The following is a 144,179-nucleotide window of genomic DNA, read 5'->3' as shown; positions in this document are numbered from 1 at the left end:
GAATTGAAGTAATCAGAAAGAATATCCTTGTCTTGTTGCTGATTTTAAGGGAAACATATTTAATATTTCGCCATTAAGTGAGCTGTAGGTTTTTCATAGATGCCCTTTATTAGATTGAAGAAGTTCCTTTTTATTTCTTGTTTGCATTTGCTGAATTTTTTTTTTATCCTGAATGACTTTAATTTTGTTAGTTTTTCTCCATCCAATGAAATGATCATATGATTTTCCTCCCTTATTTGGTTAAGATGTTGATTTATATTGATTATTTTCAAATGTTAAATCAACCTTTCATTCCTAGGAAATATCCCACTTGGTAGTGACATATCCTTTTATTTGCCAATATTTTGTTAAAGATTTTTGAAATTATGTTCATGAGGAATATTGATCTATATTTCCTTTTTTGGAATGTCTTTGTCAGGTTTTGTTTTTACAGTTGTGCCAGACTCATCAAACAAGCTGCAAGATATTCCCTTCTGGCCTATTTTCTATAAGAGTTTGCATAAGTTTCCATATTTCTTTCATTATCTTTCTAGAATTCACCATTTTGGCTCAGAGTCATCTTTGTGATACTGTGTGATAACCTTCAATATAAAAGTTCAATTTTTTATTAGATATATGGTTATTCAAAATTTCAATTTCTTTTTGTATCAATTTTGGTAAGCTCTTTCATTCAAAAGATTTGTCCATTTCATCTAAGTTGTTACAATAAGTCTGTTTTAATAACTTTGTCCATAATATTCCCTTATAAACTTAAGTAGAATTACAATGATATCCCCTCTTTTATTTTGGATATTGATAAGTTCACTTTTCTTTATTTTTTCTTGATCAACCTTGCAATAGATTTATCAGTTTTATTATTCTTTGCAATGAACCAACTTCTAGTATTTTTATTTTCCATTATTGTTTGCTTTATTCCATTTTACGTAATTCAGTTCTTTATTATATTTGGCTTGGTGGACTTCTCTTTTTCTAGTTTCTTAAGATGGAAACATAGAACCTGATTTTAAACTATTATTCTTTTCTAATATAGGCATTACATTCTGTAACTTTCCCTCTAAATAATGCTTTTGCTGCTTATTTTCCTAGAGTTCAAAATATTTTCTAATTTCCTAGTGTTTTCATCTTTTAACCCGCCCACTGCCGTCACTTGTGAGTTATTTAGAAATGCTCATTGTTTTCTTTCCAAGTATTTGAAATTTTTCTAGATATCATTTTATAGTTATTTTTCTTTTAATTCTATTTTGATCAAAGAACAGAATCTATAAAATTTCAATCTCTTAGAAGTTATGAAGGCTTATTTTATGACCCAGCATATGATTTATCTTGGTGAATGTTTCATGTGCACTTGAAGAGCAGTATTTACTCTCTGGTTGTTGGGTAGACTATTCTGTAAATGGAAATTATGCCAAGTTACATGACAGTGCTGTTCAAATGTTCCATATCCTCACTGGTTTTTTCATCTAGTTTTTCTAACAAATACTGAGAAAAAAAGTGTTACATCTCTATCTACAATTCTTGATTTGTCTATTTGACCTTTCCATTCTATTAGTTTTTTTTTTTTCAAATGTATCTTAAGCCTCTATTATTATAAAGATCCACACTAAGGATTATTACGTCTTCCTGAAAAACTGGCCCTTTTGTTGTTTGAAATGTCTCTCTTTGTCTTTCATAATAGTAATGGTCTTTAAGTTTACATCGTATAATACTAATATACCCACATCAAATTCCTTATACTAATGGTAAAGTATATATATTTTTTCTATCCTTTTACTGTCAATCTGTTTCTTTATATTTAAAGCGAGCCCCTTGTGGGCACCATATAGTTGAGTCTTACCATTCCGTTCGGCCTCACAATGTCTGTCTTTTAATGAAATATCTGGCCTATTTACAATGTAATTATTGATGTGGTTGGATTTGCACCTACCATTTTGCTTTTTTTTTTTGTTTGTTTGCTCCAACTTCATTTTTATTCTCCTTTTTCTGCTTTCCTGACTTTTGAGTTGATTATTTTTCTTATATAGGCTTTTCTTACTTTTTAAGTTTTAAGGTCTACAATATTCACCTTTAACCTATCACAATCAACTTCAAGAGTTCATTTTGGACCACTTCACATACAATGCATGAACCTTACAGCAATAGATTTAATTTCTCACTTTCCTACCCCTACATCATTTGTGCTGTGATTGTCATACATTTTACATTTACAGGCATTGTAAACTATGCAGTACAACGTTACAATTTTTACTTAGTTATATTTTAAAGAAATTTGTATAGGAAGAAAAAATAATCTTTTTAGTTACCCACATATTCCCCATTTCCTTCCTGTAGATCTTCATTACCATCTCACATCATTTCCCTCCATCTTTAATAACACTTTTAGTATTTCTTATAAATGCAAAATAATTTACTGGCTAGAAATTCTTGGCTTCAATAACACGAAAACGTTTCCATTTCACCTTTAGTTTGGGTGTATAAGCAATTCTGGAATGAGGTACTTGTTTTTGTTTTTGCTTCTCTTTTTCTTTCAGCATTTTAAAGATGTTTTACCATTGCCTTCTGGCCTATATTGTTTTCTATGAGATGTCAGTTGTCATACGTATCGTCATTTCCCTATACGTGTATCTTATTCCCCCTCTGGCTGCTTTCAAGATCTTCTCTTCATCTTTTATTTTCAGCAGCTGGACAGTGAATATGCCTAAACGTGAGTGTCTTTATAGCTATCTTCTGTTAGTTTCATTTGGCTTCTTGGAGTAGTAAGTAGATGTTTTTCACCAGATTTGAAAAGCATTCAGCCATTATTTCCTCAAGCAAAAGTTTCTGTTGGATTTCTGCTTCATCCTCTCTTCTTTTTCTAGAGCTACAAATACATATATTTCTGACTCCATGAAACAGTTCCAAAACTCACACAGGCTCTGTTCAATATTTTAAACCATTTTCTGTTTCCTTGAGATTGGATAATTTTCTTTGATCCATCTTCATGCTCATTGTTCATCATTCTGCCATCCCAAATTGCTGTGAGAACCATCCAGAGAGCTTTTCAGATATCGTATTTTTAATTTCTAGAATTTGGTTTGGTTATTTTTATAATTTCTTTTCTCTCCTGAGATTCCCCATCACTTTATGACAATCTTTTCTTTTAAGTTCTTGAACGTATTTTAATAGCTTCTTTAAAATCCTTGCCTTCTAATTCCAGAATTTGGATAATTTTGTTATCTGTTTCTACTGATTTTTTTTTTCTTGACTATTGGTCATTTTCCTCTTCACACATCTAATAATTTTCATTGTATCTGGTCATTGTGAATGATATATTCATAGTATCATTTTGAATTTTGTTGCTCTTAAAAATGTTGATTTTTGTCTTAGTGGGCAGATAAATTACTGACAAATTACCTTGAACTTGTGAAGGCTTGGTTTTACTTTGTAAAAAAGGATTGTTTGGGTTTGATTTTAATCTTAGAACAAATTTGTCATTGCTGGGACAAGGCCTTTGCTTCCGAGGATGTTTCTTCTGAGATTTCAGTAGAAAACTCATGCTATTTCTAAGCACCTCTAATTTGGCAGGACTCAAACTTCAAACTCTGTAACCTCTAGAGAGGGCAGTAGTTGAAGTATCTGGTCATCTGTTTTGGCCCTCTAGATGTTTTTGCTGGCTACTGTGCATTTCCCTAGCACATGCGCAGTTCACGAGTCAGATAAGAATTTGAGGCAAGTTTATATGAAGACTTGGGGGTTCCCCCACCATGGCTCCTTTCTTTTTGAGACTTATGCCAGCAGTTTACAGCCACTCTGGATGACCTAAATTTCATCTTATGAAGCTTTAAGTAGATAGGACTGTAGCTTTCTCTTTGAGTTCTAGTCACCCCACGCCACATCAGCTGGACAGTACACTCGGGAAAAAACATATAAACTTGGATCTTTTTCAGTGTGGTGTTCTTCTTTCAAGCATAGAATCACCTTTAGTTTCTGCTTTCTTTTGAGCACACTTATAATCATACAAATATACATGTTAAAGACTCATGGTATAGCTTTACAAAGATTTTGAGACGTTATTATTTTCACATAATATGATTAATAAGAATGAAATTCAAGATTCAGATAGACAGTGAAGGGGAAACAAGCAGGGTATCTCAGATACAGAAAATGTGTGTCTAGATGTATTGTGTTCAGGAAACAGTAACTATGCAAGTCTGAATGAGGCAGACAGTTTGGGGGAAGAAAAATTTGAAAAATAGATTAAAACTCTGTTGGACGCTGAGTACAAGGAAAAAATCCTGCATTCATGCTGTGCCTTCACACTGGGCTTTATATTTTCTTCATAGTGCAAATGGTTAACACACTCAGCTGATATCTGAAAGTTTAAAGTTTTGAGTTCACCTGAGGCACCTTGAGAGAAAGGCCTGGCAGTCTACTTATAAAATATCAGCCATTGAAAACCCTATGAAGTACAATTCTTACGCTGACATGCACCAGGTTGCTATGAGTTGAAATCAACTCAACATAAACTAGTTCAATGACTTTACTTCCCTAACATCACTTACCTTTCAAAAGTCAGTTTAGGCATAATTTCTTCCATGCTGCGTTCACTGATACCCTAAAGTTCATAGGTTACCAAACTCAACGCTCCTTTACCACTACTTGCATATCTTGGCATTTTACTTAAATCATTTTTATATCTGTCTTCCAAATCCTACTCAGTAAATTCTTATTGGGTTTAGATCATGTTTCCTGGTTTTTGTATCCCCGGTGTTTATTACATAGTAAGAAAGAAACAAATATTTGTTTCAGTGGAATTAAAAACAGAGGTTCCAGGAAAATCATTCCTCCTTGAGACAGGAAAAGGTATAATATAATTGATAACTGATAGAGAACTACTGGTTTTATTCCTGGTTCAGTCACTATTTGTGTGGTCCTGAGTAAGTCACATTTTTACCTTGGCCTCTATTTCTCATTTTTAAAGTGAAAGTAACTGGATTAGATGATTTCTAAGTTTTCTTTGAATCCTAGTATTCTATGACTAGAGTTTCATCCCGTAAGAGATATATGCATGATCTTTTAAAAAATATGCATGGTGGTTATAGTAAATATTTTTAAATACTGAAAATATTATTTTTCTTAAGCCAAGAAGATAAAAGCAGTCATGAGTGCCTTGTACCTACATCCTGAGATGGGTTCAAAGACCTGCTGAAATCAGTTGAGCTAATAGGTTTGTGAAAGATATTTTTTATGACTTTCCATTCTCAAGCAAAAAGACAAGAAAATTTTCTTATGTTTTAATGTATAACATTACTATAATTATTAATAAAGTGCTTCTGAAAGCAAATAATATTTTCCCCTAGATTAATGTTAGATTTTTCATACTTTAATCTTAATACCATCTATTGCAAACACCTTTTCTATTTCATTTGTGATAATTCTTTGCAAAAATCAAGGCAATAATTCCCCTTTATAAATCCACAAACATTGGGTAGTCTAACTCTAATGAAAACTTCTTAGCCAAAAGCAAACACTTTGTGACACCAAGTCCCTGGGCTTGAGGGCTTAGGACCATAGTCTTGGGGGCAATCTAGATCAATTGGCGTAATACAGATACAGTGAGTAGCAACTGAGGTTTTAAAAGCTTTCGAGCAGCCATCTAAGATACAACTATTGGTCTCTTCCTGTCTGGAGCAAAGAAGAGTGGAGAAAAATAAAGACCCAAGGAAACAATTAGTCCAAAGGACTAACGGACCATATGAACCATATCCTAAACTAGCCTGGGTCCAGAAGAACTAGATGGTGCATAGCTACCACTATCGACTGCTCTGGCTGGGATCCCGATAGAAGGTCCTGGACAGAGTAGAAGAAAAATGTAGAACAAAATTCAAATTCATAAAAAAAAAGACCAGACTTATACCCCCAAGTGTCTGTCAGTTTGTCATACTGTGGGGACTTGCACGTTGCTGTAACACTGAAAACTATGCCACCAATATTCAAATACAAGCATAGTCACCCATGGCAGACAGGTTTCAGCTGAGCTTCCAGACTAAGACAGGCTAGGAAGAAGGACCTGGCAGTTTACTTCGGAAAAGAATTAGCCAGTAAAAATCTTATGCATAGCAGCAGAGCATTGTCTGATATAGTGCTGGGAGACGAGCCCCTCAGGTTGGAAGGCACCCAAAACAGGACTGGAGAAGAGCTACCTCTCCTCAAAGTAGAGTTGACCTTAATGATGTAGATGGAGTCAAGCTTTTGGGACCTTCATTTGCTGATGGAGCACGACTCAAAATGAGAAGAAACAGCTGTAAACATGCATTAATAATTGGAATGTGGAATGTATGAAGTATGAATCTGGGAAAATTGGAAGTCACCAAAAATGAAATGGAATGCACAAACATTGATATCCCAGGCATTACTGAGCTGAAATGGACTGGTATTGGCCTTTGTGAATTGGACAATCATATGGTCTACTATGTCAGTAATGACAACTTGAAGAAGAATGGTGTTGCATTCATGGTCAAAAAGAACATTTCAAGATCCATCCTGAAGTACAACGCTGTCAGTGACAGGACAAAATCCATACGCCTACAAAGAACACCAGTAAATATGACTATTATTCAAATTTATGCATCAACCGCTAAGGCCAAGGATGAAGAAACTGAATATATTTACCAGCTTCTGCAGTCTGAAATTGATCAAACATGCAACTAGGGTGCATTGATAATTACTGGTGATTGGAATGCAAAAGCTGGAAACAAAGAAGAAGAATCGGTAGTTGGAAAATATGGCCTTGGTAATAGATGTGATGCCAGAGATCACATGATAGAATTTTCCAAGACCAAACGCTTCACTGCAGATAACTTTTTTCAACAACTTAAACAGCAACCATACATGTGGACCTCACCAGATTAAATAACACAGGAATCAAACTGACTACATCTGTGGAAAGAGACAAAAGCTCAATATCATCAGTCAGAACAAGGCCAGAGGACGACTGCGGGTCAGACCATCGATTGCTCATAAACAATTCAATCTGAAGAAAACTAGAACAAGTCCACGAGAGCCAAAGTATGACCTTGAGTATATCCCAACAGAATTTAGAGACCATTTCAAGAATAGATTTGATGCATTGAACACTAATGACCAAAGACCATACGAGTTGTGGGATGACATCAAAGGCATCATACAAAAAGAAAGCAAGAGGTCATTAAAAAAACAGGAAAGAAGGAAAAGACCAAAATGAATGTCAGAGGAGACTCTGAAACTTGCTTTTCAAAGTTGAGTGGCTAAAGCAAATGAAAGAAATAATGAAGTAAAAGAGCTGAACAGAAGATCTCAAAGAGCAGCTTGAGAAGTCAAAGTATTATAATGACATGTACAAAGACCTGGAGTTAGAAAACCAAAAGGAAAGAGCACACTCAGCATTTCTCAAGCTGAAAGAACCGAAGAAAAAATTCAGGCCTCAAGTTGCAATATTAAAGGATTCTACAGGGAAAACGTTAATCAACACAGGAAGCATCAAAAGAAGACAGAAGGAATACACAGAGTCTCTATACCAAAAAGAACTGGTCAACCTTTAACTATTTCAGGAGGTAGCATATTATCAGGAACCGATAATACTAAAGGAAGAGGTCCAAGCTGCACTGAAGGCATTGGCAAAAAACAAGGCTCCATGAATTGACAGGATACCAACTGAGATGTTTCAGCCAATGGATGCAGCACTGGAAGGGCCCAGTCGTCTATGCCAAGAAATTTGAAAGACAGTTACCTGGCAAACTGACTGGAAGAGATCCATATTTATGCCTATTCCAAAGAAAGTGATCGAACAGAATGCAGAAATTATTGAACAATATCATTAATATCACACACAAAAAAATTTTGCTGAAGATCATTCAAAAGCAGCTGCACCCATACATTGACAGGGAACTGCCAGAAATTCAAGCCAGACTCAGAAAAAGATGTGGAACCAGGGATATCATTGCTGATGTCAGATGGATCCTGGTGGAAAGCAGAGAATACCAGAAAGATGTTTACCTGTGTTTTACTGACTATGCAAATGCATTCGATTGTGTGGATTGTAACAAATTATGGATAACATTGCAAAGGATGGGAATTTCAGAACACTTAATTGTGCTTATAAGGAACCTGTACATAGATCAGAACAGAAAAAGAGGTCCTGCATGGTTTAAAGTCAGGAAAGGTGTGCATCAGGCTGTATCCCTTCACCATATGTATCCAATCTGTATGCTGAGCAAATAATCTGAGAACCTGGACTACATGAAGAAGAATGGGGCATCAGGATTGGAGGAAGGCTCATTAACAACCTGTGTTATACAGATGACCCTTGCTTGCTGAAAAGGAAGAAGACTTGAAGCACTTACTGATGAAGATCAAAGACTATAGCCTTCAGTATGGGTTACACCTCAACATAAAGAAAACAAAAATCCTCACAACTGGACCAATAAGCAACATCATGATAATGGAGAAAATATTGAAGTTGTCAAGGATTTCATTTTACTTGGATGCACAATCAACATCCATGGAAGCAGCAGTCAAGAAACCAAATGATACATTGCATCGGGCAAATCTGCTGCAAAAGATCTCTTAAAAGCGTTGAAAAGCAAAAATGTCCCCTTGACGACTAAGGTAAGCCTGACCCAAGCCATGATGTTTTCAATTGTCTCATATGCATGCAAAAGCTGGACAATGAATAAGGAAGACCAAAGAAGAATGACACCTTTGAATTAATGGTGTTGGTGAAGAACATTGAATATACCATGGACCGCCAGAAGAACAAACAAACCTGCCTTGGAAGAAGTACAGCCAGAATGCTCCTTAGAAGCAAGTATGGCAAGACTTCGTCTCACATACTTTGAACATGTTATCAGGAGGGATCAGTCCCTGGTGAAGGAAGGACATCATGCTTGGTAAAGTAGATGGTCAGCAAAAAAGAGAAAGCCCCTCAACGAGATGGACTGACACAGTGGCTGCAACAACAGGCTCAACAAACATAACAACGATGGTGAGGATGTTGCAGGACCGGGCAGTGTTTCGTTCTGTTGTACAGAGGGTCGCTATGAGTTGGAACCAACTCGACGACACCTACAACAACAACAACCAGACTTGCTGGTCTGATAAAGGCAGGTGGCCCTCAGACACTCTTCAAACTTGAACCAGAAACCACTCCTGGAGATCACCTTTCAGCCAAGCAATAGGCAGGCCTATGAAGTGAACAATAACACCCACGAGAAATGTGCTTCCCACAACAATCAACCATATGAGACCAAAGGGGAGTATCTGCCCCAAAGCAAAGTTCAGAAGGCAGGAAGCAGCAGGGAAACTGAGCGAGTGGTAACAGGTACCCCAGGGAGGAACTGGGGAGAGTGTTGACACATTGAGGGGATAGGAACCAATGTCACAAAACAAGCTATGTATAAATTGCTTAATGGGAAACTAATTTTCTTTGAAAACTATCACCTAAACCACAGCAAAATGTTCAAAACATTTTTTTTTAAATGAAAAACTTTTGTGCTTCAAAGGACATCATCATGAAAGTGAAAAGACAACCCACATGATTTGAGAAAATATTTGCAAATCATATATCTGGTAAGGTTCTTGTATCCAGAACACATAAAGAAATCTTACAACTCAATAACAAAAAGGCAACTCAATTTTAAAATGGACAAAGAATCTGCATAGACATGTCTCCAAAGAAGATATACAAATGGCCATGGACCCATGAAAAGATGTTTTACTTTGTTACTCGTCATCCAAAACCCATTGCCATCGAGTCAATAATGACTCATAGTGACCCTATATGGCAGAGTAGAACTACTCCAAGGAGCAGCTGGTGGTTTCGAATTGCTGACTTTTTGGTTATCAGCCAAGCTCTTAGCCCGTGTGCCACCAGGGTTCCTATTAGTCTTTTAAAAAAAAAAAAAAAAAATAGTCTTTAAAAAAAAATATAGTCTTTAGGGTAATATAAATCAAAATTACAACAAGATTACACTTCACACCTACTAGGATGGCTAGATCAGAAAGTCAGATAATAACTAGTGTTGGCAAGAAAGTGGAGAAATCAGAAGACTTATACACTGCTGACAGGAATGTGCAATGGTGCAGCCACTGTGGAAAACAGTCTGGCAGTTCCTCAAATGATTAAACATAGACTTAACACATGATCCAGTAATTCTACACTGAGGTATATACACGAGAGAGCTGAAAACCCATGTTCACAATAAACTTGTACATGAAATGTTTACAGCAGCTTTATTCACAATGGTCAACATGTGGAAACAACCCAAATGTCCATCATCAAATGAACGGATAAACAAAATGTGGCATATTCATATAATGGAATATTATTTGGTCATAAAAAGGAAGGATGTCCTGATTCATGCCACAGTACAGATAAATCTTGAAATCAATATGCTAAGTGAAAGAAGTCTGTTACAAAAGACCACATACCATACGATTCCATTTATAAGAAATTTCAGAATAAGGAAATCTATAGAGACAGAAAATAGATTAGTTGTTGCTTAGGGCTGGGGGAGAGGACAGAGCATGAGAAAAAGGGAGGTGACAGCTAAAAGATAGAGGATTTCTTCTTGAAGCGATAACAATATTCTAAAATTTACCATGGTGATGGTGGCACGTATCCGGGGATATACTAAAAGCATCAAGTTGTGCACTTTAAACGGGTGAATTACATGGTATGTGAATTATACTTGAATAAAATTGTTTAAAAATATAACAGGGAAGGAGTGAGGTCCATTAGAAACATTGTTGGTCACATGTCCCCAAATATGCCTAAATATATCAAGTTTGTGGATATATGTCATGAGTCCACCCTCATCAATATGTGTTATTGATGAAAAATTTAACCATCAGGCTGACTTCCATCATACAGCTAAATCAGCGTATAAACCATGAACTTTGTTACAATCTGTGAAGAGGGCAAGAAAATTGTGGTCATATGCTATCATTAATGGTAGCAATTTCCATCCCCTTGCCGATTACCATATGAGACAAGAAAATTTTTCATATAAATATTTTTAACATTCCCTCTATTAATAAAAAGTAAATAGTTTTTTTTTTTTAAACAAAGTTTTTTTTCTAATAAAAAATTCAGGGTTCCTAAGAAACTACTCAAAAAAGAGTGGAGTGCTAGGTACTGCTGTTGGCTAAACTATATTTATTTTCATTTTTAAAGCACAATGTTTTATTTATGGGAACTCTATATAAAACTTGGAAAATTAAACAAAAACAAACAGATATGGTTTGCCTCTTGAGACATGAGAGCTGAAAAATTACCAGCTCAATAATATACCCATGGGATCTTCATGAGCCCCACCTTTTAAACAACATCAGGGTAAACATGGTAAAGACAGTTAAGATATGCCACCAATCTCATACTATCAATATACTCTTTTAAGCCATAACATTTTTGTCTTGGCCATTACACAGTTGGAGAGAGTCCCAAGATGAGCAGGGGGCATCCCAAGGATGTGCAAAATTAGATTTCTGGCTCTTAGGTCCTGGATCTACCAACCCTGAAACTTGGTACATCTGGAAACATTGAGTTATGTGTTGCAAATTAGGGGTGGAGAAGTTGAGAGAGGCCTATGAGTAATCTTTACCAGCCAATTTGGCTCTAGGAAGAGGTCTCTCTCCATCCATCTTCTATTCATGATAATTGTTGGGCATGACCATAGAATTTTAGAACTGGAAGCCCAGGTTAGCAATAAGAGATTGATTTTCATATTTGCCTTTGTGGACTCTGAAACACCCAAGGACTATTCTGGCGTTTCTAATTATTTATGCAAATTTGGAAGTCTGGAAACCTGTGTATAAGGACTGAAGGTAATCACAGTTTTCCTAAAATGCATAGAGCTGTTTACACCATTTTTAGAGTCTTGTATTAGGTACATAGGGCCAAGCTTTAAAACTCTTGGGCAGCACAAGAACCCATGTTCAGCCAATAAATACCACGCAAGAGAATAAATTTTAACATAAGGAAAAGAGTAATCAAGTTCCCTAACAGCATACTCTCTTCCAAGCTGAGTAGTCATCATCTTTAAGATGGTTTTCTACTCCTTAACCTTGTTGCTCACTCTTCTCTGAACACTGTCTGTTTCTTTATGGCCTTTTAAGATCTAGGTCAGCATAGTACACAAACATGTACTGTGAAAAGTTCAAAGGATACAATCTAAACATGTCTTATCCTTTACACAAATTTCTGAAACAAGTTGGCTTTTTCACACCAGTACTACATTACTGATTAAAGACTGTAGCAACAGCATCAGTATAATAACATTAGTATAATAATATTAGACTTATCTTAGTATAAGTACTTTACCAAGAGGCAAAATATCTGCAAGTTAGGCTGTAGTGTGCTACCAGTGGGCTTGTGACCTTGAACAATTCATAGCCCTTGTCTTGGTCTCCATCCTTACAGAAACACAAGGAATTTGTGGTAGAACATAAATCTTCCCCCCCAAAAAATAATACACACACATGTGTGCGCACACACGTACAACCCACATTGTTGAGGTGGGAAGAATAAAGGCATTTGCTTAAATACAGTCTTAAGTGGAACCCGGACATATGAAACAAATAAAGGCTCTAGAATTGAATTGAAGATCTTTTCATCTCTTCCCTAATTATGGCTCCACCAATTTCAACATCCCTGTCATGAGGCTCCCCCCACTGCCACTTCCGCACCAAAACCTTCATATAGCTTTAGGTCTCTAGAAAAAAAGTTTTAAAATGAACAGACTGGAGATTTTTAAAGTTTTTTTTTATAGTGCTAAACGCTTGTCTTCTTAAAAATCTTTTGTTCATGTGCTGCCTCAAGGCATAGAAGGCATCCTGGGAGGAGCCCAGAGTATGATCTTGTGTTACAGAGGTCTGATTGCTCTTTCAATTCCAAACTACCAAGTGCAGTTTCATGGCTCAAAGATCTGTAAGTCTGTAAGATGCCATCACTGTCACTAGGATGCTCAACCTGCAGGAGCCATCTTGAGGGTTCTTCCAGTGAGGCACTGAAGACAGCGTGTTGAGAAACACTTGAAAATTCTGACTGAAACTCATGGGAATAGATTTATGAAGCTTCCTAACGCTATGAGCTAAAAAAAAAATGAAAAGTAACCCCGCAGGTTTATTAAATACCATTTTATAAATGTCCCACCAGTGGAAGGAGTAGTGATGACACTCAGACAGGATGGGGCACCTCAAGACTCCAATGCAAAGAGACCTCTGAGTCACACTTTCAAGAGTCTTGATGGAAATTATAGGGGTCCTGGTGGCATAAAACTCAAAACCCATTGCCGTCGAGTCGATTCCAACTCGTAGTGACCCTATAGGACAGAGTAGAACTGCCCCATAGAGTTTCCAAGGAGCACCTAGCAGATTTGAACTGCCAAACTCTTGGCAGGTGTCGTGGTTAATAATTTGGTTGCTAACCAAAAGGTCGGTATTTCAAATCCACCAGCCACTCCATGGAAACCCTATGGGGCAGCTCTCCTCTCTCCTATACGGTCACTATGAGACAGAACTGCATCGACAGCAACAGGTTTGGTTTGGTTCGTTTCAGGCTGTGTATGAGGTATGCGATGTTCGCATACCCAGTGAACAGCTTAGAAAAGATAAGTCAAATTCCTTCTTCAGGTAACATGTCAAGCGGTACTTCGTGATTCCAGCTAGAAGACAGTATCCTCCCATAGCTTATAATCCTCTTTAAAATACACTTGTAAAGCAATTCCCTCCAACCTGAGATTCTCACTGACTTCCCAGAGTAGCTACATGTTTTTCTTTTCTCTTTGCTTCATGGGATCTCAAAATCAAAGCATCAAATGCTAAACTCCTTTCCTTTTACATGCTGCATTTCAGGACCCAGAGCATTCTGGATCAACTACTATCCCATGAGAGCCTGTTCGATGTTTAATTTGGTATTTATATTGGCCAACTCTGAGACAGGCTACTTTTTCCCACACACTCTATTTGTTGCATTGCTCCTAACCTCCCTTTCTTACTACCTGGCTATTGCCCATAGGTGCAGAGCAAGAGAAAGCGGGTATCAATAAGAATGCTTTGTAAAGGGGCAATTTTTCTACTAATCTTATCACTTCAAATCCAAAATCAAATATATTTTAATGCCTAAAATTAATAGTACCTTAGTTTTTATTTTTTTAGATGCTTAATGTACATCAAAAAAAAAAAAAAAAAAAAAAAAACCCAAGTCGTTGCCATTAAGTCAATCCCAGTATTTTAATCTCTTTTATGACATAGTTATTGGCCTGAAAGAGAAGCACTGCTTTTGTGATTTGTGTTGGGAAAGAGAACAAAACTCCACAAATTATTCTACTGTATCAGACACTACATTAAACTTCTACACATGGAAACCCTGGGAGCATAGTGGTTAAGAGCCACAGCTGCTAACCAAGAGGTCAGCAGTTCGGATCCACCAGGTGCTCCTTGGAAACTCTATGGGGCAGTTCTACTCTGTCCTACAGGGTCGCTATGAGTCGGAATTGACTCAATGGCAGCAGGTTTGGTTTTTTGGTATATTGACTTGATCTCACCTTAACTGCTTCCTCCTAAAATTTAACTGAGTGTATTCCTCATGTCCTCCTAGAGCCTCATGCAAAGAAAGAGGAAATGCTGGCAGATTCTACCATTTCAAGCATGGCAATTTCCACACCAGCCTCTGCCCAGATTCACCCTTGAGAAGGGGGTGTGCATCATTCATTAGTTGGAACCTATGAACATGCAGATGAAATTCATAACTCACATTGCAGATAAAGCCTGTAAGCTAAGTATGGATCTCTACGGCCAAAGCACAAATCCGAATATTAAACTTCACCCAGGAAAAACACCAAGGGATAAACAGAAAGGGGAATGAGGAGGATATGAAAAAAAAAAAAAAAAACACCATTGTCATGGAGTTGATTCTGACTCACAGCGACCTTATAGGACAGAATAGAACTGCCTCCATAGGGTTTCCAAAGCTGTAAATCTTTATGGAAGCAGACTGCCACATCTTCCTCGCTCTGAGCAGCTGGTGGGGTCGAACTGATGACCTTTTAGTTAGCAGCCAAATGCTTAAACACTGCACCACCCGGGCTCTAAACTGTTGCCATCGAGTCAACTCTGACTCATACTGACCCTACAGGACTGCTGAGCTTTCAGTTAGCAGCTAAGCACTTAACCACTAAGCCACCAGGGCTCCAAAAACAAGGGCTCATCTGGGATTTGAACCCGAGACCTCTCGTAGTTCATTTTATTCAGTAAAGGCCAAGGATGTTTGATCACCCCGGGATATACATGCAGCACCACCCAGGCCCACTGAACGAACCAAGTTTGGGTAGAAAAACAGGATATTGAGATCATCTTCTGCTTTTTTGTCTTTATTTTACATGATTTCAAAGTGGAGAAGGGAAAGGGCCACCCAACTTCATGGAAAAGAATTGGGATTCCTATTACCCAAGGGTCTGCAAATTATTTTTCCTTTCTTTAAAAAAAAAAAAAAAGGTACTTAAAAAAAATTCTAATGATGTGGAATTCAAAAGGTAGAAAGCAGTGTGGGAGAGCGAAAGCGGGTCTCATTGCCTAGGGGGCCCTGAGCTTCTGTTAAGGGTGTTGGAAAAATCTGAAAATAGATGATGATGGTGGCACAACATGATAAACACAATTAATGTCAAATTGTGCCTGTGAAGAATGCTGAAATGGCACATGTTTTGTTACATATATACTTACCACATTAAACAAAAAGAAAGAAAATAATTTCTCACCGCACCTATTTGTGGCCAACCAGGCCCTTCTGCCCAGAAAAAGCAGGGGACCTGTTTCTTGTATCTTCTCCCGGAGCCATTCTCGAGTCCGCCAATTCTTAAATCCAATATGAGTATCCTTAGTCTTGTGGCCCTGCCCTAAACCATATGATTTGGGATTTCCTACCTAAATTTCACATTTTTCTAATTTAACTGTTTTCTTATTCTGAGATCTCTTTTCTTCATTACGCTGTCGAAAACTTCTAAACAAGATGGGGCTGGTGACCTTGCCTGCCTTTGATTAAAAGCTGAGTCACGTTGCTCAGTGCCCTTGGAAAACAACTTCTTCAGGATGTTTGAAGTGTCAAGTCCAATCTAAATTGAAATCCCAAATTTTAATCACCCTTCCATAATTAGCACGTGCTGTATTGATTGCATGTGTCCAAAAGCAGGATAAGTATGAAGCGCCTGAATCAGGCGAGGTCAAACCAAGTAATGTTGTGTCAGGGCAGGGGGGTAGGAGCTGGTCTCTTTCCACCCGCGCTGCCAACGCAGCGCTGGGCTGTTTATATCTTGGTGCTTTTTCTGTCACTTATTAAGCCACCATGGAGAAGATGAAAAATTCTAGTACCATGCATAAGTAATTTGGCCAGAAGCCAAGAGAGTGGCCAGTGGCCTGCCATGCAAAGCTTTGATCATGGAATTTTGCCTTTATTTGGATACCAGAAGAAGAAAGAAAATGACCAAAGAAGAACAGAAGCTAAGAAGAATATATCTTTTAAAGAAAAATTTAAATTTCTTTTTTGAGTTTGGGTTACTAAGGAGTTTATCCCTACACTTTGGTGCCATTGAAAGAAAACTCCTGTTAGTCCTATAGAGTCCTGATCCGTGTACTCTAACACATTCAACAGATGTCTTATATTATGGACAGAATGCTTGTATGGCTTAAGGCCTGTCTAATCAGTGTTCATTAAACATGGACATATAAGGGGTGCCAGATACTTGGCTAGCCTCATCCTTTCTATCAGGCCACATATACTTAATAATGATTTACACTTGGAACATGCAAAATGAATAAACTTGTCCTAATATTATAGTGCAACTGGTTAGTTTTTTCAAAGGGGTGGAGGGGAACCAGTATTTTATTATTTCTGCTCCGTAAAATAGGGGCCCTTTTTTGGCTGACACCAGATTCTACAGCCATCCGGTTGTTGTTCTATTCTGAAAACAATATAAAAATCAGGTTTCATAGTCTATATTTTCTCATATTATCACTACTACTGCTGCAACTTAGATTTCAAATTTATACTTTACTAAACTTAAAGGTTTATCTCTTGTAAAACAATGCTGATAAAGTGCAAGGCAACAGGAAACTTGAATTCTAGAGGATAAGCCAAAAAATGAAAAAAAAAGTTTTTTTCACAAAGATAGGAAAACTTTTTGCCAAAATGACAGAGACAAGTTCTCCTGAAACTGACAAAGTCTTAGGTACCAATTTGATGAAATTTCCCATCCTCTCTGACTCACTAAAGTACTTCACATGCAATTCTCCCATTAAAAAGAAAACATTTATGGAAACAATGCAGAGGTGTTGCTGAGAAACGGGGGTGGGAATCTGAAAAGGATTATGAGATAAATATGAAGATCCTGTAAGACAATTGCAAAAGCTAGAGCAGTGGGCTAAATAACAATTTGAAGCATTCATAACAGCTGCTTAATTGGTGAGCTTTCCTTCCAAATTTCTTAATTATACCATCCTTTCTGCAAGCCTTAGGTGCCCTCTAGCTAGGACAGGAAAGAGAGCCATAGATTTTTATAGTTACAAATGCCCCCCTGGGCAAACAGTGCCTAAGCTCCCATTGATTACAAGAACCTGCTGTACAGCACCCTGCCAAGCCGTTGACTAGATACCACTAGTAGCGCTGACAGCTAGTGTCTGATTTTTCATTCCATCACAATAAATGCTTTAATTAAACTAGAGCCTCAAACTTTCCTCTCTTGTGTGGGTTGACAGCTCTGACTATACAACAGAAAGCAATTTAGTTGAAAAGTGAAAAATACCACTTACTTTGGTGAATGGTGAGTCATCATGACCATGCCACTAAATCTGCATGGAATATGAATGGGTCCTAAGAGATCTTCTAATTTAACTTTCTTATTTTACAGAGGAAGACACAGAGGCCAAAGAGGTTAAGTAGCTCACCCAGGGTCATAAGCTAAATAGTGTCATAGCTGGGACCAAAATCTTGTCTTGAATGAGATGACCTAGACACAGCTCCTAGCACAGCATCTGAATATATACGCAGAAAACATTAATTTTCATTTCTTTTTTGCTTTAAGGGGCCCTGGTTGTATAGCGGTTAAGCTCGGCTGCTAACTGAAAGGTTAGCGGTTGGAACCCACCAGTGGCTCCTTGGGAGAAAGATGTGGCAGTTTGATTCTGTAAAGATTACAGCCTTGGAAACCCTATGGGGCAAGTCAACTCTGTCCTGTAGGGTGGCTGTAAGTAGGAATCAACTCCAGGGCAGTGGGTTATTTTGGCTTGGGCACAGCACCTGAAACACAGTACATGCTCAGAAGATATGAATTTCCATCTCTTTTTCCTTCACCTTCCAGATTCCTAATCTAGAGTTGATATTCTACCACATACTCTCTTGACTTGACTCAACTGGGCAAGTTAATTTTTCACTCTTCTAGGACTTAAACTAAATTTCCTTTCAGTAATTCTCACCTGATTGATCCATAACGGGTGGCTTAGGAACATCCAGGACTTCGCCTTAAGTTCCCTAAGATGTTCTTAGATCAAGGTGAGTGGTAAAGGAATTTAAATTACTCCTTGAGCGTCCCCACCACTCCCACCCTATAAATATCTGTCCAGCAATGAGTCCAAAATTCCATTTGAATGCTATTAAATAATATTAAAAGCATATGCCATGATTTAGATGGTATGCATTGATTCAGCATACATGCGGGAAACATTGGTCTCATATAGCAAATAAAAAATTCTGGTATATAGTGTCTTTTTAGCTTGCTGGTTATTTATGTGAGGAGCCCTGGTGGTGCAGTGGTTAAAGCGATGGGCTGCTAATGGAAAGATGGGTGGTTCAAACCCACCAGCTGCTCCTCAGGAGAGAGATGAGGCAGTTTGCTTCCATAAAGATTTACAGCTTTGGAAACCCTATGGAGCAGTTCTACTCTGTCCTATAGGGTCACTATGAATCCAAATTGACTCGACAGCAGTGGGTTTGGCTAATTATGTATTCTCAATAAAAGAGAACATTCTTCTTGGAATATTAACTGCTATTTTGATTAATTAGGCCCTCCTAAGTGATCTTTCTGCAATAGCCATTATCATTCTGTGTAAATAGCTTTTCATATTAGTACAAGCTTTCAATATCACCTGAGTAAATGCTTTTAATTTGAAAAGAATTAAAAGCCCATCAGACTGAAAATTTTTTCCAACAATTTGTCTAAAATTTCTACTCTTGGTCATTTCACTGAGTAAAGGCAATGATTCAATCAATCAACAAGCATTTATTGAGTTTCTACTGTTTCGAGCATCAGCTAAACACTGAGTAGGCTATGGAAAATAAAACAGATAAGCTCTTGCTCTCATGATGCTTACAATCTAGAAAGAAAAACTGACAGACTTTTCTGACTGTGTACTTCAGCAGACGATTTTCCACATGCAATGCCATCTACGGGTGCTGATCTTTTGATAACTATGCATGCTATTGAACTAATATATGCATTATAAAACACACACAAATCTGGAGATTATGAGTGATGACCTGGAAATATGAGTAGAAGCTCTGTTGTTTTGACCCGCACTCCAGTACAGGCATAAAAAAAAGTACAGGCATACCTCATTTTATTGTACTTCTCTTTATTACGCTTCTCTTTATTGCGCTTCGCAGATTTTGCATTTTTTACAAATTGAAGGTTCCTGCCAACTCTGCATAGAGCAAGTCTATCGGTGCCATTTTTCCAACAGCATGTGCTCATTTCGTGTCTCTGTGTCACACTTTGGTAATTCTCTCAATATATCAAACTTTTTCATTATTATTATATCTGTTATGGTGATCTGTGATCAGTGATCTTTGATATTACTATTGTAATTGTTTTGGGGTGCCATGGACCACGCCCACATAAGACGGCAAACTTAACTGGTAAATTTGTGTGTTCTGACTGCTCCACTAACAGGCTGTTCTCCGTCTTTCTCCCTCTCCTCAGGCCTCCCTATCCCTTGAGACATAACAATACTGAAATTAGGCCAATTAATAACCCTACAATGTTCTCTAAGTGTTCAGGTGAAAGGAATAGTCCCATGTCTCTCACTTTATATCAAAAGCTAGAAATGATTAAGCTCAGTGAGGAAGGCATGTCGAAAGCTGAGATAGGCTGAAAGGTAGGCCTCTTGGGCCAAATAGTTAGCCAAGCTGTGAATGCAAAGGAAAAGTTCTTACAGGAAGTTAAAAGTGCTACTCCAGTGCACGCACAAACGATAGAAAGTCAGACAGCCTTATTGCTGACAACGAGAAAGTTTTAGTGGTCTGGAGAGACGGGCAAACCAGCCACAACATTTCCTTAAGCCAAAGCCTAATCCAGAGCAAGCCCCTAACTCTCTTCAAATCTATGGAGGCTGAGAGAGGTGAGGAAGCCACAGAAGAAAATTTGAAGGCAGCAGAAGTTGATTCATGAGGTTTAAGGAAAGAAGCTGTCTCCGTAAGATAGAAGGGCAAGGTGGAGCTGCAAGAGCTGATGTAGAAGCCACACAGAGCTATCCAGGAGATCGGCTGAGACAACTGACGACGACGGTTACCCTGAACAAGAGATTCTCAGTGTAGATGAAACAGCCTGACATTGGAAGAAGATGCCATCTAGGATTTTGAGGCTAGAAAGAAGTCAATACCTGGCTTCAGAGCATCAAAGGACAGGCTGACTCACCTGTTAGGGGCTGATGCAGCTGGTGACTTTAGGCTGAAGCCAATGCTCATTTACCATTCTCTGAATCCTAAGTCCTCTAATAATTATGCTAAATCTACTGTGCCTGTGCTCTGTAAATGGAACAACAAAGCCTCAGTGACACCACATCTGTTGACAACCTGACTTACTGAATATTTTAAGCCCACTGTTGAGACCTACTGCCCATAAAAAAAAGATCCCTTTCAAAATATTACTGCTCATTGACAACGTACCTGGTCACCAAGAGCTCTGATGGGGCTGTACAAGGAGATTAATGTTGTTTTCATGCCTGCTAATACAATATCCATTCTGGAGCTCATGGATCAAGGAGTAATTTTGACTTTCAAATCTTATTATTTAAAAAATACATTCTGTAAGGCTAGAGCTGTCATAGATAGTGATTCCTCTGATGGATTGGGGCAAAGTAAATTGAAAACCTTCTGGAAAGAATTCACCATTCTACATGCCATTAAGAACATTTGTGACTTGTGAGAAGAGGTCAAAACATCAACAGTAACAGAAGTTTGGAAGAAATTGATTCCAATCCTTATGGATGGCTTTGAGAGGTTCTAGACTTCCGTGGAAGACGTAACTGCAGATGTGTAGAAAACAGCAAGAGAACTAGAATTAGAAGTGGAGCCTCAAGATGTGTCTGAATTGCTGCGATCTCATGATCAAACTTCAATGGATGAGGAGTTGCTCTTATAGATGAGCAAAGAAAGTGGCTTCTTCAGATGGAATCTATTCCTGGTGAAGATGCTGTGAACATTGTGGAAATGTTTTTCAATATTACATAAACTTAGTTGATAAAGCAGCGGCAGGGTTCAAGAAGATTGGCTCCAATTTTTAAAGAAGTTCTACTGTGGGTAAAACGCTATCAAACAGCATCGCATGCTACAGAGAAATCTTTCGTGAAGGGAAGAGTCAATTGATGCAGCAAACTTCACTGTTGCCTTATTTTAACAAATTGTCACAGCCACCCCAAACTTCAGGAACCACCACCCTGGCCAGTCAGTAGCAATCAACATCGAGGCAAGATCCTCCACTAGCTCAGATGATGGTTAGCATTTTTTTTTTTAGCAATGAAGTATATTTTAATTAACGTGTGTACATTTTTTTTAGACATAATGCTACTGCACACTTAAAGACTATAGTGTAAACATAACTTTTACATGCATTGGGAAACCAGAAAATTCATGTGACTTGCTTTGTTGCAATATTCACTTTATTGCAGTGGTCTGTTGGTCTGAAACAGGGCCCGCAATAGCTCAGAGGTATGCCTGTATATTGCCTTTCACACCCCACGAGGGTACACTTCCAACTTTGAAGACTACTAAAAAAACCTATTGCTGTTGAGTCAATTCCAACTTACAGCAACTGTGTAGGATAGAGTAGAACTGCCCCACAGGGTTTCCAAGGAGTGGCTGGTGGATTCGAACTGCTGACCTTTTGGTTAGCAGCCAATCTCTTAACCACTGTGCCATGAGGGCTCTGAACCAAACCTACTGCCGTGGAGTCAATTTCAGCTCATAATGACTCTATAGGACAGAATAGAACTGCCTCCTAGGGTTTCCAAGCAGCAGCTAGTGGATTCAAACTGCTGACCTTTTGGTTAGCAGACGAGCTCTTAATCACTACACTGCCAGGCTCCTACTGGCCTAGGCCAATAAAGCCTCTAATTTCTCAACAAATTGAGTAGCAACAATATGGTTCGTGCGTTCTCTGCTATACTTTGATTCCACTGTCATAAGCTACTTGTTTCAGAAACTTACAATAAAGTTCACTATTGACGACATTGAGTCATCACAGTTTTACTTAAAAAAAAAAAAAAAAAATCCTTTTTTCTCCTCTCCTCAATTCAAAGATATCCTTTTCTTAATGCCCAGGAAGGAAAAAATCAACTGAATGCCAACCAAATGCACACAGGAATAAACGAGGTAAAAACTGCAACCAAAGCAACCTGTGCAGCTTGACATAGGTAAGCCATCCGCACGCGGAGCGGGCTCAAGCAGTCACGTCGGGAGCAGCAGCAGGAGCTTCAGGCACACGCTGCCCGACGCCCAGAGGAACTCGAGCGTGTCAGCAGAGATAGGCCAGATGGGATGGAGAGGCGAGAACACACGACAGCCAGGACGGCGGGGAGGAAAACGAGAAGAGGCCCCGAGGAAGAGCTGCTCAGGACGGAGGCCACGGAGCAGTGGGTGGCCTTCTCGGGGCAGGCACCTTGGGGCCTCAGGCGGAGTCCTCAATGTGTTTTCAATTTGGGGAACAGAAACTCACCATAAAGGTTGTAAATATATAGGCCCTTTTCCCTCTCCATACAGCCAGACTAAGTCTCTTGACACCCTCCGGGATAAATGGGAGTTTGTTTCAGGAGAGTTCAATGGAAAAACAGGTTCAACACTGGCTTTACAGACCAGCGAAATAATAGCCCGAAGGTTTACCTGGTGTCGGGTTAGTCACCTAAACCTAGGTGAGACAGAAAAGTCAGCGGGGGGGAAAAGGAATCATTCGAGGCTCCTGTCCAAATGAACAAAAAATCTATTTGTCCTCCATGCCTCCTCATCTTGGGTCTGGAACAGTACTTTGTAATCTTTCTATTTTCTTTGGATTCACTTAAGTGGACAATTGTTGTGCATCTTGAACTGCACCGAATGCTACTTCTTTCAATAACTCTCCCAGGATTAACAAATGCTAAAAAAGCCAACTGGCTGACAAGCTCCTAAACGGAATATAGACCGAAACATATATTGCTCTCCCCCACAGTTGTTTTTTTTCCCCATCCGAATTAAATTCCAGATGTTTTACAAGCACAAAAGACCTGTGTTGTACTCTCATCAGAAAAAAATGGTATATAGTTGATTGTGTGAAATTCCAGATAGGAGCTATGAAATATCCCTAATCTAATTTAGCATAAACATGGAAATCCAATAAAAGTATCTTTGTATAAAAACGGCTCATTTTATTGTAAAATGTGGTTGTAGAGACAAGAATAAAACATTTACTATATTATCTCCACTCCCTGTGACATCTTCTCTGACAAATTCATCTCATATTTTTTTAGTCAGTATTTTAAAATGTTGAATTCCTTGTCAGACTCACAGGATTAATTTTTAGTTCTACTACTTACTCCTTAATCCAACCATGGGTGATTTATTAAAGGTTCTAAGTCCTAAGTCATCTTAAGGTCCATGGCTGCAAAGTGGGGATCACTGCAATACCTGCCTCGTGGACTTACAAGGGAGACTACATGATCCTATTTGTGATTGCAAACCCTCCCCCTATATCCCCTGTCCTCTTCTTGCCCTGCTTTATATTTCTCTACAGCACTTTTGTCATCTGAACCACTACATATTGTACTTATCTGTTTGTTTATTATCATTCTGTCCTCACTAGGCTGTAAGTTCCATGAGAACACAGTTTTTCTCTCTATTCATTTCCAGTACCTACAACAATGCTTGACATACAATGGGTATTCAATAAATGTTTGTTGAATGAATGAAGGAATGTTTCTGAGTACAGTTACTGTCATATAATAAACGCTTTGTCGTAGACTTCATTCAGACTCATAGCAACCCCACAGGACAAAGTAGAACTGCCCCCATAGAGTTTCCAAGGAGCAGCTGATGGATTAGAACTGCCGACATTTTGGTTAGCAGCCCAGCTCTTACCCACTGCACCACCAGGGCTGAATAGTACCTACCTATTAAATGTGAGTAACAGTAAAAAAAAAAAATTTTTTTTTTTCTAATAGTACTCCTACTAGCAATATGGTGATTATCATCATTGAAGTATGATCCCCGCACCTATCACAGTGCTAGGAAAAGAATCAGCATTCCATGAATTGACTCTTCCCTTCTCTAATTTCTCTCAAACCTACACTCGTTCACTTGCACTCATTAACTTAGCTTATAGAATTATTGTTTAGATAGGACGATTTACATTTTTTTTTTTTTTAATTCAAGTCATACCTGCCTCAGTCACAAAGCCGAAGTGGATTAACCCTTTAAAGGGTGAATTCTTTTTTTTATTTTTTTGGAATTTTTTGGTGATTCCATGTTTTTTCACTAATGGAATGGGTGCAGAATCATTGTTTGTTGGTGGTGTTTTTACTGTTTGAAAAAATAGGATGCCAATTGCAAACGGGCCATATCAGTCCCATGTTCCAGGAAGCACATCACACACATGGTACATATCAGTTCCACGGCCCAGGAAGTACATCACAAACTGTTTTCACTCCATAAATAACTCATTTACTTGAATATTTCTGAATGCCAGAAACTGTATGTTCCCAATAACAGAAAGGAAAGAATAAACATACTTACAAGCTTTATATTGCTGTACAAAAGCCAAAAGACACAAATTTTCACACAATCACTCCTCCGGGAAGCATCCCCTCAAATGAATGGCTCTCAACACTCAAATATGGCACAAACCAACTTCCTTGTTTTTTAGGCAGTTGCACCAGTATCTGCCATGACGCCAGAATGCACTAAGGCAGCTCAAATGCTGCAGATAAACCTCTGAGGGCTGAAAATACAGCTGGAACGGGCCATCGCCTGCTAGAGGGTTAATGAAAAGCAGGGGTCCCCTGTCTCACTGACTATTCCCAGCCCAACTGCCCAGAGGCTGCCACTGTTAGCAGTTTGTGCATGAGGTTGTTCACCCTTTTCATTACTACAATTTTTCTCCTTAATTTTTTTTTTTATGGCATGTGTTTTCAGTATTGGAATGCATGCTTACTAATTGAGGGTGTTTAAATTTTTGGTTGATGATATGGATTTTAATAAATATGATCTGGTAATACATGCCACCAATGAGGCAAGTGGCACTGTAGCGTCACTGATCTGTGGTATGACAACATACCAATGAGAGCTAGATAAGTAATTTATTGCAGCACCTTTCCATTAGATTACATGGGGAATGTCTGGTTTTCCAAATGTGACTCAGAAAAACCAAAGCAAACCCACCAGGGCTCCCCATCACACAGGAAAGTCATAATTACACTTGCAAGCCTTGTCTCACAGATAATGGGAAAAGAGATAAAAGTTTACAAAACTAGCACATCCAGGAAGCATCATCTAATAGAATGCTCAACCTACACAACAATGAGGCTCCAACTCCAGTCTGCTGAGCTTCATGCTTTTCAAAAGGGACCCACCTTGCTGTTAAATGCATTAGAACTGCAATAATGCCTCACCTCTGAGGTCCAGAGGCATAAAAAGTGGCTGGTATACATTTAACTCAATGGTGACGGGAAAGTTAGGTGGCTTCTTCCACATTTTCTATATACAGTATTTGCTTATACCACTATTTCTTGTTATATAAATTTTTTAATAGTTCATTGGTTTCCTAGTAAAGAAAGGAGGATTTACATGTTACCAGATATCTTCCCCAACTCCACCCACACTAAAATAATTGTGTTCCAGTGTCCAGCTTCTGGACTAATAATCTCTGGAACTTAAACATACATTAAACTCCACTTCTTGATTCATCAACAGTAGACAATAGTCTCTTTAGATTCCTTTCTTTGTACCTTAAGGGTAGGAATGTTCCAAGTCTTCTCCCTTGAAACTTATTTCCTTCCAATCCTGCATTTGTTATTTTTATCTTTACTTTTCTCTGTAAAAATTGACACCTGCTATTTTTCCTCCGTAAGCTGAAAGTTAATAAACAGCATACACATTGTTATGGCTACATAAGTATTGTTCACTACAGAGATAAGTAATGAGCTAGATAGTATCTGCAGTGAGTCCAACTTTCTGACTCTTCCAAATTCCCAGCGTAAAACGCAAAGAGAGGCTCTTGTTTTACACATGCTGCTTGCTTTTACTATATCCTCAATCTGAGCTTCACTCATACAATCTATTCTATTACATTTCCTTTTTCCCTGGTGTCTTAGTCATCTAGCGCTGCAATAACAGAAATACCACAAGAGGATGGCTTTAACAAACAAATTTATTCTCTCACAGTTTAAAACCAAAAACCAAACCTGTTGCTGTGGAGTTGATTCCGACTCACAGTGATTCTACAGGACGGAGTAGAACTGCCCCATTGGGTTTCCAAGAAGCAGCTGGTGGATTCGAATGCCAACCTTTTGGTGAACAGCCAAACACTTAACCACTATGCTACCAGGGCTCCTCTCACAGTTTAGGAGGCTAGAAGTCTGAATTCAGGGCACCGGCTCCAGGGGAAAGCTTTTTGTCTTTGTTGGCTCTGGGGGAAGGTCCTTTTCATCAATCTTCCCTTGGTCTAGGAGCTTCTCAGCACAGGGACCCTGGGTCCAAAGGATGTGTTCTGCTTCTGGATCTGCTTTCTTGGCGGTAGGAGTTTCCTCTCCTCTCTGCTGGCTTCTCTCCTTTATATCCCAAAAGAGATTGACTCAAGATACAACCTAATCCTGTAGATCATGTCCTGCCTCATTAACATCATATCCATTGCTCGCTACCATCGAGTCAATTCTGACTCATAGCAACCCTATAGGACAGAGTAGAACTGCCCCAGAGAGTTTCCAAGGAGCACGTGGTGGATTCAAACTGCCAACCTTTTAGTTAGCAACCATAGCTCTTGACCACTACACCACCAGGGTTTCCATTAACATCATAGAGGCTAGGATTTAAAACACATAGTATAATCACATCAGATCACAAAATGCTGAACAACACAATATGGGGAATCATGGCCTAGCTAAGTTGATACACATTTTTGGGAGACACAATTCAATTTATAACACCTGGAGACCTCCCATTTGGAAACCTAAGTCCTATTGCTTTTAAAACCCCAATCTAGAACGATGGCTCTTCATCACTGCTGCACAGTGGGCCTTTCATTTCACAGGTCTTCCGTTTTGAGTTCATGTGTTCCTGTTTTCTTGGTTTATTTCTTCATTTTGCTTCAGCATATCCTTAAGTAACTTCAGAGCAAAAGATGGGTGTAAGTTGAGCTTTCTGAGTCCTTACATAACTGGAAATTTCTTTTGCTTTGCATTTATCCTTGATTGGTAATTTGATTAGGGGTAGAATTTTAAGACACAAATGATTTTCCCTCTGTAATTTCAAGGATGCATCATTCTTGGAAGCCAGCGATGATGACAACATATCTGATACTATCAGATATCAGAGTTCGTTTGTCTGGGGATGACTTGTTGTTGTTAGAACTTTTTTCCCTTGAAATGCTTTCTGAATCTTTTTTCTATCCTTGGTGTTCTGAAATTCCATAACAACGTTCCAGATACAGGTCATTCCTTTCATTGTCCTGAACATGCAGTAGACTCCATCAGTCTGAAGACATGCCTTCTTCTGATCTAGGAAAGTTTCTCCTATAATTCCTTTGATAATTTCATTTCTCTTCCCCTCTTTCTTCTCTGCCTCTGCTCCCCCTCCCAATCTCCCTCTCAAACTCCTATGTGTGGATGTTAGTACTTCTGAATTAATCATATATATTTCTCATCTTTTCTCTCACTTTCTTTCTCTTTGTTTTTTATTTTATATCCTGGGAGATGTCATTACTCTTTCCTTCCTTTTTTCTTATTCTGGTCAATCACTGTGGTAGGCTTAATAATGCTCCCCCCGCCAAAGATGTCCGTGTCCACATCCCCAGAACCTATGAATATGTTACCTTACGTGCCAAAAGGAACTTGGCAGATGTGATTAAGTTAAGGATCTTGAGAGAGGAAGACTATCCTGAATCTTCCAAATGGGCCTAATGTAATCACAATGGTCCTTATAAAAGGGAGGCAGATGGGTCAGAATCAAAAAAAAGAGAGGACACAAGTAAAAGTCAGAGAAATGTGAGGCAAGAGCCAAGTAATATGACCACGTCTAGAAGCTAAAAAAGACAAAGAAATGGATTTTTTTTCCCAAAGCAGCCAGAAAAATGCAGCCTTGCTAACATTTCAGACTTCTGACTTCCAGAACTATAAGATAATAAATTTGTTTTATTAAGTCTAAGTTTGTGGTAATTTGTTACAGCAGCAACAGGAAACTGATACAATTGTATTTTTAATTCCCAAGCACTTTTGCTACTTCTCTACTATTTCCATTGCCATTTTCTTTATGAACTCCCCTTTTGTGTAGTGGACACACAGTCTTTATTTAGGGTTATCAGATGAAAGCAGTCAATTAAATGCCAAAATGAAGTTGACTTTATCCCAGGGGCTAACATCCACACTTGCTGCTCTAGTCCCCTCATACATGCATTTCATTTCTTTCTTAAGAGAAGAACCTTCAGATGTTTTTGCCCAGGAATAAGGGCTTTGCTGCAGGCCAGTCTGGATAAGGATAGGGGTGGATTTAGAGGAAAGTCTGTCCTGTGTTCAGACCTTCAGTCAGTCCCCTGTTCTGAGCCCGACTTTTCACGCCTGCTTCCCTTGGACCCCATGACAGCTGCCATGTACAAGCCTGAAGTCTCTCCAGGGTCCAGGTGGGCAACCAAGTGACCCAGATCTCTCTACGCTGCAGCCTTCAGAGCTGCAATCTCCACTCCTTCTCGCTTGACTCACTGAGTCTCAACCATATCATCCTCCATCCACCAACCAGATATTTGATGAAATATACCATTCTCTATGTTTTACAGCTTTGGCCTAAGTTTATTCCTCATCTATTATTTAATGAGAAATCAGCAAAAAGATTAACAGTTAAGTGCGAGGCTACAAACTGAAAGGCCAGCGGTTCAAAGCTACCCAGAGGGGCCTTGAAAGAAAGCCCGGGTGATCTCATTCCAAAAGGTCACAGCCATTGAAAACCCCACGGAGCAGTTTTACTCTGACACACCTGGGGTCGCCACGAGTCAACACTGACTGGACAGAAACTGGTCCTGGTTTTTATTCACCCGGTCATCTTAAACCAAAAGCCACGTAATTTATTTCTCTATGTAGCATTACTATTATGCATAAATAGTTCTCCAAGAGAGCTGGAGTCACACTTCAAGCTGCAAGCACACCCAGTAATCACAGCAGCTTCTCCTGTAGGAGCACCACTGACATCTGCCACTTGGCGTCTATCATGCTTGCCATTCAATGCCAGACGCTCTTCCACTGCTGCCCCAAAGAAAGGATGCCTTGCCATCACCCTTCTCATAAGATAGGGTCTCTGCACGTGGCCCATTCCTTAGGTTTATCATCCTCAAATCCATGTCTGATAACAATGCATCCGATCGGGAATTAGAACACATGCCTGCATTCTGCATCTAGTGACACTCATCTTTTGGCTTGTAATGTGGTAAACAGGCAAGGTCCAAAACCTGTTGCCGTCAAGTTGATTCCAACTCATAGTGACCGTATAGGACAGAGTAAAACTCCCCCATGTGGCTTCCAATGAGCAGCTGGTGGATTCAAACTGTTGACTTTTTGGTTAGCAGCCAAGTTCTTAACCACTGAGCCATCAGGGCTCCAATTACAAGATAGAGGAGGGTATTCAAAGGTGTGTAACAGCTATAAATGATAAAGGTTCACTACGGGAATTTCCCAGAATACTAAAATAAATGCATCCAAAGACACTTTCTTCATTTTCCAATGAACATGAACTATTTAGTAAGATTGAAAAACATTTAAAATGGTCATTGCAATCCCTGCTTTCTTAAAAAGGATACATTTATCAAATATATTTCATATGCATTTCATGGTCAGAAATGTATCTGTGAAAGTATAGCCATTGGACACACTGTTAAATGTTTGTTTAAGTAATCTAAGAAAAAAAAAATCTGCCCAATAAACCGTAGTAACTATATTTGTCACTAAATTACGGGGAAAAAATATCCCAGGCTATTCCCTCAATAGAATAGAAGGAAATGAAGTTGAACCCTTCCAAGTAATTATAACTCTATAAAAATGTAAAGAATTTTTTAATATATATCTTTAAAAGTGTATTCTCTTTTTTGGTTGTAATAACTTTAGGTATTAATAACTATAAGAGTTATATTAAATATATACAAAGCTATAGTAGAGAGGCTAAATAAATCAGTGTAGTATATAGTAGTTACGTGAATTCAAGAAGACAAATTACTTTGAAAGATGGGAGTTAAAAATTAAAATATTTAGTCTTTAACATAATCAAGAAACTCATTATTTAGATTGTTACTTAAATCACAGGCTTAAAATTTCCAATGTTTGAAGTGACATTGATACTGTCTACATGTACACAGCAGATCAGCTCTTAAGACTAACACTGGCTGCTTCCAATTCGCTTTAAGGGAAACATTCCATTCTTATCCTTATTGGGGGAGGAAATGGGTAATAGGTCTACTGAGAAAAAAATGCTGTCCATAACCATTGTCGATCTGAAATAAAGTTGGGAAGTGAAACCATGCCTCAATTCTGGACCATTGAACATTGTAGTGTTTCCAGGTGAATCGATTCACATGAACAAACCCACAGAATTACACAACATCAATAAGTTGTGAGAGTAATTAATGTACTTTTCATTATTTTCCAATGTTTATAGAACCATTTGAGGAGATGTTCTATAGCCTTTAGAAGAGGAAAATCTTGTACATCAAAGACAGGTGTTCTTCAATTAAGTGGTCAATCTCATTGTACATGGATTTCCGATCAGATTCTGAGCCACAGCCTGCCAAGAAAAAATACTGATCTCTGGATAAGCAAGAAATTTTCAGTAGAAATTTTGGGGCAAAGTAAATGAGTTTTATCCTGTTTCAAAAATGTATAAAAAGATTCAGAATTTTATGCCTGAAAATGAGAGTGAGAGAGGGAGAACAAGAGAAGGAAAGGTGTATGTCTATCTGTGTACACAAATCTATAGAAATAGACTATTAGGGTACTCTCCACACCACCTAGGAGGCAAGTAGAAGGAAGGCTCCTGATTTATTCTATATAAATACAAATTGCTTACTTCTTTTACAGTGACAACGTATTCTTCATGTTACTACTGTCATCAAACAAAATACAAAAATATTTACTGTATCATTATGTTCTTCTATGTATATTTTAGTGAAGGCGACACTGTTTAATTAATAACTTTATATCTTGTAAAAAAAAAAAAGATTCAGGAGAAAAAAAATTGCAACATTAAGCAGAAGAATAGCTGGCTATAAAACACCCAGATTGAAGTCCCACAGAAAGCAGAAAGACTGAAATTTAATGCTAATTAAGCTTCATCTCAAAGGAAAGATAAATTAACAGAGTTAACTTGCACAGCAACAAAGCAAGATTAAGGCTATCAGAGTACCCCCACAGTAAAAACAGGTAACATCATGGTTAATATACTTGTTGAATATATCTATCTTGATAATTCATTGCATGGGCTCTTAGCTGATAGCATATTACCCTCTCTCAGAAAGACTGACCCATATAGGATCAATGTAGTTTTAATAAATTACATTAAGGAATAAACTAACAGAATATATTAAGTACATGTAAGGCAACATTAATTTTATTGACCACGTACAGGCACTGAGATTTCTCAGATCTTTTAGCTTGAAAACTCATTGACTTAACCTAATATCAGTGATGATTTCTTTCCCAAATAAGCATTGGATACCTTGGGGTGAATTTCCTCCTGTTCAGTCTCGTTGACATCTTGGATGCTAAATCTTCGAAACTCCCATTTAACAGCCGTCTTCACGGCCAGCAAAGCCTTCTTCTGTGGTTGGTCAGGTTTCAATCCTTCTCTTCAATTGCTTTTCCTGTAAGCCGAAGAGACAGAATCCAGTTCCCCTTATTGATCTTTTACCCAGTTGGTCTTCCAAGAGCATTTCTTCCCAATAATATATCCAACCCTTATTCTTTTCATAAAATACACTTGTATTATCATCTCATTTACCCAGTCTTTTTTTTTTTTTTAAGTTAGCATAAGAAACCATGAAGAATAGTGAAAGGAGTACTAGTATATCAAAAGCCTTAAATCTTGGTCTTGATTCTGCTTCTTAAAAGTTGTGTGATCTTAAGAAAGTAACTTAACACCTCTGAAAAACCCCCAATAAAGTGAGAACATTAACGATCAGTAATTTTCAACTTTTTTAAAGCAGCAAAGCTCTTTTATTTTTCTTTACAAATGTAATATTAAGCAAAAGCCCAACTTAAATATAAAAACAGCTACTCTAGATTAAGTTCGGGTCAGAGACCTGTAGAGCCTCTGAGCGGTGCAAATAACTAAGCACAAGGCACAGTAGTTAAGCACTCATCTGCTAACCGAAATGTAGGTTGTTCTAATCCACTAGTAGCAATGTGGGGAAAAGGTGTGGCAGTTGGCTTCTGTAAAGATTTACAGCCTTGGAAACCCTGTGGGGCAGTTCCACTTTGTCCTATAGGGATGCTATGAGTCGCACTTGAGGGCAATGGGTTGGGTTTTTCTTACCTTCTAAACTCCAGCTAGGTTTACTAATGGGAAAACCAGCAGAATATCAGCCAGAGAGAGGAAAATGCATTTTGATTATTTTCTCCCTGTTCCTTTCCTATAAATTTACCACAAGATAACTTTTCCCCGTTGAAGATCATAACCTCTACAAAGGTTTCTCCTTTCAGGTCCTTGTAATTGTCCTCTCCCTCAACCTTTTGAGTCTGTGAGTGTGAGTAGCCCAAGTGTACTGCAATGTCCCTTGTGGTTTTCCCATAGCCTGCCCACGGTGTATAATCACATCATTAAATCTTCCCCTGATCATTCTAAAAGTAATGAGAAAGTGGGCAAATAGCAGTCTCTAACACAGTGCACTCTATTGGCCAACCAACATGTACAGACATCCTTCCTCAGCACACAGAACACATTCAGCGGCTCACAAAATTCTCACCTACACATCGCTTGTGGTTCAAAGTCCTGGATTTCTGGATAAGGTGAAGTCTAGGTGTGGCTCCTCCAGTCTATTGACCCATAAGCTTAAAAGATAAGTTAGGTGCACTCCCCAACATCTCTAACATGCATTAGTGGAGAAGGAGTAGGAACAACAATAATAAAATCCCCAATCGTAAAGAGGAGAATTGGCAACGTGCTGCAGACACTGGTCTGTGGCATATACCAGACTCTGTCTGACAGGAATAGTGAAGACCCCCTACATGAGAATGGGGGGGGGCCTTTAGTCTGAGGCAGCCAACCTATGACCACGAGGGAATGTCTAACATAACGACAGAGATACTGATCCAAACGCTGAGTCAAGGAACACCAGAAGTCCCTTACTTCCTGCCTCTGTGTATGTATGTGTGTGTGCGCGTTATATATTTTAAGCCACTTTTCAGCTGTCCATTACTCCTTACAAAAAGCATCACTAAATCATTTAATTTTCAACTTTTAATTCAACTATAGCCAAAAACATGATATACCTACTTGCGGTTTGAACAGAATATATGAATTATCAGCCTTGAAAATATGGTTAAAAGTCCAGATGACAGAAGTGGGGGAAAGAGAAAAGGAATAAAAGAGTTACTTATAAAGTAAAAAGACCATGATGCTGCCTGTAAAAACACAATGTTAGAGAGTTGTTTTCAGGTGGCCCCATGCGACAGAGTATGACAGAGTAGAACTGCCCAATAGGGTTTTCTAGGCTGTAATCTCTATAGGAATAGATTGCCAGGTCTTTTGTCCTGCAGAGCCTCTGGGGGGTTCGAGCCTCTGGGGGGTTCAAACCTCTGAACTTTGGTCAGCAGCCAAGTGCTTAACCATTGCACCACCAGGGCTCCTTAAGATTAAGTTAAGATTAAAGTGTATATATTATACATTTCCAATATAGCCAGCTGAGAAGCAAAAAGTAGAGAAATAGTTATATTTGAAGACGGTAGGATGGAGAAGTGGAGAAGAGTTGGTAAGGGATGGTAGTGAGCTAAGACTTTATCATATCCAGAAATCAATAGGCAGGGTTTAAAATAATCTACCTTATTTAAAATAGTCCACTTTTTTTGGTGGGTTTTTACATTAGTGCTTCTCAAACTTTAATGTGCCCGTGAATCACTTGAGGATCTTATTAAAATGCAGATTTTGATTCAGTTGGTGTGGAGTGGGGGAGCAGACAGAGTTTCTGCATTTTGAACAAGCCCCCAGATAATGCTGAGCTGATCCACTCACCAAACCCTGAGTAGCAAGGTCCTAAATGACATCACCAGCACCTGGTGGCAGAAACATAAATTGTAGGCGTAGAGTCTCAAGAAAGGAACAGCCTTCAAATTACGCGTTGAATGTGAAAAAACGTAGGGTTGTGTGTATGTCTGTGTGTGTGTTTGGTTTACTTCTGTTTGAGACTTGTTTATTTGATCTGACCAATAAATCAACATTTTTTTTTTGGAAAGAAGAGTGTAGACATAGAGAATGAACACCTATACAATGTTGAATGTGATGTCTCCTTGACCCAGAAAGATTTTGCAGAAAATAATAATGAAGAAGAAGGAGGAGGAGGAAAAAAAGAACAAAAAGGGGAAGGAGAAATAATAACAATAAAGATATGTCTTTATTGAGTAGCAAAAACGACTTGCAATACATGTTGTACATATTTTTCCAAAACTTCCCAGCCCTCGCCTCCCAAAGTCATAGCTCAAGTTTAACTAGACTGTTCTTGGCATTCATAAAGCTTAGAAATCCAGAATCCCACAGTAGTAAATACAACTTTTTTGTTTGTATAAGATCACAATGTTCTTATGTAGCCTATTATGACTTAAATGTTAATATCAAAATAGCTATTGTAAAAACATGAAGACATAACCAAAATAATTTTAAATCATCCACAAATTGTTTTTAAAATCCCTTTCTACATATTGACATACAGAAATTTATATTTACAGAAAAATGGAGATTTACTTTATGAAGTGTTTCTTTGCTTTAAGAATTCAGAATACATAAAGAACTTCTACAACTCAACAACAAAAAGACAAACAACCCAATCAAAAAATGGGCAAAGAATTTGAATAGACATTCAACCAAGGAAAATATATACATGGCCAGTAAGCACCAGGAAACCCTGGTGGTGTAGTGGTTAAGAGCTACAGCTCCTAACCAAAAGGTCAGCAGTTCAAATCTACCAGGCACGCCTTGGAAATCCTATGGGGCAGTTCTACTCTGTCCTATAGGGTCACTGTAAGTCGGAAGTGACTCAGCAGTTGCGGGTTATAAGTACATGAAAAGACGTTCAATGTCATTAGTCATTAAAATGAAATAAAACAAAACCAGATGCCAAAGAGTGGATTCCTTAATGAAATGCAAATAAAAACCACAATGATATACCACTTCACCCCTATTGTTGTTGCTGTTGTGTGCTGTCTCTTCTAACTCATGGCAAACCCGTAGGACAGAGTAGAGCTGCCCCATAGTTTTCTTAGGCTATAATCTTTACCGAAGAACCCTGGTGGTGCAGTATTTAAGAGTTCAGCTGCTAACCAAAAGGTCAGCACCTTGATTCCACCAGCCACTCCTTGGAAACCCTATGGGGCACTTCTACTTTGTCCTATAGGGTCACTATGAGCCAGAATCGACTCAATGGCAATGGGATTTTTCATATATATATACATATGGTTTGATCTTTACTGAAGCAGATTGCCAGGTCTTTTCTCCTGCAGAGCCACTGGTGGGTTGGAACCACCATCCTTTTGGTTAGCAGCCACCACAACTCCTTTCACTCCTCTAGAATGGCTATTAGCAGAAAATGAAAAATAACAATGTTGGCAAGGATGTAGAGAAATTAGAACCATCATCCATTGCTGGTGGGATTGTAAAATAGTGCACCCCATTACCCGTTGCCATGGAGTAGCCACTATGGAAAAGAGTCACCCAGCTCCTCAAAAAGTTAAACATAGAATTACGATATGAACCTGCAATGCCAGCCCTAGGTATATACGCCAAAGAACTGAAATCAGGCACTCAAACAGATATCTGTATACCAGTGGTTATTACAGCTTTATTCACAATGGCCAAAAGATGAAAACAACCAAACTGTTCATCAACATATGAATGGATAAATAAAATGTGGTATACACAACCAGTGGAATGTTATTCAGCCACAAAGAGAAACGAAGTGCTGACACACGCTAGGACACGGATCAACCTTGAAAACATTACGCTGAGTGAAAGAAGTGAAACACAAAAGGACAAATATTGTATGAAATATCCAGAACAGGTAAATGCATCAAATTCAAAGTATATTAGGGGTTACCAGGGGCAGTAAGGAGGGGAAGAGGGGAAGTTATGCTTAAGGGGCACTGAGTTTCTATTAAAAGGTGATGAAAAAATTCAGAAAGGGATAATGGTGATGGCCACACAACACAGGGAACGTAATTAATGTCATTGAATTCTACAGTAAAAAAATTGAAATGGCAAATATTTTGTCATATATTTTTTACCACAATAAAAAAAAAATAGAAATTAACCACAGATTCTTTAAATAACGAACATGCTTAGCACATTTAAGTTTCAATTCAACTTAAATATCATCCGTCTTCTTAAGGCTATACATAAGTAATTACAAGCATATCCTCAGGGTCAGCTTCGCCAAAATACTGTAAAAAACTGAGCCTGTCCTTCAGACGGAATCTCTACAGATGCCAAACATTTAGAAGCAGTTGGGTGATGGACTCCATTTTCCATTTTCATCTAAATATTCTTGCCTTTTGTAGGGTTAACATTGCCATAATATATATCAGTTTCTTAAAACTGAATACATTTTAAAGGGCAGAGGAAATTGTAATTACCAACCCGCTACATATGGGATTATTCTTTCACAAACCTGCTAATCATAAGAGTTCAAATAATGTCAAAAATGGAAAGAGCTGCTTTACTCCAAGTACTTACATGTTATATCAGAAAAAAAGCTGGGCCCAATGAAAGCTATAACTTTGGGGTTGATATAAATTTGTTTCCATTCTTTCCATCACTCTGATAGTTCAACCTGTTGACCATAAAAATGGAATTTTGTCACATTGTGGTAGGTCATCACAAATATTCATCAAGACTTCCATGAGAACAGAATTATAGAAAGTAAGAAAATTTTTCCACTATCTTAAGTAGCACTCCCAAATAATTTTAGCAGAAACAGTCCCTTGAAAACTACTTATTGCTAACACTTCAACTGCCACTGCCTTTAAAATTACAACAATCAATTCCAGGTGTGGCTGGTTCAACCCGACCTTTATTAGATCAATTGTATCCTCACTAACATCACAGCTATTGATGACATTTAGTTAGGGCCCAGGAATTAGACCAATAATTTCCATGTGAAATCTGATTTTTAAAAAAAAATGAAGGAGCAAAACAAGTCAGATACCAAAGATTATGAATAATGCAAGCTGTATTTACATTCTGCTATGTGTAACTACTATTTTATAAAAAAAAGTCATGTCATTTCAATTATTAAAATGTGTAAGACAGTTAAAACATATTTTGATCTTAGCAAAGTTACAGCAATGTTAAGATGCAGGTTTGAAAATAAAGTGCTCATGTTAAAGACGGGATCTAGTCTCCAACTCCAACATTCTCCCTCTGTACAGCAATGATCAGCCATTGCCACTCTGCCAAAACCCGTTTGTACAAGATATTTCTCCAACTTTCAATATAACACTGTCGGAATTGATGGCTATTGTTGCTAATCTGATCATTTTAATGAATATTTTTGTAAGTATACAGTAGTGATCACATATGAAATAAAAACAATGTAACACATTAGCAAGATTACAATGTTCAGCTTCACAATGAGGCTCAATAATAAAGGAATGTCAGCACAGCCAATGAAGGGACTAATGAACTAGGAGGACAGCATGAGGAGCGCGAAAACCAGGAGAACTTTAGACATCTTAGATTTTTCAAAAGCTTTTCACAGGATCCATAAGGACATGAAAATGTCTATATTATTATGGCCATTTGTTCATAAACAAGAAAAGATGGGTAGATAGGAAATGGATCTTTCCTGAATACCTAACTATAACTTGAGTGGTGCCTTGGCACACCCAGCTACAAAGACTTTAAATCCATATGCTGGTAGAAGCGGGAAGCTTAGTGGCTCAGTGTTAAGAGATCGGCTGCTAACCAGAAAGTCAGTGGTTCAAATCTACCAGTTGCTCCTTAGAAACTCTGTGGGGCAGTTTTACTCTGTTCTGTAGGATCGCTCTGAGTCAGAACTGACTCGATGGCACTTAACAACAATAATAGGGTCAATATGAGTTGGAATCGACTCAATGGCTACAGGTTTGGTTTTTGGTTTTGGTAGAAGCAATGTACAATTGAAAGTCTAGTCTGTCATGTCATAAAACACTTGAGTATTCAGGAAATACTGATTTATGCTATCTCTAAACCCTGAAGAAAAAATTGGGTGAATTTAAATTTGAACACATGTAAAGAGGAAAATAATCTGAAACATGTTTGATGCACTTTAAGTTATCAATTCTGGACTACTCAGGAGCAAAACCTAGAAGTCTGTAAAGACCGAATTCTGAAAAAGATTGGCCCCACATGCTTATGAAAATAGAGATGGAAACTAAATATGGTCCAATGTTGAGTTAAAACTATGGTGGAATGTGCAATAATCTGGACAAAGCTATAATCACTGCTCCACTGTGACAGGTTCTCAGACAGACAACACAAATAAACACTACTATGCAAGAGCAATCAAAAAAGCAGGATTCAGCAAAGACAAAGGCCAGGAGTGTTTTTGGTCAAGGTCTACAAAATCATGAATGGCATGAAAAAATAATAATGTCTCCTGTTTAGTTCATATAAAAAAAATCTTTCATAGCTATTATTTTGTTTAACCACTTAAATAAAGATCTTACATACTAAAAAGGAATTGATAGCAACCCCATTTTACAGATGAAAATATTAAGGACCACAGAGGTTAAGGGACTAGCCTTAGATCAAATGATTTAAGTGTCAGAGTCAGATTAAGAACTCAAATCTATTCTTCTGGCATCCTGATTCCCTCTGACTCAAAGGCTTCGCTCTGAATTTAACCACATAACGTAGTGGTTAAGTGCTACGACTGCTAACCAGAGGGTTGGCAGTTTAAATCCACCACGTGCTCCTTGGAAACTCTACGGGGGCAGTTCTACTCTGTCCTGTAGGGTCGCTACAAGTCTGAATTGACTCGACGGCAGCGGGCTAATGTTGCTTCCCAGCATATAAGAAGAAGAAGAAAATTCTCTGGGCAATGTTTAAGAATCTCTGAATTATATTTAGGATGAATTAAAGAAGTACTTTATTTAATGAAAGTAAACTTATAAAACTCATTAGCAGAAGACATGGAAGAGGCTACAGACAAAAATATCCAAAGATACCTGTGAGGAATCATTCCAGCATTTCTTGACAATAGAAGCAGTTTACAGTGCAAAATCAAGATGATTTTGGGTCCTCTCAAAGTTAGTATCAAAAAGAATTTTTGATCAGCAACTGGTCCCTTACAAAAAACCAAACCCACTGCCATCGAGCAGATTTGGACTCATAGCGACCCTGTAAGACAGAGTAGAGCTGCGCCATAGAGTTTCCAAGGTTGTAAATCTTCATGGAAGCAGACAGCCACATCTTTCTCCAGTGGAACAGCTAGTGGGTTCAAACCTCCAATCTTCTGTTTAGCGGCCCAGGGCTGAGTTGAAGGAAGCTGGAGGTCATTCTCAAGGGTCATGGTTTGTGTGCTCTAACAGTACAAAGCCCTGCATGTTGCAGACAGTGTGAGCTGTGCCCATGGCCAGTGCCTGCCTATCTGAGCATAGTGAAGGTAAATACATCTGGTCCTAAGCAAAACAGTTGCCCCAGCCATGTGCATCCATCCACACAAGTAGCAGCCAAAGGGTGGTCTGGCTATCTGACTTATGATCCTTAGCCTCCCAACAAAACAGAATAAGCATTCTCCTTTTATTTAAAGTTTCTACTTTGTATTCTATTTGTTTTTATAAGCTGCTTATTTCTTTTTAGAAGAAGGCTTTTTGGAAATAGGATGTAGGAAGTTTCATCTTAATCAAGCCAAGCAACCGAAACTTATTTTGCTCACTACAAAGTCTTCCTAAGCCTGGCTAGGACTGTGCTCAGTATTTGTTAGGCAAATGATAAATATTTGCTGGACAAATGAATGAGTGACCTTATGGAGGCAATAAACAACACCCAAATTCAAGTTTACATTCATTTTGTTCCCACTGTACTTTTTAATGGACTTACAGAATCATACATCACTGGGAAGACCAGTCTCAATAAGAAACAATTAAAAACAGACAGAATTTTCTTAGGAAGCCCAAGACTTTCTCTGCTCTCCATCCTCATCTCCACACGCTAGCTCTCGGTTTCCTGATTTTCTCACTTGTATTACTGCAACAGCTGGCTACTTCCATTCTTTAGGTTTCGGTTCTCTAAAGAGCCCTGGTAGTGCAACGGTTAAGCTCAAGGCTGCCAGTCGAAAGGTTGGTGGTTCAAACTCACCCACTGGCTTTGTGAAAGATGATTTGGTGACGTGCTTTTGTGAAGACTCCACCCTAGAAAACCCTACGGGACAGTTCCGCCCTGTCACATGGAGTCACTATGGGTCAGAATTAACGCCACAGCACCCAGCAACAACAAGCACTCTCTGTCCAGATTGAGAACTCCACAGGGTAAGGGGTTGTTAGGCCAAGCACGTGGTATCTTGATTGACACATACTGAAGACACTCAAACTCTCTGTTGAGTGACTGAATGTCTGAATGAATGAGTGAATGAATGAATTAAAAGCCTCCTCACTGATCTACTGGCCTCTAACGTCAAAACCTGATAGTCCATTCCCTCAAATCCACCACCAGAGTTATGTATACAAAACAGAAACCTGAACGTAAATCAATCTTCTGCTCAAAACTTTTCAGTTGCTTCCCACAGACTACAGGCTAAAGCTCAAAGAAATGAGATGGCATATAAAGCCCTCTGTGAACTGGAACCAGCCTCCTCTCTCCTTATTACCTCCTTTACACTACACTCCAGAGACAAACTCAATTTTTTTCAAATATGCCATGATCTCTTATACTTTGATACTCTTTACACATATCCTTCCCTTTTCCCTCCTCCTCTTCATCAAGAAACAAACATTATGGACCATGAACTCTGTGCGGCCCCGTCTCCCCAGTCCCTGACTCCACTCCCTACCCTTCTCCACTGCACTTTGTGTTCACTAACATATTATTATATTTCACATGCTTGTCACTCCCAGTTGCCTTGGAGTTTCTTGAGGACAGGAAATCTCACTTTTTTATCCAGAGGTCCTAAGAACTTAAAACAATGATAATTGAAGATGTGAGTGAATCAAAGTTTCTCAGCATCAGTCCTCTCTTCTTCCATGGAGGTACAGAACTGTTTGCTGAAGTCCATTTGAACTCTAAGTTCTCTTAGGACTAGGAATGTATCAGATGGGTGCTTAGTATCCCAAATCCTCTTTGTCTAATGAATTGCATTATAATAGTGGCAAAAATATCACAAGAAGTAGTATTGCTATATTCACATGCTCCCATGATTATAAGTGTCAGGTGAGCCATAACTAAATAAATACACTATTCAATGATACGCCTAGCATATCTGTGTGTGTGTGTGTGTGTTTGTGATCTTAATTCCAAGGAAGGCTGTGTGATGGCTCAGAAGGCAGCAGCGAGCCCTCATTTACTGGTCTGAGTGCTAGCCAGTCACATGGACATTTACTAATTCAGGATATTTCAGTCTACTTTAAAATTATAGATTCTCTACGCAGCTGTGAACAAGTCACAAAATTCTGCTGCCCCAGACATACCATAGGATTTGGATGGTGCTCCTTTTTTTTTCATGGGATATTATAAGCAATGATGAAATATAGATAAAAGGAAACTGCTAGGGAAGTACACACCATGAAAGACTTAATCATAGCTAACAATTATTGAGCTTTAAAAAAGAATTTTAGACATTGTACTCAAAGGTTAACATACATTATCTTATCTAACTCTCCCAAAACTCCTGGAGGTAAGTACTCCTGTCACTGTGATTTTAAAGATGAGGAAACTGGGCTCAAAGAGGTGGAGGAACTTGTGCAAGTTCACATAGCTGCTGAGCAGGAAATTAGAACTCGAACCCATATCTGTGGCTCCAAACCCCATTTTCTTTTCCAGTTAACTGTGCATTCCTGAAAGAAAGTGGAAATCAGTACATCTGCCTTTCGAACTGTATCTCCACCATCCCCCTTTTCATACAGCCCATGCTTTCTAGACAAACTCACTGACAGGTCTGAGATTTCCCAGGTTGGGAGATTACTTATGTATTTCCCTCTTTCCAGGATGCTCTAACTGTCGTCTTAAAATGAGCAATTCCTACCCATCATTCAAGTGCATTTCAAATGTCACTTTTCCTGCAAAGTCCTCCCAGGTAACTTCAATAGGGTATCAGCTTTTAGGATCAACAGTATGCTGGTTATATCTTCACTATATGATCATATGTTTTTTGAAGAGACAGTCCAGGTTCAAATTATCTTTGTAATTCTACAACACTAGTTTTCAAGAATAGGTGCTCAATAAATATTTTTTTGAGTAATGATTTGTGATCACCCATTAGTACAAATAAGTAACAATGTGCTATTCATTTTTTCAAACATATTTATATTGTGCATACTACGTTTGGGTTACTACGTTTGGGTTACTACGTTTTCAACACTGTGCTAAGCGCTGATGATATAATGGTGAACAAGCAGTTCCTGCCTTCAAGAATATTATAGTTTAATGGAAGAGACAAAACAGCAACCTAAGTGACTTAGTTATACGTTGTTATTGTTGTTAGGTGCCATTGAGTCCGTTCCAGCCCATAACAACCCTACATACCACAGAACAAAACACTATCTCGTCCTGTGCCATGCTTATAATTGTTGTTATTCTTGAGCGCATTGTTATAGCCACTGTGTCAACCCATGTCGTTGAGGGTCTTCCTCTTTTCCACTGACCCCGTACTTTACCAAGCATGATGTCCTTCTCAAGGGACTGATCCCTCCTGACAACATGTCCAAAGTATATAAAATGCAGTCTCGCCATCCTTGCTTCTAAGGAGCATTCTGGCTGTACTTCTTCTAAGACAGATTTGTTCATTCTTTTGGCAGTCCATGGTATATTCAACATTCTTTGCCAACACTACAATTCAAAAGTCATCAATTCTTCCTCAGTCTTCCTTATTCATTGCCCAGTTTTCGCATACATATAATACGATTGAAAATACCATAGCTTGGGTCAGGTACACCTTAGTCTTCAAGGGGACATCTTTGCTTTTCAACACTTTAAAAAGGTCCTTTGCAACACATTTGCCCAAAGCAATGTGTCTTTTGATCTTTTGACTGCTGCTTTCATGGGTGTTGACTGTGGATCCAAGTAAAATCAAATCCTTGGCAACCTCAATCTTTTCTCCCTTTATCACGATGTTGTTTATTGGTCCAGTTGTGACGATTTTTGTTTTCTTTATGTTGAGGTATAATCCATACTGAAGGCTGTGGTCTTTGATCTTCATCCCTAAGTACTTCAAGTCCTCTTCATTTTCAACAAGGAAGGTTGTGTCATCTGCATAACACAGGTTGTTAATGAGTCTTCCTCCAATCCTGATGCCTCATTCTTCTTCACAGAGTCCAGCTTCTCGTATTATTTGTTCAGCATACAGATTAAATAGGTATGGTGAAAGAATACAACCCTGACACACACCTTTCCTGACTTTAAACCACACAGTATCCCCTTGTTCTGTCTAAACAGCTTCCTCTTGATCTGTGTACAGGTTCCTCATAAGCACAATTACCTGTTATGGAATTCCCATTCTTCTCAATGTTATCCATAATTTGTTATGATCCACACAGTCGAATGCCTTTGCATAGGCAATAAAACACAGGTAAACATCCTTCTGGTATTCTCTGCTTTCAGCCAGGATCCATCTGACACCAGCAATGATATCCCTGGTTCCATGTCCTCTTCTGAAACCGGCCTGATTTTCTGGCAGTTCCCTGTCGATATACCGATGCAGCCATTTTTGAATGATCTTTAGCAAAATTTTGCTTGCATGTGATATTAATGATATTGTTCTATAATTTCCACATTTTGTTGGATTACCTTTCTTGGGAATAGGCATAAATATGGATTTCTTCCAGTCAGTTGGCCAGGTAGCTGTCTTCCAAATTTCTTGGCACAGACAATGAGCACTTCCAGTGCTGCATCCATCTGTTGAACCATCTCTATTGATATTCTGTCAATTCCTGGAGTTATCTAGCACTGCTATAACAGAAATACCACAAGTGGATGGCTTTAACAAAGAGAAATTTATTCTCTCACAGTTTAGGAGGCTAGAAGTCTGAAATCAGGGCACCAGCTCCCTGGGAAGGCTTTCTCTCTGTCAGTTCTGGGGAAAGGTCCTGGTCATCGATCTTCCCCTGGTCTAGGAGCTTCTCAGTGCAGGGACCCCAGGTCCGAAGGACATGCTCCACTCCCAGCACTTCTTTCTTGGTGGTATGAAGTCTCTCTCCTCTCTGCTCAAGCTTCTCTTTTATATCTCAAAAGAGATTGACTTGAAATACAGCCTAATCCCATAGATTCAGTCCTGCCTCATTAACATAACTGCCTCTAACCGTCCCTCATTAACGTCTTAGATGTTAGGATTTACAACACATAGAATAATCACATCAGATCACAAAATGGTGGACAACCACACAATACCAGGAATCATAGCCTAACCAAGTTGACACACATTTTTGCGGGACACAATTGAATCCATACACTAAAAAAAATGAATCCATACACAAAAAAAAAAAAAAAAAAAACAGTGCTGTAGAGTCGATTTCGACTCATAGCGACCGTATAGGACAGAGTAGAACTGCTCCACAGAGTTCCCAAGGAGCGCCTGGAGGATTTGAACTGCCAACCCTTTGATTAGCAGCCGTGGCACTTACCCACTACGCCACCAGGGTTTATCCATACACTAGGATATGCTAAAAGCTAAAAGGAATAAATGAAATTAATGCTATGGTAGAAATAAGCACAGGAAGTAATGGGAGCACCAACTCTGGGTTTATGAAAGACAGGGAGGATTTCCCAGAAGATACGGTATCTCATCTGAGAACAAAGGTGAGTAGGAGTTAGTCAATGAAATCAGGGAGTAGAAGGAAGGAAAGAAAGATGTGCCAGGAAAAAGAGTAGTAAAAGTCCTGTAGGCAAGAACTTGTTAATACATCAATATGACTAAATCATAAATTCTGAAACTGGGAGTTGCTCCAGAGATGTAAGGAAGTGTTGCTGAACTCCTTTCTATCCTGAGTTACAGGTACTCCTACTACTTTATGAGTGGAGATGGGGGGAGGGGAAAGAACACTACGGAAAATGATCAATAGTCTCTTTTGCATGAAAATTATCTGTTGGTATACAGTGCCCCCAAATCTTGGCCAAAACCAAATCCATTGCCATCAAGTCGATTCCAACTCATAGCAACCCTATAGGACAGAGTAGAACTGCCCCATAGGGTTTCCAAGGAGCAGCTGGTGGTTTCAAACTGCAGACCTTTTGGTCCAGCTCTTAACCACTGTACCAACAGGGCTCCAAACCTTGGCCAGGGTTCAGGAATTGAGTACTAATTTTTCTCGAATTGCTTAAAGAAAAAGAAAACGCCATAACAAGTATAAGTTTTCTGAAAGCACATTCCTCTTATTCATATTGACTTTGAACCCACCCATTGTGAAAGAATAGCCTGGAATTGTTTCACTAAAGAGTATTCACCAATAGACTGTTGAAGGAAGTGATGTTAGCCACCTCCAGGCATGGCTCATAACACTTCCCACTCAATCTTACACACTTTGTCTCTTCCCTCCCTCTCAAGCCAAACGCCAAGGATCCAGTGAAGAACTCATAGGTCCTTAGGAAGGGTAGAGCTTGAATGACTTCATGAAGCAGCCCCTCATCATGTTTTAGACTATAACTAGAGAAAAATCAATCTTTATATTATTAAGCCACTAAAATTTATAGATTATTTGTTAGAGTGATTAACTTGCTCTAAAAAAAAAAAAATACTACTTTGTTAGTGACTATCTTTGGTATACGGCACCTTTAGGGAATTTTGGAAATACCTGCATAGGCCCAGAACATAACGTGTAAAATTTTCTATCAGGGTATGGAATCTCCTGCAGAAAAATACCCAGAAAACAGATGGACTGTAGGCATAGTAGTGTTGTTCCTCAACATGCATGATTACATTTGGTTCAGATATTCCCATGGATGGATCTGACTGTTCATAGATTTGAGACAGGCTTTTCAGTACATAGGAGAACCTTCTTAATTTTTTTTAACATATTGATGACGGGTGTGCACATTCAAATTTATTCTCTCTGTTGCCATCAAAAAGGTGCTTGATTGATGAGTCGGTAAGAGTAAATAAATGTCCAAGTGCCTTGAGATTTCCCCTCTGGTTGGATTTTATAACTAAACCACTTTGAACAAATAAGACAAAGCCTATACTTCCCCTTAAGCTTTTGCCCTATGAATAATGCTCTTAGGCTTGGCCATAGGACAAAAAAAAATAATAATAACAGAGCCACAATAAATTAATCATGCTATAGAGTATGTGAAGACCTTATCCAAAGCCTTTGGATCACATCACTTCTGAACACATGCTGTGATGCGGTTTTGCATGAGAGCGTGTGTCAAGGAATGGGAAGAGAATGAGTGACCTACTAACATTAGAATAGTTTGCTTCCTCTATAAATGAGGGAAGAATTAAGCTGGACACTGTATTTCGGAAGAATTGATGCCTTGAATTATGGTGCTGGTAAAGAATATTGAATATACACCATGAACTGCCAGAAGAACTAACAAATCTGTGTTGGAAGAAGTATAGCCAGAATGCTCATTAGAAGCAAGGACGGTGAGACTTCCTTTCACATACTTTGGACATGTTATCAGGAGGGACCGGTTCCTGGCAAAAGACATTATGCTTGGTAAAGCACAGAGTTAGCAAAAAAGAGGAAGACCATCAATGAGACGGATTGACACAGTGGCTGCAGCAATGGGCTCAAACACAGCAATGATTGTGAGGACAGAGCATGACTGGGCAGTGTCTCATTTTGTTGTACATGGAGCCGCTATGAGTCAGAATCAACTGGATGGCACCTAACAGCAGGACTGACTGCTAGATATCATGTGTATGTTATTACTTATACGGCATTACATTTGTTACATTTATTCTAGAAAGACTGGTCTGTTAGAGAGCTTGTCTTCCTAAATATTTTAAACCTATTCTGGTACATGGCTAGCATACTAATAAGATATTGACAGTAAATATAACAGAATTGGTAAAAGTTTAATCTTGAATAGTATTTCTTTAGACCACCTAGTTATCCTTTATAAAAGACAATGATTTTTCTCTTTAATAAGTGTTTAGTTAGATTGTTAAATGATTTAACATAATAGTTGAACAAATACACCGATCCATTGAATAGTTAATATGTGTCTATTTTAGAAGACTTTGACAGTGATTATTCATCTCACATAAAACATATATACCTTATTGGGAAAAGAGAAAAATGGTTGCAGTTGAAATGTTGGAGCTTTATACTGTTGATAAATTGAAAAAGTAACTTGCTCATTTCATGACACAGATGTACAGTAAAAGTAGAAAAAACACGATTTAACCCCTCCTGCCTCGTCCCAGTTAATTTTTTTCCTGTGACGCTATACAGTTTTCTCAAGAAGGATGCAAAACTGAATCAAATCCAGCAAAATATTTTTTTTCCCCCAGTAGTCCTAGCATGTAGTTTGTTGCTTAATGTTCTCTCTTATCTTTTTTGGCTTTTAGACCCTTACAGTAGAAATTGCACACTTACTAAAGGAGGAAATTAAATTACTTAATTTGAACATATCACCTCTTCTTGCCTGAAAACAGATGGTGAAACTCACATTGACGGTCTCAAGTGAATTATCTTGAACTTTTTGTGGGAAACATTGTATTTTATTGTTTTCAAACTTTTTTCTGGCAACAATCATAGAATTACACAGTTTTAGACTTTGGAGGCTGTCTAGTCCAACCATTTCATTTTACACAAAAAGAAACTGAAGACTAAGTGATTTATCATACACAAATCCACATCTTCACGTATACTTGTACGTGCTTTCCTTTGTCTTAACCAGCAAAGCCAAACAATTAAGTTAATCAGGCCGTGTTAACAACTCACGCAATCCATACATTTATGGCATTTGGAAAACTCCAAGGAATTCACCCCGAAAATACCAAAAACTGAAAACTCTGGCACAGATTTATAAAACGGTGCACTCTTCCATTAATTGGGCAAGTTGAAAAAGTCCATAAATTTTCTTTTACATAAAATGAGAAGTACCTGGGGTCATTTCCACCCAGACCTTTGCAAAGATGAATGGATCGACACATGAATTGTCTGACTCTTAACTGCCAGGTCTCATGAATCCAAACACCAACCAAGGACCAATTCTGTCCTCATCATTTATGCATGAAAGTATCTAATGAGTTAGGCTGAAGTGCTGGCATATACAATTGAGCAGTGGAAAGGAGACCTGAGATTTATTCAGAAAGAATCCATTTGTCCCATTAAAAACTGCAAAAGAAAAAAAAAGGAGTAATACTAGTGACTGGCAACACTTTCTTGGTTGGTGGAACTTTGGGTGGGAGGGATATATCTTATTGGTATTTTTTTAAATAAATCTAGTTTTGGTTTAGTAAAACACTATTAGAAATCAAAGATTCTAAGCAAATTTAAAATAACATGGGATTGGTCTAATTTGTTTGCTTTTTTCACCAGAGCAAGATCTTTTCCCCAAATACAGTCTTATACCAAAATATTTAAAACATGCTTCTGTTATACTGGAAACTGAAGTTGTGCGCCCTACAGGGGCCAGGCTAAAAGATGGCAGCCGACTGAGACCTGGGAACGGTATTAGCAGGAGGCAAGCGTTTGCCACTAGGCGGCGCTCTTGCAAAAGGAGCTTCCATTTCTTTTTCTATACAGAAAGGAGAAAACGGGGAAAGGAAAAATATATTTCATCTGCCTAAGATCTATTTGTTGGGTAAGATCTATTTGATATGAATTTGTATTTTTCTTGCGTATATTTTAACAGAAGCTGTCACATTTTAGTCATATTGGTTGAAAAAAATGTTTACTGGGAAAGCAAAACGGGTTGCTTTCAAGAGAGCAGGATATAAACCCATACCAAAATAGAGGGGGGTTTAAATGATCACATTTTAATATCTTCCATCTCTACTCTACCGACCCCAACCCCAATCCACCAAATACATTCTCTTCAAAAGGAAACAGCATGAAGGGAAGGAGAGAGAGAGGAAATGAGAGGGAAGAGAAGAGAGAGAAAACAGGGAGAGCTATTGGAAAATTTAGCCATCTAAAAGTCTGTCCTGTGTCAATGAACTATTTAGTCCATGCACACATAAACACGGGCAACATCTTTAGCGTCTTTGCCTTTGTGCCACCACCCCTGTCAAAGGCGAGGGCTTTTAATTCTGGCCCATACTCTCCCTTTCTGGTACTGTACTGAGAACACCTCTCCCAATTAGATCCGCTTTCTTGGAGGGCATCCAGCTCTTGCCCAGAAAGTGCCAATAAAATGGGAAAGTGCTCAATTGATTGGTAATACATTTTACAAGAAAAAAAAATTAAAGGAGGTAAATTGTTCAATTCTCACAGCTGTGTCTGCCTACAGTCAAAGAGCCAAAACTTTATTACTTAGCCCTGGAAGCAAGTGCCCCAAGGAGGGATCTGTCAGAGATTTCTCTCCTGCAGACTGTTCAGAGGGGAGGGGAGAGAACGGTCAGTCTGCTGGAGAATTTAAAATAAGGATTAACATGCAAAAAGGCAGGGCAGGTTGGGACAGTATAGTCTCCAAAAGGGACCGATGTCTGGGGGTTCTACAAAGCAGTCGCGTGCGTTGTTTTCACGCAGCCACAGGTAACATACGTTCTCCTAAGAGGATGTAGGGCGGGGAGGAAGGGGGCGCCTGCACATACCTCTGTCAGGTAGCTGTTGCAGCCGCAAGCTTCCTGCACTTTTTACTGTGTTTTCCCTTGGCCTCTGTTCAAGCCCACTGACCCTCGTTGCTGCCCCCACCCCTCTTTGAAGAGCGGCCTTGGGGAGGGGGCACTCGCCCAGGGACGGGGCTTAGGACGGTGCAGACCGTCTCGGCGTCCTTAGAGTAGTTCCCCAGCGACACCATCTGATCCCTCCAAAATAGATAGACTTTAATTGACTTATTAAATGTCGAGGCAATCAAGCAGCCGCTCCTTTTTTTAATAGCCCCAAGATCTACATTTAGACAAAAACAGATCCAAGTTCCTGGTAAAGGCGTTTCTTCTCATCCTGTCACAAGTGACAGGAACGGAGGGAAATAGACTGAGAGAGAGAAAGGGGGGGCTGGGGAGAGGGAGAGATTGGGGCGGGGGGGGGTCTGACGAAGATCCACACAAAAGGGTATGAATATTTCAGCGGCTTCTTAACGCGCTTCTAATTAAAGACTCCGGCTCCTGCAGCCCCGGGGGACCCGCGCCCTACGTGTGCAGGCGCGGGAATAAGAGGCGGCGGAGCTGGCCCGCGGCGAGGAGCTGCCCGGGACACTCGGGCCGCAGCGCGCCCTCGGAAGGCGGCCGCGCGGGCGCCTGTGCTTCTCCAGCCTCCCCGAGTTGGCCGAGTCACCGGGCACCGCGGCTCCCGCGCATCCTATAAGCTATATAAGCCGAGGCGCCGGGGCCATGGAGTAGTGGGCGCGCGGCGGCTCCGGGCCGGCGGGGACAGTGCCCAGACGTCGGGACAGACGTCGGCGGCTCCGAGGGCGCGGAGGCAGGTAACTCCCAGGCCGGGGCTCGCGTCCCGCACCCCGCGCCCGCCGCCTGGCCCCGCACCGACAGACGAGTGGCCCTGGCCGTCCTTCGCAGAGCGTCGCGGCCGGCGTCCCCTCCGTCGCCTGCCCGGGGTTCGAGAACTGGCGGTCGCCGACAGGGCCGGGGCCAGGGCGCCTGGGGTGGGGGACGCGGTAGCCTCCCTGCCCGCTCCCGGGGTTCCCGGTACCTGGGTGCCCTGCACGGCGCCGGCTCCCCGCGGAGCGCTCGGGGCGCGCGGTGCCTCCTCCGCCTCGGGACCGAGTCGGGGCCGCCGGAGGGGCTCCGCCAGGGCGCGGTCGCCACTGCAGGTCCCCGGACGGCGACCCAACCGGGCCAAAAAAAAAGGCATTGATTTAGAAACTTATTTGCAGGAGCCCAAACTGGGCGCAGGATCACTAAACTGCATGTGCTTTCTTTTCTTTTTTCTTTTTTTTTTTTTTTTTTGAGGTAAGGGAAGCAGAAAAGGGGTCAAACAACTTTAAAGTGTTCACCCCACAGACAGACAAGCCGCCCAGAGGATCATTTTTTTTAATAATAATAATAGAAGGTTCCGTTGATATGCTGTGATACAGGATCGGACAGGATAATTCATACGAAAAGTTCAGAGGGCTCGCCCGGAGTCGATGGGACACTGGGAGAGTGGCAAACGGGGGAAGAGTCCTGGCAGCCAGGGCGTTAAAGGGGCGAGAGAGAGGCCGAAGTTTAAAATCGCAGCCGCAGGTAGCGCGTTTCCCGCAGTGGAGCGGGTTCTCCGGGCGGGGGTCGCGGTGGAGCAGTGCTGGCTCTGCGCTCCCGCCTCACCTGGGCCGCGCGCCTCAGCGCGGAGTCGCCCCGCAGCGCCCCGGTGCGGCCCCGGGGCCGGGAGGGGTGCCCTTCCTCGGGGCGCTGGAGGCTCCCAGGCTCGCCCGGAGCAGTGAGGCGGGGTTGGGGAGAGCCGCGCTCCGGGAGTGCCGAGCGCGGAGGGGCGCCTGGAGGACTGCGTAAACCGGTCGTTCCAGCGCCAGGTGGCCGGGTCTGATCGCAGTATAAGCGGGGATCTGGCCCCTTTTCTCTCCCGGGTTCTCCAGCCCAGAGCGTTTCACTGAGTGTATTCTCCCCTCCCCCAACAACCCTGACTTTCTTTCCCTGTCTCCCCCCACCCCTTTCTTTCAGTAAACAAAGATCCCGGAGAGGGTGTTGGATTTTTTTTTTCCTGCTTCATTCCTAACTTAACGCACCATCCTGACCCTATGCAAACTGACATGAGTGGACCGAGGCGTCCTGTCCTCCTGGCGCTGGTGTTCTTGCTGGTGACGGTGGGACCGTGCCGAGGGAGAACAGAATCTCGAGAAATCACAGACAGACAGACTCTCTTAAACCTCATCATGGAGATCATTCAAGAACTTAAAAAATACCACTTGGGGGAATACAAGAGATTGCAATTTTTCAGCAAACATGACTATACTTTGGGCCGTAGGGAGGTCACTGACTACGGAGTTTATCCTGAGGAGCAAAGAGTTGGTAAGTCGGCCCCTCCTTTACGTTATTTATGTCAAGTCTCCCCCACCCCTCCCAACACACACACACGCTCACAGACACATATAACCATGGACTACTTTTAACAGCTTCGATCTTGACTGTGTTTATCTAACTTTCATACCAAAGAAGGCACTAGAAGATTTGTATCTGGTTGAAAGTAGACGTGTCTTTGAGAAAACACATTTTAAAAAGAGAAATCAATTCCGATTGTTAAAAGAACAGAAACAAAACTCGGAAATATTTTTACAAAGAAACGGAAAATAGTAAGATTTACGTACAGCTGCCTCACAGACAATCCTAACTAACCCACTTCTAAGATGTATGAATTGTTACCAATGGCAGTAACTTCTGCATAGAACTGTCTGTCATCTGTTATTTTGGAAATGGAAATATTTTCAGCAAAGCAGTTGCAGCTGAAAGAGAAATGTTTCAGAGTTCTCCCCCTTCGGTAGAGCCTTTCCCAGAGTGACTGCCCCATGGGAAATTTCTGAAGAAAGCATGTAAGCTTTAATGCTTTTCATGACACAATTAGGTCAAATATGATAGGGTCAATTTTATAGAGAATGACTAAAGTTAGGAGTAAATGAAGACTGACATCAGAGAGGTATCTAGACCTTGCGAGTGAGCAGGATTCTAAGGGAAACGTTCCTTCAGATGAGATGTGGGAAGGAGCTAAGGATTTGTAGGAAGATAAATAAAGTGTGGCATCACATACCATCATCGCTAAGTTATCAGTGCAGAACAGATAAGTGAAGATGATTAAAGATGACTGTAATAAACAAAGCACAAAGGCTGAGACCAGAAGGAATGTCTGTGAAACCACTGTTTACAAGTGCCAAAAAAAAGATGCTTTAAAAGGAGAATTGCTTGGAAGAGTCTTTTCCTGGGAAATGTATGCTTATCTTATAAACAAGGTTAATGTATATTTCAATTTATTTACATCAGCCATCTTAACAGGTGGTTTTGAAGGCATTTAATCCTTTATCTAAATATATACCAGGAAAAAGTAAATCCTATAAAAATTTTTTTTGTTTGAAGGGTCAGATTCTCTTCCTAGAACTTTGAGGGAGGTTTTGAGATTTGATTCCCAAGCTCTGCAAGATAAAAGTTTCTAAAAGTGATTTATACTGGAAGCTCACTGTCAGAAATAACCTTCACCTTGTAACTTTATGATTGCTGCCCGTATCCAGATGGTAGAGACTGGACAGATAACATTGGAGTTTGCGAGTAGTTCATTCTATTTGAAGAACAGTATGTCCTCGAGTACAAGTTTTCACATTAGGTCATACATAACAATCAAGGGTGGCTCCAGTCTGTTTTATTTAGTGCAAAGAATATGGCTAATGCAGAATTCCCAATAACTTTCTTCAACATGAGCTAAAGATTACATGAGAACAAAAATGCTTCTTTCAGGCAATGTGACAATTCATTTTTAATTTCTTCCCCCGGAAACAGAAATTGTCCCCCGAGATCTAAGGATGAAGGACAAGTTTTTAAAACATCTTACAGGTAAGTTTTCTTTTCATTCCTTCACCTCTCCCTAAGTTCCTTTGCATCTTCCTGAATCCTTATAATCTGTTTTCTTCTTCATTGTTATAGGTCCTCTTTATTTTAGCCCAAAGTGCAGCAAACATTTCCATAGACTTTATCACAACACCAGAGACTGCACCATCCCTGCATGTAAGTGACAACATCTGTAAATTCCTTTATAAATATAGGCACAGGGCAGACGAGTGATTCTCTGAAATATACTTCATGTCCTTTCATTAGATAGGCCCCTTCCTTTGAAATTCGTGGTTGCTAATATGTGTTCCTTCTTAACTATGGAGCTAGGGACCAGGGTATCCAGACCACTGAAGAAGATAAGTAAATTCTACAGCAAAACTTGTGACAAAATGGAAAATTATTTACATTCATTGGAATTCATCAAGCCTTGGAATAGGCTTCTGTAATTCACATTCTTGTTTTGATTATGAATTCTGGATGATGCCTGTATTTGTATCTGCTGAAGTATGATAAACAAGGTTAAGAATGGATTGGTAAAATGGCCACTGCCGAGTCTATAGTCTGGAGAGTAAAAAAGCAGATGAACCGGAAGCATTCTGGTCGGACTTCCTTGACCTTCTCCAGTACCCTGAGCAGAGACTTCTTCCATCAGTAGTTACGTCATCATCATCTGGGAATTTTATTGCTATTTCAAAACCCTGCTTTTCTGGCTGCCAGTGGTTCTCTTCAACCTGCTCCTTCTGGCCATCTATTCACAGCAAAACGCCTTTTATTTCCCCCAAACGGGCTCACCACGCTCGTCACACTGCGCCCAACAGTAACGAGTGATTTATTAGCTGGAGTGGTATCTATAGGGCCCCAGACCAATTTTTCTCATAGGGACTAAAACTCGTATTTCATTTTAAGACTGGCCAGAGAAAAGGCTTACAAGTATACCAGATATCTTAGTAACTACTTTCAGAGAATATCCAGAGGGGGCCAGCAGATCAGACTAACCTGCCCTGCCTCCCAAAAAGCCAATTTCCATGAAGTAGTTGTTTTTTTTCTGTTTAAGTCAGGGAAATTAATCCAGATCATAACAGCTCTCATTTCTAGAGCATCACTATGTACCAGGGACTTTGCGAGTCGCAGTCACAAACACCCTATCAATTCATTGTCCCAATGGCCCAGTAAATTACTATCCTTTTACACATGGCACTGGCACACGTTAAGTGAAACCTACCACATGACAAGCAAGCGGGAACACGTGGCATTCAAATGAAGGCCTATCTGGTCACGCTGTTATCACTACACCATTCTAACTCCAAGGCAAGCTGCAAACATTTCCTAAGCAGCCTTGCTTCCATAATTTTCCAGCATGGCTTCAGACTCACCTTTTTATTCATACCGTATGTGCCTACTACACCGTGGCTTCCTTATTTCCTTCCTTCAAAGTGGAACCTCCTTCTGCTTGAGAATTATTAACCTGCTTCCTGGAGTCAGAAAACCTTTTTATTTTTATTACTAAATGTTTATATATTTTTATATGAAACACAGTCTTACAATAATAGAGTCATAAATTGTGACTTGAAAGCGATCTTAGGGGTCATTACATCTAATCCTTACATTTTTGGATGAGGAAATCGACTTAAAAAGGTTTAAACTGTCACACAGATCTTAGCTAAACTAGAACAACCTCACGTTTTGACTGTCGATCCTTTTCTAATACATCACCCTGCGTGCCACGTACGCTACCTCTTTTGAGTGGTCACTTGGCTTCATGATAGATACCAAGGCCATCCATAAAGGAAGACAGTTCACCCCGGGCCATGCAGAGGTGGACCCCTGGCAGATCTGTACACTCAGATGGGTGCCTGCTAACTGGGTTTCCACCTCTCCTTACGCCATCAGGAGCTGCAGAGCTGAGTCAGACCACTTCTGTACTGCTTTAGGCTATACAAAAGGAAAGGCATAGAATCCTGGGATGTTAGAGCTGAAAAGGAGCCACAGGGCCTTCTTACTTCAAGTGTGGATCCCAGGACCAACAGCACTGGTGCCTTGTTAAAAAGGCAGAATTTTAAGTCCCGCCCCAGACCTACTGAATCAAAATCTGAATTTTAGTAAGTTTCTCAGATGACCTGCATGCAAATCACTGCCTTAGAGAACATTCGTGTTTAGTGGGAGTATGTGATCAATCTCAGGATTTCCAGGCATGTTGCAGATGGAAAGTAGTTGCAATTCTTTGATTAGCTCAGCACTTGGGTTTACATAGTCCCCTATCTCCCTGCTAAATGATCTATTTAAGGTAATTTTATTCTAAAAACTGTGATGCAGTGGATAAAAAAGAGCCACGAAGCCAGAAGTCCAGATGACCTCGATCATTTTTCTCCCTTGAACCCAAGCTAACTTGTACTCTACATATTTAGAAGGCAGATTTTTAGAAGTAGAGTTAGCTACTTATCTGTTTGACGTATTGTGTACATTTTTTGATAGTTGTCAATTTACTCATTCATTAAGATTTTCAGTTCAAAGTATGAACTCTTCCATTTTTGTGCAGGATTTTGCTGCTCTTGAGAAATTTTAGAAATCTATCAACTGCTGCAGCCTTCCATAGAATTTCATGCTAAGAAAATTCCCTTATGGCCATGATTGCTAGACCTCACTTATTTTCAGTAACACCTATCAAAATAGTCAAACGGGAAATTATATACGAAGGAAAATCAGCCTGCTCTCAGAACTGGCCCATTCCTTCCTTTAGTCATCTAGTCTACGTCTCTCTGCTCTGTTACTTGCCCTTTGGCCCACTTTAGAATTTTAACGCCAAGGGCTTTATGTTATGGTCACGTCAGGTGAGGACTCAGTCTGCACGTGACCTACAAGTTAGGTACCACAAAGGTATGGAAAGACCCTACCTCCTTGTGTCCTAGGAAAAACTGATGTTACTTCAGTGAGCTCTGATAGCCACTGAGAGAAGAGAGGGGGCAGAGAGAGCTGCTGTGCGGTAGACTCAGCCTTTACCCCCCTTCCTTCCCTCCACCCCTAGTCAGGTTAGTTAACTTCAGCCTGTGATGCTGCAGCCCCAGGAGTTCCAAAAACTAGTCCATCAACTTAGAGCCCTTGACAGCAGATGAGTTTTCCAGAAAACTCAGAATATTTAAAGAAATAAATGGCTTCAATAACTGATATACTTGCGAAAAGAAAAAAAAGGAAAAGAAAAAACCTCGTTATTGATTTTATCAGGAAGTGTTGCTCAGGTAACTGACAGGTGTCTGTCTGTGATTTATTTCCGCGACAGACTATAAAAGATGTGCCAGGCTTCTGACCCGGTTGGCTGTCAGTCCAGTGTGCATGGGAGGATAAGGTAAGCTCTTTGACAGCACAGTTGTGTGGGCACACATACCAAGGATTGGAATCCCACTGGGGACATGGAAAATTCATGGGAGTTCAGAAAGACTTATTCTTTGGCACAAGTAGCACTTTGAGTAAGGTTGATGCAACACTCAACAAATCTCAAAACGTTGGTCATAAATAAAAGGTACCCGCTCCTGGCCGATAGACATACCTCAGGTAGCCATTAGGCTTTTTTCATCTAATGATATAATTGGCACTGAGTATATATGTTAATAAGCCCTGGTGGCGCAGTGGTGAAGCACTCGGCTGCCAACCCAAAGGTCAGTAGTTTGAACCTACCGGCTGCTCCGTGGGAGAAAGATGTGGGAGTCTGCTTCTGTAAAGATTTACAGCCTTGGAAACCCTATGGGGTAGATCTACTCTGTCCTATGGGGTCTCTATGAGTCGGAATCGACAGCAATGGGTTACGTGTTATTTGCAAACACAGCACAGTAGCTAACTACTTCCAGCACATGGCTTGGTGCATAAATTAGAGTACATACATGTTTAAAACCATCCTCATTCGCTTTTAGGATTTCACTCACTCACACTCATAATTGAGCACATTAACCTATCCATGCAAATTTTATAGATACAACTGCTAAATGTGTTGGAGTTTGATTATATCATTAGGCCAGTATGCTTATAGAGAATAGCTATCCTCTTTAAATGTTTCTTTCAGTTATATTGGCATAATCTCTAATAGTAAAAATACCAACACACATCAAGAGTTTAGGAATTAATTTTTACTTGGGCCAGTTGACGGCTGATCTGTAAACGTATAACACCAACTATAGGCTCTGCAGTCCATGCCAGATGGACTAAAAAGGTATAATTTTATATTCCTGACATAAATGCCCTGGGATTCAGTCACTTTAGACAGCAACAGTTCAGTTTCGCCAAGTTTATACTTATTGTATGTCTTGTGTTTGCCAGGCAGGCACTCCAGATGTTGAATATACCACAGTAAATAAGACATGGTTCCTGCCCTCTAATGGTTGGTTCCCAGAAAACTTATCGGCTAACCAGAAGTTATTAATAAAAAAAAAGGGGGGGGATATTATATTGCATTTCTCTAGCAGTTACTCTAGTTTGATTCATGTAAAATGGATAAAAGAGTAGTTCTCTCATACACACACACTCACTGTGGAAAAGAAAAGCAATGCTTATAAATATTTAGATAGCACTGGATGAATGTTGAGGCAAAGCCCCGGCCCCTGCCTTAGGCATGTAAGAATAAACGCTGACTTGAGGCATGGCAGGTATGATTAACCTCATCCTTCACACCATTTTCTTCGGCATCAGAAGAACGAGTAGTAAATGAGGGGAATGAAATTGGGAGAATGAACCAAGCTATAAAGTGTTAATGGATAACTATGACACATTTCATACAAGTTCTATGAAACTTTTATGAACTTTTTGAGGGACATGAAAACATGGCTTTTAATGCCAGTCAAAACTAAGAAATGGTATAATTTATCTCCTGCCTTCGTTTCTTAGTATTGTTCAGTTTCTAGTCCATTGCTCACGTGGCACATAGAAAAGTTTCCGTTTTTTTCTTTTTTAAAACCAATGAAAGGATGCAGATTCCTGTAAATCTCCCAAGGTGGGGTGCTAGGGAAAATGAGAATGTTAAGTGTTCCCTCATGATTAAGTCACCACAGCTTCCAGAGACAGACCAGGCACATCCTTGGAATAAAACTTTGTCTACTTACAAATGGGAGAAAATGTATACCCTATTTTTACATCCACAAAAAATGGGTGCTGTCTACATTCTTCCTATTTCTTTGCCAATTAATTGACCAACCCCTCAGTTGTCTTTCCTGGAGAGACAGATAACTCTAGTTAAAGTAGCAAGAGTAATCAGTGGAACTTCTGCTAATATGGAGTTACTGCCAAGATTGGGAAACCCTGGTGACATAGTGGTTGAGTGCTACAGCTGTTAGCCAAAAGGTCGGCAGTTCGAATCCAGCAAGCGCTCCTTGGAAACCCCATGGGGCAGTTCTCCTCCGTCCTGTAGAGTCGCTGTGAGTTGGAGTCGGCCCGACAGCAATGGGTTTAGTTTTGGGGGTGGCAGTACCCTATCAGGCATCCAGGGTAAATGCTGCACTGGGGAATGGCATTGTAACTAACACTACAAGCCTTTGCATCACCTCCCCATCTTGCATCACCAATGTAGACTCTAACTGGACAATAAAATATATTCATGAAAATACATTAATAATAAGTATACGGTGGTGTCAGAAGTTCCTATGCCCATAAGGCAACCATACTCGACAGCCACGGTTGTTACAACTGGCAGTCACTGTGTTCGTTTTGGCCAAGAAATTGGTAAAATGTAAAACACCAATAATTCTGCTGTCTTTGATAATCTTCTTTTTTTTTTTAAATCATTTTCTTCTAATTCCAAAGGCTTAAGATTGCAATAACAAAGTTTTAACTGGCTAGTCACTCCTCTATCTGAGAGCAACAATACAGCTACACTCAAGAGTTTACTCCTTTGCAGCTTGGTTTAAAAGCATCAGTGAAAGACACCTTGGAGGTCCAAGTATAAGACACACACACACGAATCACTTAATGACATGGTGGCAGAGAAAGACAATACAACACGTATTTTACTGGCTACCAATTAATTTTTTCATTATGTGGTGGTAAGCCAGGTGATACAACTCCACTGTACCCAAATACTTTTAATGTCTCTTTTCATTTGATATTAATACATATACTAATTTAATATGACAAAGTGGCAGAATAAGATTCCTCTTCTTACTCCAGAAAATAAGATCATCTGCTGAAAGGTGCAGGTATTTAAGGGTCCTCGCACAGTGAGGTCTACATGTTCATTTGATCTCAGCAAATCCCTTTACCCTATTCTTCCTGAAGCCCATCAGCTGACCTCCTTAGACCAAAGAGAGGTTTTATGTTCCCGACTGATCTTCCCAACAGTCACCAAAGTCACAGAGAAAGACTTTCTCACACACATTTTATTCCTCTGCATTTACAGGTGAGTTCAATTAAAAGCCTGAGCTCTCGAATATCAAAAAAAAAATGTAGTTTGAGTAACAAGTATCTTGAGCAGTCTATAAAATGTAGCCTAGTCTTTAACTTGAGGTTTATCATTATTTAAAAAATTAAGAATAATACGTGTCAGTGGTTTAGGCCTATACTGAATCCTGGAAAAACTGATGTTTAATCTTGATTAAATTATTTGCTTCAAAATTATCCTTAACGCAGACGGTGTGATAACAATCCAGCTATTTTCCAGGGTTGCCACTAACTACTGAATTACTAAGGATTTTACCTACAGCACAAATATCAAAACTAAGCACTATTTTTAAACTTAAATAAGCATTCACTTTTATGATTTTCACTCCTCCAGCAAATTATTTTAGCATCTACAATGCACACAGCAGGCACATAACCACAGAACCAAGTTACTTTCTAAAACAAAATACACTGCGCTTTCTTAGAACAGAAATAGAGATTTCTTATGTTTATAGAAATGCTGTATTATGTAATATTATTTATTGGTGTAGAGAGTTCATATAAAAAGTATGAAGTTATAGTAAATGGAGTAATAATACAATAAATGTATTTATTTTCAGCAGGGGATAGAGCAGGAAAGGAGCGCTGCACCAAGAACCATGAGAAGTGCCTTGGAAACCAACAGGGAAACAGAATTTAATACCTTTATAAACACACTCCCTTGTGAACAGGAGATTTATTTTTGCAGACAGACTCTTCCACAATTCCTTTAACTTGAGTTTTGTATGTTGTTGACACTGTTTGCAGATACATAGTTGGTATATTAGTATTCCCGACAGTGATATTTACCATTCTTTACCCTAGAAAACAAAAGATAACACTCCACCTTTGATGTGTTATTTCTGCAAAGTGACAGAATATTTCATTCTCCCGATTAGTTGAAATCGCAAAGACTATTTCTCTAGAAACACAGAATCCAAAACTCTATTTTCATATAGCCTATGGTATGATTTGATAACTTTTATTACTTTTACAATTATGTTCCCAGAGCATTATTTCAAATTGCATGAATGAAAAATAAAGAAAACTTCAGTCCTGTGTTGGGGACAGTAGAGTGTACATGTGTGAACAGCTCTCCCAGGCTGAGTGCATCTGTCCTTTGTTGTAGGATAAATGTAAGATAGCACTCCAGCTGTTGTGCAATATGTAAATACTGTAAATAAGCACAATAAATGAAGTGTTTGTTATAACAAACAGTCTTCACCGTGGTTCTTTCCTTCCTCTTGTGGCAAGTCCATTGTTGGGATGCGTGACTTGCTATCTGTGTGGACTGCTACCCTGGCAGACTGTCACAGAACACATAAATCAGCAAGTTCCATAATGAAACTCAGAGGCTAGGAATTCCTGTAAAGAACAAGTATTTAAGTTAGCTTTTCTTTTTAAAGTAGAGGCTTCTATATATTGGTGACATAATTTCTTCTTGAGACAGAGCCTGACTTGGCAGGGAGTATTTCTAACAAGGTTGCATCCATTCATCTCCATCGTTTTATACTCAGGAAAACACAAAGAGGGAACTTACGACAACTCGAGATTTAACAAGCAGATATATTTTAAACTAATCTGGGTGGATCCAATTTACAAAGGTAAGTTGAATTCAGCAAAGCAATGAGTTTCTAAGTTCATATGACCCCTTATAAACAGGTGATACTGTCTGGGTATAACCAAAAGGCAGAGTTGTCCTCAAAGTATTGATTAGTTTGAGAACCCACATTTAAGATACATGTGTAAAAATTAAAGGAAAAAAAAAGAAATACAGTATAGGATTTTGTCTGTGACACAAAGGAACAGAGAAGAGTAAGAAAGTTCTTTGAGATTATTAAACTATTACTGAAACTATCAGGGCTGGGTATAACCTGGGGAGGATTCTGGTTTAATCCTATTTTCTACTTGAAGTTACTCAATCTCTTCTTCTCAATTCTTTACACCTTTAGGGTACCAATATCAAATTCTAAATCTATTTTAACCTTTTCAAATTTTCTATCTCCTAGGAAGCTTTTCAGGGTACCGCTTGGTGGCATTTAGATCACTGCGGAGCTGGACAAACGTTTAGCACTCTTTTTTTCCCGTAATGACATCACTGGGGTCATTTCTCCCTTCTTGTACCTTCTTTGGAAACCCTTGTGGCACAGTGGTTAAAAGCTACGAATGCTAACCAAAAGATCGGCAGTTTGAATCCACTAGGCGCTCCGTGGAAACTCTGGGGCAGTTCTGCTTTGTCCTGTAGATGAGTTGGAATCGACTCAACGGCAACTGGTTTTTTTGGTACTTCTTTGGTGGAGTGTCAGGAAAGCTACCTCACACTCATCCAGCGAGAGGCCAGTGAACCCTTCAAGCGTAAGTGAGTTAAGAAACCTAGGGCCCACACGTGCCACCTGGGAGCTTGGTGATGCCGCAGTGTTAAATGCTCTGAGGACACCCACGGAGAGGAACGCCCTCACGGAGCAGCCGCGCGGGTCTTCCTCCTCTAAACACTTCGGGTTCTTTCAGGTGATACTGCCCCCCCCCACCTTTGTAGGAGGATTGATTTTTTACGATTAGAAGTTCTCTCAGGACCTCCGGTCCCTAACTGTGAAGGGGGAGGATTAAAATATGCACTGTAACAAATGAAAACACAAAGCTAAGAGGGGCCTTCAGACAGCCCCAGATTTTACAGGCAGATATATTTCAAACTAATCTAATAATTAACATTATCAATTACTTAACGCCGCTACACAAAAGGTGCCATGTCGAAGTCTGAAGGAAGGGACGCTGACTGGGATCAGTAAGGAAACCCGTCCTCTGGTGTGGACACTTGCATGGAAAACCGCACCAGGAGCTGCACTGACCTTGACTTTATTGCATAAAGGAGACATTACTGTATGTGGGAGCAGTGTGCTTATTTCCATCATTTTACCTCCTAATACTGAAGATTAATAGGCACATATAACATCACAGATCATCTGAAAGGGACAAAGGCATAGATTTCTAATACTTCACTTGTTTGTCAGTAAAAAAGCAGACAAACACCAGATTTAGCTCAGTTACATTTTTACATGCCCCAGTTTATTCTTAAAACAATCTTTTCTGATATGTATTCAAATGAATTTGAGATTACACTCATCTCAAAGTACACAGAAATTACCTATATTCTCCTATAAATTTATTAAACACTGATAAAATACTTACTAACTTATTAACATATAGTATCTAAGGACTTTAATAGAACTCTCTTCTTCCAACTTTTTAAATTATTTTTCTCACCTAAGTCAATATAGATTTGACATTTGGGTTATATGTGCATATATATATATATAAAAAAAAAAAAGACACATCCATCAAACTGACTATAAGATTAAACAGCATACAGTGTCCTTTTGATACAATTAAATTTTCAGAGGCAAAGTAGCTCGGTAGGAGCAAGTAAGCTGACTTCCTTATGAAATAAACTAGACAAAAATTAAGAAGTCTCAAAGATGCTGAAGATTCGTCTCAGAAATCTTTTCCAATTCTTTTAACATGAGTGTATACTATGAGCGCATGTGAATCAAAATATGTCTGATCCAGACTGCCTCCTATGGCCAGGGCTGGCGGTCAAGGAAAGTCCCTGGGTGAACAGAGGAGAGGTAGCACAGGTGAGCAGAGGACACCTGTCCTGCATTAACTCAGCCGTGTCAGCTTACAGAGAGGTAGAGTAGGCTACTTAGACATCTCAGTGGGCTCAGATGCTGACCTGGGCCTCAAAGTGATGTTTTATTTGGTTATTCATTAATGTCATAATTAAACATTATCAGAGGAATGGCAGTTCTTAGACTGGTACCTGCCGAACACAGGAAAATGAGAGTGCTACGAAATACCAAAATTTTCTCTTGATGGTCTACTATTTTGTTTGTATTGAGGGCAAAATGGGAAGCTCAACTAATTTAAGAACATTTAACATACCCCATAAACTGTTCCGAATCAAAGATGTTTATTTAGTCTTCTGTCAATCACAGCTGATTTCCATCTACAATTATTTTGAAGGTAAGAAACAATAAGTCAACTGAAGAAATAGTTGTGGCCTTGAGCTACAGAGCAGCGTTACACTTTAACACATTCAATAATCACAAAACGTAGGGCATCACCGGGAAGCTTCGTCTCGGCTGGTCATTAGCCACGAATGGATGCGGCTTTAGTGTGCCTTCTCCAAAAATGCTCTGCAGCACCTGACACACTGCTGGTACACAGTCTCGAAGTCGGAGTCGTTCCCCTAAAAGGGCAGGAAAAATAAAGAACAAGAGTATGTGTAACAAAAATGTCTCATTTAAGAGCATCTTAACCTGTCATTTAATATGGCAGAATGTACAAACACATTAGCTTTTACACTAGCCATAAACATAAAAGGTAACGTGAAATGTGAATTGCACTTACGTAATAGGGATCTTCAATAACAAGCTGTTTTTGTGGATCATAGCTTCCGAGCAGTTCGATTTTAGCTTTGCAGTTCTTAACTTGATTACCTTTTCTATTCAAATCTCTGTAAAATTGAAACATGAACTTCAGTATTCTGATCCACAGTTTCAAGTCAAACAGGGACATCTGCTAGGGTTTATGAAACATCCATATCAAAACCCAGCAAAAGTGACCTGGTTTAAAAGTGAAATCCAATACTCAGCAGATCTGTATGGCTGTTCATGCAGCTAGATGTCCCAGGCTGGCGTATCTCTAGACAAGGGAGCTTGTATTTTCTCTGATTTACACAAAGTGAACTCCTTCAAGTCAAAAAAATAATTATGTCTTCTCCTGCGAAACATATTTCAGGACAATCACTCAACAAGAACCTGTTTCAGAAATAAAGAAATGGTGACAGAAAGAACCCAACAGCAGTATGAAGCAAGTTCCTGCTCCTCCAGATCTACACGGCCGAGACGGGGGGCCGGCGGGTCTCAGCATCTAGGCACTATCTCACGCAGTAGGCCTCACCAAGTACTTTTCCTTCTTTTATTCCTCAAGGCTCTGCCCCAAACTGCGAACTCATCACCATCCTCCTCAGGGTCTTCTGCCTCTAGCTTTCATATTGCTATTAAAAGGCAAACTTAGCTAAGCTACACTTTAATTATTCATCCTTTTTAACAAATTTCTACTGAGTACCTACCACAAGTCAGGCACTGCGCTAGTGGGTGGGGGTAACACACGACAGCAGAACTACAATCTGATGACGTTCACAGTACAGTAGTTAAGGTCAAAGACAGGGAAATGACCAAAAATCTTTAGAGTACAGTGGAAAACCTAGCCCAGGCTCCAAAGCAGCAGAACACTCCCTAAAGAAATTACTTCACGCTAAAAATGAAGAGCAAGTAGGAGCTGACTGGACAAAGTAGCAAAGAAAGAACCTTCAGGTGAAGGCAACAGCATGCGCAAAACCTGAGTCAGAGAATATACTGCACCACACACAAAAAAGTACTGTATACTGAAGTCAGTCAAGTCTGGAAATGTTGTTACTAAAGAGTTTTCTAACAAGATATTCTTGACAATATCTACAATGCTGTTATTTTGTAAATGAGAAAATTGAGAACAAATTAACTACCAAAAAAACAAAAACAGAAAGTTTAAGCATTTTAATAAGTCTTAAATAAAAACACAGTAAGTAAATAAAATGTAAACTAACATGTTGTAAAAAGGTCAAGAATGCATTTTCTTATTTATTTGGTAATAAAAACACCAAATGAGAATAAATGAAGGCAAGAAAGTATTATAAACTGTTCCATTCATATCTTTCACGCTGATAAAAGTCATTTAAAACAGAGACGGTTTTTCCTCACCAAACACATGGCATCCTTGTAAATTAGTTATTGAGACTAAGTTAACAAATTCTCATGGTTACACCAAATTATGACAAGTTCTTTGATGGCCATGTGTTTGCTATTATTCGCAATAATATTGAGTACTGTAAATGCGTTGAATAGTCTCGGTTAAAAAAAAAACCAAAAACCAAACCCAGTGCTGTCGAGGTGATTCCGACTCACAGTGACCCTACAGGACAGAGCAGAACTGTCCCGTTGAGTTTCCAAGGAGCGCCTAGGTGGATCTGAACTGCTGACGACCCTTTGGTTAGCAGACGTAGCACTTAACCACTACACGACCAGCGTTTCCAGTCTCAGTTAGTTAGTGTATTATTAAATAGTAAAATCTGTAGTGCAATAGGAAGCTCATTTCCTCAGTTTTCGAATCAGAAAATCTTTGTACATTTCATTTCGTCATTTAAGCTAAGTGTGTTCCTAACTTTGTAAAACTATACTTGTACTTGCTTGTTTTTGGAACTTTATCAGAGTGTCTCATTTCACCGCTTCTCTAGTTAGATTTAATATTCCCTTGAGTGATACCTGTAGTCCACACTAGACTCTCAAATTCATGAGGACGCCAACAACCGCTGTCGAGTCAGTTCTGACTCAGGGTAAACCCATGTGTGTCAGAGTAGAACTCTGTGCCGCAGGGGTTTCGATGGCTGATCCTTCAGACGTAGGCTGCCAGGCCTTTCTTCTGATGCGCCTCTAGTTAGGTTGGAGCCTCCAATATTTCTGTTAGCAGCTGAGCTTAACCAAACGTCCCACCCAGGGACTCCTCTCTCGAGAGTAGGCAGCATGAGTATTTTCCCCATCACTGTATCACCAGGACCCAGCACGGCGCCTACACACACAGCTGAAAAAATGCCACCGAGCTCCATGAGGTAAAATGTAACGTCACCTGAGGTCAAATACACGTTAGTGGCTGTACGGCCCAGGGGTTAGACGTGTGGACTGTAGTGCCACATGCTCTGGGCTTAAATGCCGTCACGCCCATTCACTAGTTCTGTGAACCTGGGCAAGTGATTTAGCCTCTGTGCCTCAATTTCCTCATCAATAAAATGGGGATAGTAAAGACTAACCTGCCTCAATGTGTGCTGTGAGGACGCAAAAAGTTAATACGAATAAAGCTCTCTGGTCCAAGCAGAACACACAACGTTAGCATTATTTAAGGAGCAGCCCTTATTTACTACCTTGGCCTGCCATTCTTTAATCACTGAAGGCAACTGGCAGCTTAGAGTAAAAAGTTTTCCTTTTTTCATCAGTCTTGCCTTTTTACAGGGGAGGGGCAGAGGTAGGGAGAAATAAGAAAGGTAAGACACCACACTGCCCATGGCTCACTCATATCAATAGCAAAATGACATTCATACTGAAATAATGCATCTTTTTATATCTGTATCACAACCTAGATGTTCTTCAAATTAAATCAAGCTAGTTGGACTTCCCGTATCTTAATAAACACACCCATATGACAACTCTAAATTACTCAGTGAATTTCTTGTTATTCTAAATATTCTGTATATTGTGACCACCACTGTCTAATAAATGCTTAAATTTTTTTTTTTTTTTTAAAAGTCATTTTGGACAACAAACTGCTTGGCCTATTACTGAATTAAGAGTTCAACAGAAATACTCTTAAGAAAAATTATATGATTACCTCAGATTGCTTTCATCCATACATAGTATATAATCGAATGTGGCAAAGTCTTCTCGGGTAACCTAAAATTAAACAAGAAGTCAAAAACACAGGGTTTGTATTTATGCCAGGTAGGTCTAAAAGACCCAAAGCAGTTATTAAAAAAAAAAAATTACCATATTTGAATCTGTTACTCACTAATTAAGATAAACAATTTAGGGAACTTTAAGTTAGAATTAATCTACTTCCCAAAACTGTACTGCAAATAAATTTTAAATTATAAAGTTCCTTGGGAATGATCATAATATAGTATAATACATGGACACAAAGCTTACATAACTCAACTTCAATTTCTCAGAAAAGTAGAATTCAGTCAACATACAAAAATATCACATTTAATACTCTTAATTGGTTTACCATATTTTTTTATTCTATAAGTACTTGTTCAGTGCCTACCATGCAGGGGAATATTCTGGGCCCTTGTGGGTGACATACACTAAAGTAACAAAAGCTCCCGCCTCTATGGGCTTACTTTCTACTTATGGGAGACAGGCAATACAACCAGAAACCAAACTCACTGACGTCAGGTCAATTCAGACTCCCAGCAACCCTACAGGACAGAGTAGAACTGCCCCATAGGGTTTCTAAGGATACGCAGAAGGCAATAAATGCCTTGGAGAAAAAATAAAGCAGAGGAGAGACATAAAGTGTTTTATGGGGGAGGTAGGAAGATAAAATTTTAAACAAGGTGGTCAGAAGAGATTTATTAAGAGAATGTGAGTAATACATTCATTAAATCGGTTTCTTCTTTACTCTGAATAAGTACCCTTAATTTGAATATGACATAAAAGAGTGTGCTACTCAGTATTTCTGCCAATTCTAACCTGAGAGTTTATAAATGTTTTCTGACATGATCTGTTAAGTATAAGCCTTCTTAAAATACAAACAAGAAAATATTTTGTTAGTTTTGATATTAGAAATAGTGATAGAATAAGAAAATAAGGGAATATAAACGTGCTGCAAAATGAAGGTGGACACAATTTCTAAGAATGTAACTTGAATAACAGTTTTCCTCATTAGATAGCCCACCAAACCATAGATGGAAAATGGTATCATAAAGAAGATATTGAAAATCTGGTAAACAAAGTAGTGTTTTTCTAACAATAATTGTAGAAAAAATAATAAAAACACCTAATAGCCTGTAGAAAATGAGAAACGTTGGCTTTTAAGTAAGCATTAATTTTTAGTGTTCGTTGCCATTAGCTGCTGTCGAGCCAGCTCTGTCGCATAGCGACCTGCGTGTAACAGAAAGAAAAGCTGTCCGGTCCTGCATGGTCTTCATGATCATTGCTGTTTCAGTCCACTGCTGTGGCTACTGTCAGTGCATCTCACCGAGGGCTTCCCTCGTTTTCACCAACGCGCTCTCTGCTTTACCAAGCACAGTGGCCTTTGCTAGCAATTGGTCATTCCCAGTGGCATGTCCAAAGTAAGCAAGCTGAAGTCTCGCCATCCTCACTCTTAGGCAACATTTTGGTTGTACTTCTAAGGCTGATTTGTTAGTTCTTCTGGCGGCGCACGGTACACGCAACATTCTTCACCAACATCCTAACTCAAATGCATCAATTCTGCTGTCTTCCTTTTTCACTGTCCAGCTTCTGCATGTTAATAAAGTACTAAGGAATCTATTCTGTTAGCATTACCAAGACATTAGCTTCTGTCAAAATCTCCGGGAGTAAATATTATAGGCTAGGTTCGCAAATTAACTCTTTCTCTTAGGATTAAATATTAAACATTGTTTTTAATTTTGGACCAATCTTTTATGGATCTTAAAAAAAGAACGACTTAGTAACTGACAGCCATCTAGCAAGCCATCCATGAATTTTCGATGTTGTTTGGATGACAAAATAAGAAAGATTAAGAGCAGCAGAAAGGTAATTAACATCCTGTAAACAATGTAAAGGATTTCTGCTTGCAGAAAACTGAACCTGTGTAAGGCTGAAACCTAACAGAGAAGGAAAACGCAAATATTTTCCACTAATAGAGAGCAACAGAAAAGTGCTAAGACTACACCATGTCAAAGATGGAAAGCCTGGGAGACCTGGAGAAACGAGGCAGTCCCTCCCGTTGAGTTCCGGCTCTCACACGTTTCCTGTATAATGAAATAGCTCATGGCAAACCAACAGTACTGCCAAAAACTAGAAAATCCACATAAAAAAAACAAAAACATCTCTTAAAAATCATTGAAGAGCTTCTGTGACAAGTAGGCTTTCCAAGATCAAAATCCCAAAGAGGAGGACACCACAGAGTGGGGTCGGTTAACCTTTTCTATAAAGGTCAGAGAGTAAATATTTTAGGTTTTTTGGGCCATAGGGTCCCTGTCACAACTACTCAGATCTGCTGTTATAGTACAAAAGCAGCTATAGACAATATTAAAATCCATCTGGCTGCCTACCAGTAAAACGATTATTTACAGAAAAAAAAAAAAGGTGGCAGGCCTAAGGTTTGCCTACTTGTGCCATGGAGGGAGCCACAGTGGTGCAGTGGTTAAAGCACTTGGCTACTAACCAAAAGGTCAGTGGCTTGAACCCACCAGCCGCTCCGAGAAAGATGTGGCAGTTTGCTTCCGTGAAGACTTACAGCCTTGGAAACCCTAAGGGGCAGTTTTACTCTGTCCTACAGGGTCACTATGAGTTGGAATTGACAGGAAAGCAGTCGGTTTTTTTGGGTTTACCAAGGAGAGGTCAACTGACAGTCTACTCCATTCTTCCCTCAGGGCATTTGCTGATACTTGGCACTGACTACACCCTAGAAGCAGGAGAAAGAGGTGGCAGACTGCTCCCATAAAGACTGACAGCTTTGGACAGTTCTACTCCCCACAGGGTCACCAGGGTTGGAATCAACTCGACGGCAGTGGGAATAGAAACGCTAGAACAGAGATTCTAGAACTTTTTAATTGTAGAACCTTTTTAAACTCTTAAAAATTATTTAGGACCTGCTGCCAAAGAGCTTTTGTTTATGTGGGTTCTCACTCCCGATATTTATCACATTTACTATTAAAACTGGAAAAAATTTAAAACATCTATAATTCATTTAAAAATTCATTACCTAGCATAACACACACACATACATATTTAAATAAATAACAACTATACTTTTCAAACTTAAAAAGAAAACAAAATTGTTGAGGACAGTGTCATTGTTTTACGTTTTGCAAATCTCTTTAATACCCGCTTAATAGAAAACAGATGGATTCTCACACCTGCTTCTGCCTTTGCTCTGTTGCAATATGTGTCCAAGTGGCAGTATATGAACAAAGTATGCAGTTGAAAAGGTGTATCTTAACAGCTTTTTAAAATACCTGGATATTCTTCTTTGACACCACACTAAAACTAAGGGGTTCTTTCTTAAAAGTTAGTTACAAAGTGGAATCTGAAACCACATCAACAGACTTGCGCCCCACTTCCTCGAAACCCACTGCTCTGTCTTGTGCTTTGAGTGGGTTTTTTTACTCATGCATGATTTTAACCTCATGGATCCCCTGAAAAGATCTCTGGAAACCCCAGGAGTCTCCAGACCACATGCTGCAAATTGCTATTGTTGCGATTCTCAAGGGAGGGAGAAGGCTATTTTGCCCCCCTACCAGCCCCCCACCCCTCCCCAGGACAGTGAGCGATGTCTGGAGGCACTTCTGATTGTCAAGGCTAGGAGGCGGAGCAGGTGCTCCCAGGATCAGGTGGGAGGGGCCCAGGGAAGATGCTAAACATCAGACAGTGCACAAGAGCTACCTAGCCCAAAATGTCAACAGTGCAGATGCTGAGAAATCGTCCCCAGGAGACTAGGAATCCTGGCAGAGGGCCACTGTTAAAAAGCAAAAAACCAACAGACCTGCCAGTAACTTCACGGCACTGAAGAGAAAACCTGGGGATAAGGAACTAGCAAGACGGCTAGAACTCGAAGAGCAAAGATCCCAGACGGGAGGCACAGGTGAGTGAGCCTTCCACTCAGCTTCTCCTCAAAGCATTTGCCAGATTTTTAAGCTACTCAGGGCAAAAACCTAAGAAGCCAAGTAGAAAGTTGTAGCAGACTCACAGTAACAAGGAAAAAAATCCTACTCCGGAAGTGCCAAACAGGAGGAGGCCTGTCTAGGAAGTAAGTCCTATCAAGCTCTGAGTTGGGAAGTGCTGCAGAGCTCACCCAAGGTCGGGGGGAGGCCAAAGGTAGACCAAGCCCGGCAAAGGCTACAACCCAGACTCAAGTCAGCTCAACCCTTCACTGTATTAAAGTGCTCTGGCCTAAGGCACCTACCTACAAAAGTGAACTCATTCTGAAGCAAAATACTATCATCCCAAACGTCTACAACTGTTCATACACTTTATTCAACATTCACCCCAAAACTAGCACGCATACCAAGGAACGAAACAAAGAAAAGAAACCGAAAAGATGACAGACGGCCCGATACTGGAGTTATCAGACACAGGCTTTTTCTAAAGTAACTCTGATTAATATGTTCAAGAAAATATAGGGTAAGGTGTAGAATTTCAGTAGAATCTACAAAAATAATCAAGTAAAGATTACAGAATTTAAAAAAGTCAGATAATAAACATTAAGAACTCAGTAAGCTGAGGTTTAAAGGCTGTCTGGAAACAGAACGTTAGACTTTCTGTAAACATGTTGGCAAAAAAGCTCACACTGAAGCATGAGCAAAAACGATGGAAAACACAGAAAAAGGAGTAAGAAATACATGTTCAATACACATCTAAGTGGAGCCTCAGAAGGAGAAAATGAGAGGGAAATATAAAAAGATAACAGCCCAGAATTTTCCAAAATTTATGAAAAACATTAATTAAATCACAAGTTCAAGAAGCAAATTTTTGCATACCATAGTAGTACTGCTGAAAAGTGTTTTTCTTGTTAGTTGCAGTCAAGTCCATTCCACCTCACGGTGACCCCATGTATGTCTGAGTTGAACTACACTCCACAGGGTTTTCAAGGCTGTGACCTTTTGGAAACAAGTTCACAAGGCCTATCTTCTGAGGCACCTCTGGGTGGGTCTGAACCACCAACCTTTCAGTGAGTAGTCGAGTGCTTACCTGTTTCCACCACCCAGCAACTGAATAACATGAGGGGAAAAAAAAAATTAAAAAATGACCAGAGAAAAAGACAGTCTTTTCGAAGAAACAACAATGGCGCAATGAATTTCTGAACAGAAATGATGAATGCCTGAAGACAATGGACTGAAATCTCACACTGCTGAAATAAAAGTGACTTGGTTTGGTTGGGGGCCCTGGTGGCGCGATGATTAAGAGCTCGACTGCTAACCAAAAGGTCAGCAGTTTGAATTCACTAGGTGCTCCTTGGAAACCCTCTGGGGCAGTTCTACTCTGTCCTATAGGATCCCCATGAGGCGGAACTGACTCAGCGGCAACAGGTTTGGTTTTTTTTTTCTTTTTGGTTTTAGTCCACCATCTGTATCCAAAAGTAGAACTGCTGAGTTGTAGGATACAAGCACCTTTAACTTTCCTAGACACCATCAAAACTACTCTCCAAAGTACACCCGCTTATGCCCTCACCATTTCTCCATATTCTTAATACCTGGCACAGGCAGACCACGGACAGACCTTTTAATCTTTGCCTATCTGACCGGCATGGAATGGTATCTAGTTGCTTTAATTTGCACGTTCCAGGTTACAGCTGAGGCTGAGCATCTTTTCACATGTCCATCAATATGGCAACAGGTAAACTGGCTTCAATTAGCGACAATAGAGAATTTAAAGAAGCTAGATCTACACTGGCACAAAAATAAACCTCAAAACAGCGATCAATCTTAAAAAAGCAATTTGCAAAAGGATATATTTAACGTACCTACCTAAGACAGAAACCTTCAATGCCGTCACTCCCAACCCCCTACGCTGCTTTAGATTTTTTCACAGAACGTATTAGCTATCACGCCTAGTGGCATAGTGGTTAAGAGCTCGGCTGCTAAACCAAAGGTCGGCAGTTGGAATGCACCAGGTGCTCCCTGGAAGCCCTATGGGACAGTTCTACCCTGTCCTATAGGGTTGCTATGAGTCGGAATCGACTTGACAGCGACGGGTTTGGTTTTTTTTGGTTTCCTGGTGTGCTACAGGTCTACTCGGTTTGCACTCGTTTACTAACCAAAAGGTTGACAGTTTGAATGCATCCATTTACACCACAGAAGAAAGGCCTGACAATCCACTTCCATAAAATTACAGCCAAGAAAGCCCTATGGAGCAACTCTACTCTGCAACACGTGGGTCACCGTGAGCTGGAACTGACCGGACAACAACACGTTCAGTTTGGTTTACTGGTGTGCTGGTAAAGGTCTCCCACCCATTCTGTTCCTCAGCTCCTCCAAAAACAGGACTAATTTGCAGCACCTGCTGATTTCTGTAGTGTAAATACTCCCATCACTGTCACTTTCCTGCTTCCAACATGACATAAAGTCACTCAACGGAGAGTCAGAAGGAGACGCTAGGAGTGTGCTCTTGTGAACCATCCAAGCCAGTGTCAGCACAATGTTACCACCTGACACACTGAATGGCTGCTCCTCTGTTTACCGTCTAACGTTTCAGACAAAATAAGCCCCATAAGAGCGGGAACTATGCTTTGCTTACTGCTGTGCACCCAGGACCTAAAACAGAACCCGACGTAGTAAATGTTCGATTAACACTTTGGTACAAATGAACGTGTTACAAGAACCTAAGTATACGATAAAAGAATGAGAACAAGGGAAGAATACACACCAATTTCAGGAAAATGACTATTTTGTGTGAGAAAGAGAAAACTTTAATTGTATGTCTACATATTACTTTGTAAAAACAAATAAAAATCAGAAGGTGGCAAATTTTGTCAAACCCAGCTTATGGGATTATAGATGGCCTTCAAATTATTTCCATACTCTGTGCACATTTAAAACATTTCGCATACCATACAAAAGAAAAACACATGAGTACTGAAAATTCAATACAAATGTTATTTTAAGGATAAGATTTTGGTCAACTGGAGAATTTCTCGTAATTTTTTCCACACTAAATAAGGAACCCTTAGGAAAGCAACTGTATCCTCTCATCTATAATATAAATACAAGTCTATCTTCTCACGAAATTACAAGCTTGGTTGTTACTTTATGGGCTTCAAATCTATGTCTGACATGATGAGACTGTTAATTATAGGTCCATAATATCACCCTATATTTCTGAAGCACTTCAGTTGATAAAATGTTTTTATACACATTAACTTCATTCTAGCAACAAACTCGTGAAGTAGAAGAGTTACCATGTCCCCTTTTAATTTAGACTAGGCCTGAATGATTCACTAAAAATTACATGGGTAAAACAGCGACTACAACTCAGCTCTTAACCAGGGCTCTCTACATTTTAAGTTGTAGAACTCTTACACACAATCTAATAAGTAAATTCCAAGACCATACAAGGCTTGCAGAACCACGGAACGGGAAGGGAAATCAAATGGTCACAATGCAGCTATATTTAAGTTCATCGGAGCTAAACAAACATATGCATTTGAGCAAGCCTTTTGCAACTCATGCGAGTTACGAGAATCCACATTTTAGGAATTGAACAAGGTCTTTTCTACCTGTCTTGCTTTATGAGCTGTGTTAATGTCATGATGTCTTAGGCAGCTTACAGCCCTTGGATCGGGTGACCGGCCCACGTTCCAGTCAGAAACAGCACCACTGTCAATGGTCCACTGTAACACAAAACACACACGTCTGCTTTTCGAACCAAGTACGGTACCTGCCGGGCAATGTGGTTCATGGGAATCCCATGCTTCTTCATGCAATTTTGCCCCCGGTAATCAGGAGGGTTTCCTATTTCATATGTGGATGTTGCTGCACTGTCTATCCTCCACTGCAGGGGGGAAAAGAGACATATGTTCACAGTTTACAAAACACAGGCTGGCCTCTGTGAGACACTCAACAATACTTACCTTGTCTAAAAGGTTTTGATCAGCTACAAGTTTTCTGAAAACTGCTTCTGCAATGGGTGATCGACAAATGTTACCTTAAAAAAAAGGAGGGGGGAAAGAAAGTGGGCCACAGGTTTGATAGCACAGCAGATGCTGATTTCTATTATAAAGCCGTAAACTACCCACACACCTATCAGGAGATGACTGGATTTGCCCTAAGAAAGGGCAAATGACAAACACTATTCTTTGATGTAATCCAGCGAGTGGCAGAACTCTGTAGAGAGCAACTGATGAAACCCAAGTTCGATGATTTGACACCGACTGTCTAAGTACTCAAAATATGAACAAAGACATCAGAAAAACAGTTACAACCAACATCACTAAAATGTTCAGGCTGCTATTAACGGCCCAGAAGTGAGTCACGACACCAGCGAAGTGGGCTGAGACCTGCCTAATTTAAAATGAAAGACAATAAAATGGGATTTTAAAACGTGTATTTTTAAACACACTGCACACAATAAAGACAAGTATCATTTCATGAAAAAATACAGACACAAAATGTATTTTGGCACAAGTAACAACTAAGCACGAACTTTCACGGAGCAGGGATACACAAAGCCCTGAGCTGAGGCTGCTCTGCAGAAAGATCAAAGACACAAGGTCTCCCCTGAAAACATCCGTGCCAAGCAATGTACCTAGGGGAGACACAGTCAGCCGTAAATGCAACATAAGTGGAATGCAGGAAAGTAAAAGTTGTTAGTAGAAAAAAATATATATATATATTAGTTGATCTTTAAAGGATGAAAATGATAGTCGTGGGCAGAAGCTGAATGAAGTGACATTTAAATTCCAGGGAATTGCATGAATTACCAGTGAGGCTGCACCGGGCTTCAGGTACAGACAGTGAGTATGGGCTGACGTGGCACACGGAGTCCTAAAATGCTAGACTTTGCAGGAAGAAGCTGAAGGTTTTGGGGAGAAGAGGAATGTGATGCATTTGTCCAACAAACATACTTCTGTACCCCTACTACTTACGACCCGAGCCCTTGCTGGGGCCTGAAGATAAAGAGTTGTTTAAGACACAGACTCGTCCCACAATTCAGGAGAATAACTTGCAGGGCTGAAGGGAGCATGAGAAGAGTACAAGACGGAAGGCAAAGACTACTCAGGAGGCGAATATTAAACACCCACTAACAGACCACAACAAAAGCCAAACTTGTTGCTGTCGAGTCGATTCTGACCCATGGCAACCAGGGATGTGAACTGAGGGGGTGGTGATGGAAAATGGAGGGAGAGGTAATTAGACGACAGATGTTACTCTTTATTAGAATCTTATGGTTTATGAAAAGCACATAGAAGTAAAATCTTCCAAAATGTTGCGAAGCATAACTGATTCTCTATTCCATGAGACATTTCACTCGGGTACATGACAACAACCCAGTGCCTTTTCTGCAATATCCTTTAGTTTTTACATTATAAAACCTAAGTATATTTTGTGTTTTTCCCCCCCCATATAGACTGTGGAGTAAAACTTTTATCAACCAGGAAAAAGAAAAAGAAATTAATCTTGAATGCCCTCTATCTGCTGGTCTGTGCTGTGAAGTTCTTCCTTTCCACATTGCAAATTTGTGTTTAGTTTTTAAAACAGATATTATCATTCCCCACTATTTTAATTACTGAAAGGTCTCCTATGGGTATGTAATTATTTCACCGTCACCGTATGTCATGGATTGAATTGTGTCCCCCAAAAGTATGTGTCAACTTGGTTAGGCCATGATTCCCAGTATTGTGTGGTTGTCCTCTATTTTGTGACTGTAATATTATGTTAAAAGGATTAGAGTGGGATTGTAACACCCTTACCAGGTCACCTCCATGATCCAAGGCAAATGGAGCTTCCCTGGGGTGTGGCCTGTACCACCTTTTATCACTCAAGAGATAAAAGGAAAGGGAAGCAAGCAGAGAGTTTGGACCTCATACCACCAAGAAAGCAGCACCAGGAGCAGAGCACGTCCTTTGGACCCGGGGTCCCTGTGCCTGAGAAGCTCCTTGACCAGGGGAAGATTGAGGACAAGGACCTTCCCCCAGAGCTGACAGAGAGAGAAAGCCTTCCCCTGGAGTCGACGCTCTGAATTTGGACTTGTAACCTACTAGACTGTGAGAGAATAAATTTCTCTTTGTTGAAGCCATCCACTTGTGGTATTTCTGTTATGGCAGCACTAGATGACTAACACACCATATATCCCAGAATACTCTGAACAGCAATCGCCCTATCCCCAATTGAGACAAATGTTATTATGTGAAACTCCGGAAGTCATTATAGATAGACACCTACTATCTCAGCATTTGACAACAGAAAGCCTAGTCCCACCCTTTACAAATAATCATTAACTGTAAAATTTCAGTTTAGTTTTCTCACAATAATACAAACCCTTGGAATTTTTTGTCTTAAAAGTTAAGGTGTAGTCACCCACACTCTCCCCCCAGATGGCCACCTTTAAAGAAGCTAGAAGGTTTGTACACACAAGCAGGGGCGAAAAAACATCTACTACCGAAAGGTCAGAAGCAAAGTCATAGTAGCTACAAGATCACCGGACAAAACATCCGGCTGGGTATTATTCGCCCTCCCAACTGCAGAAGTTGCCATCACCAGTTTATTTAAAAATAGAACCCATCAGTAAACAATAAAACACACTAGTTCAGGCTGTCACCTATGAAATACACTCTAAAAACTTAAAACGCTCTCTTCAAATTTAAGGAAAAGCTTCAATCCGTAAAGCCTCCAGTTTGGGTGTTTTTTTTTGGTCTTTGTCTTTTCCAAATTGTTGTAGTTAGTTGCCTCAGGATCGACTCCGACTCTCGGCTTCCCCAGTGTGTGCGGTGTAGAATTGCTCCACAGGGTTTTCAGGGATGGGACCTTTTGAAAGAGGATTGCCAGGCCTTTCTTCCAAGGTGCCTCTAAGTGGGTCTGAACAGCCACCCTTTCAGCTAGCAGTTGAACGCTTAACCATTTGCATCACCCAAGCACTCGCTTCCAAATTAGGCGGCATAACTCAACACCTTCATTTCAAGGCTACGGACTAACCACAACAACATAGTTAAGCCCTATGAGGATAAGGGCTGTGTCTGGTTTACCAGCTGGAGTATCCCCAGCAGCTCTTGGGGTATGGCACATACAAAGCACTCAGTGGAGATCTATTTAACGATAGGAAAAAATACACTATCTCTACCAGCCGTGCAGACTATGGCCTGATTGACAGCTCTGTCCTCCAGTAGGTCTTTATCTCACAAAAACATAAAATACTTAATGATCTTGCCAAAGGAAGTGGTCGCATGCGATTAGCTTTAGCAACAAAAACCATGATGCAGCTGTAGACTTCAGCCCTTCAGTCTCAAACCCAAACCCACCGCCATCGAGTCCATTCCGACTCATAGCGACCCTACAGGACAGCGCACAACTGCCCCACGGGGTTTCCAAGTCTGTGCATCTTTACAGGAGCAGACTGCCCTTAGCAGCTGAGCACTTAGCCACTACGTTACCAGGGCTCCTGTCAGTCTCAAAGGGATCCAAATAACTGTTTTGAAGGAATAAAATTTTTACATTTGAAAACTATACAGTCTTTAATGCCCTATGCATAGGCTACCATGTTAATACATACACAATATCTCGTAGTGAGAGACCACGACCACACACCACCTCTACCATTAATACTCTGGCCCCATCCACAGGGTCATCTCTTGCCTAGATTACTGCAGCAGTTTCCTATCTGGTCTCCCTCCTGCCCTTGCTTCCCCTTCTGTGGAACCTCAACACACAAGCTGGAATACTTCTTTTAAAACTTAAAGGAGATCAAAACTCTCAAAATGCTGAAAATTCTCCAATGGCTTTTTATTCCAAGTAAAAGCCAAAATCCTTGCAAGGCCTACAAGGCCTGATAGATATGGACCTCCTTATGCCTTCAAGCAGGGGTCCAAATGTCATATAGCTCGTGGCCAAACTCAGCCTGCCATCTTTTTTTGTATGGTCTACAGAGCTAAGAGTAAGTTTTACATTTATAAATGGTTGAAAAACTCAAAAGAATATTTTGTAACATATGAAAATTACATGAAATTCAAATTACAGTGTTCCTGCTACACCTGAGGTATGGCCCACAAGCCTTTCTTTACAGAAAAAGTTGGCAGACTTCTCCTCTAAAGCATCCATTGTACATAATGAATTAACTTTCCCTCTATCATCTAAAATGGTACTAATTCTGTGTTATCCATAGGAGGACTGAGAAATTAGGCACTCAAATTATCTTCTGAATTCTCAGGTTCAAATCAGGAATCCTGACTGAGAAAGGCTACATGGTCACTCTGCCTCCCTCGCCTTTTCTTGAACATGGGCAGCTCACTCTCACTTCAAAAGTTTTTCCCTCCTTTCCCTTAAGCCAAGGATGATTTCCAAAAGTAAGTACTAGGCTTACTTCCTCATCTCTCTCAAATCTTTGTTCAAGTGTTACCCAGGGCTTCCCCTTAGACCAAGGATGGTTTCCACAAATATTTGCTAGGCTTACTTACTCATCTCTTTCAAGTCTTTGTGCAGGTGTTACCCAGGGAAGGCCTTCACTAAAACCACACTAGACTCCCATCCGACTCCTGCTTTATTTTCTCAATACCTAACACCATCTGGCTGAGTATACACATTACCTGTTTGATGTCTGCAGAATGGGAGATCTAGAAGTGCAGATATTTTCATCTGTTCTGTTTGCTATTATATCCCTAGCATGTAGAACAGTGCCTGTGTCTTAGTTACCTAGTGCTGCTATAACAGAAGTACCACCAGTGGGTGGCTTTAACAAACAAATTTCTTTTCTCACAGTTTGTTGTTGTTGTCAGGTATCATTAAATCGGTTCAGAGTCATAGTGACCCCATAGCACAACAGCACAAAACACTGTCCAGTCTGGTGCCATCGTCATAATCATTGCTATGTTTGAGCCCACAGTCTTACAGTTTAGGAGGCTAGAAGTCTGAATTCAGGGTGACGGCTCTAGGAAAGGCTTTCTCTCTTCCGGCTCTGGGGGCAGGTCCTTGTCTCTTCTGAGCTTCTCCTCCTGGGCAATCTTCCTGTGCCTTGGTATCTTCCCCCATCTCTGCTCTGTTCATTTGTTTAATGTCTTTTATATCTCAAAGGAAAACACTGGTGGCGTAGTGGTTAAGTGCTACGTCCACTAACCAAAAGGTCAGCAGTTCAAATCCACCAGGTGCTCCTTGGAAACTCTATGGGGTAGTTCTACTCTGTCCTACAGGGTCGCTATGAGTTAGAATAGACTTGAAGGCAACAGGTTTTTTTTTTTTAATATCTGAAAAAAGACTGACTCAAGAGACACTCTATACTAATTCCGTCTCATTAACATAACAAAGGCTACTCATTCCCAAGGGAGATTATAACCACAGGCATATAAGTTAGGATTTACGGCACCTATTTTGGGGGGACAAAACGCAATCCATAACACCTAGTACAGACTAGGTGATCAAAAGAAACCTGCTGAATGTACTGAAAATAAATATACATAAATATACACTCCACATTAGCAGCCACCATGGTGCATTACAGGAGCCCTGGTGGCACGGTGGTTAAAGCACTCGAATACGAACCAAAAATGTCAGCAGTTCAAATCCACCAGTGCTCCGCGGGAGAAAGATGTGGCAGTCTGTTTCCGTGAGGATTTACAGCCTTGGAAACCTTATGGAGCAGTTCTACTCTGCCCTATAGGATCGCTATGAGCCCAAGGGTGGTGGGTGTGGTTTTTGTGGCGGTGGGTTTTTTTTATTATACCAGCATGATCAACAATATGAAATTCTAAAAAGGAAAATATCCCTGAACTGGAAAGCACTGGAGAAATTATTAATATAAGTCACCTTCATTTGTCACGTGGAGAAACCGGGACACTGGCAGATGGGGTCAGGGACGAAGGTTACAAAGATATCTGAATTAAGGTCTCCGTGGCCTGGCTTTTACAACGGAGAAGCAGGAACCCTCCCACCGCGATCCACGTTAGCTCGGTTCCACCTCTAAGCACCGGCCAGGGGAAACTGGGCAGCTAAGCAGCGTTTCCCCGGGCGTCTGGGCATCACGACAGCACCACAGACGTTAAGGCGTATGAGGCCGGCAGTCTGCGCGGGAAGCGGGAAGCGGGGGCTCCAGGCCAGTGCAATAGGGGAAGTGCTGCTTTGGAGACGGGCTCTGCCAGGGCAAGGCGGGGAGGAAGGGCCCCGGTCGCCCGTACCCCACAGCCAAGTCTCCGTCTCCCGCTCCAGGCATCTCTCCGCCCACTTTTCCTGGTTCAGCAGCGCGGCCCACAGCGCAAGCGGCCCCATCCAACCCTCCAGTGAAAGTCGGCAGTGGGGTTCCATCAGCACCCTCTTACCCAGACATACAAACAGCACGGACTTGGGGACCTGCTCCGCCATCTTGTCAAGCCCTGCCAAGTAGCACCTGAGTCAGAGGCTCCGGCCGGAACCCGCCGAGCCGCGGCGCATGCGCATTCCCAGCGTCCGGCCCCCGCGCACAGGCGCACTCCGGATCTGGCCCCGCCCCGGGCCACGTGACCCCGCCCCGAGGCCACGTGACCGACTGCCAGCCGGGTGGGAGAGTCACCTGCAGGGGCAGAGGCGGGGGACATGGGTGGGACTCCACGCTCACGGCCCCCACGCCGGCTTCGACCGCCGGTCCGTGTTGCTATCCGAGATGTGAGCGCTGGAAGGGACCCTGATGACTCTGTGTTGGCCAGAACCGTCGAAACGCTGGCCGGTGCGCTGCAGCGTGGCAGGAGTTAACGCACCTGCGAGGCCGAGGGCTGGGCGAGGTGGGGAGACGACGTGCCTCCCTGGACCACGTGATGGGAGCGGGCGACCGGAGCCTGCCAGCTGGCGGTCTGGGGAGGGCCAGCGGAGCGCGAGGGGCTCAGCAATTCCGGGGGAGCAGGGTAAGACCCTGACGCCCTGGTGGCCGGTGGCGCAGAGCTCGGCTGCTAACCAAAAGGTCGCTCCTTGAAAACCCTATGGGACAGTTCTACTCAGTCCTGTAGGGTCGCTGTGAGTCAGAATCCTCTTCAGGGCAATGGGTTTGCCTTTGGATTGTTTAGGGTAAGACCCAGAAGACGTCTCACCATTGAGACCACGCGCCCTTCCTCAGCTTTCATGTGTCCAGGAGGACAAACCCCCCTGGGATTCCCGGCCCTGCGCAGCCTTAAACGTAACGCCCCGCGCAGACCCCGGTGCCGCCCCAGCGAGGTCCGCGCCGGTCGGGGGCGCCCTTCCCAGGACCCCGAGCTTCAGCCCCCCGCAGTGCCGTCGCCTCCACGGTGCACCCCGTGCGCGGTCACCAGTGTCGCAAACAGCCCGGAGGTGGCGCACCTTCCGGCTCTGTAATAGGGACCGTCTCTGTTGGTTTTCCCACGTTAGATCGGATTCCTTAAAAAGTCACTACGAGACTTTTGGAGCGGAGCGGAGCCCTGGCCCTAGTTGCCAGCCGGATAGTTTTGCTATTTTTGTCCTGGGAATATTTATAAAGTAGGTGTTTTGCAGTGGACAAAAGTGGGGTGTTTACTTCTCCTTTACCTGTTTCAGGTGTGCTGCTCACTAGGGACTTTCCCTTCTTTGGGGAGGCGGAGCCCGAGCCAAGTAAAGACTAGTTCTTCCTCCTCCTGGGTAGTTGTTTTGGAGCTGGAGGGGCGCCCGAAGTGGAAGAGGCTCTGGGTACAAGTGAGTACAGATATTTGGTTATGCTGGGCATGAATCACGGCTTGAATTGGGACAGAACTTATTTATTTAATATCGTGACACCCCTTTCCCCTTATCTTAAAAAAAAAAGAAATTGCCAGGGAGGGTAAATCGTTGGTGAAAGCCTGAGAAAAAAGATGATACCTCTGGGATTTACTGTTGCGCATCTAGTAACCCTTCAAAAGAAATCATTCCGCAAACTGTCAAAATTGAAGATTTCACAGTACTCTTTTGGCGGTCGTGGTTTACTTTATTCAAGGTTAACTACATTCGTTTCAGTTCATGGAGAAGCTCTTCCTAAATTCTGAATTTTACCGATTGTAATTCATTTTATAAGTTATTTGTAAATATGTAAAATTTGAAAAGCCATGTGACCCCCTCGCCTCCTTTTCTAATTGTTTTAATAAATGTCATTCTCAAAGCTTTGTTATGATGTTATGGGTTCGGTAGGAGATTGATACATCAGGGGCAGGAGTCCGAAAGATGATGCCCTTGCTCTAATGCCAGTAACGTACATGTTAGGGTTCCTGCCACCCCAAGTGAAAGGTGCCAGGCCATCCACACACTTGCCTGAACCTCCCTGGGACCATCTGAGCACGTTTGCAAAACAACTTGGGGTACACAGGTCACTGTGTGGCAAAGAGCAAAGCTGTGTGAGCCCGCATGCGTCAAACACAGGACACCACTTTGGTGCTGTGCTGCCTTCCTGTACCTCTGTGGACCTCATTGCTGTAATATCTTTTCTTGATCTGAATTGTCAGATAACAGCAACGAAAGGGTATTTACACTGCTGGCTGGAACTGTCCCATTTCCAGTTAGTTTCATCAAATATGTTATTGTCTATCATTACTCCATTCTGTGATCCCTGCCCACAGCCAGCTTGAGAGTCTGATTGTTCAAGAATGTCTAGGAGATAAGATTTTCAGTTTTTCTGCTCAGAGAACATGCATCCAGCTTCTAGCTTTCATAGGTGTTTTTATGGAGCTATATGGAAATGCATGAATTAATAATGAGCTAGTCTGAACATCAGTGAACGTGCAATTCAGAGAAATCACAGGTCTCTAGTTTAAAGTGCTATTTACTGTGCTGGGCTTTTATGGGAATACTTGTGGAGTGACTAACTGTTGAGATGTTTGCAAATTACTATGCTGGAGGTTAGAATAATGAAAGTAAGTTATAACTTCCATCCTGTTGATCTTGTTTAAATTGATTAAAGAGAATTGGTAATTTGGCTCACTAGTATATTTAAAAAAAATTTTTAATAAAATAAGTAAATTCTACCCTTCATCTTTTGTAAGGTTAAAAAAAAAAACTTTAAAGAATCCTTGTTCAAGAGTAATTTGGCACTTTTATTTCATTCAGGAAATCTTTATTCTCAGGAGATTGCTCACTATTTGGAAATAAGGATGTGGTATTCCAAAATAAAAGAAAGTTGATACAGGCCAAAGGGAAGTATTGTTTGTTCTGTTGACCCTACTAGCCGGGAAAGTCACAGAAGTCACTGTACACGTTACCTTATATGCAAATGGTACCGTGATAAGACTAAATCTCTGGCAGTTTAAGAACTAGGCACACTGAATTATTTGTTGTCTCTGGAAGACTCAGTTTTTTACACCACATCGTAAGACCACATTGGAATGTGTAGCTGCTTTGGGCCAAGCTCCCACTTCAGGTTCAATTCTAGTTCCTCCTCTTACTGAACTGCAGAACCAGAGCAAGTTCCCTCTGAGACTCAGTTTCTCATCTGTAATGAGATTGGGTTTAGTGGCACATTCTGGATGTTTTGAAGATCAAATGAGAATGTGTGTAAAACACCTCCAACAGTGCTGGTTGTAGGGTAGGCAGTCAACATTTTTTTTTTCTTTTTATGTGACTTTAGATGAATGAAAAAAAAGTTTTATTTTCATAAATTATATAGTCTACCCGAGCGTCTTGACCATCCATAATTTTTCGCTTGCTTGCTTTGTTTTGCTTCATCATCCCTCATTGTCTATAAAGAGTTTCTCTAAATCTACATTTTCCTGTAGTTTTAGGGCCACTTCTTGTTTAACTCCTAGTAAAGATGAAGAATAGCTGGTGGTCCTAGGTTATGGGACATTTTAGCACTGCCTCAAATACAAACCATTAATGTACTTATTACTGGGTGGAAACCCCAGGTTGCTCTGCATGACTCATGTTGGCCAATAAATGAGAGACTGAGGCGGCAGAACAGGAAAGGAACCTTTATTGCATTGTACAAGGAAAAGGAGTTGGTTGGAGCTGCTGCTGCCAAGACTGCTCCCCAAGGGCGGGCAGGCAAGTTACTTTTAAGGGGTTAACAAGTAGGAAGTTCATGCAAGTTATGTCAGCAATATTCTCAATTATACCGAGTAGGTGCAGTGGAGTTTACATACAACCTCCAAGCAAAAGCAGGATGCACATGCAAAGCTGGGGGGTAGGAAGCCCAGCACAGGAAACAGGACCCTTAATAGGACATTGTGAGGGAGGAAGCCAAGTAAAGAAAACAGGATTCCCAATACAGCACTGTGGAGGCTCTGCCTCACACTTTTAACTAATGGGCTATTCCTGAACCCTACCTGGCAATAGAAAACTTTAAGGGTGAAGTGAGAGATGCGTTGGGTATATTTCTCATAATTAATTATATTGACATTGTCATGTGATATTACCTTTGTTTTATTAAAATGTCCACTTTTATTATGCACACTGACTCATTACCGTCAAGTCGATTCCGACTCACAGCGACCCTATAATAGGACAGACTAGAGCTGCCCTGTAGGGTTTCCAAGGAGCACCTTGTGGATCCCAACTGCCAAATTTTTGGTTAGCAGCCAAACCCTTGACCACTACTCCACCAGCGTTTAGAAGGGTGTTAAAGGTTCCCTTGCCCAAGATAAATAATTGTGGTTTGCTTAGATAATTTTCATGGGTCTTAATTTCCAAGGTCTTTCTACATATCAAAATATGAAGATGTTATAATTCATCGTCAACATGTAAGGAATAAATCTGTAATTTCAACACAGGTCGTTCAGACTTAAAATTGGGCTAGCTCACTGAAGAACAAAATGATAGGATTTAACATTGCTTCTGTTTGCTCAGAAGGTAAACTATTCTTTCCTTTCCATATCCACCTGCTTAAAAAATACCCATGTTCATATATAAAGAAATACATTAGTAAGAGTATTATGCTGTAACTGTATTTTTTCATATATATCACCCTGGCTACACCTGTCCTCCTGATCGTCAGTCTCATAACCCAGGGTCTCTGTGTGGTGTTACCGAGCTTCATGCCCGTGTGTATTAGAATTTCAGACTATGACTTTTCCATACTCAAAACTGAAAGTGTACATACTACCCCTTCAACACATAAGTCATTGTGATTGCTTTTCAAGGCTTCATCAGTCAATCAGTAGCAGTTTCAGTGGACTGTGGAGGGCTTTGTAATTACTCTGGTGGCGTAGCGGTTAAAAGCATGCCTGCTACCAAAGGTCGGCGATGGAATCCGCCAGCCGCTCCCTGGAAACCCCATGGGGCAGTTCTCCTCTGTCCAATGGAATCCACCAGCCGCTCCCTGGAAACCCCGTGGGGCAGTTCTCCTCTGTCCTATAGGGTCGTTAGGAGTTGGAGTCGACTTGAGGGCAGCATGTTTTTTAAAGGATTATTGAATTTAATAGCACTTTGTTGTTGTTGTTGTTGTTGGGTGCTGTCAAATAATTTTTCCTACCCATAGTGACCCCATGTGACAGGGAAGAACTGCCCCATAGGGTTTTCCTGGCTGTAATCTTTATGGAAGCAGATCACCAGGTCTTCCCTGGAGCGGCTCGGTAGATTCAAACCATCAACTTTTCAGTTAGCAGCCCGTCACTAAATTGTTTCTGCCACCAGGGCTCCTTACATTTATGTAAATTGTATGTCTTGGTGTGGTTGAGAAAAAGTAAAGCTGGTATAAATGCATAGATCATATATCTTCTTACGCTGAATGTTAAGTTTCTCATCACTCCCTGCTGTTTGTTTCCCTGTCCTCAACCTGGAGCCGGGCGTGTAAGGAAAGAAGCACAGGCCACATTAATATGTGGGGTTCAAGTGGCAAGTCTTGCTGTAAAGTTTACAGTAGTTTAGGGAGATGGGCATATTCTCACCAGAGAGAAAGGCTTTCATTTCTACAACTGATTTGCCTCCCTACATCAAAGGAGGGAGTGAAACCACTGCCGTGGAAAGTTAGGAATTGGTCTAAGAAACAGTATTGGTCTAAACCATAGTTGTCTGGTGGTGGTGTTCAGGATCATAAAGGACTAGTGGGTGAGGTTCACTCAGCTGTAGACAATATTTCAAAGCCCATTTGAATAGATAGATAAAATTTCTTTGATTTGGGCTAAGATTTTATTGATTTATTCTTAATATATTTTTTTATATTTAATTTTGGGTGGAGTTTATTAGTTTAGTGAGTTAAACTATTTCATGTAATTTACAAGGTTTAATAATTTGATTAATGAAAATATGGAAAATCGTTTCTTACTTTTCATATAGGTACCTACTTGATTTTTTTTTTTTTACCTACTTGATCTGTTAAGGCAAATAATAGGAGTGCTTCTTGATGGAAGGAAAGTTTGGAAAATACTAAACACTAGTTGTGAAAGTGGCGGGTAGAGGGCCCTTTTGCCTCCTTGCTTTTTTCCACAGTTGGCAAAGGAAAAAAAAGCCCAAACCCACTGGCGTCAAGTCAATCCTGTAGGACTGTAGCAACCCTGTAGGACAGAGTAGAACTGCCACATAGGGTTTCCAGGGAGGGGCTGGTGGATTTGAATGCCGACCTTTTGGTTAACAGTGGAGTTCTTAACCACTGTATCATCAGGGGTCCTTATAGAAGCAGACTGCCCTGTCTTTTTCTCACAGAGTGGTGGTGGGCTCGAACTGCTGACCTTTTGTTAAGCAGCCAAGGGCTTTAGCCACGGCACCACCAGGGCTCCTAGATAGCTGGCAGAAGTCTGAATTGGAAACGGTATTCAACTTTCTCACCCCAGATGACAATTTACTCCTAGTAGGTTTTCTAATGTTACCCTTTGCCTCCAGTAACCCTACTCCTAAAGATATCACCCTGTGGTGAGTATGTGAATTATTTCCAAACCTTAAACTTATTTCAATCTCTTGAGTTTTCCAAAGTCAAATTTTTCTTCCCAATATTTTATAATTTATTTTTTTTAATTTTGTTAGTATAGAAAGTTTCAAATATTTTAAACTTTTTGAAAAATTGTGTTGTGCTTTAGGAGCCCTGGTGGCACAATGGATAAGAGTTTGGCTGCTAACCAAAAACTATGCTTTTTATACCTTTTGCCACAGCTGAGGCCAGTAGGGTTGAGCCATGATTTGATGCTCAGGGCAGGAGCCGAGGCTTGTATCTATTTTTTTCCTTATGGGGAAATTCACTATCTGTAACTATGACCAGGTGATATGTTTTTTTTCAGAATTTCGATATGCTCTGCAATGTTAAGAAAGAAAACTAGCCAGGCTTTTCTGCAGTTCAGCCTGCAAGCTGAAGATGTCCTCACTGCGGCTGATCTCCTCACCACATAGTCTTTAGTGTCAGAGGACCAAGGGCTGGTTAGAAAGAGCTTTGTCTTGGTGATCTGAGCTTTGTGGTCCTCAGGCATCTGAGGCTGAATCCGAATTCCCAAGTCAAGTAGCTTCCCTTCCCCTGTTTACAAAAGAGGCCGTGACCTTTCCTACAGCGGGATGTTTGCCATAGGAATTTCAGCTGTGGAATTTGCTTATTTGACTACTCTATTGCAATCTTGCTTGAAACAGTTCAAAGTAGGAAACATTTTTTTTTGTGAGGTTTATTATATATTACTTACTATGCATGAGTTGCACAAGTAAAAGATTCTATCTAAATTATCTTTCGCAGAAGAGGATTTTGCAGGTCCCTGGTGGTTCAGTGGTTAAGAGCTCGGCAGCTGACCAAAAGACCGACAGTTCAGATCCACCAGCCGCTCCTTGGAAACCCTATAGGGCAGTTCTGCTCTGGCCTGTAGGGTTGCTATGAGTCAGAATTGACTTGGCAGCAATGAGTTTGTGCCCAGAAGTCCAGAGCTACTTCTGACTTCAGGGATGTCTCAATAATGGACTCAAACAATGCTCGTAGGACCCAGTTTCTCTCTCTTTCCATGTCTTGTCAAACACTCCTCTACTTGGCTTGGTTCTCAGAAAGGCTCTGTCCTCATGATGAAAAAATCCTGTCACAAGTTCAAACTGGAGTGCTTTAGCAAGAGGTTGTTCTGGCGGCTCCCTGGTTTGATGCCGATATTGGGGCAACAGTGGTTGTACAGCTCTGCCGTGGCACCAAAATTAGCTGTGTTCTAATAACACAGACTTGGGTCTCTTGCCTCGCTCCAGACACTGGAGCCACAGCATCAGTGGACGCACATGGACTCTGCTGTTTCTAAAATAAACTAGATATTCAGCAAAAAAGAAGAACAAGTTTCTACTACAGTTTACAACTCAAACCAATAAAACATATTGAACACCTACCATACGTGGACAAGGAACTTTAAGGAGTGCGAAGATGAGTAAAAATTCCCGCTTTGGGCCTTTCAGGATTGTACAGTTCATGGAAAAAAGGTGAGAATGCAAAGGAAGCAGGGAGAAAGACTGATGTGCAAGTGTGAATCATGGATCACACACTTGAGTGCCAGAAATGTAAAACTTTTACCATGTGCCCTGATTTGCAGTCAATTTTGGATGACTTCTTTCTCGCTGCAGCAGTTGTGGTTCAGGATGGGGGTTGACAAAAGGGACACCTAGTCTGTGTCTCACCTGTCCATCCGTTCGGTCTTCCGTTACCGTTCATCCTCAAAGATCAGTGCAGAATTGGCCTTTGTTCCTGTCACAAGGCTCTGTCAGCCCAGCTCTCTAATAGAATAATACAGCAAAGTTTTCCTGCGAAATGAAATCACTGCCTCCTCCTGTGCCTTATAAACCCATTGCCATTGAGTTGATTGCAACTCATAGTGACCCTATGAGACAGAGTAGAACTACCCCGTAGGGTTTCCAAGGCTATAAGTCTTTATGGAAGCAGACTGCCTTATCTTTCTCCCCAGCTGGTGGGTTTGAACCACAGACCTTTCGGTTAGCAGCCGAGCACTTAACGACTGTGCCACCACGGTTCCTAGCCTATACCTTATAGGGGGAAGGAAACTTTGTAGGGTGAATTATAATCCTAACTACCTTCATGCCAGTCTCTTGAACCTTATTGACATTGGGGATCCATGCGTAGTTTAGAGCATTCTCCTTGGGGTCTTGTTCCCAGGTCTCATTGCCTTCACATCTCCCTAGTTTTGTTTGCTTGTATTTCCACCTTTTTTTTTTTTTTTTGGTTTTTTTCTTTCCTGCTCAGGTGGCATAGTGGTTGAGAGCTATGACAGCTACCCAGAAGGTCAGGAGTTTGAATCCACCAGCTGCTCTTTGGAATCCCTATGGGGCAGTTCTACTCTGTCCTGTAGGGTCGCTGTGAGTCAGAATCAACTAGACAGCAATGGGCTTGGTTTTTTTTTTTTTTCCCCCCCAGGTAGGACCTGGGGAAACATTATCTATTTTAAAGTACTATACTATCAGCTGGGAAGCCTGGTGGTGCAGTTGTTAACAGCTTGGCTAGTAACTAAAAGGTCAGCAGTTCAAGTCCACCAGCTGCTCTTTGGAAACCCTGTGGGGCAATTCTGCTATGTCCTATAGGATCACTATGAGTCAGAACCGACTTGATGGCAACAGGTTTGGCTTTTTTTGTGTAACCTTTACAGAAAGGAGCTGTGGTTATACAGTGGTTAAGCACTCAGCTGCTAACCAAAAGTTTGGCAATTTCAATCGACTCAACAGCAGTAGGCATACGATCAACTTGTACCTTGCTTGTCCCCTGCCCTCCTGTCTCTCAAGGTCTGGTAAATGTTACCCAATCTGAGAGGCAAAGAAACACTGCTGTTACAGCGTGTTTTCTTCTAAATCCATAGAATTTTCTATGTAAATGATTTCTTTACATTCCCCAAAATTCACCCTTTAATTTTCAAAAGCCCCACAAATACTTTATCCATTTAACAAATATTTATTGGGCGCTTACTATTTGTTAGGATGTATATGTGATTGATAGGAGCCCTGGTGACACAGTTGTTAAAGCAGTCGGCTGCTAACCAAAAGGTCACTGGTTCAAAACCTCCTGCGGCTTCTCAAGAGAAAGACATGGCAGCCTGCTTCCATAGAGATTATGGCCTTGGAAACCCTATGGGGCAGTTCTACTCTGTCCTGTATGGTTGCTAAGAATCGGAATTGGCTCAACAGCAGTGGGTAATGGTATAATCTGTCTATGTCACCGCCTTATATTAAGTAAGCATCTCAATCCTAACATACCCAGAACATAAAGCTTGATGCCCCATCTGCTGCATGACCTGCTCTGCAAGCTCTCCCCTCCTAGAGCTCACACCCAGAACTAAGTTAGCTGTGACTTCTCTCATGCTCCATAGCCAGCCTGTCAGCAAACACTACCTTCACGGTACGCACAGCCGAGCTCTTAACCATTGTGCCACCAGGGCTCCTCCGTAAAGACTACAGCTTTGGAAAACTCATGGGGCAGTTCTACTCTGTCCTACGGGGTTTTTATGAGTCAGAATCCACTTGGCAGCAACTTTTTTTTTTTTTTTTTTTTTACTAATAGGAGTTCATGGTAAAGATAATCTCTTTATTCATTTTCATATTTAATGATAAAGCAAAACCATTGCTTTGCTTTTTTTGGAAGGATGTGCTAATAGTGTATGGTGAATACTATGTGATCTTGGGGATAAAAAATATTACCAGATAGTGTGATCGTATTTGATGAGTTTTTTAACTGTTTTTCCTTCTCCCATGCGTATGAAGTGGTTAGAGTATATAAAATAAGTTAAATCTAGTCCCAGTTTAGAAAATGGAAATCACAGCTATCTCTCCTTCCTCCTCTTTAGCAAGCACCTTGGAGAGATCAGAAATGATGTTAGCTGCATGATGAACGAGCTCCCAAATTTCAGTTACTTAGTACAGTAAGAGTTACTTCTCACTCATTGGATTCCAGGTAGTGGGCAGTTTTCCTCCATTTGCCCAAAAAGTCTTCTTCATCCTGTAGGTTGATGGGAAAAGAGAGGATGGAGAAAGCAGTGCTTCTTAACTGTCTTAACATACATCCCTTTTGCACCCATTCTGTTGGCTAGAACTAGCCACACGGGCACACCTGGATAGAAAATTGTGGAAGGAGTGATAGGAAATGTCGTCTCTGACGGGGCAACTGCCTCCCAGGGGCAGTTCCACACAGTAACATAGCAAGCACATGTATTAGTTGGTGGACAACCTGCTGCCTGTGCCACACAAGTAATAAGACAAACCCACTGCATGTAACTCATTCAGTCATTCTACAAAAATGGAGTTTATATCATCATAAATCCCACTGCCTTCGAGTTGATTTCCTACTCATAGCGACCCTATAGGACAGAGTAGAACTGCCCCATAGGGTTTCTAAGGAGCAGCTGGTAGATTCAAACTGCCAGTCCTTTGGTTAGCAGCCGAACTCTTAACCACTAGGCCACCAAGGTTTCCTTATATCATCATAAAAATATAGATACTGAAGTTACATTTTCGAGATAACTAAAATTCGGGCAACAAATGTATTATCTAGTTATAATGCAAGTTACAGATGGTCAGTGTACCTGATAAATATACAAACTAATGTTAGTCATTTTTCCTGTATATTCTTGTTTGCCTTGCTGACTCACAGCTCAATACCACCTCTCCTTTTTAGCAATCAAAATGGAAATGAAGCTAAGTCCCATCTGAGTATTTATTCACAAATTAGAGCTTTCAAAATCTATCAATTGCATAAATATTTCATTGTAAATTATGATCATTTTGCCTTTTATTGTATACATATATATATATAATCACTTGTGTAATACCAAATAAACAGTTGTAAGTTATTAGTATATTACCTCAAATCAGGACTAAAACGACACGTATTTTAAATGCCCAAATGTGTACGTAAATGTGTATGTAAATATGTTCACCTGAAGTTTCCCTGACTCATACTTTTTCTAAGACCCTATAAATCCAAACTGCGTAATCAAAGCATTACTAATAAGGATATTTTAAAGGCTACTAAATAATATGATTTTAAATGTATGCTTTTAAGATTCCTTCCTGACATAAAAATTATATGCCTCTGAAATTTTTTCTGTGTTCCTCTTTGCTTTGTATTCACCATTGCAAGTAAAAATAGCAATACCAAAATATTTTCAGGCTTTCAGTGTTTCAATACAATCATTATATGTGATATTTTGATTTTAAGCAAGTCAATGATTGAGATGATAAAGGGTAACTTTATATTAGGTCTTAAAAATTTGAATTGCAGAAGTATCAATGTTATATAAATATATATATTTCGTGTACAGCCTCTCAGCAAATACTTCTGTGAATTTTGTTGGTGTGTTGGGGGGGGATATGTGTATGTATGTGTAAAATATGAGAATATAGTTTTTACTTCTCCACACGTCTTCATGCAAGTCATGTTGGCTCTAAGAACTCAGGCTGAAAATGAAAGATAAGTTATGGAGTAATTACCCATCATGTAAGAATTTTACACCCAAGTTGTAAGTTCCCACTAATACCTTAAATATTTTAACTTATAATTTCAGCTAGTACTGAATAGTTTTTGTTATGAAATATTTCAGGTATACTTGAGAGGCTTTAGAGAATAACAATTTACGTCTATGACCTATAACCCAGTCTCAGGGAAGGAAAAAAAAAGACGATTTTGTTCAAGTCCCCAGATTACCTTCCTCATTCTGCTGACCCCCTTCCCAGAGCCAACCTCTCCCCACTTCTAACAAATCAAAGGAACCATTCACTTGAATTTGGTGTTTATGATTTCTAAGAATGTCATTATATTTTATTATATATATATGTTTCCGTAAATCGTATATATTTTTTTACATGTTTTAAAACACTACATAAATGTGTCATACGTAGTGGTTAGGAGACTGGTGTCTAATCAAAAGGTTGACAGTTCAGATCCGCCAGCTGCTCCTTGGAAACCCAGTGGGGCAGCTCTACTCTGTCGTGTAGGGTCGCTATCAGTCATGATTGATTCGATGGCAAGAGGTTTTTTTTTTTTTAATGTATCGTCACGCAACTCATTTTCCCCTCAGTGTTGTTCATGGTTTTCTATGTCGATGCATGAAGAGCTGCTTTATTTGAAGTGCTGTATAAAATTCAAATGTAATCCACACCAAACTGTATTTGTCCGTCCTCTTTGATGAATTTGTTATTCATGTATACTTATTTTTATTTATTATTATTTTGCTATTAAAAACATTGGTTCAATGAACATTCTTACACATATCTTAGTGAGAATCCCTGGACAAGTTCCCCTAAGGTGTGTTCCTACGGGCAGAATCACCGGATCGCAAGCGCAGCACGTCTTTACCTGTGTTTGGCACAGCCAGATACCTCTCTAGAGCACTTGTACCAATTTATACTCCCACCAACAATGTATGAGAATTCTCTTTGTGCCATAATCTGGCCCACATTTATTGGCAGATTTTCTAATTTTTTCTAATCTGAAGAATAAGCAATAGTAATGCATACAGGTCTTTGAATTTCCCTGATTCCTAGTCAATTTGATCATCTTTTTATGTATTTATTGGCTATTGAGGTTTCCTCTTCTGTGAATTAAGTAATTATCTATTTTGTCCAGCTTTCTCTGGTGCTGTTTACCATTTTATTGATTTTTGGAAGATCTTTACATATTCTGGATCCTAAGTCTATGTCGTTTATATGTATGGCAGATATCTTCCAGTCTGTGGCTTATATTTTTACTTTTTAAATGTATGTTAATATATCTTTTCTGTATGCATGAGGTTGGATATATATCCATATTTCTGTTTATTATTGTGCATTGGTAATGGAATTCTCCTTTACACTGAATCATAAAGGTATTCTCTATTATTTTTATTCTTAAAGTTCTAAATTTTGCTTTGAATGCGTAAGCCTTCAATAACATTGAAAACTTTTGTGTACGATGTGATATTGCAATCAAACTTCATTTTATTTCCATACGGATGACCAGTTGTCCCAGATAGTATCCTGTCATCTCGGTCACATATTATACTTTTAAATAAATGCATATTTTCTTGCTTTTGTCATAAAGGTGACATTTTAAATAAAGTGCCAGAATGATGGCTTATTTAATAAATTGTGTTGTGTCCTTTAGAAATATTAGGTTAGGTTCCTACCTCATATCCTGGGAGCCCTGATGGTACTCTGGTTAAGAGCTTGCCTGCCAACCAAAAGGTCAGCAGTTCTAATCCACCAGCCACTCCTTAGAAACCCTATGAGGCAGTTCTGTTCTTTCCTATAGAATTGCTATGAGTCAGAATTGACCAGATGCCAGTGGGTTTGGTTTACTTATGTATTTTATACCCGATACTACTATAAGTTTAAAAGGGATTAAGTATTTAATGTAATGACTAATTTTTCAAATTTTTCAGCAGACACCTTTAAGGAAATGAAAAGACAAACCACAGGCTAGAGAAAATATTAAAATTGCATATATTTGTTGAAGGACTTATGTCCATGATATGTAAGGACCTCTTAAAACTAAAAAATAAAAGATAAACAATCCACTTTTTAAAATGGGCAAAAGATACGAACAACCACCACAGAAAGAAATAGAAGTGGCCAATAAGTGTATAAAACAATGTTCAGCATCCTTGAGCGTATGGGAAATGAGAGTTAAATCCACCGTGTGATACCACTGTATACCCACCAACGCAGCTGAAATCAGAAAGACGTGTTCCGCCAAGTGGACTGGGGTCTGTGGAGGAACTGGAATGCTCAGACATTTGGGGTGCAATCATGAGATGGTGCAATCGCTTCAGAGGATTCTTCAGCAGCTTCTTACGTAGTTAAACATGTACTCTAATGTGGACTGGCAATTCCAGTCCTAGATATTAACCCAAGAGAAATAGGATCATTTGTCCACAAAAGCCTTGTGCGTGACTATTTATAGCAGTTTTATTTGTAATGGCCCCAGACTGGAAACAGCCTAATTATCCATCGACAAGTGAATATATGGGCAAATTGTGGTGTTTCCGTACATTGGAACACTGCTTGACGGTGAAAAGGAATTAACTTCTGAAACATGCAACAGCATGAATAAATCGTAATAATTTTATGGTAAGCAAAATAAACCAGACAGAAAAACATACACACTGTATAATTGTACCTGTATGAAATTCTATAACCAGCAAAACTGACACATAGCAACAGATGTCAAATCAGCACTAGCCTGAAGCTGGGGTTGGAAGTAGGCTGGACTGACTGTATGTAAAGGGGCATGGAAAAATTATTCGGGATGATGGAAATATGGTTGTTACCTAGATCTATACACTTGTCAAAACTTACTGAGCTATACCAATAAAAAAGATGTATTTTGTTTTCTAAATTACAGCTCATAAATTTTGTTTAAAAAACCTATATTGAGATCCAACATTTTAACTATTCTAAAATAAATGCAAGTGCCAAAACGTGTGTTGTATGATACCCTTTGTTTTAAAAAGGGATAAAGGAGTGTACAGACACGTATACATAGACAAATACGTACATGTATATATGCATACATATACATGTATATGTATTTCATTAACCTTGCACAAAATATTATGCAAAGATGATCACACACCCAAACAAATACTGTTGATTATTTGTGTTAAGGAGCATTTAATTTTCCAGTGGCTCGATGATGGCCTGAGTCTTGCTGGTATTCCTGTGTTTAGCCACTGGGTTTAATAATGTCCCACTGAAATCTGTGAATGTGACCTTATTTGGAAATAGGGTCTTTGCAGATGTAATTACCAAGTTAAAATGAGGTGGGCCCTAAATCGAATGTGACCGGTGTCCTAAGAAGAGGAAAACTTGGACCCAGGGAGAACGCCATGTGAGGATGGAAGTAGAGAAATTGGAGTTGTGTGTCTGCAAGTCAGGGTCTACCAGGGATTGCCAACAACCACCACAAGCTAGGAAGAGGCAAGGCAGAGTCTCCCTTATAGCCTTCAGAGAGAGCATGGCCCTGCAGACAGCCTGAGTTCTGATTTCTAGAGTTCAGAACTGTGAGAGAATAAATTTCTGTTGTTTAAAGCCACCCAACTTATGAAAATTAGTGATGGCAGCCCTAGAAGGCTAATACAGCTGCAAAGAACTCATGCTGATTTATTTTGAAGAAGACAAAACGGAATTCTAGTATGGCCCTGATTGAGTTTGTACTTTTAAAATAAGTTACATATTTTGAACATGCCAGTTTTATTAGGAATATCTATGATTCCTTACCCTGGGGCAGTGAAGTGGTGCTGTCTTTGCTCATGTACTTCAAAACTGTAAAGATTATGTCAGAAATCTTATGAGCAAATAAATGCTTTTAGGAATTTATGAATATCCAAGCAACATGGAAAGTATAAAATGCTATTTAAATGCAAGCTTGTGTCACTTGTAGTAATCACCCAATTCTTGAGTCGTCTTATAATTTTACCAGTGAGAAAAGACTATACACACAGTTGAAAATTTTTGAGCACTAGACTGCTAGCCAAAAGGTTGGCCGTTCAAACCCATCCAGAGGCACTGCAGAAGACAGCCTGGCCATCTGCTTCTGAAGGGTCACAGCTTTGAGAACCCTGTGGAGCAGTTTCACTCTGCACATGTGACGGCGCCATGAGTTGGAATCGGCTCAGTGACAACCAACAACAGCATACAGGCAGCCAGTTCAAAACCTTTTGCCAAAAACACCAAATATACTAAATTTTGTATTGTCTATTCTAAACGGTTGTAAAAAACATTTTGTGTTAATTTTTTAATTTTTAATTAGTGTAAAGGTGAATTAAGAATTACAGGGAGAAGGTTGGACCAGATTTTGTTTAAGATCTTTAAGGGTCCTGTGATTTTTACGATTTTATGGTTCTGTCCCAGCATGACACAAATGGTTAAGTGCTCGGCTACTAGCCAAAAGTTTGGAGGTTCAAACCCACCCAGAGGCACCTTGGAAGACAGCCTGGAGAGCTGCCTTTGAAAGGTCACAGCCATGAAAACCCTGACTCAGACATGGAGTCACCGTGAGGCACAATTGACTGTATGGTCACAGGTCAGGTATCCTAATCTCAGAGTGGATTTGGTTTATTAGTCAGGAAAATAGAGATGAAATGGGTAATAATTTAAAAAAACAGACAAACCCAGTTCCATCGAGTCGATTCTGACTCACAGCAACCCTATAGGACAGAGTAGAACTGCCCCATAGAGTTTCCAGGGAGCGCCTGGCAGATTTGAACTGCCAACGCTTTGGTTAGCAGCTGTAGCACTTAACCACTACGCCACCAGGGGTAATAATTGGGGATTTCTAATTCATTTCCTTTGTCTGGTAGGATACAATTTGTTAATTCTTAATGAAATTACAACAAATTTTTAACATCGTGAGTAGATTTTTTCGTTTAATACCTTTTTTTTTAATCTTTCAGTGAATAACCCTATACCTTCCGATCTGAAATCAGAAGCCAAAAAGGCTGCTAAAATATTAAGAGAATTTACAGAAATAACTTCCAGAAATGGACCTGATAAGATCATTCCTGGTGGGTAAATGAAGTACATCTTGTTCATTCCTAAATTCGTTTTGTTTTTTACATTACTGTTTGCATTCCTTCACATTTCATTTCAGGCAGACAAGCCCACTGATACCAGCAAGTCCTTAGGCCACTTTTCTGTCACAGCTGATCCAGCAATGCTTTGAAACTCATCCATGTGCTCTTTCAAGATGGTCTCCTCGATAGGGCCAACTGTAGACCGGAGCAAGCCAAATCATGGGCATTTCTTTTAAGCCATTTTTCCTCCCTCTTCTGTCTTTCCATTATATATAATCTTTTTCTCCTGACCTCCTCCTTTCAATGTGCCCAGTACTCTCTTTTTGTTGTTAAATAATATTTTATTGTGTTTTCAGTGAAAGTTTACACAGCAAGTTAGGTTCTATCTTGGTCATCTAGTGCTGCTATAACAGAAATACCTCAAGCAGATGGCTTTAACAAAGAGAAACTTATTTGCTCACAGTAAAGTAGGCTAAAAGTACAAATTCAAGGCATCAGCTCTAGGGGAAGGCTTTCTGTCTCTGTTGGCGCTAAAGGAAGGTGCTTGTCTTCAATCTTCCCATGGTGGAGGAGCTTCTCAGGCTCAGGGACCCCAGGTCCAAAGGATATGCTCTGCTCCCAGTGCTGCTTTCTTGGTGGTATGAGATCACCAACTCTCTGCTTGCTTTCCTTTCCATTTATCTCTTGTAAGATAAAAGGTGGTGCAGGCCACACACCAGGGAAACTCCCTTTACATTGGATCAAGAATATGACCTGGGTAAGGGTGTTACATCCCACCCAAATCCTCTTTAACATAAAATTACAATCACAAAATGGAGGTCAACCACAGAATACTGGGAATCATGGCCTAACCAAGTGGTCACATATTTTGGGGGGACACAATTCAATCCATGACAGGTTCCCATCTCACAATTGCTACACATACTGTTCAGAGACATTGGTTACATTTTTCACAATGTTTTAACATTCTCATTAATTTCCTTCTGGATGTTTCGCTTCCAGTGATCTGACTCCCTGTCCCGTTACCCTTTCATCTATGCTTTAGCGTAATCGTTGACCATTTGGTCTCATATAGGTGATTTTTTTTAAAGGTGCTCAGTGCTCACTAGTAATATTTATTTTATGAGCCAATCTGTTATGTAGCTAACAGGTGTCCCTCAGGGGGGTAGTTTCAGTTCAAGGTTTATGGAGTATCTCAGGGCAATAGTCTTGGGGAGTCTTCTAGTCTCAACTGGTCCAGTAGCTCTGGATTTAAGAATTTTACATCTGTTCCATATTTTTTCCCCTTCTATCAGGAGCCATCTACCGTATTTTTATGAAAATAATGCTTACCTTCTGCATTTGTTTGCCAACCTCACCTCCCCCCCCCCCACTGCGAGGTATTTTCTTAAACGCACTATGCTATTTTTTTTTTTTTTTTTTTTTTTTCAGAAATGTGAAAAAATTGGCTTAGCAGCACTTACAAAAATACCTCACAGGGGAGGGTGCGGTTGGCAAACAAACTTATTTGTGTAAATATACAGTATTGTGGCCCTGATTAGAATGGTCATTAGTGGTAGCCATAAGGTGCTCAGTACTCAAGCACTATATCTGACTTCTCCACTGCAGCTTTCGTTAAAGCTCATCTGTCCTTTTCTTCATTTCTGGAGAACTTTGTAATATTACTCACTAGCTAAATAGGTCCCTAAAAAAAAAAAAGTCCCTAGGAGGTACAAATGGTTGTACTCAACTACTAACCTAAAGGTTGGTGGTTCAAACCCACCCGTTGGCTTTGGGGAAGAAAGGCCTACTGATCTGTTTTCATGAAGAACACGGTCAAGAAAACCCGACAGTGCAGCTCTACTGTAACATATCGGGCCACCGTAAGTCAGAATCAAGTCAGTGACTATGGGTTCCATGTATTTATGGAGTCTAATAAATAAAATTTCATTTGGTATTTTCTCTCTCCTGATAAGACATTTACATTTTTATAGTGGTTTAAGAAGACATTAATCGATAGTTTGGGAACCTCTGTCTGTTCATTGGAGCCCTTAGGTGGTGGAAACTCTCAGTGTGTTCTGCTGCTAACTGAAGCGGTTGGTGGTTTGAGTTCACCCCGAGGTGCCTTGGAAGGAAGACCTGGTGATCTCCTTCCCAAAAATCAGCCATGAAAACCCTGTGGAGTGCAGTTCTGTTCTGACAGGCTGGGGTCGCTGTGAGTCTAAATCAACTTGACGGCAACTGGTTTTTACCTGTTTATTATCACTACCAGTCATTTCCAAAGGGGGCTGTGTAGAATACTTATCACCTGTAAAGAAGATTGATAAACAAGTCCGTCTGGGCGTTGTCGCAGACTGAATTTCCCTCCCGATCACACTGTGTGTCTCTGAGTCCTGCACTACAGAAACGAAATTTCTTCTGAAGCTATTTAACCACACAGCTTGAATTTTAAAAATATTTTTAATAATATTAATTGTTGTTATTTTGAATCAGCCACTCCACATATTGAGAAAACGGGGCAGACTGGCTGGCAGCTCAGTGTCACCTGGGAGCTCGTCAGGAATGCAGAGCTTCAGGCTCGACTCAGACGTGAGTCAGAACCTGCCTTTTTCACAATATCCCCAGTGATCTGTGTGCACATATAACCCTGAGAAGCTTTGGAGCATAAAGAAAACTCAACCAGAAAAACTGGATTTTCAGTAGCAACTGTGGAAAGGCAGGATAATAGAAGAGATTTCTCGGTACATATCAACATTTGCAAAAATGTCAAGCCAGCTTAGTTTATGGATAAACGGCATTTACTACCATGAACAAAATCTGGGTGTGGATTATTACTCATGGTTTATGTACAGCAAAATTTCATCTTGCCTTTTTTCTGCCTCCTGTTCAATGGATGTGGCTCAGAGAATGAAAACCAGTTTATGTATTAGCCCAGGTGTAAACTTACCTCAAGGGTATGTAGGAAGTATATGTGTGTGGGTGTGTCTGTGGGTGTGTATAGGAGAAAGGGTGTTAATTACAACAAGGGTAATATATATCAATAAACCAAACCCATTGCCATTGAGTCAATTCCAACTCATAGAGATCCTATTAGACAGAATAGAACTGCCTCATAGGGTTTCCAAGGAATGGCTGGTAGTTTCGAACTGCTGACCTTTTGCTTAGCAGCCAAACTCTTAACCAGTGCGCCACCGGGGCTCCAGATATGTTGTATAGTAGAAAACAACATCTACAGAAAATGTTTGAGCAAAATGCCTAGACGTTCTAGAGCTTCTTAGTGGTATGTGTTTATTCTCCTCCAATGTTAGGGGCTGTGAGGTACGAGTGAAACTTCATTTAGAAAGTATACCTGCAAATAGTGCATTTTGTGCAGTAAGTGAAAAACGAACTTGCAAATTATTTAGCATTTACTGGTGTTTCTGTGTCCCTGGATTTGGGTGAATAATCTATAAAAATGTAGTCAATATTTGAAATATATTTATTATATAGCTTTCAGTCCTCCTACAATGTATTTATAACCTTTTCAGATACAAAAATAAGGGACACTTAATAGAGCAGCATCTAGGAGGCGCACCTTATTTTTCTATATCCTGCTTAATTAAGAGCTCTACAATGTTTTGGATGTTAAATTCTTAATATTCTTGGATGAATTCTTTTTTTAAGAGTCAGTTATTAAGTTTTGAAATAGTGTACATAATTAGAAGTTTAGTGTTTTCTAAGTACAGCTACAAAACTTTTTTCTGTGTACTGGTGTGTACAATCTGGTTTCACTTTCTTGACAGAATATTTGGCTCTGATGATGATAAATTATACTACCTTGTAAGTATTATTGGTATCCAAGAATAATTTCCGATTTTCAAGCTTCCCTTGTTAGTTTGAAAGATGTACTGTTGTGTTAGTAAATCACAGAATAGTGAGGCACTGTGTTTAGTGGGTACATAGATTAATAACCCTCATTTTATGTAATGTACTTCCCTGAAATGTGAATAAACCAATACTTTTTTTAATTGAATTGTATTTTCAGTGCACTAGGAAGTTAGGGTTGCTTTGAGTCAAAGTTGACTCCGGGGCACGCAACAACAACAACAAGCAATTAAGCCATTAAGTGTAAAGATTTAAGTACTGGGCAGATCATTTTATAGACTTGAAAACTTTTTAAGGTGACAAAATCTCTTAGTTTTTCTGGTTTTGAGTCTGGATTTTCATATGAATAAAAGGTGAACCTAGCTATGAGGCTTTAAAATCAAAGTTTTGCCCCATAAAGGTTTTTGATCGTTTTATAAATTTTTCCTTAGCAGTGTATAAGTCATAACTTCTTTTGGCAATAGTAACGTTTGTTTTTTAAATTGTGAATTATTTTCTAAATTAATGGAAGTCACTAAAATACCCCCCGTGCCGTCGAGTCATATATTATTTAATGGCCGGGATATGTTCTGTGAAATAGGAGACTATGTGATTTGGACGTTGTGTGAACACCCTATTATATACACGCGGACCCCGGGTTACGGACAAGTTCTATTCCTGAGTGTGTTTAAGTCGATTTGTTCATAGGTCGGAACAGTTAAGAACAGTCCTTATCTAACGTCAATTAGTCAGATGTTTGTCTTAGTATATAATGTACAGGGTACCTTTCAATGCATGAAAAACAGAGGAACACTTCCAGATACACTAGAACATCAGTAACACATTAGTACAGTAACGATAAGAATGTTTTGATGCAGGTCACAAAATAGCACCCATTGTTATTACAAGCCATTGTTTGTATGTTGAATTTTTAATATAATAGGTTTTGCAGAGCTTGGTTCGTACCTACGGGTTGTATGTAAGTCAGATGTTGGTAATTCTGGGACCATGGATGTATATACAGTCGGACATCGCCCAGACATTATGCAGTGTAATTTCCTTGTTACTCGATAACAATAAAATCTCATTTAGATATCTAAATTTATTATGATAGTTGCAGGAGTTTTGAGCATTTATGATGTTACATTTAGCATTGCAAAAATAGCAACATTAAAAAAAAAGAGGTAGGAGTAGAGAAGTTTTATGCCCATCTGTTATGTAGCTAAGGTTTATTCATGGTTCCTTTATGCCATTAAGATTCTTAGTTAGAACCATGGAATCTTGTTCAGCAAATGTCTGTGTGTACTGACTGTTTCACACTTGCTTATCTATTCATCCATATTAAGAATGCATACCTACCTATTGTTTTTTAACATCTGCAGCCCATGTGATTGCTAAAGCTAAAGGTCTTGCAATTCTTTCTGTGATAAAAGCCGGATTTCTGGTCACTGCCAGAGGAGGCAGTGGGATCGTGGTGGCTCGCCTTCCAGATGGAAGTAAGTGGATATTTGCTCACCTAGAGGAGTAGAGAATCTTAGTTCTTTTCTTTTTTTTTTTTCTGTTTCCATTTTGAACACATTTCATAAGGATTATGACGGGTTCCCCTCATGCCACCTAAAATTGGCATACTCAGGGCTGTTCAGTTGAGTGTGGAGGTGTTGACAGTTAACCCCGAGGAAAATGAGTTTTTCTCTTTCCTTCCTCCTTTCAAAATCATTAGGCAAGATTCAATGGATAAATCATACTTTGTTTAGTATATACTTTGTAATTTTTCCATGGAGCAAATATTTAAAATGACAGTCTACGCATTTTTGTTGCTAAATGTGAATTCATATTTCTCAACTTCATGGTTTAGCTGTTTTGTTTTATGGAAGTTAATATGAAAATAAGGGGTCATCTGTAAGCTTTACAACCATATCTCTGGTAGCACCATAAACACTCACATTTTCAAAAATTTCCCCCAAGGCAGAATGATAGCAATATCAATGTAATTTGATTTTACGTTCTGGGGTGAAATCAATTGTTTGATTTTCAGAGGTGAAATCTAAATACATTTGCCTTGAATCCCAAGAACCAAATATATAATAGTATTTAAAATGTTTGCAGGTATGTCATAACCAACTAAAATGCTTTTTATACCAATTTAACATTTGCTGCTCAGTCCTATGATTGAACACATTTGTCTATTAATAGCTTTTTTTTTTTAGTGTAGGTAATTTTTATTTTAAGAGAGAGCATAGAACACATACTGAAAATAGATACATTTAGGGGGTTTGTAGAGCCTTTAAATACCAGCCAGTTGGATTCACTAGGTTTCCGCCCAGGTCTCCCCACAGAAAACAAGCATCTCTCCCTTAATTAGTGGCTTAACTCCCATACCTCAGTGCCAGGCTATGAAAATGAAAACAACGAAATTCTCTTCTTCTCAAGCATTACCCAGATTTTCATGGGCAGAGTTCTCAGCAGTACACCAAACAAAATAGAGACACATTCAAAGGGGGCCCCCTATCAGATGAGACTGAGAGTCTGTAAGAAAACCATGAAGTGGTATGTTCCCAAGGCCTTCAGGACCCCTCTGGCTGCCCTCCATTGACAGGGTGATTGTAGTTGAAAGGGTTGAAGAACTGTCAAGCTCTGGAGTTTCTCTCAATCCCAGGCAGACCTTTCAATTCGTTTCAAAAGCCTAAATTTCTCTCTCCAGTCTTCCTAAATAGCCAGCTGTTTTCTCTGTAAAGTGTAATTTAAAAGCTGTCCAAATAAGGCCCAGCAAGATCACAGGGATTATGGCCAGATGTGTTTAGGTCCTGAGATGCTAGATTGTAGACGCAGCCTTTAAACAGGGTCAAATTTCCTAATATAAAAAAAAAGGAAAACAACCCTGGGATCAGCAGATACTTATTTCTGTATTTATAACTGAATAAATTAGTTATGGATATATTCAGGCAATAACCTGTTATCTAGAATACATGCTGTCTTAGTTTTCTTGTGCTGCTATAACAGAAGTTAACACAAGTGGGTAGCTTTAACAAACAGTAATTTATTATCTCACATTTCAGGAGGCTAAAAAAAAATTCAGGAGGCTAGAAGTCCAAATTAAGGGCCCTGGCTCTAGGGGAAGGCTTTCTCTCCGTTGGATCTGGAAGAAGGTCCTTGCCTCTTCTGAACTTCTGCTCCTGGGCAATCTTCTTGTGGCTTGGGATTTCTCTTCCCCTATCTCTGCTCTGGAAACCCTGGTGGCATAGTGGTTAAGTGCTACGGCTGCTAACCAAAGGGTCAGCAGTTTGAATCTGCCAGGCGCTCCTTGGAAACTCTATGGGGCAGTTCTACTCTGTCCTACAGGGTCACTATGAGTCGGAATCAACTTGGTGGCACTGGGTTTTGGTATCTCCACTCTACTCATTTGTTTAATCTCTTTCATGTCTCAGAAGAGATTGACTCAAAATACACCCTGCACTAATCCTGCCTCATTAGCATAACAAAGACAGCCCAGTCACCAATGGGATTATAACTACAAGCATAGAGGTTAGGGTTTGCAGCACACGTTTATGGGGGACATAACACATGGTAACAAGGAAAATTAGGTTTAAGAGTCCCGAAGTGGCACAAAAAGTTGAACATTTGGCTACTAACCAAAAGATTGACAATTTAAACCCACCCAAAGGCTCCTCAGGAGAAAGGCTGGGTGATCTGCTTCTGAAAGGTGACAGCTTTGAAAACCCTATGGGGCAGCTCTACTCTGCAACACATGGGGTCGCTATGAGTCAGAATTGCCTCCACAGCGTCTGGTTTGCTTTTTGTTTTTGTTTTTTAATGCCTGAATGAGTTAGTTATGGATATAGTCAAGCAATATCCTACTGTCTAGAGCACATGGTAACAAGGAAAATTAGGTTTCAAAAACTAATACACCTCTTCAGAAAACATCTCAATTATCTCACTCTCTTCTAATCAAATTAAAAAAAAAAATTCCTAGACTTGTTTCATGTAACTGTTTCTGTATCAGGAAAAGCAAGTGTACACTAATTCTGAAATGTGCCATATCATAACAAATGAAATTACTGTACTTTCAGTTTCCAAATGTTATATATATATATATCATTTTAGACTTCTAGTTAAATTAAATTTATACCCAATTTCTTATGCTTCTACCAGACACCAAGGATGCCGAGACAGCTTTGCTCCTGGAGAAGTTACAACAAAAACAATTCAGTGCTATATTACCCTTAGAAGTAATTATAATAAAAATATTCCCTTAAGTTCCTTTTACTCTCATGTCTGTGGTAGAACACTAACTGAAGGCTAGAGTTATAGCTAAATTATTTTATAAAACATAAAAATGTTGACAGCTGAAACTACCAAACACTGTGTCGTTAGCTGGTGAGGAAGCAATGGTTTGTTGCTTTGCACGTTGGCAGGGAAAGATCAGATGGTAAGGGCTTGTGAGTCTATGAGACTCATCATGGCTGTCTGTAAGCTTTCAAACATCTTTAATTTTTTAAAATTGTGTATGCTTATCAAAGAGCATTTAAAAACAGAGAAAAAATACTTGTCTCATTATTTAAAAAAGAAACACTATGCCCATTTTAGCATTTTTCCTTCCCATATTTATATGCCACGGGTTTTAATGTGAAAATAACGTCTGTCTGTTTTTATCAGAATGGTCTGCACCTTCGGCCATTGGGATAGCTGGCCTTGGTGGGGGATTTGAAATAGGAATTGAGGTAAGTGGTCTATGCATAGGCGTACAAGTGCCGTAGTCTCTGTAAGCGCCCGAAACTCAACGCAGGAAATATGAGAGATGTCTTATTCTTATTTTAACACTGACATCTGTGAAAATGTCCCCATTTTACTTTCATGATGCATCTAAACTATCTAATGGTTCCCATGTTTTGTTTCCTTGTCTTTCATTGAGAGTAGGATTTCTTTCACTGTTTTATCTGTTTCCATCTTGAGCACATCTATCTAACGGATATGTCTCAGTGACTGGAAAACTGCAATTGCGGATTTATGATTTGCTGTTTGGAAAGTTGCTTATCTCCTTCAGCAGGTTTAACAAGCCGAAGCTCAGATAGTAGAGTTTAACTAGTTTAACACAGTGTATCGTCCTTTGTGGCAAAATGCAGCTTTGTAACATCTGATATTCCGATGACTTCAAATTCTTTAAGTAGAGATTAACTCCATACTATTCCATTCAGTAACTTTTCTCCTAATGATTGTGACTTACCTCGAATGGACTAGAAATTATACACCAGGAAATACTTGTTTACGAAGGTCTGTTACACAGGGGTCACCTTAGGCATGATCTTAATCCTTCATCTCTTGCCTTATTGCTAAGTGATTGGTAAATCAGATCTCCTGATAACCTCAAATGATTTTATTCTCAAATTTCAGTCAGTTTCCTCCTACGCTTTCCTTCTATGAATTTGCTCTGTTGCCATAGTTTTAAATTCCCTTAGCCTTACTGGGAGGAAGTATTTTTGCTAACTCTTCTTTCATCTTTATTTGACTTCCTTTACTCATTGCTATATAAATGTCTAGTATGAAAAGTAGAACGTATTTTAATTTTGCCTATCATGACTGTATTTTTGTTTATATTCAACCAACCAAATCAAAGCCTTCAAAAATATCGCCCTCTTGTGGAAAGCATGTTTTTAGATGTGGCTGTCGGCTTCCATAGATTACAGTCTTGGAAACCCTGTGGGGGGTCCTATACTCTCCTATAGGCCACTCTGAGTTGGAATTGACTCAACGGCAAAGGGGTTTTTTTTTTGGTAGTCTCCAAGGAGCCTTGGTGGCACAGTGGTAAGTACTTGGCTGCTAATCAAAAGATAGTGGTTCGAACCCACCAGCCACACCACAAGAGAAAGATGTGGCAGTCTACTTACTGTGGAACAGTTCTGTTCTGTCCTAAAGGGTCACTGTGAGTTGGAATCAACTCGACTGCAGTGGGTTTGGTTTTTGGTTTTATTGCAGTCTCCCTGCCCTCTGTTTCCCTGGCCTATACCTACTTTTCTGGTAGATTGTGGCCCCTCCAAAAAATCAAAACCACTGAAGTAGAATCAATTCTGACTCATCATGACCCTGTAGGACAGAGTCGAACTGCCCCATAGGGTTTCCAAGGCTATAATATTTATAGAAGCTGACTACCACATCTTTCTCCCTTGGAGTGGCTGGTGCATTTGGTTACTAGCCAAGCACTTAACCACTGCACCACCAGATTGTGGCCCATACCTGTTGTGGTCGAGTTGATTCTGACTGATGTTTCTTTTAAATAAATAATGGCCTGCTAGATTGCTAGTTCTACTGAGTCACAGCCACCGCTTTCTACAACCCCTCTGATTTCTTGCTAGTTTGGGGACATTAGCTCAGTGCTTTGGGAGTCCATTTCATATAACCTTTGTTTAAAAAATGGGAGAGACGTAATTAAATTCCAATAGATTAAAGACTAAAAATGAGTTTCCCTGATAGTTCTTTGAAAATAATAGATTTTTAGCCATAGTGCACAATAATAACTTTGAAAAACAAGTATGAATAAAGTGTAGTCCTCTCATCTAATAAATGAAATAGAAAGATTTTAAAGAAACATTTTATAAAATGATCCAATTTATTATCTTTGAAAGGTAAATTGGTATAGTGGTTACGCTGTAAGAGTAAAGATTCTGGAGTCATACTACCGTGGTTCAAGTTCTGACCTGAGCACCTACGGGCTATGTGATCTTGGGCAAGTTACTTTTCCTCTCAACTCCTTAGGTTCTTCACCTGTAAAACAGAGAATAATATCCTTCCCTCTGCTTGCTTATTTGTTCAGTGACTTGGCTGGATTATTTCACTGAATCCTATTCCCCTTCCCATTCGCCTGCTCCCAGTGTATAGCCTCAGAGGATGAAGCCTGAGCGTGCGTATTACCACCCCGAATGACAGTTTTATCAGGGTTGCCTTTGTCTCCTTCCCTGGTCTCTCTCCGAAATTGTTTGAATCTGTCAGTATACACCTAGTTGTTAAAAAAAAAAAAAAAAAAAAAATTTTTTTTCTAGCCTCAGCTAATTGTCCGCTCTGTTGTTTTCGATAATGCCCTGAGAAACAAATTGCTCCACAGTCGAATCAAATTAAATTGTGCCCCTTTGTAGGGGTGCTCTTTGAGGGTCGTCTTTGAGGCTTCTCCCAATCTCAGGAGGCCTTTTCTTAACTGACTCTTTCCCTGGTTCTCTCTGTTAACCTAGCTGGTCGATGGTTTAGCGCCATGCTGTCACGGATCTACCAGCCTCCTCTTGTGTATCACAAAAACTGTCATTGTTTTTGCCAGCACGTTATGCTTGAACTTACCCGCTCTGTTCCAAGTAAAGTCATTTCCCTTGAGGAGAGCTTTGGAGCTCTCAGTTCTTAGAGCCTGCCCCTCGCCCTGGGCACAGGCTCCGCACCTCTGCTCTAGAGCTGGGGGCTGGGTCAGTGGCTCTGTTCTCTTGAGTCTTTGGTCATTTTCTCTTGCCTCTTCCAGGGTGGAACTTTTGCTCTATGGGTGAGCTGGAGTAAGGGTGATTAGGGTCTCGGTATTCTTGGGTTGTTGGGCCTGGGATAGTTTCCACCCTGTGAGTCGGGCTGGGTTGGGAAAGGACTCCCCAGATCCCTCAAGTATTTATGCTTGTGATAGAGCTTCTGAGACATAGTACTGGGGAACACTGGCAGCCCCCCTCCATCGGGAGGTAACGTGGCCCTTGAGGACGCTGTGGGAAGAGGAAGCCCTGTGTTCTTGGTGGGCCCCCCGTCTCTCAGAGAGGAGCTTGCATTAGACTCACCTGGGGGAGAGAAGAAGGAACTGGCTATGACTTGAATGCCGCAGCCTCGGGGAGGTTGAGCAGATTTTATTGATTAGATGTTTCTTCATTTGTTCTTCATCCTTAGGACAATATCCAGATACGTTAAATGGTTTTTAAAACTTTTCAAAATAATTTTCATCAGCTATAGGTATCTCTTCGGGGACAGGATCCACGGAGCTCCTTACACCACCATTCTGCAAGTCCTTCTTCCACAAACTTTGCTTTAAACTAGTTTTTAACAGTTCCAGGACCCTTTGGTAACCTTTAGATGGCATTTTGATTTTCAGCCACATGATACCGGGGGGCGGAAACACAATTTTAAATATTACGGTTTAGCTCTTTTTTTTATTAGTCATAGGACATTGAGCAAACCACTTAATCTTCCTGAATCAAGTCTGTAAAGTAAGAAACTTGGGACAGATGATTTCTCAGTACCCCCTTGTCCTGATACTCATCACTGGGAACAAAGGATGCCTGTTCTGGGCTAAAGTTTGTGATGTGTTGTTTTGTGCTTGGGTCAGTCTTTTTGCTTTCTTCTAAGCATTTCTCTTCAATGTTTTTTCCAGGGTCTTCATCAGAACTACAGAATACAAAATTATTTGAGTACTATCTTCTCAGTTATTTCCACCATTATTCTAGATGTTAGGGCAGAAGTTAAGTCATTCCTTGCAGTGAGCGCTTTAGAGCGTTATGGCTTAATTCTCTCAGGGAGTCCTGATAAAGGCTGCAGTTTTATCTTTGTGTCCTTAATGACCTGCTCTTCATGGCAGTTCTGATAACTGGTGAGAATTTATTTTATAAAGGATGCTGCTTAACAGCAGCTGGAATCTCAGGGTGCTACTAGGTAGCTTGTTGTCTTATCCATTGATTTCACTTAAGAGTAATTGTCAGATTTCAAGAAGCTTCAGACTCACCCTTCCTGGGGTTTAAGTGCAGATGATCCACGTGGGGGATGTTTTATGTTTTATCAGTCTTAACCTTTAGACTCACAGATTCTGTAGGGTAGGTATCATACCTATAGCTCCCTGTCCCTGGATCATCATGACCTAGGTCAGTGAATGGCTGTATTCTTCCAGAGAATAGGCTTGGGAGAGGGAGGGAAATTATGATGGTAGGAAGAGAGAGATTAGAAAAGAAAGAGAATTATGATTGTGAGAAGAGATTTGGAAGTCAGTGGTTCAAGGAAAGATAATGATAAAACTAGCCTTGATTTACACACTGTTAATTTTCAAGGCAACAGCTATAGCAAGGTCCTGATGCCTGGTTTGTCTTTGGATTTATCTCTTACTGTTTGTTGTATACCAGAAGCCAGAGTGAACTCTGAGGCCATCAAGTCCGGTCTACCTTGCTTTCATCCAAAATTATCATTTCAGAAAAATTTCTCAACTTTTTCCAAAGAGAATTTGGAAGAGCTCTTTTACTTTAATGAAGAGAAAGGTATCTAGGCTTAAGTTAAGGAGAAATTATCGTTAGAGATCAGAGTCTAATTTTTAAGTCCCATAAACTCTGAGACTGACAGCTAAGAGGAGGATCTGTCGGCATGAGAAATGTGAGGTATGTGTTCACCGCACAGATATAAGATGGTCTGCCGACCCCTCATCCCCCAGTTTGACTTGCATGTTGAGACTGGTGGTATCTCACACACACACACACACACACACACTGGTGGGGTATGAAAATGGTTATTACCCACAGAATGAGGCTTTCTGGGGAGATCAAGGTAGATTCCCAAGCACACCCAACGGCGGCTTGAGAGAAGGAGAAGGGAGACTGGCCCAACTTTTATGGTGGTTAGGAGTTGTGGCTGGGGTGATGGTTTACACCAGTTCCCAAGGAGGGAGCACCCAGGCTTTCTTATCAGGTGACCTACATGTGGGGCAGAAGAGAAAGGGAGAGTGGTGGCACTTAGAAGTCATCAAAAGTCGAACATAAAAAACAGAGTCAGACTCTATTAGAGGATACAAGTAGGTGACGGTACAAAGGACTCAGTTGCTTGGAATTATTAAAATCCATAAAACATGTATTTTTACTGGGAGATAGGGGATAGCCCCATATCAAGAGATAGAGCTTCAGGAGATGCAATTGCAGAAAAAAGAAGGCCAGTGATTCTTAAGAACATTTACTCCCCAGCTTTTCCTGCCTGACAATTTTTTTTTTTAATTATCTTTAAGAATGGAATTTAATTGGAAGATTTGGATCTTGTTTACAGTTATTCAAGTCCTAGTGCAAACTTAAGAAGACTTTATCAAATTCCCAAATGGTTGTCTTATACTGTTCTATCGCTCCAGTTTTTTTTTGCAGGAAATGTTTTGCTTTTCATTCAAAGCTGCAGAAAAACCAAAAAATCCCTAGTGCCCGTGGCTATCATGCTGCTCCTCAAGCCCCCGTGTAGCTTTTGACCTGGTTCTTTATCTAATTAGTGGTATCACCAAAGAACACAGGATTCTCTTACCCTTATTTCAGAAGAGCTGAATAGAGATCAGAAAGCAAATTAAAGGATGCATTTTTTTTTTTTAATTGCCTCTTCAAACTGCACTAAGATGTAGTAAACAGAAGAACATAACACCTAGACCATCTACAAGGTCATGGCTAGGAATTTTTATGTACTGAGTATCTATGTACCAAGTATCATGTAAGGCAACTTTTATTATGTTACATAAAAAATGTGTATAGTAAACCCAGCACATGTTGTAAATTATTGGAAAAATTGACTAAGTTTGCATAAGAATTATAAATAATGCTGTGTGCCGTTGCACACCATGACCTTCAGAAATCATTCAATATAAAATGGAAATAAAAGCAGACAGGAGTCAAGGTGAAGTATTTTGTGTGGACACCTAAGTGATACGTTCATTTTGTACTGTGGATCTTATATGCCTCTGCCTCCGCACCATCACCATTATAAAATGATTCAAATTAAACCCTTATTAAAAATATACTTGTATCAAGAACTCTGTTAGGTCCTTCCAAGTAAAGTCTCATATGGTAATAATAGAATCCTTCTGTGAGTCAGATAAAAGAAAAATATAAAGAATTATATAAATTAACCCAAAACCCATTGCCATTGAGTCAATTCCGACTCATAGCAACCCTATAGGATGGAGTAGAACTGCCCCATAGTCTTTCCAAGAAGTGACAGATAGATTCAAACTGTCAGCCTTTGGGCTAGCAGCCATACCTCTTAACCACTGAGCCACCAGGGCTCCGTATAAATGAAAGTGTTATTTAAAACATTTTTAGATCTTTAATGTCAGCCTGCTTGTCTTTTGCCTATTTTTCTGAGATGTGAAAAATACGATGGTAGATACTATTTGCTGATAACCTACTATATAGTATTAACCATAGCTAAAACTTATTGAGAGCTTACTATATGTCAGGCTTTGCAAATGATTTCAATTCATCCTAAAAACCCTATAAATTGTGGTTGCTATTATTATATCCAGTTTACAAAGGAGGAAACTGAGACATAGACTGGTTCAGTCTTTTGCCAGCACAAGTAAGTGGCAGAATTGGAATCCACACCCAGATAATTTCAATTTTGAGCCCAAATTTTTAGGACCATCTCATTTTACCTTCTATTTTCTAGATACACTTGACACATATAGCTGATCCTCCCAATAGTTCTACAAGGTAGATCCTAATATGCATATTTTTAAATATAAAAAGATCAGAGATCCAAAGGCTAGATAAAAATACCCATGGTCACACAGCTGTTGAGAAGTGGAGTTGAGATTGAAGCTCAGGTCTCTGGGACCTCAGGGCCCTTGCTCTTGCCCGTGCTCATTTGGATGGATCCTTTGAAGGACTCTATTATTACCAATTCTATTTTTCAGTTCTGAGTTGAGCTTTACCATCGAGGTGGTGAAATTGAGGGACAAATGCTTTCTCCATGTTGACGGTCTTGAGGATTCTGTTGAACCTCATTCTGGTTTTTGTTTTTTTCTTGAAAAGTAGGCCTCAACTCATGGCAACTGATTTTCTTCCAGGTATTTCGAACTGGAATAGTCTTGCAGTGTGCAGTTTACTCGTAGTGGGCACATGGCTTTGACACGACACATAAACTTGCAAAGTATCGTTAGGGTCCTTCGCCCCCATAGTTCCTTGACCTTATGTGCTTATTTCTAGCGCCATGTTCTTTGGATTCAGCTTTCTTGTTTAGTTTGAAGAGGTCAAGGGCCACTTTTGATCCTTCTCGCCTATCTCCATTCACCTGTTTCTAGTTATCATTCATGACAGTTTACTTGATGTCGCTAAACCTCAGAATCACCAGCTACATCACAAGGATGTTGAGAAGATTAAAGGAGAAAATGCATGTAAAAAATGACCATGTGGTACATAGTAAATGCTCAAAAGTTATTTGTTGTGACTACCTGTGGCATCCTCAGGTCAAAATAAAAATATGGCTGTTTTTTCATATTATTTCTCTGTCTACAATGAAATTCTTGTGGCAATGGGTTTATATATATATACATTCAGATATGGTATATTTGAATTTTAATCAACATATATGGTGATACTTAGATATAATTATCTTTAAATAATTGGGTTTCTGCATTTTAGGTCTCGGATTTGGTAATAATTTTGAATTATGATAGAGCAGTAGAAGCTTTTGCAAAAGGTGGTAACTTAACGCTTGGCGGGAATTTCACTGTGGCAGTTGGGCCGTTGGGAAGGTGAGTACCGTAAGAAGGTTTAAGCACTGTGTATTGTTTTTTCCTCAGGAAGCTTGAATTAAATGAAACAAATTTATGGTTTACATACTTGCCTACTCCGAGAGGATTTGATGTCATTTATGAATAAGTATATAAAAAGTATAATAGAATTAGCAAATTCGAAACTAGGACATACAAAAACAAAGTATTTCAGAAACACAGGCCATCGTACCTGCTGGAATTGAACATACAATCTGCCTTCAAGCATTGAGGGAGCCAAGACAAGTCAAATTTTATTAACTGATTAAATACAGGATTGGTCAGGAAACAGTTTTCTCCAACTAAATCATGAAAAATTAAAATGGAAGTATTTTACTTGAGTGATGCTTGCAATGTTTAAAGTCTATTTTCCTTCTCTATCAAAGAGGGACTATTCTTGGGTTATTCCAAGAATGTAGAAATGCTTTAAACCCAGACCATTTACAGCAGTTACGCAGTAAAGTCATCTAAAAAAGTTTCTTGGTTGTGTGAAAATACTCAGTATGATAAGAATCCACACCCGTCAGTATTCTTAAGTATAGTTCTCTGTTTTAGAAAAGGAAGGTCTGGTTGGAAAATATCAGCTTTACATTTATTTTTTTTCTGTTATACAATTCTCCCTTACATCCTTCTATAATTATTTTATAAAACATATCCCTGCTCGTATCCTGCTTTTCCTCTAGAGCACACCCCGATGAGGCTAACATGAAATAAAACATAGAAAAATAATTGAACTAAGTGCAGAACAAGGTCATTATTTTGGGTTAAAAGTACAGTGCAATTCAAACAGGCATCTTTAGGTTTTAGAGTCTCTCATGGCTCTGTGCTGTCTTCTGTTCTGTAGGAATTTGGAAGGAAATGTGGCCTTAAGAAGCTCTGCTGCTGTCTTTACGTACTGTAAATCAAGAGGACTGTTTGCGGGCATATCTTTAGAAGGCAGCTGTTTGATTGAAAGGAAGGAAACTAATCGAAAGTAAGTTGAAACCAAAAATGATTTTATCTGTTTTTTTTAAGAGTTTACAGAGCGTGTATGTATATATTATTTCAAAACAACAATATGCAACCTTTTATATTTCTTTATTTAAACTTTAAAAAAAATTTTTTTATTATTATAGAAAAGTTAGAAAACATGAAGAGAAAGAAAGTATATTCTACACCTTTAAGACTATCACTGTTTACATTTTGATCAACTACTTTCCAAACATTTTTCTAAGCATAGTTTTTCTTTTTTTGTCCATACATGATCATAATTTTAATATATATTCAATTATGAATTCTGTTTTTTCACTTAGCATTATTACATAAGGAATATAAGCACGTGTTAATGACTACATAATATTCCACTAGTTGACTGCATTGTAGGAAGTGTACTTCTCAGACGTTAGTGGAGGGCAGCGAGTTATAACGTGTGGGGCAATCAAGATATTGCTCACTATGAAAGGTTTACCGTTATTGCACTGTGCCTTAGTCTTTCCTCCATGTCAAATAGAGACCAATCTTGATTAAAAAAAAAAAAAAGATTTGAAAATATCCCGAGAGGCAAAGGGGAGCTTCCACTTTAAACTGGCATCTGGCTATTTTTTCCCAAAGCCACTCTTCCAAATGAAAATTGAGAAGAAGATTAAAAAAGTAATACTGACTGAACTATTTCCAGAACCTGGAAGAAATGCCACTGATTTCCAGAGCGCTAGAACGGTTGTTTGGTTAGAACTGACAGAGTTGGTGGTTGACACATGCTTTACCATTCACAGCCCAGCAAGCCCAGCCCTCTGGGAATGCACAGTCTTGCCACATCAGTGTGCTCGAGAATTTCATAGCACATTTGATAATACTCAATATTAGGAAGAATGGGGAAAAAGAAAAGTTTGCTGGATTCTTCATTTCTTAAAATCAAGAGATACATTTTTACTTCTGGTTTTATTAATTTGAGAAATATAAGTTAGAGAATAGATATGAAATGGTATAGATGCCATTTTTGTATAAAACTTAAAAAATAAAAAATCTATAAAAATGTATGTACTTGTATGTATATTTATATAAGTGTTTATATGTATAAATGTATATATATGAATAGATATTTATATGTACGTGTGGATGTACCTTTCATATTAATAGAGAAAGGACATATAGCAGACTATTTATGATGGTTGCCTCTATGGGTGAGCTTGAAAGGGTGGATATAGGATCAAACATGGGATATGAGCTGTAGTTAGCATTTGAAGAGTGGTAGAGATTATATTTTTGTGTATATACATACATATATATCTTATATTCAATGCTAGCGAAGATCTTATATCTATAAAAGAAATGTCCTCAATCTGATATTTCTCAATAGATTTTATTGTCAAGATATCCGAGCTTATGACATTTTATTTGGAGATATGCCACAGCCTGCACAAGCAGAAGATCTTTATGAAATTCTCGATTCCTTTACGGAAAAGTATGAAAATGAAGGACAACAAATTAACGCAAGAAAAGCAGTAAGAGAACAGATGAAGGCTTCTGTAACCTTTGCTTTTTATATTTCTCTCAATCGTCACAGGAAGTTTCTTTATGCAGAATATTCTGTCACTTGATACCGAGTTCCTAATAACTTGCTAAACTTCCCTTGGTATCATTTATGTAATTTTCTTGTGAAAATGTCATACAACCTTGCCATTCATCTATAAAATTTCAAGGAGAGATATGGTTTGTTTTCCACATCCACATTTCTCAAAGGATAGTACTTTGTATTATTATATCCTAATAATATCAATAATAGCCACTAATTTTTTTAATACTGAGTATCCACTGTATATCAGGCTCTAAGCACCAAGGGTTTTGTGTGCATGACTCTATTTCCACAACATTCTTTCAAGTTGGCTTGATTACTGTTGTGCAGAATGAAAACTGAAGCATTAAGAGTTCAAATTTTTCCTTGTCTCTCCCAGGAATTGCTAAACCAATCACCATATCATTGTACCTGAAATTCCCCCAAAATCTAGCATGGATTGTTGGAAGTGTCTGGGAGAGGTCAGCTTCCAGTTATCAAAAGAGCTTAGCCCTTGCCTATGTCTGCATTTTTTCTTCCTCTAACTCAGTTAAATATGGGCCTAAGGTGGGGGGTGGGGGGGTGGCACTTTATATGCTCCTAAGTAAAAAGAGTTAAAATTAAAATTACATAATTTTTTTTTTCTTTTTTTGTTCCTCCCAGGCCAGAGAATTACCTCCAAAACCATTGTCAAGGCCACAGCCATCATCTGTAACAGTCCAGCTGAATGCTGGCTCTCAAAGTAAATATTTTTATTGTAATTCAAATACAGTTATAATTAAATAACTATTAAATAGTATTGTTAAGAAATCAAGCTACTCTGTTAGAGTTAAATAGTACAGCAAATGAATACTTAAGAGAGAAAAATAAATGCTTGGCTTCTAAATGCATAAGACAGATTCTCATTGCCGTGTCTATGAAATGCCTGTTCTCATTCATAAGATGCTTTCTTCAATTTACAAAAAGATTTATCTTTATAGTATTTTTTTAAAATCTTCTTTGTCATTCCTTGCAAAGAATGTTATCCTGCTGACTTGAAATGAGAACAAAATAAGCATATTTTTCTTAAATCATCATATTTAAGTTCATTTCTGGAAGCTGAGGATTTCATAAAGAATACTTTTTTCCTACTTACCTACTTTTTTATTGTACTTAGTTGAAGGTTTACAGAACAAACTAGCTTCACATTAACAGTCAGTACACATACTGTTTTATGCCATTGGTTAGCAACCCCACGACATGTCAGCACTCTCCCTTCTCGACCTTGGGTTCCCTATTACCAGCTTTCCTGTCCCCTCGTGCCTTCTAGTCCTTGCCCCTGGGCTGCTGTGCCCCTTTAGTCTCATTTTGTTTTATGGGCCTGCCTAATCTTTGGCTGAAGGGTGAACCTCAGGAGTGACATTATTACTGGGCCACAGGGGTTTCTGGGAGCCATACTCTCAGGGTTTCTCTAGTCTCTGTCAGGCCAGTAAGTCCAGTCTTTTTTTGTGAGTTAGGATTTTGTTCTACATTTTTCTCCAGCTCTGTCTGAGACCCTCTATTGTGATCCCTGTCAGAGCAGTCAGTGGTGGTAGCCGGGCACCATCTAGTTGTACCAGACTCAGACTGGTGGAGGCTGTGGTAGTTGTGGTCCATCAGTCCTTTGGACTAATATTTCCCTTGTGTCTTTAGTTTTCTTCATTCTCCCTTGCTCCCGAAGGGATGAGACTAGTGGAGTATCTTAGATGGCCACTAACAGGCTTCTTGAAAAGATTTTAAAAGTAGACTAAATTTATAAAGCTGAACAATGAATAAGGAAGACTGAAGAACTGATGCCTTTGAATTATGGTGTTGGCAAAGAATATCGAATATACCCTGGACTGCCAGAAAAATGAACACATCTGTCTTGGAAGAAGTACAGCCAGAATGCTCCTTAGGAGCAAGGATGACGAGATTTTGTCTCAAGTACTTTGGACATGTTATCAGGAGGGACCAGTGTCTAGAGAAGGACATCATGCTTGGTAAAGTAGAGGATCAGCGAAAAAGAGGAAGACCCTCAATGAGATGGACTGATACAGTGGCTGTAACAATGGGCTCAAGCATAGCAACAGCTGTGAGGATGGTACAGGACCCAGCAGTGTTTCATTCTCTTGTACATGGGGTCGCTATGAGTCAGTACCTAACACAACAACAGCGTACAAGAAACACTGTGCTATGGCTTTTGAGAGGACAAAGATGAATCTTAGAACTTGCCTTTCAAGGGCTTTCAATCTAATACGAGAGAAATTACACATGATGTAATTAACTACAGTAATGGAAGGAAGTGTGTGATAAATTCTGAGAGAAGCAGTAAAAATACTGAAGTGCTTCAGAGAGCTGGGAGGTTATTTCACTTTCATGGAAGTTTGTTGTCACCCTCCTCCTTCATCTTTTTGTATCCATTTTCCCAGTTGTCCTGCCCAGGTCTCTCATATCGAATTCTGGCTATACCTTTAGCTCGTCTAAATTTCCCTCCCAAGGAGCTCTCCAGGAACTAGACATATTTTCTTTATTGTCCTTCCCTGCTGTGTTCTCTTCTCTTGGGGTGCTGCATTCTTCTTCCCATAGGGATAGTCTATTTCTTATTCATGAGAAGGGGATTAATTTGCTAAGACCCATATCTCCAATGAGTAATGTTAAGTGAACGCTGAGTCTATTTTTATTTTAGATGTCCACGATTATATTAAATTTGACCTATGCACATGTTTTAGAATACATAACATTTCTAAAGTTTCCTCACTAACAGGATAAGATACCAGTATCATGCGTATATTAAACAACAACAAAAAAAAAGTGCTTCATTAATCCTTTTAGCATCAGTTCCTCATCAGTGTAGATTAAAAAATGACTGTACCTTACCTTAAGGGATTGCCTTCATTTAACAATAGAAAAACTTGAAAGGTTGCGTATTCCCTTTGAGCAAGCATTGTAAAACCTGCATATCACAGCGTCACCAAGATTCTTGACTCCACCAACCTCAGATTTACCGTTTCCCACCATGATCTGTTACCTTCTCCTGAAAGCTTTCTTGTGGAGACAGACTGTGGTGTCCCCGTTTACACAGTGGGCAGTTGTCCTGTGAGTAGTGTCTGCTTCTCATTACCAGTTTACCTTCACACCAGCTCTACTCACTGTATATCCGTGTGAAGCCGCCGCTCCTTCTTCCTAGACTTTTTTTTTTTTATTGTACTTTAGATGAAGATTTACAGAACAAACTAGTTTCTCATCAAACAGTTAGTACATACACTGTTGTATGACATTGGTTAACAACCCCACGACATGTCAACATTCTCCCTTCTCAATCCTGGGTTCCCTATTACCAGCTTACCTGTTCACTCCTGCCTTCCAGTCCCTGCCCCAGGGCTGGTTTTCCCCTTTAGTCTTGTGTTGTTCCATGGGCCTGTTCAGTCGTTGGCTGAAGGGTGAACCTCAGGAGTGACCTCATTACTGAGCTGAAATAGTGTCCAGGGGCCATGCTCTTAGGGTTCTTCCGGGACTTTTGCAGTTTCGTTATTTGTTGCTAGGTCCCTAGGTGGTTTTTTGTTTGTTTGTTTTTTTCTGCATACCATCCATCTTTTCTCACACATCATCCCAAGGTTTAAGCACCAGTTTTTTTTATTCAATAAAAGGAATCATTTAAAATTGATAACCATTTTTTAACCTTTTGTATTTCAAATCTGATCTGTTCCTAAGTTCTTAATTAAAAAAAAAAAAAAAGCTAAATCTTTAAGTTCTTTCCATATGTTCCCATATGTATGTAATTTCATATAGAGGCGTGTGTGGTTCATTTAAGTGCTTTTTTTTCCTTTCTTTTTTTGGTCCTTTTCCCATTTTTCCTCTAAACTGTCATTTGAATTCCTGGGTGGTACTACCAGCCAGGAGGTTGGAGGTTCAAAGCCACCCAGCAGTGCCATGGAAGAAAGGCCTGGAGACCTACTTCCAAAAAATCAGGTATTGAGAATCCCACGAAGGACAGCTGTACTGACACAAAAGGAGTCGCCTCAGTTGGAACAGACTCAGCGGCAACTGGCTTGGTTTTGGTTAACTTTCATCAAAACCCTCTTCCATCCTCTTTCAAGGAAACCCATATTAGCACCGTAAAATGTCCTACACATATAAAAGTACATACGCATACACAGACAGAACATTTTGTTATTGCTTTACAAAATGCTGACATATTATTTATGCTTTAATATGTCTTTTTTCTCCCACCTCAAAATACCTTATGGAAATCTCTGAGTCAACTGGTATAAAAAAAATAAATAAATAAAAAAAGCTCTGATTAATTCTTTCTAACGGCTGCTGGGGTGCAGTGGTTAAGAGCTACGGTGAGATGTGGCTGCTAACCAAAAGGTCGGCAGGTGGAATCCACCAGCCGCCCCTTGGAAACCCTGCGGGGCAGTTCTGCTCTGTCCTATGGGGTCGCTGTGAGTTGGAATGGACTCAGCGGCTATGGGTTTGTTTGTTTTTTAACGGCTGCTTAATCCGTGACGTGGCTGTGCCATATTTTGTTCAGCCATTCTCCTACTGATGGGTATTAACTGTATTTCAGGTTTTTGCCCTGACCAGCTGTTACCGCTCATAGCAACAACCCCGTAGGGCTTGCGAGCCTGTAAATCCTATGGAAGCAGACTGCCACATATTTCTCCCGCGGAGCCGCTGGTGGTTTCAAACCGCTGACCTTTCAGTTAGCAGACGATTGCTTTAGCCACGGTGCCAGCAGGGCCTGCTGTTCTAACGGTGCCACAGTTAACATACTCCTAAATTCATGTCTCTGTATACTGGAGCTTTTATTTTTTTGAGATAGATTGTCAGAAGTGAACATGATGGATCAAAGGATACATTTTTAAATTTTAATAGGTGTAACAATAGATTGCTTTTTAAAAAGTTTTTGCTACTGCAGAGTGTCACCAGCTATATATGTGGGTAGCTTTTCATATTTTCCACCACGATTGATGATAAGGCATTTTAAAGTATTTGTCAGTCTGAGGGCTGGGTATATCTCCTTGTTAACTGGCTTGTGTTTTCCTTTATTTATTAGTCAATTTGAATATCTCTTCATACATTTTCTGGTGTTTGGGATTTGACCTTCTCGGAAAAAAAATCTCTTCATTGTTAGTCCGTTTTTTCCATTGATATACTTATTGCCTTCTTGACTTATGGGAGCACTGTGTAGATTAAGGGCTTTGCATGACATTTGGGTTACAGCTTCTTTTTATGTGTATCACTTGCCTACTGATCTTTTTTTCCTGTATACTTTATTATATAAAAGATAGAATTTTATGTCAAAAGTTATCTAGCATGTTTTTTAATAGTTTATTTTTTTAAACATGGTTAAAAAGGTATTCCTCCAGATTTTATCCACAGTCCCCTTAATTTTTCTTGCAATATATATATATTTTTATAGTCAAGTCTTTAATTTATCTGGTATTCTCACGATCACTGGACACTCATTCTTCCTATAGTTTAAGATCATTTTATCTATTCTGTCCTCCACCTCCAATATGTGATCTTAGTTAAGATAATATCATGTGCTTATATTAATTTTGGGTTCCAAATTGCAACCGCATTACATGTATTAATTAATTTATTAGTATAATAATCTTCTTCATATACAATCATTTTATCCATTCTTTCCTCCTCCCCCAATATGTGATTTTGGTTAAGATAATATCATGAGCTTATATTTAATTTTGTAATTTTTTGTTACTAGTTGCAATAATATTACAAGTATTAATTAGTTTAATAATCTTCCCATTTTATGCTTTTTATTTCTTGAACTATTTTATGTACTCTAATAAGAGTTAATAGTTTCTGTGCCTTTATTGTTAAATTTATTTCTAAGTACTTTGTATTCTTGGTTTGCTCTGGTAAATGGAAAGTACTTTTCTATTTCTGTTTGAGAGTGCTTATTTGATTGTTATAGTTGAGAAAATCTATTAATTTACGCATATTTTGTTTTTCTTATATCAGTTCATGTATCCAAAATCTCTTTTCTCCTAGTCAGTTTGGTTTTTTAAAAGAGATTCTCTTCACATATTTTTATTCCTCTTCCTCACCACTGGCAATGTTTATCGCAATAGTCTTACCTTCATAAACTTCTTAGGTCAGTGGTCTTCAGACTGGTGTGTACCTATCTTCAGGGGTATGCAGAGACTGCCAGAGGATATTTGGGCACAGCTAATTTAAGAGATACAATCTCAAATTTTCAGCTCCAAGACATATTCTTTGATCCAACTGAGAACATCACATGCAGACCATCCTCTCTGTCTTTTCTCTTTTCACAGTTGCTCTTTTCCCACTTTAAAAAGAAAAGTAAACTCCTAAACCATCTTGGGAATCCCTGGGTGGTACAAACGGTTAACACACTTGGCTATTGAAAAAAAAGCTGGTAGTTCGAGTCCACCCAGAGGTGCCTCGGAAGGAAGACTTGGTGATCTATTTCTGAAAAATCAGCTGGTGAAAACCCTGTGGGGCACAGTTCTCCCCTGACACACGGGGGCTCTGTAAGTCAGAACTGACTGGACAGCAGCTGCCTTCATTTTTGGTGAACTATTTTATTCTGAATCCTACTGCTTCACTGCCCCCAAACTGTAAGAATGGTGATGCATTTTGGAAGAGAGATTTTGTTGATATTGGCGTAGAGTTCATGAATGGTCTGAGCAGCAGATCCTTTTGTAAGTCAGGTGATTTCCCTTTGCTTTCAATGAAACCGAAGAAGGACCTAATGGAATTTTCATTGGCGTTTATAATAATACCAGTAATATTATGGTAATTATATGTTAATTATTGTAAAATCGTTATCTATCACTGAAACAAAAAAATTTAATTGTAATATTATTTTATAAATTGTATGGTTGTTTTGGTGATAGTTCACTATGATTTTGTTTTTTTTAATCTCTTTCTCAGAAGGAGGAGCCCTGGTGGCAGAGTAGTTACAAGCTCAGGCTGCTATGCTAACGAAAACATCAGCAGTTTGAGTTCACCAGCTGCTCCTTACAAACCCTGTGGGACAGTTCTACTCTGTCCTGTAGGGTCACTATGATTCAGAATTGACTGGGCAATTTTTTTTTTTTTTTTTTTTTGTATCTTAGAAAGAATATAAACGAATTAAATGATATTTGTGTAACAAAACTCTTTCTAGTACTCTCTAGTTTGTATAAAAATTAGCTTTCTTAGCACCTATATCTACAAAAAAGAAAGCCAAAATAAAATTTTACCTGGATTATACGTCATTCTAGCAGTAAGCAGTAGTCATTCTGTACATGTGAACAGCACAGACTCTTAAGCACTAGACTATTAACCAAAAGGTTGGCGGTTCAAACCCACCCAAGGTGCCTTGGAAGACAGGCTGGTGATCTGCTTCTGAAAGTTCACATCTTTGAAAACTCTGTGGAGCAGTACTCCGCACACAGGGGTCACCATGAGTCAGAATTGACTGGAGACAACTAACAACAACAACAACATACACCAGATATTTTTAAAACATCTCATATGTCTGTTAAGAGATGTATTTCAAATAAAATTTTACCGTTTATGTTTAGTAAGTTATCAAATTCATAATGCATTTAAGATTTTGATTTATTGTGTCCAATAATGTTTATAATTGTAACTTAATTATGAAGGTTTTAATAGAGATTTGTGCTTATTAAAAATGCAAACACAAATTTATGTCCAAATTTTTGTTGCAGAAACTATTACCTGCAAAAATATAATAATAAAAAAAATATTAATACATTAGTATAATATCTTTGGGGCAAGTGGAATGCAGATATGATTTGAACATTAAAAATGAACACTATATAATTTCTGACTATTAAAAAATAGCTTGTTGGTTTTCTTAATGGATGATGGATTTTAGATCACTGGAATATACAGATTCTTTTAGATATATTTAAAAGAGAGATATATTATTTAAGTAATTGATATTTGAAATAGGCTAAAACGTATACCCCTTATTACTGTTTAAACTTATATTAAACAATTTGCATGTTAAAAACCAAAAACCTGTGCCACTGAGTTCACTCTGACTCGTGGTAACACCCTGTGTTTCAGAATAGAACTGTGCCCCATAACTTCTCAACGGCCGTGACCTTTCACCAGGCCTTTCTTTCGCAGTGCTTCCGGGTGGATTCAAACCACCAACCTTCTGGTTCGTAGCCGAGCGATCAGCTGTTTCCACTACCCAAGAATGCTTTTATAGTTGAATACCTGCTGCTTTAAAAACTATATTAATTTCAAGCAAAATCGTTTAGAAAATCACTGATTTGGGAGTTACACGTTTGTTTTAAAATCAGGTCATTTTATGATTATTTTTTTGTTAAGAGATGTTTCTGTGTTTTCCGTACATGTGCACTTAACAGGCCGTGAGTTATAGCCTGTGTCCTTCTGTGTCATTTCTTTATATTTTATCATCTGCTTTATATTTAGTGTATTACCTGGGTCTAGTCAGGCATACGTACCTCTGGATTTAAACCATCATCAGATAACTCTTTCTGTCAATTAGAGTAATTTAAAATATTTGTTTAACAAGTACATGGCTTGGTGTTTTTATATCTGTTATATACTATGTATTAATAAGCTTGCCCTCCCTGCCCTCCACTTTTTTCCAGGTGACAGAAATGAATATAAGCTCTATCCTGAACTTCCCAGCTATCATGAGGATACTGGTAAATAAAAATGTCTCTATCTTAAAAATAGTTTATATTTATCTTAAAATCACAAACTTTCTAATTAACCTAATAACAGAAAACCCAATCCCATTGCCATGGAGTCAATTCCAACTCATAATGACTTTACGTCAGACACACTAGAACTGCCTCACTGGGTTTCCAAGGAGCAGCTAGTTGCTTTAAGCTGCTGACCTTCTTTCTGGTTAGCTACCACTACATAAAAATCTCTGGGAAAAAAAAAAAATGTTCAGTACCTCTTCTTTGATTTATAGGACATCCAAATTATTTTGAACAGTATTTCATTAAAAAAAAAAAAAAAAACCGCTATGCTTTTGTTCTCTTGCTGACTTTTAATTTGAGATAAACGAGAATGATTATGGAAGTTTAAGGGGTACAGTTACAGGCATAAGGAGCACTTGAGCCAGGCAGACCTCAAGGACTGAATGCTGTGCACTCCTGGGGAACCAGGATGCAAATTGTTGGTTGATGCTCATGTGATCTTTTAAAGACTAGTTGCTTAGAAGCTTCTGAACGTCTAAAAGGAATAGAATACCAAAGTTTAATTTTAAATTACAACTTAATTCTTATTGTATTTTTTTCTGGTTTTTAGCCCCATGAATTTTATATTTTTAAGGAATTATTTTTCTTTTATTTTTCACATTCAAGTGCTTTACTGTTACTGGGAACCACGTCATAAAACTTAATAGGATTTCCTGTCATAAAAATCTACTTTCAACCTGTCTTATTCCAACATTCCTTCGAAGACGTTCTTTGAAAGGATGAAGAAATTGTTTAGAAATGTGAATGGGACACCAGTGGAGGAGAGGTTAAGCAGTAATACAGCATCATATGCATTTTTTCACATGGGGTAGTTATGCCAACGGGATTGCAAAGCTTTACATTACTGGCTTAATAAATGTGTTAGAGAATTAACCATTCCATGTAAATAAGACGTTGAGATAATTAGGCACCCAAATACTTTTTAAGAATTTCTATCAGGAAGATAAAAATATTTTGAAACGTTAACAGAGTCCACTGAGCAGAAGTCAACCTTTTCTTGATGGATTTAGGGTTTCTGTCTGTTTTCTTGCTTTAAGCTCTGGCCTCTTGTCGTGGAGCCTGCTTCTGGCAGTCTTTTCCCTGATGGTTCTCTCTCTTCTGAGGGGGCCCGAGAAGTGCAAAGGATAGAGTGTGTGTACAGAGTTAATATGATGCCTCAGGCCTCAACTGTGGAACAAGGCTTGTGCTTACAGTCTTACATGCACTGGGATTCATTAGAAAGTTCTAAGAGGGCTATTTATTTATTCATTCATTCATTCACTCTTTGTGGTTCAAGGCCATGTTAAAGATTATTGACATTGTCAAAAGTTTGACCTTAGGGTGCATGTCTTTTAGTAGTAAAAGTAGCTAAGATATAACTGTTTATCTCAAAGTAGCACAAACACCTAGACTTTTATATTTCTGTTTTTCTATTTTTAAAGATTGTTAGGATTAGGTTTACACTTAGGTATCTAGCAATAAAGGAGTCTCTGGGCTACTGACTGAAAGGTTGGAGGTTCAAGTCTACCTAGAACCCAGAACCCAGTTCTAGAGGTACCTTGAAAGAAAGGCCTGGTGATGTACTCCAAAAAATCAGCCATCGAGGACTCTGTAGAGCACAGTTCTACTGTGACACGTATGCAGTCCCAGTGAGTCAGGATTGACTTGAGGGCAGCTGGTACTGGTACAGGTATCTAGCAGATGAAGAGGTTCTTAAACTTCACAGGGTCAGTGGAGGTTCTGAAGTTGTCAGGGAGGGGCGCAGAGGGGACGAAGTTAGCTACAACAGAACAAAGGCTGAGCATTCCCAAAAGAATGACCTTGTGATGTTAAATTGGGAAGTACAGTTCCCATTTCTCAGGTTATGATTTTCTAAAGTTTGACCTGTAGCCTAGGTGCCTAATAAATATTAGAAATAGCTCATAAATAGCACCAAGGGAAAATGCTTAATGATAAATAGCAAAACACTAAGTGTGTTCCGAAGTCAAAGACTCAGATTTAAATCCCAATATTTTAAGAGCTGTGTCATCTGAAGATAGTCATCTAACCATGGTTGGTTGGTTGGTTGGTTTTTATGTTGTTGTTGTTATTAACTGTCATGGAGTCAGCCCAACTCATGGCGACCCCACGCACAGCAAAACAAATGTCTGCCCAGCCCTGTGCCATTGCCATGACTGGTTGTGGATTGGACCTTTGGGAGCCATAGGCTGTTCATTTTCAGAAGTGGATCACCGGGTCTTTATCACTCACCGGGTCTCTATCACTCACCGGGTCTCTATCACTCACTGGGTCTCTATCCTCACTGAGCCTCTATCGCCAGGTCTCTATCACCATGTCTGTGTTAATCTGGAAGCTCTGCTGAAATCTGTTCAGCGTCATAGCAACACACCTGCTCCCAATAAGATGCACGACGTACAGTGAAGTGAGTTAAAATGACAAAATGCTTAGTAGGTACCAAAAAAAGAAAGAACCTGTTGCCATTGAGTCGATTCCAACTCATACGGACCCCATAGAGTTTCCAAGGAGCACCTGCTGGATTCAAACTTGCTGACCTTTTGGTTAACAACCATAGCTCTTAACCACTATGCCACCCGGGTTTCCTAGCAGATGCCAGGTTAATATTAATAATTTTAATTTCTTTTATCCTTTCCTCCATAGATGATATTTTAGAGAAAAAAAATGAAAAGAAAGATTTAAAATCTATTTTTAAACTACAACTTACTTGACATCACTGTATTTTTTAAAAAGCACTTATGGAATCAGTTAAACTACTCAAAGACTTCTCTGTATCCTCACAGACTAGTCTTGCCAGAGAAAAGTCCCAGTGTACATGGGATTGACCCTTACTTAATTTGAAAACTCATTTAAGCAGAGGACTTAGTCCTCCCACCATGCTAGCTCTCAAGCTTGTTGGACACCCACGGAGATAATCCACAGCTTTACACACAGGCCGTCAGCCATAATGGTGATCCTCCAAGCTGCACATAGCTCCTTCCCACTGATCTTCCATTGTGCACCATTTGGAAAGTCCAGCAAAACACTCCTTGGACCTCTCAGTGAGATGAGCCTTACACAGTCTGATCTCTGGGACCTCCCTCTATAGGCTCTTGAAGGAACATTTTTTCGTAATTGAAAGTCCATGCCCTCAATATGCCAACATTCATTATCCGTACTGTAATTTTCTGTCACAGGATTTTTCAGCCTGGGCACTATTGACATTTTGGGCCAGATAATTCCTTATTGTGGGGACCTGACCTATGCTTTGTAGGATATTTAGTAGTACCCTCCGCCCAATTAAGGAGCCTTGCTGGGACAGTGGTTAAGCGCTCGGCTGCTAAGCGAAAGGCTGGCGTTCAAACCCACCAGCAGCTCCATGGAAGGAGGATGTGGCAGTCTGCTTCCATAAAGATTTACAGCCTTGGAACTCTATGAGGCAGTTCTACCTGGTTCTATCAGGGTCACTTTGAGTTGGAATAGACTCAATGGCAGTGGGTTTTTTCCCACTAATTATGACAACCAAATATCTCCAGACATTGCTCTGGTGGGCAGAACTGCCCCTGGTTGAGAACCAGCAGTCTACATGAGCTGTCCGGGTCTGGCTAGCTCACCATCGATCCCTGCACAGGATCATGGTCCCCAAAACCTGTGGACCTCCCATCTCTGAGGAATTGGCAGCACGTGACGTGGGGGACCTTGAGCGGCCAGAATCAGGGTAACCACCAGTCACTACAGTTGGACAACAACAAAGTGCTCAACAAAACCAAAGACTGCGTTCTTTAGTTATGGTTGCTTTCTTGAAGTGGACCTTCCAAAGGCTGAGATTCTTCTCTGAAATAAGTATGGGGCCAGCAGTGTTGGCTGCACATGGGTTACATTATGCAGGCTCCAGTGAGAGAGTAAATTAAGCCGCTGCAAGTAAGTGAAAATACTTCAGGGATGCTCCCCTTGGACCTGCTTTGCTGATTTGGGAACCTCAGGGCAGCTGCCAATCACCGAAGGCTGATTGTAATATAGCTGTTTTTTGTTAAATTTAGTGCTGATTTGGCTAAATAACCTCTATTTGAATTAAACTGGAATATTACAGTGAAAATGTCCAATTGTTTCAAAGATCCTTCAAATTTATTTTAAGCACAGGCAGATAAAATTTAAAGGCATATATCCCTCAGAAGGAGCCCTTGTGGCGTACCAAAAGGTCGGTGGTTGGAATCCACCAGCTGCTTGCTCCTTGGAAACCCTGTGGGGCAGCCATCCTGTCGGGTTGCTATGAGTTTTATCCCTCAGAAGGAGCCCTTGTGGCGTACCAAAAGGTCGGTGGTTGGAATCCACCAGCTGCTTGCTCCTTGGAAACCCTCTGGGGCAGCCATCCTGTTGGGTTGCTATGAGTTGAAATGCACAGGAGGGCAATGGGTGTGTATTTTTTTATCACTCAGGAGGGTAGAGCTCTGTGATTAGCCTAACAATGAGGTTTCCTTTCTGATCGTCAAGACATTCTTTCTTCATGAAAGGATTTGTTTCCTTGGTCAACTTTTTTTTCTTAATGAGTTCTTTTTTGGGTATTAAACTTCACCTTACGAAAATTTATTTTCAATAAAGAGGAACTTTAAGTAACTTTGAATTTATGGGGCCGGGGAAGGGACAGCTGACAATACGGCATGAAATGGCATAGCTTTGAACTGTTACTTCAGAACACGGTCATTCTCCCGGAAGTCCCTGCCCCCATGCAGGTAGCTGTTTGCTGTCATGGAGTAGACTGACTCCTAGTGACCTCAAGTATGTCAGAGTAGAACTGTGCTCCATAGGGTTGTCAGTGGCAGTTAAATTTCATAAGTTGATTGCCAAGTTTTCTTTCAAGGTGCCTCTGAGTGGACTCAAACAACCAACCTTTCTGTTAGTAGCCATGCACTTAGCTGTTTGCACTACCCAGGTACTAGATGGATAAGTCTGCCTGATTCATTGGGTCAGAGTTAGGAAATAGGTACTTAACACACACTTGAGTCACATTCTTCAGTAGCTCCACCAGTAAGCATACCACATCGACCTCCTCAAACCCAGCAGTAAGTAACCTACTTGCTGTCTATTGCAACTCAAGACCACGTATTTTGCCCTTACACCCAAATATTTCCCATGACTGCTTTATCCCTTATTTCATTTGGAATCTGCAGTTCAGAAGAAATTAGACAACCGCCTGTTTTGGTGAGCATTAGTTTGTCAGATGGCAGGAACTAAATCAGACCTGCATGCGGTCTTCTCTTTCTCTTCTTTAGTTCTTGATATCTTCCTTCCTCTAATTATTCATCGTAAGATATATTCCTAAAACCAGTGAGGATTAATTCAGTTATCAGCAAGTGCCCAGGGTCATCAACATCAGATACTACTGGTATAGCCTGGATAACTCAGCGATCCAGGGTGATATATTACTTCTCCTTGAAAATTTGCCTGACAAAGGTAAAATGCTCTGAAAATATAAGTTCAATCTGTTGAGCACAAATTAACATTTGTGTGGTTACGGAGAATGAGTATAATGTCAATAGTGATCAAGAGTGCCTGGAGATAAACTCCTTAGGTTCAAATCTCCACGCTGCCACTTACTAGCTCTCTGATCTTATACAAGTTACTTAACATCCCTAAGTCTCAGTTTCATATTCTTTAAAATGGGGATAATAATAGCAGCTCCAGAGGGAGCTACTGTTACTCTCCCCACTTTAAAGAATATGAATAAGTGAAATAAGTTGAGCATATATAAAGTGCTTGTTACAGTGCCTTTTACAGTAAAGAGGAAACCCTGGTGGCGTAGTGGTTAAGAGTTCAGCTGCTAACCCAAAGCTCAGTAGCTTGAACCCAGCAGTCGCTCCTTGGAAACCCTTGAGGCAGTTCTGCCTTCTCCTGTAGGGTCGCCATGAGTCAGAATCGACTTGACGGCAATGGGTTTTTGGTTTGGTTTCAGTAAAGAGTAGCTGCTCTTATATACACATTGATTGCTATATATTGATAGAATCCTCGATCTTAGTCATTTGTGACTTTGTAAATAGTGCTACAAGTGTATAAGTCTGTGGCAGCTGAAATGAAGATGACTTCCTGAACATTCTCACATATTCACACGTACCCTTCATTTGCTTCTTTCTGAGGAGACAAGAGAGGGGAGGAAGAATCGAGTTAACTGAGTATTTTCACTGATCAGGCTTGGTTAGTCAAGATTGAACTTTATATGTAATGTCATAAATAGAATCATTGATGAGAATAATCTTCAGAAATGATATTTTTTCTGTAACATAACTTACGTTCTTCTGATCTAATGACAGTGAAAAGCAGTATGAGTACTCTGTGGTATGTACCCCATGTCAGTTTAGTGTCATAGTTAATTTTCATAGTATTTAATGATGACTCTTCCTTTACGTACTGTCAGTCCTTTAACTTGCATTGATTATCTCCAGACTATGTCAGTTTTTCTTTTATGACATTCTTTTAACCTTGTTCCTTAAAAGTATTAGGCTAAAAGTAAACGTAATATGAAATATGCATAATTCTCTGTATTATAGAAAAAACTAATTAAAAAAAAGTAAAAAACTTTTTTTTTAATTACCCTAGTAATATTTCTAATACAGTTATATTAGTTATTATCAGGATGATTTTACTTCAGAAGAACTCAAAGAACTAGATATCACACACTTTACAGAAAGAACTGTAGCACCATCTTGTGTGAGCTACAAATTCAGTGACTCTGTCAATGTAGTTAGATTGTAATTAAGATGTTTACTATTTTTATTTCCTACTGAAAGTCCAAGTTCAGGTTTTTTTGTTTTTCTTTTTTATATTATAGTATTAGGGGTTCAAATGAGTAACTGATTTTAGAATTACATTATTAACACTTAAATGCATGTAACAAGAATCTAATTGCCTAATTTATGCAGGGAGTTTTATGAAACATGGAAATATTAAACTCTATGTAAGTAAGTGGAAACCCTGGTGGCGTAGTGGTTAAGTGCTACGGCTGCTAACCAAAGGGTCGGCAGTTCGAATCTGCCAGGCGCTCCTTGGAAACTCTATGGGGCAGCTCTACTCTGTCCTATAGGGTCGCTATGTGTTGGAATTGACTCGATGGCACTGGGTTTGGGTTTGGTTTTTTTTATGTAAGTAAGTACACAGAAAATGACTGTTTGCTTTACATTTCTTATGATGTTTCACAGTTCATATCTTTACTGTCTTTTACTCATGTTAGCCATTTAATTCTCGAAGTATTTTTCTCAAAACAATACATTTAATTCCACACATTGTGTTGAAGTACTTTTTAAACATATGTAAATATGTTTCAAATTGTCCTCATCTAAATTGCCTATCAGATATTGAGAGAAAAGATTAAAATAGGTACAGATGTGAACACAGCTATGAAACCAGGGGAGAAGAAATATAAATATTAGCTAATGTAACAGTAAAATACATCTGAGCTGGAAGTATCTGAGCTGGAATCCTTAAAACCAATTACTATAGAGTAAGATTTTAGAATTTAATCTCATAGAATACAATCATGGGCATAAGTACCAGCTTTTCTCCAGTAGCTGTAATTCGTGGAAGCCATCATGGCTATTCTATTAAATGAGAAAAATGTGAATAATAATATTAAAAAAAAATTTATATATTATAGCTTATTCAAAATTCAAGTAATTTTAAGCACAAACATTAGCTAAATACATGGTTAAGTATGTAATACTATGTAGGTCTAACTTGTAGAAACCCAACACCAAACGCACTGCTGTCAAGTCGATTCCTACTCATAGTGACTCTCTAGAACACAGCAGACCTGCCCCATGGGGTTTCCAAGGAGCGGTGGTGGATTTGAGCAGTCAGTCTCTTAACCACTGCGGCACCAGGGCTTGTGTAGATGTGGGAAATCTTATTGACAAACATTTGCTCTTTCAAAAGGAGAAAAATATAAGTTCAGTAATGTGATGTATAATCAAAAGAAGACTTAACAAAATGTATGCCGTGAATTCTGCCGGCATCTAAGTCATTAGCTCTGTCATTTGGCTTAGCGTACCCAGCACTGAAGTGACTAGTTTACATTTTACATATACGCACTCCCAGTATTTCCTCTAAAAAATGTGAATAGTTTAAATACTTTTTTTTCTCATTTTAGGCAATTCCCAGCGATCTATAGAAGTGACAGCATTGTATTCCTTTGGAGGACAGCAGCCGGGAGATTTGAATTTTCAAGCTGGAGACAAGATCATAGTTATATCAAAAACCGATTCACATTTTGATTGGTGGGAGGGAAAACTCCGAGGTCAAACTGGCATTTTTCCAGCCAACTATGTAACCATGAATTAAAGTTTGTTATTTTCCTCTTCTTTGAGAATTAAAAAAAAAAAATCCACTACACTAAGAATCTACACTAACAGAATTGCTAGCCAGTTAAAAAAAAAAAAAAGCAGTGTTTAAAACCAAATCCATTGCTGTCGAGTTGACTGTGACTCACAGTGACCCTATAAGACAGAGCAGAACTGTCCCATAGAGTTTCCAAGGCTGTAAATCTTTACGGAAACAGACTGCCACAACATTCTCCTACAGAGCAGGTAGCTAGTGGGTTCGAACTGCCGACCTCTTGGTTAGCAGCCGAACGCTTAACCAAATACTTCTGTTGATTCTACAAACTTTTAATCTAGTATGTAAAAGATTTTTTTTTTCTATATATAAGTAGATGGTTAACTTACATATCTTTAAATACTTAGTACTAATTTTTATCACATAGACTATGTAATAGTCAATATCATCTAATTTATGGTGACGGTTTTTCCTGTTAGTTTTCAAACATCACTAAATTTTGGATCTGCCTATAATATGGTGTTTGTTTTGATTTGCGAATCTTAGGAGTCGGGCCCTGAATGGTGATTCATACGTTTCAGTTTGCAAAGTGATTAGAGAAGAAAAAAATCAGCTATTAAATTAGGCATTAAAGAACAATTAGAATTGTAGCTATTAACTAGAATATGAAACCTTAAAAATTATCTTTATGCCTTCAAATTACATATATATTTACATTTATAGTAGAAATATGGGATTACAAAGAAGTTCAGCCACTGTGCATTTAAAAAAAAAAGGTGACATCTATTAACTTCTTTATGGGGTTATGTTTTTCCATAGTCGTTTTCTGGTATTAGAATCAACTTGTTGTGACATAGTTTAGTTGTCCATAAATAAATGTTTCTAAAACACTTGCTAAGTCAATGTCTTGGTTTTGTTTTTCTTTTTGTAAAGTAGGCAGATATCCTGTGACTTATAAGCAGGTTGAAAAACCACCTTAACCTCTGCTGCCTTAACCTCTTCCCAAAACTCCGGACTCATAGGTCTAACTACTCACTTGACATCTCTGTTGAACATAGCATCTCACACACAACCTGTCCTCATGCTTTCTCCTCCTATAAAACTTTCCCAATATTCCCTCTCAATAACTGGAAATTCTATTCAGCCATTTTCTTAGGCCACAAAACCCTGGCGCCGTCTTGATTCTTTTTATTCTCTTTCACACCCTGTGTCAAACCCACCAATGAATTCTCTTGGCCTTACATTCAAAGTATTTACCAAGCCCAACCCTTTTTTTCTATCTTTTCCACTGCCACCATAAAAGAAGCCACCATTAGCTCACACTTAGATTATTGGAACAGCCTTCAATTTGAATTCCTTGCTTCAACTCTTGCTTTAACACAGCAGCCAAAATGATCCTCTTAAAAGTAGTACCTCCTCATTCTCCATCTTCTTATCCTACTTAAACATTCTTCATAGTCTTACACACACACACACGCACACGTAAAAACAAATTTTTTTTTTAATTTATTATAAAGTATTTAAGATGGAAAAAGAAGAAAAGACCCACCCAGTAAGAGTTATATCCTACTTTTAGAACACTTCCCAGTTTACCTCCCTTTCCTTCAAACTCAAATGTAATCATCACCCTGAACTCTCTGTTTATTAATTCAGTGTGTTTAAGTTTTTATGATATATGTATGTATCCCTAAACACCATATGGTATTGTCTTGCATGCTTTTAAACTTATAAAAATGATGCATTGAATTCATTCATTTACAAGTTGCTTTTGGCGTTCAGTTTTAAACTTCTGAGATTCTTGCATTTTGATATGTAGAACTCATTTATTCAGTTTCACTGCTGTGTGGTATTCCAGTATGTGAATATATCAAAATTTATTATTTTTTTATTTATGGATATTTAAGTGCTTTGCACAAACTGCTTGCTGTGTTAATCAGAAATTGACTACTAATTCATGCAAAAATAGAAGCCCTTTTCATCATTTTTCCCCATTTTTCTATTGCTTTATCCACTATTACTGTTTTCTTTACATAACCTGGATCCAATACTTTCTGGGTTATCTGCATTGTGAATATCTTTATGAGTTATAACCATACCGATGTATGAATTTTTTCCTTTATAGTTTCTGCTTTTAAAGAAATATTTTCTGGCCCTGAACTTACAAATTTATTTTCTATATTTCATTCTTAACTATTTTATGTTTTAATCTTTATATTGAAAAAAAATAAAGCTAGGAGGGCCCTTGTACACCCTGCCAGGGTCACTCTGTAGCAGGAAGAATAAACCAGAAATAACTGGGTTTCACAAATGCTGAGGCCCTCATTCACATTACCTCAATTTCTGATTGAATTAAGGAAATCTGGCATTGCAAGTGTCCCAAGCCTAGCTGCCTGCCCCAATCAAAGCCAGAAACTTTTTTGAGGAAGACGGCATCATCCAGACCTCACGTTATCTTTATAATTTTTTTCTCTGTGAAAAAAGAAGAATTACTATGAACCCCAAGCAGAATAAACGCAAAGAAAATCACATGTATCCATATCGTTATAAAACCTCTAAATAACAAAGACTAAAGGAAAAATTGAAAAACTAGCTGACAGTTACAACTCAAGAAGAAGACCAACAACTCAATTGAAAAATGGATGAAAGATTTGAAAAGGCATGTCACCAGTGAAAATACATGAATGCCCAGTAAGGACATGAAAAGATGCTCAGTATCTTTAGCAATTAGGAAAAAAACAAGTCGAAACTGTGGATAAGATACCACTACCCATCCTCCAGATTGGCTAAAATTAAGACAACTGCCAACATCACTCTCGACAGCAGTGGGTTGGGTTACCAGTGTTAGTGAGGACATAATAGCAACTGGACCGCTCATACGTTGCTTGCGGGCATGCAGAATTGTACAGCCAGTTTGCAAAACAATTTGGTGTTTCTCATGAAGTTAATTATACACTTACCATATAGCCCAGAGATTTCATTCCTGGATATTTATCCAAGAAAAATAAAAATACATGTCCACACAAGGTTTTGTATGATGTTCATAATGGCTTTATTCGTAATAGCCCTACGCTGGAAACCAGTCGAATGGCCATCAGCTGTGGGATGGATGAAAAGCTGTGCTATATCCACCCACTGGAACACTGCTCCACGATAAAAGGAGATTACTGATACATGCAAAGATATGAACGTGTCTCGAAGTTGTTTCACTAAGTCAGACACAAAAGACTACATACATACAATGTGAACCCACTTATATAAAATTCTACAGAAGGGATAATTACAGTGATGGAAAGCAGATCAATAACTGCCAGCCACCAGGGGTTGAGCACAGGAGACTGACCACAAAGAAGGACAAGGAAACATCTTGAAATGATGTTAAATTTAATGAATTTAAAATGAAGACACATTGGTTATACCTATCAATGGGCCTGTTAACAAAGGTTCAGTATTTACCAAGCTAAACTATATTGGGTAAAAATAGAAATGGACAGAATTTACTTGTAAAAGGAGAGATTAATCCACCTCTCCCAGTGCATGGCAGATCAAGGGGCCAAGAGTTTAAGTATATTCACTATATAAACATAATCTGATCAGTTTATTTTGAGATTGTTCCCTGAAATTAGACTGCCCGTTCTTATCAAGTATCCATAGAATGTTCACAAAATTGACCATATGGAAAAAAAAAAAAAAAACTTTTATGCTACAATAAGAAATATTACAGACAACGTTCCCAGACCACAATGCAAAGAAAATATCCATACTGGTTTGAATTTCCAAACTCTTCTAAACAACCTGAAAGAGAGAAAACTTTCTCCTGGAGTTGGCACCCTGAATTCAGACTTCTAGCCTCCTAGACTGGGAGAGAATAAATTTGCTTGTAAAAGCCATCAACTTGTATCTCTATTATAACAGCACTAGATTTAACTAAGCTCATCACATAAAGGGAAACGATGCTCAAAAACAGTACAAAATAAAAGAATTGGAAGTGTCTATGCTGCTTAACTCTTTGCAAATTCTAAAGTATAAAATAAAAAAAATCATCTTTATAAAAAATACCAAAATTGATTCCAGGGGATACCAAATATTTTAGTGATTTTAAAGATTTTTTTTTTAATATGGTCCAGTATCACTTAGGAATGTTGATACAGAATTCCAAGCAGCCTGTTGATAGAATGAATTATGACCAATTGTGACATAGTTCAGAAATCCTAGGCTAATTCAATATTAGGAAATGTATTAACACAACTCATCCTCTTAATTGGCCTGAAGAGAAAAAATAATTTCTCTAGAATAAGAAGAGCCATTTGATAAAATTCAAACTCCATTTTTGGTAAACACACCCAAGTAAAAGTAGGAATAAATATAAACATTAAAGGAAAAAGTTGTCAATGAGTCAATTCCAACTCCTGTCGACCCCATGTGTTTCAGTGTAGAATTGCACTCCATTGAGTTTCCATGGCTGCGACCTTTTGAAAACAGTTCACCTGGCCTTTCTTCTGAGGTACCTCTACATGGGTCCAAGCTGACAACGCTTTGTTCGGTAGCCTATCTCTAAACCATTTTCACCACACAGGGACTGGAGGAAATAAAACCATTCCTATTTTCAGATTATAGTATTGTATACCTGGTAAAAGAAGCCCTGGTGGTGTCATGGTTAAGTGCTTGGCTGCTCAAAGATTTGAACCCACTGGCCGCTTTGTGGGAGAAAAGATTTGGCAATCTGCCCCCGTAAAGATCTCAACCTAGAAAACCCTATAGGGCAGTTCTACTCTGTCCTGTGGGGTTGCTGTGTGTTGGAATCGACTCAATGATACAAAACAACAACCATCTGGAAAATCCGAGTGAATCAACAACAACGAAAAGGTACTACAAGTAATGAAATAATATAATATGGTTCAAAATTAGTATACATAAATTAATAACTGTCATATTTACCAAGCACGATCAGTTAAAAGGATGTAATGAAAAGAAAGTCCCAACTTAAAAGACCAATAAAAAAATTAAATACCTAGAAACAAATAAAGCAGGGACATTTTGAAGACTTGATGAGGAAAACATTTTGAATGACACTAAGACTTAAATAGAATGGCATACATAGTAAGATCCTGGATAAGAGGACCCAACATCACAAAAAATGTCAAGCTTCTTTAGTTTTTTTTTTTTTTTTTCTTTTTAATAAAAACAATGAGGGGAGAGTATTAAAACACACTCTAAAGCTTCAGTTAAGTTAGACTGGGTGGTGCTTTTCTTCTGAGTGAAGAGCATTTTTCTGCATGTTTAAAGGTCTTTTTTTTAAATAAATTTACATATGACCCATTTATTTTGCCCATTATTACAGTTTTATCTTTTGTTTGTTTGGTTGTTTTGTTTTTTGAGCATTTTTCTTCTGTTTTCTTAGAGTCCTTCATACGTTAAGAAAATGTGCCTTTTGTCTGTGACATAAGTTACAAATATTTTCTCCCAGTTGTGATTGCTTTTTTTTTTTTTTTGAATCTTACTATAATGTTTTCTACTATTCAAAAAACCCTTTATTTTTATGTAGTTGTATTCGTGGGACTTTGCCCACTCTCAGAATATAGAGGGATTTATCTTTAAAAAAAATGTTAAGTACTTGTACCAAAACCGAAAACTCACTGCTGTTGAGATTCCAACTCGTAGACAGAGCAGAACTGTCCCATGAGTTTCAAAGGAGCACCTGGTGGATTCAAACTGCCAACCTCTTTGTTAACAGCTGTAGCACTTAACCACTACACCACCAGGGTTTCCAAAGTACTTGTATGCAATTGTGGTGTAGTGGTTAAGTGCTATAGCTGCTAACTAAAGGGTTGGCAGTTCAAATCCACCAGGCGCTCCTTGGAAACTCTATGGGGCAGTTCTACCCTGGCCTATAGGGTCACTATGAGTTGGAATCTACTCGAAGGCACTGGTTTGTTTTGTTTTTTTTTTTTGTATGCAATTATTACTGTTTCTTACACTTAGAATTCTGATCTATTTGGAGTTTATTCATACATGTAGTGTGGGATATGGATCCGGTCATTTCTTTTTCCTAATAGCTGTTTAGTTTTCTCATCACCATTTACTAAAAAGCCCATCTCCTCTCACCACTTGTTTGAAAAGCTACATTTATCATGTAAAAAATTTCCTGATGTAGTCTGGACTATTTCTGGACTTTCTGTACTGTTCCATTGGGCTGTCTATTTGCCAGTACCAGAGTTTTTTTTTTTTTTAATAAGACTTGATAGTATGTTTCTAAATGTGGCAGGACCAGTAACCTCTCTTATTTGCAGGGTTTTTCTAACTATGTTGTCATTATTGTTATTTTCACATATGAAGTTGAGAATCAATTTGATTATCTCCAGAAAAAAAAAAGACAAAAATTTTTATTGGGATTGTGTGAAATTTATGTAATAATATAGGGAAAATTGCCATCTTTATGATGTTCAATTGTCCAAGACAAGGAGACGGGATACTTTTTTGTTTGTTCAAGTCTAATTTTTGTTGTTGTTGTTGTGGTTTTAGAAGGAAACCCTGGTGGCATAGTGGTTAAGTGCTACAGCTGCTAATCAAAAGGTCGGCAGTTTAAATCCACCAGGCCTCCTTGGAAACCCTATGGGGCAGTTCTACTCTGTCCTATAGGGTCGCTATGAGTCGGCATCAACTCGATGGCAGTGGGTTTTTGGTGGGTTAAATTTTTTATGTGTATTTTGCATATTTCTTATTAAACTTATATCATTGCATTTTATCACTTTTGTTGACATTTTAAAGCTGGCATATGCCTACTGTAAATCATCTGTTGCTTAATCATGTGTTTACACGCTTCTCTCCCCCACTTCCAGGAAGCATCTTGAGAGTGGAGACCATGTCTTGTTCAACTTTCCAGTACCCAGCCAAATGCTCTGTTATGAGTGAATTTCTATTTTACAGCTGAGGAAAAGAAAAAGTCAAGGCATAGGAAGATGAAGAGGCTTGCCAACCAGCTTGCCAACTCTTAAAAAAAAAAAAAAAAAAAAAAAACTAGGACTTAAAATGCATACTTCTGAATCTATAGAAATAACCTACATTCAATGGAATTTAACCAAAGCCTCCACCATTACGCATATGTTTTAAGACATTTGTTTTCCATTTTAGACTTCTCTAATAGTCAACTTTTGTATAAAGACGAATATTCTTTCTCAACTAAAATGCTGATCGAGACATGTTTTTTCAATTACAATCTGCAACTCAGAAGCCTTAGCAAGCATTTCAATTAGAATTAATAATGCTTTAAAAAAAATTAGAGGCCCTGAATACCTCTCAAAAAATTATCTTTTACCATCGATACTACAAAACATGGCATTTCCTATACTTTCTCTCTGGAAATTCAGTATTCTCACATTCCTGTTTATTTGACTACCAAATCGAGCCAGTTAAAGCTTTTACAACTCAACATTGCGTGCCTTCAGTCATCAGAACTGCAGACATTTTACAAAGGCCTCCTTAAAATTTTTGACAACTACCCCCAATGGTTTCCAATATCCCTAGTCCACATCCTTTTGCAGATCTGCCTTCATTTTGTTTAAAAGTAGTTTTACCTCGCTTCTTCTAGAAAAGTTAAAGTGAGACCTCAGGGATTTCCTGGCAAGATCTCCGACCAAATAACTCAAACAACCAGTCAGTTACATAGGAAACAGAGGAGGCCATCAAGCAAATTGTTAAACTGGGCAGCCAGCTGTTTGGTTGAGCTGTCTGCTCAATGGGTTGACACAGTTCATCCATGCTCTGTGGACAGTGAACACCAAAAATCAGATCACACTACCCGAAAACGGGACACCATGTTTTAAATCCAAGTATCACAGAATATTTGTTACATGGTCATTCTTCCCAAAACTTTGAAATGTAAACATTGGTCTTAAATTGGATTTCTCACTGACTTTCGGCGCGGTGCTGTGGGCAGAGAATGGCCTTTAGTGTGCATTGAACCAGCTGTACATTCCGCTCGGCCGCTTACCGGGCATGTGTGCCAGGGAAATCTACTTTTCCAGTCCTGACCTCCACGACCTAATTGGTAAAATACCTGCTTTACAGGATTTTGAGAAGGTTTACGTGAAGAAAGAGGCAAAGTATCTGGTGCTTTGTAAAGGTCCAATAAATATTCGCTCCTTATTCTTTCCTGTCTGCTGTGACAGCAGTAGATATTTTCACTTAAAGGTGCACACCATTTTCCATGAAATAGTAATGCACATTTTTTAAATTTTTGTTTTTTAGCTACATTGAAAACTGACTTAATAAACTTCGCATTGCATAATGAAAAACCTTGCATTTACCAGTTGTAGGTAGCTGGTCCTTAAACCCTTCCTTGCATTCCAGAACTTCCCTGCAATCAGATTAACCCTAAATGTAAGGATTAATATGGGATGTGTACTGAAGTGGAGCTCCTGATGGCTCAGTGGTTAAGAACTCCAGCTGCTAACCAAAAGGTCGACAGTTGGAATCTCTCAGCCTCTCCTTGGAAACCCTATGGGGCAGTTCTACTCTGTCCCATAGGGTCGTTATGAGTCAGAATCAACTAAAAGGCAATGGGTTTAGGG

At 39.5% G+C, this 144,179-nt stretch overlaps 3 protein-coding genes across 7 annotated transcripts; 2 read left to right on the top strand and 1 right to left on the bottom strand.

Annotated features, from left to right (window-relative positions):
- Positions 1-52,632: 52,632 nt before the first annotated feature.
- Positions 52,633-61,648, top strand: ALKAL2 (ALK and LTK ligand 2). The gene is made up of 5 exons (XM_049903221.1): positions 52,633-52,955; positions 54,429-54,482; positions 54,573-54,653; positions 57,754-57,819; positions 61,454-61,648. Exons 1-4 carry the CDS (start codon positions 52,685-52,687, stop codon positions 57,816-57,818), a joined length of 471 nt encoding a protein of 156 aa, XP_049759178.1. The 5' UTR covers positions 52,633-52,684; the 3' UTR covers position 57,819; positions 61,454-61,648.
- Positions 61,649-64,815: 3,167 nt separating this feature from the next.
- On the bottom strand, positions 64,816-82,800 carry ACP1 (acid phosphatase 1). 2 transcript variants are annotated; one of them, XM_049903219.1, is made up of 6 exons: positions 82,683-82,800; positions 76,296-76,369; positions 76,103-76,216; positions 68,349-68,410; positions 65,280-65,385; positions 64,816-65,118 (listed from the first exon to the last, which is right to left on the bottom strand). In XM_049903219.1, the coding sequence occupies exons 1-6, from the start codon at positions 82,723-82,725 to the stop codon at positions 65,041-65,043; spliced, it is 477 nt and encodes a 158-aa protein (XP_049759176.1). In that variant the 5' UTR covers positions 82,726-82,800; the 3' UTR covers positions 64,816-65,040. The 2 variants fall into 2 exon arrangements, with proteins under 2 accessions (XP_049759176.1, XP_049759177.1); XM_049903220.1 differs by lacking the exon at positions 76,103-76,216 and adding an exon at positions 75,942-76,055.
- Positions 82,801-82,896: 96 nt separating this feature from the next.
- SH3YL1 (SH3 and SYLF domain containing 1) lies at positions 82,897-136,494 on the top strand. 4 transcript variants are annotated; one of them, XM_049903216.1, is made up of 11 exons: positions 82,897-83,120; positions 83,884-84,018; positions 99,594-99,704; positions 104,918-105,031; positions 108,189-108,253; positions 115,907-116,019; positions 116,882-117,010; positions 118,373-118,517; positions 119,231-119,309; positions 127,198-127,254; positions 135,428-136,494. In XM_049903216.1, coding segments are annotated over exons 2-11 (1,005 nt in total). In that variant the 5' UTR covers positions 82,897-83,120; positions 83,884-84,017; the 3' UTR covers positions 135,619-136,494. The 4 variants fall into 4 exon arrangements, with proteins under 4 accessions (XP_049759173.1, XP_049759175.1, XP_049759171.1 ...); XM_049903218.1 differs by having other exon boundaries at positions 82,898-83,004; XM_049903214.1 differs by lacking the exon at positions 82,897-83,120 and adding an exon at positions 83,138-83,240.
- The last annotated feature ends 7,685 nt before the right edge of the window (positions 136,495-144,179 follow it).

This window comes from Elephas maximus, chromosome 12, assembly GCF_024166365.1.
Source record: "Elephas maximus indicus isolate mEleMax1 chromosome 12, mEleMax1 primary haplotype, whole genome shotgun sequence".
In the NCBI taxonomy this organism is placed as follows: domain Eukaryota; kingdom Metazoa; phylum Chordata; class Mammalia; order Proboscidea; family Elephantidae; genus Elephas; species Elephas maximus.
Note: the sequence above shows the minus strand (reverse complement) of the source record. Positions and strands in the feature narration are given on the sequence as shown.

Excerpts from the sequence above, each read along its gene's own strand:
- ALKAL2 (XM_049903221.1), top strand. The coding sequence starts at position 52,685 with ATGCAAACTGACATGAGTGGACCGAGGCGTCCTGTCCTCCTGGCGCTG. Across the intron at positions 52,956-54,428 it reads TCCTGAGGAGCAAAGAGTTG|AAATTGTCCCCCGAGATCTA; the intron begins GTAAGTCGGCCC and ends CCCCGGAAACAG. Across the intron at positions 54,483-54,572 it reads GTTTTTAAAACATCTTACAG|GTCCTCTTTATTTTAGCCCA; the intron begins GTAAGTTTTCTT and ends TCATTGTTATAG.
- ACP1 (XM_049903219.1), bottom strand. The coding sequence starts at position 82,725 with ATGGCGGAGCAGGTCCCCAAGTCCGTGCTGTTTGTATGTCTGG. Across the intron at positions 65,386-68,348 it reads ATGGATGAAAGCAATCTGAG|AGATTTGAATAGAAAAGGTA; the intron begins GTAATCATATAA and ends TCAATTTTACAG. Across the intron at positions 65,119-65,279 it reads TTATTGAAGATCCCTATTAC|GGGAACGACTCCGACTTCGA; the intron begins GTAAGTGCAATT and ends CTGCCCTTTTAG.
- SH3YL1 (XM_049903216.1), top strand. Across the intron at positions 108,254-115,906 it reads GATTTGAAATAGGAATTGAG|GTCTCGGATTTGGTAATAAT; the intron begins GTAAGTGGTCTA and ends TCTGCATTTTAG. Across the intron at positions 119,310-127,197 it reads GCTGAATGCTGGCTCTCAAA|GTGACAGAAATGAATATAAG; the intron begins GTAAATATTTTT and ends ACTTTTTTCCAG.